The sequence below is a fragment of the Agelaius phoeniceus genome, chromosome 2 (assembly GCF_051311805.1).
Source record: "Agelaius phoeniceus isolate bAgePho1 chromosome 2, bAgePho1.hap1, whole genome shotgun sequence".
NCBI lineage: Eukaryota > Metazoa > Chordata > Aves > Passeriformes > Icteridae > Agelaius > Agelaius phoeniceus.
Window position 1 is genome coordinate 77,456,069 of NC_135266.1, and position 144,179 is coordinate 77,600,247.

The 144,179-nt window shown below is 38.8% G+C and overlaps 1 protein-coding gene across 2 annotated transcripts; it reads left to right on the plus strand.

Annotated features, from left to right (window-relative positions):
- Window positions 1-25,109: 25,109 nt before the first annotated feature.
- Window positions 25,110-105,999, plus strand: TRPC6 (transient receptor potential cation channel subfamily C member 6). 2 transcript variants are annotated; one of them, XM_077173962.1, is made up of 13 exons: window positions 25,418-25,544; window positions 25,890-25,941; window positions 74,268-75,042; window positions 82,897-83,082; window positions 84,960-85,124; window positions 86,921-87,134; window positions 88,955-89,182; window positions 90,926-91,190; window positions 92,013-92,208; window positions 93,402-93,605; window positions 99,512-99,595; window positions 102,022-102,097; window positions 102,874-105,999. In XM_077173962.1, exons 3-13 carry the CDS (start codon window positions 74,356-74,358, stop codon window positions 103,023-103,025), a joined length of 2,457 nt encoding a protein of 818 aa, XP_077030077.1. In that variant the 5' UTR covers window positions 25,418-25,544; window positions 25,890-25,941; window positions 74,268-74,355; the 3' UTR covers window positions 103,026-105,999. The 2 variants fall into 2 exon arrangements, with proteins under 2 accessions (XP_054511122.2, XP_077030077.1); XM_054655147.2 differs by lacking the exon at window positions 25,890-25,941 and having other exon boundaries at window positions 25,110-25,544.
- The last annotated feature ends 38,180 nt before the right edge of the window (window positions 106,000-144,179 follow it).

The window sequence follows — 144,179 nt, forward strand, 5'->3', positions numbered from 1 at the left end:
ATTGAGGTTGCTAAGAGACAAAAACACCATGAAAAGTAAATCACTACTTTTAAAATCAGTTTATTCAAGCAATGAAGCCGTATGTATTCTTGTATCACTATCTCACATATGCATACCCAAGTCTGAGATTACACCCTGAGAATTTACAATTCAAGTGCATATATTCATAATAACAGTGCTCTTTCACAAAAGCATTTCACAGCTTGAGAAAGGGCCAGGGTTTCAGTAATAGGAATTCATGTTCTCCATAGATCCCTATATATCTCTGATTATGCATCAAAATGATGGACACTTTAACTCCAATGAAAAAGTTAATAGTTCCCTGTGCCTTATGCCTGAGAAGTAATTGTCAGTTATACAACACTATTTTTTCCCAAAGAGGGAAACATTTGCTTTCATTTTGTAACACTGCTATGACACAGAACCATTTTGGAAGGCTGTAAATGAAACTAAGACCTAGTGAAAAACAACTGATGAATTAAAAGAAAAACCCATAAATTTTTGGGTAACATGTACATGTATTAAAAAACATTAAACACCTAGGAGAAGAAAGTATTCTCTGTTCATTTAACTTTAAATGTGAATTCCTGGGTGCTAAGCATTGACACAGAAAATCACTGCCACAGTAACTTCTGGCAGAGGCCACTTCAGATGTTCCTAAATCAAAGGGGCTGCCACTTAGCATACCTTGGTGCTCTTCCACAGCCCCTAATTATTAAGGTTTCTGAGCATCTCACAGTGTTTAATGCACTGTCTCTCACAGGTGTTCTCCTTTATGAGATGGAGAAATAGTAGGACATTTAATTTTTTTTTTCTGGTGCTGGTACAAGATGCTTGGGTGCCTCACTGCTGCACTGAAATGCCCTGTCCCTGCCTATTTGCTTGATGTCTTCACCAAGTGCCTGGGAAGGAAAAGTGACGCCCCAAAGCAGGGAGTGCCCAAAGATGAGAGCAGCTAAAGCAGAGCACTGGCTGGGAAGCCAGCCAAGGTCAGGCTGTGGAGAAACACTGAAAACAGGGTAGATGATGAATGCCATTTCTCTCCAGGGCTGAGATGCCCCATGCAGGGTGGCAGATAAGTGCTTCTCTCCACTTGAGACTCTCACCTCTGAATCCTACAGCAGGGATAGTACCTCTTCTCTCTTTCTAAAGCAGAAGCAGGAACAGTTTTGTCTTTTAAAACTGAATCTTTAGTCTTATGCTGCTGTTTTTGAGCAGTATCTTAGCACTTGCTCAGAATGTGGCATCCTCACATTTAATTCCCTCTTGCATCCAAGTGAATTCAGGCCTCTTTTTGCCCTGGAAATATCCTAGCTTTAAGTTACTCTTGGGTTATGATATTCTCCACCTCTCTGGGTTTTGTACTTGCTAAGCAGCAATTCCCAATAGGAGACAGAGTAAGTTTCATTTTCTGCTCTGCTAAGTGTGGTGTGAGGAGTGGAGCTGCAACTGCTCCATGGCTCAGAGCCTACACAACTAAATGGCAGAAAGAGCAGGCCCTATAATTCTGTAAACTTCAATTCACCTACACAATCTTTCAGCTTTGGTTTATCGCTAATTACAATCCTCCAAAACTGAATTATACATCATTAGAGGTCATTATATTTTACCAAGGCAGCAGAATTTTCTATGAGTGACAGTTTTGAACACCTTTGTGTGGTGTGGTTCTAATCACAGCATCCCACACAGCCTGGCCACGTGAAGTGCAGGAAAATTGGCTATAACAGAGCCAGGAGATAATTTTAGACCTTTGACTTGTGTGCATGGGCTGGGACCTCAGAGCCCCTTTGCAGTGAAGGCAGCCTTTGGAGAGTAATTGAGAACAGCTGTGCTGGAAGCCTCCTCCACTCCCACATGGGCTCCCACCTCAGGCACAAAGTTAAATGCCTCAAGTAAGGAGGGCAAATGTTGCCATTTTCATTAAGCCTATTAGAAATGACAAAAAGGCCAAATCATCGTGTGCTGATGCCCTAGCAACCTTTTAATGTAGTACCCTTGCTGTAACAGCAGAGAATTTAATCCCATAAGATTCCTTCCACTGTTTGATGAGAGAAAGGTTAGGAATAGATGAGAACAAATATCCTGAAATAACAAAATCTTTAGGATTTTGCAATGGATCATTCCTCAAATAGTGAAAAGCTACATGGAAAGCCTGAAATTAAACATTTCAAATCTCCATTTTGATGATGGAAATTAACCCCTTCATGAAAAGCACAACCTAGGATTCACTTTGGCTCCTCAATGTGTGTCTCAGCCACAGAACTCATCACTCCAGAGGCAACGTAGCTGCTTTTTGGGACACAAGGTGTGTTGAGGAAGTGTTGAGTGGCTGCTGATGCCACTCATGGTCACAGGTTAATTAACTTCTCTCAGAAACTGACTCAAGAGCTGGGGTGTTTCAACTACCTTCACTTGAAATGGCTGTGGACAAAGGAGAACACAAACCACTTTTTAATACTACAGTTTTGTTTTAATACAACTGAGTGCAAAAATACGTGGACTTTATTGAGGCTTTAGAATGGGGCTTTTGAAACTCTGTGTATAGCAATGCTAGAAGGCAGCTTGAGCTAACACTCAGTATGTTAGTAGGAAGCTGGAAGCTGTGGAAAGTCCAAATGGGATTTGAGATCCTCATTCATATCGGTCTCCTAAAAGATCTTGTCATTTATGGGATACTTATGCTATGCAGTTTCTAGGTGCTATAGATCATGTTCTATCATCAAGATTCCTGGTTGTTCTTCAGCCAACTTTTTGAAATAGAGCCGTGGAAATGCAGAGGTTTGTTCAGAATACCTTATCTGAGATGCTGTAACACTTCTTTAGTTTATAGCAGCAATTTTAGTAAATATTCTTGTTTTGAGGAGAGCAAGGCTACAGCAAATACGCAATGACTATAGGAAAAGCATGCATAGGTAAGAAATCAAAAATAAACACTTCCCTTCTATTGTTAAAATGAATAAAAAGCATATAATATTTTTCCTCACATGGAATTAAAAGACATTAAATTATTGAGTGCACAAGAAAGAATGATTACCATTGTAATATATTCACAATTGCTTAGGCAAAACATTCTCATGATTTGCAGTTTCATTTGAATTTAAAATATTACAGTTGTCTCATGCTCACAATTGGGTTTATACCTTTGGTTGTTTATGTTTCGAAACTGCTGTAAATGTTCAGTGGTGTCCAGTGACCTGGCAGATGCTGTAAAGCAGACTTGTGGCTCAGCTCTGAAGAATTCCAGGCAGAAATGACAATCATTTAATTTGATTTTGCTAACAATCAGGAAAGCATGAATTATTAAATTCTGAATAGTCGTCTAGTCCTGTCGTCATAGTATCCTGTTTCAGGCCTGAAGTAATTTTTTCTCTGTGCAACTGCTTCCTTAGGTCTTTGCCAGAATGTTTGAAGGAAGCATCCCTGCCAGAGGCACAAGGTGTGCATTCCCAGCTCTCTCAGCTCAGCTCGCCCTCTCTGGTAGGGTGGGGCTTGCCATACCCTCTGTAGAACAGGGCAACTTCCTCAAATAAATGGAATTCAAATCATGTGTTCTTGGAAGAATGAAACATTTGTGTTTAACCTGAAATTAAGTTTCTCTGAGTTTTAAAATAGTGTTAAAATATTCCCACTTCATTCCAATCTTTTTTCGGCTGTTGGATTTTTTCAGTTTCTCTCCTCTTCATTTGAACATGAACTAAAGAGGCATTATTCATACAGCTGTACATTTTAAGTGACTTGTACATTTTACAGTGCGCATACCAACACTGAGAATAAAAACTTCTGTCTCTAATCCTTTCTAAGCATTATATCATACTCTGTTTATAAAATCCAGTCAAGGAAAATAATCCAGAATTTTGGTATTACATTTCCAGAATAAATTATTACAAATATCTCTGGGTTTGCAGGTGCAATTCCTGAAATCCCTGGAAATTAAGGCACTCCCTGTGGGCCACAGAAACAGCCCAAATGGGATTCTGCATTATTTTTCTGGGGACTGGCATAGCACAGAGTCATTTGTGTTCCTTTGCTGTAGGAAGCCTAATTACAGAAATTTATGCAGATAAAATTTGAAGTGCACTTTATCAAATTTGTTTTTCTGAGGTATGGCTCTGGGAAATCAGCCAAAAACAAACAGCAAACAGCAACTGATTTACACCTAATTTTTACTAATGCCCTCCATATTTTTTAATATTATAAATCTTCCTTATTTTACAGCACTCTGCAATGTCATGATTTAGATTGGAGCAAATGCCTAATTAGTTTGGCTCATAAAGTGCCCAACACAACATCTTTCATCTTAGTCTAAAAAAAGATGGTTTATTATCTAGGTTTTCAAGCAAACAGAGGCTGGTGATGCATAGAAGCAGCCTCACACATTTCTCTATTCTTGTTAGGTTTATCTTTCACTGCAGAATTTCCATGATCAACAGTTTGATTTATATATCTCAGTTGCTGTTTTTTTCCTTTACAGGCAAATACTAAAGTCTCTGTTCACTTCATGTGTATTATGGCCTGCCCAGTTCAATCTGTGGGATGTATTTTAAATTGTCAGATGAAAAAACATTTTACAAAGTACTAGAAAAACAAATTCAAGCATAATGAAGCCTCTGTCAGATTGTGAAACTTCTCATTTGGGCATGGATTTGTAAAAAAAAATATCACATTCAGATTTTCAAAAAAAGAATACCACATTCAGATTTTCAAAAATACCACATGATTAACTGAAATGTAAGCATAGCCTGTTACTCCTCCAAGTCACCATGCAACCAGAAGGATGAGGAGTACGTCTGCCAGAGACATTCCTACTTAATCATGGGTAAATCATGGCACTTTGCTCTTTCTCCATTCTTGGTTATAGACAGTAGATAATCTGGACCTCATAAATACTTGACATAGTAATATTTTCTTGTAACCCTCTCTTCAGAGTGGATATTGAGTAGACCACAGATCAAGTCAGATGAATTTTCCACGTGAATTTTTCTTTAAAAAAAAAAATATTTTCAAATTTTATTATTTTTTCATGGGAATAACTGCAATGTTGTACGTACAAGTTTTACTACAACCTTACCAGAAATCTTTTCTCCCCTAAATGCCAAAGATAAGTCAAAATCAGATTTTCATGAATTGCATATTTTGCATCTCTGAATTGACATCATGATCTGCAAGACTCACCTAATCCTGAAGAATGGTTTTCTTGTGTAAAATAACATTGACATTTGTAACCAATTATGAAGAGTAAGTTTCTGACCTTTTTTTCCCTCAATAAAAGATTTTCAGAACATCAAAAATGCTCACCCACATCGCAGAACTACAAACATTAGAAATGTAGCAGATCTGCAAAAACTTGCAGAGCATGAAAGAGTTTCAAGAAATCTGCTGAAAAGTGTTCTGAGGCACTGAATGCTTCATCAATTGGGCAAATGAGGAATGATAACGAATAGTTAGTTAAATCAGACTTTTGTATAATCTTGTCATCAGAAAGCCTAATTGTTGCACAAAATCAGTGGCAACAAATGTGTTCTTATCACTCAGTGCTTGAATTGATGGAGCCATGTTGGTGCATCATTCACAAGTCTGTGTGCTGAAAAACGAAGGCAGAGCTGCTGTCTCAGCCAAGGAAGGGAATTCTCTTATTTTGCTCCTGTAAAGACCCTGTGCAGCCTTTCTTGCCAGAGGCTGGTGTGGGGGAGATGGTAAGGAAGCATTAAGGTATATACCACTAGAAGACAAATGAGTCCTTTAATTTCCCTTTTAAAAGGTAGTTTTACACCCAATAGTGGATATTCAGCCAGGGAAATATTGCTATTATCTGTCCTTTGTTGGGATTCACTTCATCCAGCTTCAACTATCTGATTTGTGCAAGTTGCTGAGTGTCAACAACAGAATCAAGACAGGAGAGGAAAAGAGCCATGAAAAAGCACTGGAACAGAGAAGTTGAAATCACTGACTGTTGCTCCTAGGACATCCAAAGGAGAAAGCATAAATACTTTAATGAAATTTTTATATGCACTATTAGAAGGTTCTTTCTTAGCAAAATTTAAAATTTCTTTAATAAAACATAAACAAATGTACAGTGTCCTACTAAGCACCAAGGAATTGGTAGTGGTTAGCTAACTCTGCAAACGTCCATGTGCTTGTGCCATGGACACTCATGTAAACACATGGACAAGCTCAGAGGCTCTCTTCAGTTTCTTCACACTCAGAACTGAGACATCTCTGAAGTACCTTGTGTTTGAAGACCTGTTTGCAGTGCTGCTAAGTGTACAGAGTACCCAGAGTACAGCATTCAAATTGCCTTCTGTGTGACAGGGAAAGGACATTGCTGTACAGAAGAACTTCCTCAACATGCTTGTTAAAAAAAGGCAATGATCTAGAAGTATTTTAGAGGTGGCAATGTTGTATGTGCACTTGGAATAGGAGAGTCCTCAAGAAAACCATCTAATCTAGTGAGCAAAGGCATTATGGACTTGAGCAACTGTAATGAGATCAGATCTCTCCTCTGGAGTTTGAATTTATTTTTAATACACCTACTGCCATTTTGAAGACTACAAAAGGATAAAAAAGTGTGTCATTCAGACTAAGGTGGTCACCTCTCCTGAAAGGGATATTGCTGTAGATTTTATTGAAGAAGATCTTACACTAAGATTTTGGACAGATATTTACTTTGCAACCAAGTCCTACTGCACATTTTTTTCTGCAAAGTGCTCATTGCTTCATCTGTTCTAGGAGAACTCCTACACTCTTCTGAAAAAAGCAAGATGAGGGAGAAGGATGTGTGCAGACCTTGCATCATTACTTTAAGAACACAGGATATTTGCAATCTACAGCTTCCTACTTTGCTGACTACAAGTCAATTGTCACACTTTACACAGGACAAATGTTGTATTTGCTTTTCTTTCAGGAGATAATGTAATAATTCTTGAGAAAATGCACCAATCTTTGCTCCTATTATGACTTATTATGAACTATGTATTATTAAGTTTCATATTGGTCTGGTATTATTTAATCTTTACACCTGGTTTTATATTTTTGAAATCCTGTTCACATACACTCGCACCTTTTGACTACATAGATATGATGGGTTGACATTTTGATAGATTACTATGTTTCCATTATTTCTTTCCTATCTTTTATCTTCAGAAATCAATTTCCTCTGTCTGCAGCATTGTGAGATTCTGATAATGTACTGGTGGGTGATGGATTCACTGTAGCCACAGCTAAGCCCTACCCAGCTGCTCACTGAGTCTTCACCTTTAACTGGAGAGGAGAGAGAATAGGAGGAGCAAAATCAAAAAAACTCATGGGTCAAGACAATGACAGTTTAGTGAGTGATGGAAAGACAAAAAGGCAAACAAACAAAACCTGAGTGATGTAGGCATCAGGATGACCAGCAGCAGAGCAATGACCCATGAGTCTCCAAGCAATGGCTACCTCCCACAGAGCCCCCTTCTCTCAGGTTTACTGCTGAACATGTTACATAGCCTGGAATATCCCTTTGGGCAGCTGCATCTGTTGTCCCAGCTGTGTCCCCTTCCAGTTTCTTGCCCACCTCTAGCCTACTAGCTGTTGCAGCAGAATGGGAAAAAAAAAGGAAGTCTTGATGCTGTGCACTGCTCAGCAATAGGCAAAGCACTGGTGTGCTATCAACAGTGTTTTAATCACAAGTGCAAAACACAGCACCATTCAGGCTGATAGGAAAAAAATTAAGTCCACCATTAACTGCCAAACCCAGTATAAACTGTCAGTATTATCCAATTATAGTATGAATACTTGAAATAAAACAACCAGAACGTACACTGTGAGGTATTTCAGCACCACCCTCTCCCCCATATGTGAATGAAAGAAAAAAAAAGTAGTGCCTGCAGTGTTATGCCTCAAATAAAATTATTTTGTATCCAAAACATTGAAGTTAACTGCTGGTTTCCTCTTCTTTCACCAGCTAGATCAGCTAATTTCTTAATTTTAAAGATGGATGTCATGAATCAGGATTGTTCAGTTGATGTGCGAATCTAGTCCACATTAAAATTGCTTACAATCCTGCTTGGGATGGACTGTAGAGAAATTAGAATTTCTAGATTGGAGACTTGAAACAATTTCAAGTAAACCTCTGTACAGGCACCTGAAACGGTACACACAAAAATTTTGGTGACATCTACGTTCTGAATAGCAAATGTCCTAGGCATGCTCAGCAGCACCCTGCACATATAGACCTATGAAGTCTATTACCTTCTATACTTACTGGAGACTGACCTGGGACTTTTCCAACCATTCAGCCCCCTCAAAACCCCATCCAATGGTGCTGACTGCTGTTCATTGTGCTGCATTCAAACATAATTCAGCTTCAGAAAAGCCAGCTGTACCCTGGGCTGCATCCAAAGCAGTGTGGGCAGCAGGGCCAGGGAGGGGATTCTGCCCCTCTGCTCTGCTCAGAGCCTACCTGCAGGGCTGCACCAGCCCTGGGGCACCAGCACGGGGAGGACAGGGACCTGCTGGAGTGAGTACAGATAAGGGCCACAAAAATAATTTGAGGTGTAGAACACCTCTGCTCTGAGGAAAGGCTGAGACAGCTGGGGTTGTTCAACTTGGAGACAACAAGGTTCCCATAGGTATCTTAAACCATTCTATGATTTTTGTTAACATATTGGACTCAGGGTGGATGGTTAGTAGTAGCAAGATTTTATAATCCCAAAGATAAATCTGAAAGAGTCTATGTGCCTTTAGAAACAACCTTTAGAAAGATAAGATTTTAGAATTCTAATTACACAGTATTATTGTGAAATGCTACAGGATTTTATAAACCATTCACCTTGCAATATCAAACAGCCCAACTGGAAAAGTTATCTTTTCTCTAAATCAGATCTTTGGTTAGTGCAAATTACACACAGAGTATCAGATGAGCCATGTTTCTGTTTTAAAAAACAGGAGACACTGAATACACTGATACCTATCTGTGAGAAAATTTTGAAAGAGTAATAGCCTAAATTTCATGTATTTCTGCTATTCACTCCTAGGTAGGAACCCAGAAGAGGAACAAATGAAACATACAATTTTGTTGAGATGAATTTCGTAAGTGTTTTCCCTCCATCTCTGGGCTGAGGAAGGGAAAGTAGTAGCTCAACTTTTCTGAGTTTTTTTCTCTGATTCTGTGAGGGGAGCAAGAATGAGGAATCATCTCCAAGCTCTCTGTAAATTAATGGCTTCAAAATACCCAGAGTCCTGGATTTGTGGTGGACCTGGATGTCCCCACAGATGTATGTAGAGGTTAAAATGAAGCAAAGATAAAAACGTTGGCTTGTTATTCCTTCTTTGTTTCAGACCTTATTTATATAGGGGATTCCTGCTGCACATTGATCTGATTGTAAAATAAACCTGAATATGAACCACAGAATCAGATTCAATATTTCATCATTTTAGTTGGATCAATTCTGACAAATTTGGGTCTAATACGCTTGGAGTCTCATTTCCCAAAGCTAAATTTGTGCTATTCTTCAAGACTAAGAAGATGAAAGAGATGCTGATGAGTTGATTGGTAAATGAGTTAATTTTGAATGCCTTTGGCTGATTATTTAGCTTTGTTTTAAGAGCATTTGTTTTTAGTTGGAAAACACACAGAAATTAATTGCTAACAAGACTAGGTATCCTGAATTTAGCTGTTTTAATTCTAAGCAAGCAGTTTTATTCAGATATTTTAATTGCTTACCTAAAGAAGGACTTAAATGCACACATATGGACTGGACTGCACTGCACCAGCAAAGTACTTTTGTGTAACAGTCTGAATGGCTTTGAAGGGATAATTCAATACAATTTTCAGGCAGGGTCACAACCTCCTTTGGGCATCAACCTGCTCTGGCATGGCCTCCTTCATGGGGTGCACTTCTGTTCTTCATTTTGCATTTTACTTGTACTGAAATTTAGCAAATCAAAAATCTCCTGTGTCTTCATTTACCCATAATTCATTCTTGTTTCTCAAAGTTACTTCAAAGTTTCATTAATTGCTTGAGGTTCATGTAAAATTCAAGTTCCTTAGCTAAAGTAATGTGTAAGTGTTTACACAACATGATAAAAAAATACATATTGAACCCTATAGAAACTGTGGTGGGGGTCCAGTGGTAGTGCATTTTATCAGATATCAAAATAACAAGTATAGGGCTGTGGGTAGTTTTATTATTTATACTGTCTGAGAATGAGACTGGAAAGTATAAAAACATGGATATAAAATCAAGTGAGCAATTGTACATGATAAAACTTAAACATAGCAGCATATTAGATTTTACTTTTTTAATGCAAGGATCTCTGAAATGCTAATTCCCCCAAATCAATTATTTAACACAGGTTGAATTATTCAGGTTTAAAGATACAATGCTATGCACAATAAAACCTGTGTGTTACACTGGAGGTACTAAATCCTCTGGGACAAACTCAAAGATCTTTGCTCAGCCTTCATTCTGCCCAGACTCTTACAGGAAACTTCTAGTGGAAACTTTGCTGAGTGAGAATCATTCTGGAGCATTCTGTGAGGATTCTGCAGTAGTTGAAGATGGTTCAGGTGAAAATCAACATCTTCTGTTTGGGGCTTGATGACTAAGAGGAGAAAAAAGTTTTTAAAACTTCTCAGATCTAAGGATTTGGCTGGGAAATGAAAGTTTGGCCAGGCCATTCTTCTAATATCCTAGTGGCAATTAAGAATTAAGGGTTTAATATGGCAGCTTTAATTTGCATATGTAAACTGTGATGCAGCACTCAGTCACTGTGAAAAATACCACTGGAACAGACTCATAAAGAAGGAGTGCTTAATATTGGGTGATATCTTCAGAAACAGATTGCATAATAGTGACTTACTGCTAATGGAAAATTAATCAAGTACTTAGATTGCCTTATTTAAATTCAATACATCATGAACTGTTGGATGGGTTCTGTCTCTACTGTACACCAGTAGTTACATCCAAAAGCCTAGCAAAAACAGATTACATCAAAACTGCAGCATGAAATGTAAGTAAGGAGCAGTAGGAGATGGGGAAAGGAACAGTGACTACAGTGGCAGTAGGATAAAGTTTAAAATATAGAGAAAACAAATCAGGGAGAGGTGACTCCATGCAATGCCTAGCTGAAGTATATATGTACTGCAGTGGAGTTATGGGATCACAGCAACTCAACTAGGTTTAGAATCATAGAATTGTTAAGTCTAACCACGAACTCAGCAGCACCACTATGTTTACCATTAAATCAGGTCCTCTACTGCATTAGGCTGGGAGGTTGGGGTTAGGTGTGCAGCACCACAGCTGTGGCACAAGAGCATTGATAACAACAGCAAGTGTTATTCTAAGAGATTGCTGCACCCTCAGTTCCCCAGAAAGTAGTTCTGGACTAAGCTATTACAGTTTTGTTTTAATCAGAATGAAAGTCAATAGTTTAGGAAAAAAAAATTTACTAGTTTTGTTAAAATTAGATTTTGGAACCTATAAATTGAGGACAACCCAGTTGTCAGAGATATACATTACATTGTGTAGTATTCTTATATTTCCCTCTTGCATCCTATGTAATAGCAATATCTCTGTGTTTAGAAATTTATACTTCTGTCCTTGAGCAGCTGCTGCCTGTTCTCTCCAGGACAGCATTGGATGTTGCTTAAAATATGATTATAAATGAAACTGTATAATTGTGTTCATTACAGATAAAGTATATAGATTTTCCAAATCTATTATAACTGATTATCAAAGGGCCAAGTTTAAGTCTTCCCAATCCCACAACTGGAGATTCAGCTCTTCTGATTTAAATCTCACAGAAGAGCATCTCAGGTCTTCTCAGTTGCAAGATACGATTTTGAAGAAGTATTCACATTTTGAGCACAACACTTCATAACTGAGTGGAATTAAGTGCTAATTTTAAACTACCTGAAAAAAAAAGAGCTTCCAGAGTCTGGATGAAAGGGCTTGGAAAGGCCCTTTCATTGCTGCTTCAGTGGACAATAAGAGATACAGGCACAGGTAACTTCCCAAACTACTGTGTCTAAACTGGGGGTCTACTGCTTTTTTTCCCCCTTTTAATTGGAACCAATTCCTATTATTCTTGAAGTCAAAATTAATTTTAACATTAAAGCCTGAGAATTATTTTAAGCATTATTCCCAAGAGGAATGTGAAGTGGATTATTATTTTCACTTCTGTCTTTGCAACTCAGAGTACTAGAAGCTTTTTTCACTGAGAACCATCATGCAAGTAACATGGTCCCAAGAGCTGATAAGTGAAGAAGGCGAGCAGACCCTTTGACTCAAGATTCCAAAGAGCTATTTACAATATACAACACTTAGAGATTAGTAAGAGCAGTCTTGTAGCTCTGAAACAGTTCCATGGGAGTTTCATCCAAGAATTTATTAAATAAATCAGTTAAGTCACAACAACTTATTTTCTGCAACAAACACGAACGTCTGAAGTAAGCTGTTGCCTGAAAAATGCTCTTTAGAATGCTACTGTGGCCTTGGAAACCTTTGCACTACTTAGAAATACCAGTGTTTCAGAAAAGAACACAATGAAGAGGACAGAAACTGAGAATTCATTTTTGCAGAGATTTCTTACCTCCAGTCTCACAGCTTCCATGTTCCTTTCCAGTGGAACACCATGCACTTTCAGAAAAAGTATTGTAGCCACAGTAACTTACTAATATTTTTCCACTGCAGGTACCTTAGCACAGAAAGTGGATACTAAAGATTATGATGGGATTTGAAGAGCAATTCCAGAAAACTTCGGTCCTGCAAAGATCATGTATTTATCTCCAAAAATGTACATGGTGCAACCACAGAGGACAAGGGTGCCCACTGTCCTGGTTACAGATGGGACATAGATAATTTTGGCAGCAGGCAGGAGGGGCATGGCCAGGACCCAGATGTTATGTGATACCACCTCCCATTTCCATTTTCCAGGGATGAGATAAGGGCTCCCTTAAGGATCAGTATAGGAGAATGGCAGAGGAAGCAGCCACGTATTCTCTGGGGGTTTTCATATGAATTTTTTACCTCCCTCTTGTACCCTCTGTCATCAGTACTGTTGCTGTTACTGTTGTTTTTCTTATCTCTTTGCTGTTTCCAGTAAATTGTTCTTGTCTCAACCCATGATCTTTGCCTTTTGTGCCTCCAATTCTCCTCTCCAGCCCACCACAGGGAAGGGGGGGGGGTGGGAGGGAGTGAATGAGCAGTGTATGGTATGGAGTGGTCTCAGTGGGAGCACTAAATTTGACTATACTATTCCTAAACCCCAACACCTACAGAGACCTAAAAATCTGGCAGGATTTCAGGATTTACTTGTTATAAAATACCATGGTATAGCAACCCATTAGTTCTTCTGAATTTGGTCTATAACTGGGTCTATAACTGATGATTCTAAAAGCATTCATCAAGCATTCATGACTCTATAGAATATTATATTGCAAGCACAGATAACATAATTCATGCAATGATAATTTTTGAAGTAATTTTCAACAGTTCCCAGTAAGCAAGGACAAAACAATAAAATGGAATTCCACTGGGCTGACTCTTGGTTCTGGGAGAGTTTTTGGTATTATTAATGTTATTGATATTTGGAAATTTTAATGATACAAAGATGCTAGTCTAGCTCATCGATAAAGCTGAGATTTGCTTAAAGCCTGTACCAATCCTGCTAATATCCAGGATAAACTCTTGGTTTTGTTGTAGTCCATTGATGACATGACTTCCATGGATTCCAGAGGGATCAGAATTTCATCTCAATAGTTAGTTTTCTGGTGCAGTATCCACAGAGGAGGCTGACACCAATAATTTTTTTTCTTTGTCAGTAACTCAAACAGTTTGTACCAACTGTCAACTGTCTGGAAAGATGAAATTGTTCCAATGCTTAATTAATGGGGAAAAACCAAATTTATTTGGCTTCCTGAATCATTTAACTTTGAGAGTGTTTAAAGTACTTAATTCTGGTTTTATATTTTCAAATATAATTACTAAAATCAAAATAAAATAATCACAAAAAAAAATCAAGGGATACATTCTGAAGTGACAAAGAATGACTGTTTATCATTTGGGGATTTAATTTCTTTCCAAGACAAACAAACCTGTCAAATAATAACTGATGATTTTGTGGACGCTGCATCTGCTGAATATTGCAGAGAAGTTTTGTCTGAAAAATTTATCAAATCAGAATATAATTAACATGATGCAGGTTAGCTCATGTATCTTGGAGAGGATTAAGCATTTACATATTTTTAAATTCTTCAATATCCTTTCTTTTTTGACTTTTCCTTTGAATTGCTTCCTAAAGACACAAATTGCTTTGACAGAATAAAATTAATCCCTTTTTCTATGAATTTATTGTTGTTATTAATCAATATTATGAAGTAAAACTAAGGGTGTGACCTATGTGACCCAGTATGGATAGTTTTGTGGATACTATGTATTTTGGGAAAGTTTTTGCTCTGTCCTTGTTATAAATTTTTTTGTTACATAAATGTGATCTACCAGAATAATCCTGTAGAGCCCAGCAGAATGCTCTCTTAGCCATATTTTCAAAGATGCCATGAAGAGTTAAAACTACAGTGGTTTATCTCTGTATATCAATGAGGAGGGTTCTTCTATGAGGAGATTCATCCATGATGTAGTTTGGAGGACTCAGACAAGATTACAAATACATCATACAATTCTGGATCCATGTAGATGGCATGGACTACAACAGAATGAGTGCAGGACATTTGCATAGTTTTTACTGCAGATATACTCCCTTTGGAGTAAAATCTCAGTAACATCTAATTCTGTAAAAAAGCCATCTCAGAATGAAGGTGAACTGCACAGAACAAACTGTGCTCCACATGACTCATGTGTGCAATAGATCACTGCTGTAGTTTGCATGCAGTTAAGGTATTTTTTGCAGTCTGTTCTCTTAAGCTCTGAGGAATCAGCAGACTGGTGAGAATCTGAGAACTGTGAAGTCTGGGACAAGGATGTTTTGCAACTGCAAGTTATTTAGCAACTTCAGCTTGGTGAAGAAAACAGAGACCTGCTGTCTAAGCAATCAAAAATCTGTTAAACTTTACCTGGAAGTATTGAGTAAATAACTCTAGCTCAACTCTCAGTAGGCCTGCTTTATTAAAAATTATTTCATATACTTCAAAAATATATTCAAAATATTTATATTTTTTTCCCCTGACAAATTTTCTCTGGGAGAATCTCTCCCATGTACTGATCATCAGTAATCCTTAAACATTGACCATGTTTTGCTTTTTACATTCATATTTATTCATTCCTCATTAATCCTACTTCCCAGAAATGAACTGAATACCCAGATTCCTTTTGAGGTATTTTTTGCCTATTGATACTTTGCCAAATCTCATTACGTGTGCTACATCTGCTCTCAGGGGATAAAAGAAGATGCTGCATATTTACTGAAAAGGATATGAGCATAAAGATTAAATGCTTTCACCATCACATTTGATTTCTTTGATAGCATTATTTACAAATCCACCAGCCATGCAGATACTTTACAAGGCCTGAACAAAAGTAAGAACCAGACTTCAATTTACTGCTACCAAATGTAAGAGATTGGTATTCTGGAAATATTTCCTACAACATAACAGTTGTCATATGATAATGGAAAAAAAACCCAACCAAATCTTTCTAAAGATGTAGATTTTCTCCAATTTTTAATAAATATTTTTAATCAGAAGGGTAAAATAATATTCCTTAGAGCTGTTCTGTCTGTTCCCTTGCCCTGATTTCATCCCCATCTGTCCCCATGCCCCAACCTCATTCCACTCTTTTAGTGGACTAACTATTCATGAAAAGGTCTCTACTAAATCCTAGAATTGTCTTTTCTTTTCTTTGGAGGGTTAAGTGGTCATGGCATGAAATGCAGATACTATCTCATCACTGCCATTTGCAAAATAGGAGTCTGGAAACATGTTCCTGTTTAATATTTTTCCACAGTTTTTTTTTCTTATGATTTCATGGGATGTTCATGCATCTATTACTACAACATGGTCTAAGTTTTATATGTTGACTATTGTGGGGGAGCCTAAAAGGTAACAGGTGAATGCTGAACTGTGGAGTAGAATTAATTTTGTTTAGCTTTTGCACATTTGCAATATAAGAACACCTACTGTTCTTATATTATCACTTATATTGTGATTATCTAGGCTTCCCTGATGATCACTGGGGGAAAATTGGATAGACAGTTAGCCAAAGATGAATTGAATAGACAATTAGCCAAAGAAGAAAACTGAATAGCTCCATGCCTGCGTTGTAAGCATCTAAAGATAAGTGAAAATTGTTTCCACCCCATATGGTATTCTTAAAAGCCAAAGGATGATGTATCTCTGCCTCCAAACATACCTTCCCTCTTTTATTGCCAGCCACTATCACTTTGCTTTTTCTGCAGATAATCTGGTAGCAAATTAGGCAGATGAACACTGCAGTGCAGTTTGTAAGGTCCATCAGAAGGAAAGCTTTCTTTATAGAAACTGCAGGTGGGCATGTTTCATATTTTAACTTTTCTAGATTGAAATTGATTCAACTTACATGACACTGTGTTTAATGAATATATTACTTGCAGGTTTCCCTGGACTGTTTTTTTTGTTTCTATTTGCTTGTTATGCTATTAGCTAAATCCTTCCATGCTATCAGAATGGTCTGGATCAAAGAAATTTCACAAACTGTGTAACTAGTGACCATCATTCCTGAAGTGTCATGATGAAAAACGGGCAGGCAAATGTTATGCAATCTGGTGTAGCCAACCTTGGGGAACCTATGAATTACTACAAGAGTCTAATAAACAACAGCAAGAAGTATTTTTTGACACTGTGGTGGCATAGCCAGACACAATGAATAAGCATCTTGCAATGCATGTTAGCAATTTAACTTCCTTTACTGTAGTTTATGAAACTGAAATTGCATCTGGTGTCAGTGTGGGAACTGCAATATGGAGCATAGAAGATTTTCAGGTAATTAATACCCAACTGTCCCATCTGGTGGCAGGATACAGAGTGACTGCTCGTTCAGGACTGAAGTCACAATGGGTAGAACTGATTGTCAAAGGAAGTCCTGAAAGATGCCACCATAGCTGAAACTGTAGAATAGAGGACATATACATGGAGGATATATTTATAAAAACTTTATCTTACCAAGAATGTTGGGTAGTGCTTGTTAAATTGTTTGTAACAAAATCACTACGTAGCAGAATGAGTTGTCATACTTTTTCTGTATCAGCCCTGTTTTCTTTCTTAAGATATATGTATACTTGTGTTTCATATTATATGTATTATCAATTATATCTTTCAATTTAGTTCCTAGAATTCAACAATTAATTGTATATAAACGACTTCATCCTGGAAATCTGTTTATGTGTTTTTCCTAAAGGTTACAATAAGCAAACAATTATCCCCATTTTATTGTATTATTTTCTCTTAATGAATGCTTGGTGGACCTTCAAAAAAAAAAAAAAACAAACCCCCCCCAAAAAAAACCCCAAAAAAATAAAAAATAAAAATAGTAGCAAAAAGACAGTGACTATCTTTTATTGAACAATCCCGCGGTCACATATAGTTGTTGATGTGTGATTACACAGAGGAATTTTCTCTTAACACAGTTATTCAAACAAACCCTTACTAATCTAAAAATATATGATTGACAAATGGTGGTAGGCATGAATGTAGAGAAACCAGGGACTCACTCAGAGGGGAAGGCTGTCACACACCACATAATGGGCCTGTTTGAGAGGTCACTTGCAACCCTTCGTGCAACACAATGTTCTTTTCCCAACTTACTTTCTTCCCAATTTCCAAACAAGACAACTCAGGCCAGCAGCAAGAACACAGAGAGGTCAGGGTGGCAGAACTACAGAGTTTACCACAGGCCCGCCTGCAGGAGCCAGCAGAAAAATCTCTGTGATAGCTGTCAGAGGTATAGCAGCAACAAACAATAAAAGGACATGTCTGAGTTCAAAAATCAGTATTGATGCCAATCAATGACACATCGTGTTTTCTCTGTAAGACTGATGCTCTCAGGCCTTAGAATTACAAGGGAAAAAAAACCCCAGTGTCTTATGCTTTAAAAGGTGGGAAATATTAAATATTTCCTTCAAAATATTAACGCTGAGAAGCATTAAAGCTCTCTACTACTGAAGTCACTGAATAAGATGGTGTAGCACATACATGTAGCAAAATAAATACAAAATAGAATATAAATCCAGACAGGATTATTTTATTACTTAGAGCTTTGTTAAAAAGAAACTTAGGGTAGAAACTGATTTACTGTAAAGGAATAGGATGCACATATGTAATTCAGAGAAAACATAAGTAAGATACCATTTGTGCATAACTTAGAAAATATATTTTGGACAGATAAACTGTTGTGATTAACTATTTTAAATACAGAAGGATGAAATTAGGGGTATATCAATAATTATAAATTTCATCTTGAAGGCAGAATGATGGCACTAATATCCATCATGTCAGGATCCCTACATGACAAAGCTGACATAGCAGTGAGATGTTTAGGACGTACTCACTGCAGTTACTCTGCTTTCAATTTAACAGATCTGTTGGTCTCCTTTCAACATATTTTTCCCACTTTTTGAGGTAGAAAATTTCTAGTGTTATTCTGGGCAGATAACTGATAAATTTTTACTAGTATCATCAATAACCATAAGTGATTTGAGAACTAAAGTAACTACTGATGTCATCTTTTAATATGACACAGTAATGAACCTTACTGTTGACAATGCTAACTTGAGATTTCTAGTATGCACCAGAAAAAGAAACAAACAAAAAAAGTAGTATCTTCACATTAGTAGAAGCTTCACACCTTCAACTTGTAAAGAACTTAAAATAAAAAGCAAATAGAATTTTTTTTCAAATTATTAACCACATCATTGCTGTGGCTGTATATGATCATGTCAAGCTAAACAACTTGTTATTCAAACACATTTTGCAGGCAAAAGTTAAATACCAGGAATAATTGTTTGAATGTTTAAGAACCTATTTTTGTTGGAGCTGTGATGTATTTGTCACTCTTAATGATACTTGTTTACTCTTTACACATTTGCAGGTCTAAATATCAAATCTCCAAGATAAGACCATGATTCTGCAAAGTATGTACGCAGAAGGCTTCAGTGTATCACATTCTTTACATTCTTTGCTAGTGTGACAAATTTAGGTGACAAGTGGAGATGCTTTGAACCACTCAGGCAGGACACAGAAGTTAATATAGTGCCTTGCATGAACATGGAATGGAAGCTGAAAAGCTCTTAGGTTAGTCATTAAAATGTCAAATTGAAAATACTTTATTTCTTTCTGTAATGAAAGAAGGTAGAAAAGGGAAAAAATGTAATCTTGATCTCACTTATGCTGTAAGTCTATTGATTTCTGTCAAATTAGTCTTGCATTTCATGACATACATGGTCTCTGGTTCAAGATCTCTTTCCATATACACTTTGATTAGAAGGTTAAAAACCTTTCCACTTCCTTGGAAAATAAAAATACATTTTCTAGTTAATTCTATCTAGTTTTGACTTCAAATATCCTCCTACTCACTTAAAATAGAGAAGGAGTATCTTATTATCTGTAATGGGAATAGGGGCTTGATGACTTGTAAAGTTCTTTATCTCGGAGCAATATGCCTCAGACTACTGGGTTGGAAACACAGTATTTATTCAAAGCCCACAAAATTATATGCAATGAAGCTGCAATGGGTTTAGTGACAGTATTTCAATTGGACTGACTTTCACAGTGTAGATATAGCACAAGTGGGTGTTAGTACGTTTCAAAATTTTAAAATTATTTGACAATAATTAATTACACCATGTAAACCAAGGCAAATGTAGCCTGACAGATCTTGTGTGAAGGCAACAAGAGAAGAACTGTATGTTTCTGAAAAAGATAAAGGCTAAGTGGGATCTTGTAAGGGAGGGGACAGTGTGTGTGTACACATTTTATGTGATGGGAATAGGATCATCCCTAGCAGTCCAGCAATAATGATAATGAGAAATCTCTGGGTCCCCACAAACTCGAGTCCTGAGTATAAATGTTCTGGTAGGAACACATCCTTAAATTTTCTTTGTCACTGTAGACCCTACTTCTCTCCCCACTCTTTTGCAGTTCAAAAATCCTTCAGTATCTCTGGCCCATGAACACCCAAGAGTGGTCTTAGCCAAGAAATTTTGAACAGCTTTTGAATGTGTTTCTGTGATCCAGTCCTATTGCTCTCATCTAGCTCACCAGCCATCTATGCCTAACTCCTCATCAAGCTCTCCTTTGAAGAAAAAAGCTTCATCTGTAATTTCTGACTGAGTGATTAAAGTGTGCACTTCAGTTTCATATATTTATCCAGGCAGCATTCTTTGTGAACAAAAGGGGTACAGCAATGAGAGCCAAGTCACAGAATCATAGAACAGTTTGGATTGGGAGGGACCTTGAAGATCATGTCGTTCCAACGCCCCTGCATGGGCAGGGACACCTTGCACTAGACCAGGTTGCTCAAGATCCTGTCTGGCCTTGAACACTTCCAGGGATAGGGCACCCACATCTTCTCTGGACAACCTATTCCAGGGCCTCTCCATCCTCGTAGTGAAGAATTTCTTTCTAATATCTAACCTGAATGTGAAACAGCAGGTCGGATCAGGCAACAGACTATACAAAGGAAGAATTTTAGACATGGGTTGGCACAACATGGCCCTCATTCACATATAAAAAAAGGCAGAAGGCAGCTGGGAATAGAATCAGCAGTTGACAATGGTTATTCCATTTATCTTATGAAGAGAAAAACAAAATTACTAAGTAGTAATGGTTCCATTTTCAGGCTTTCTAAAAGCAAGTAGAGAGTCCTGCACTATAGAGCAGAGAAGAATTCCATCAGGCAGGTTACACATCCTTCACAACTCCAAGCTGTATAGCATTCTTCTATTCTTTCCAAGTGATACTCACACCCACAGCAGTGACACTGCTTAGCCATCAGTTAAACTGACTTTGCACCTTTCCTGCTTTATTCAGCTGTGGTTTTAATAGCATTCCCATGGCAGAACAAAAAGCCATGAAACCGACTGTGGCATGCCCTGGAGTATCCTTGTTAGGTGCATTCCAACCAGCTTACACAACAAGACTTTTGTTAAATGCAAGCAATTAAACATCACTGTATGAATCCTTGAAAATTTCAGGTTGATGTTGTCACTTTCTCTTGTTCCTGAAGAGGTTTAGATTAGTCTACAAGTTAGCAATACAATTGCATCTCTATATATCCTCTATATATTCCACTATAACATTTTTGTAAGTTATGCAGTGAGGCCGAATCATGGTACTGTGCTGTTCTGCATGGCATCTTTTGCAGCTTTCATTGCCATGGTACCCAAGTGACTTGTAGTAGTGCATTGAGAAATGTGCCTGTCACTCATTAGGCAAGCTCACTCCATCTCTCATCCTTTCCCTTGTACAGGGAAAAGGAGCTTTCAGCTTTTGTTTTTCATCTTTGTCAGTGAAATATCTCAGTCACTAGACTTGATTGAGTGAATGATGATGGAATAGTTTGTAACTTGCTCTCTGTAATAAAACCAATTAAACCAACTCGAAACTACACTTACACTTCACATTAATGCATCAGTTCTTTTTATCTGAGAAGACAGATGTATTTGCTGATAATGTACTAAAAAAGGTGCACAAAGGAAATATTAAGCATGTAAATGCTGCAAATTTTTTTGGTCAAGGTTAGGTATTTTTTACCTCTAAAGCATGAAAGGTTAATATGTGCAGGTGGATCTCTGCTCCACCATGAACCTCCATGGGCTGCAGGGGCACAGATCTCTCACTGTGCACCATGTGCTGCAGGGGAATCTCTGCTCCGGCACCTGGAGCACCTCCTGCCCCTCCTTCTGCACTGACCCTGGGGTCTGCAGGGCTGTTCCTCTCACATACTCTCACTCCCTTCTCTGGCTGCAAATGTTCTTGTGCAGAAATTTCCCCCCATTTTTAAATCTCTTGTCACAGAGGCGCTCCCACCATTGCTGATAGCTCAGCCTTGGCCAGCAGTGGGTCTGTCTTGGAGCTGGCTGGCACTGACATCATCTGACAGGGGAGAAGCTTCTGGCACCTTCTCACAGAACTCACCCCTGTAGACCCTCCCACCAAAACCATGCCACACAAACCTCATAAAGACTCAGGAAAACCAACTGGTTTTTCTAGTTCAGTATTCACTCTGATTTTACATATAGATATATATACATATTTACAGGAAATAATAGAGTGAAGATCTGATCACTTTCTCCAGAACAGCAATTTCATTGTAATTCAATTTGCAATTTAAATGTCTAATAGATGACTGCATAAATATCAATAATGGCAAATTCATTAAAAATAGCATATATTCATCTTTGCCACAGAAATACCAAGTCATTAGAAAAGCCAGAATAATATATAAATGTCATTTGGTGTTGGAAAGACTTGCACAAAGTGTAATGAATAGTTAAAGTTATACTCTGCTAAGAGTCTCTTTTCTTCTTTCTCACAGAAGAAAAGGACCACACCTTGCTTCTTCATTCCAGCACTTTGGCATCCAAAATAATTCTCTTTAACCTCACTAGCTATCAGATAGTTACAGAATGGATTATCATCCCTAGCCTAAAAAAAGAAAAAAATGCAAGTCCACTCCCATATCCTGAACCATTCCAATATAAATGCATCAAAAGGACACACCACCTTTAGCCAGCGTTTCCATCATATTGTGATTCTTGGAAAACCCACAGATTTCAGAACATCTGTGCCTATCTGACCTCTAGTAGAAGTATAGCCTGCTCCTGTAGTGCTGCGTGTTTTCACCCTGTAACCAGGCAATGCAGACCAGGCAAGTATGTTGAAAAATGTCTTTTTAAAATATAAATCGGATTGAAAAAATTCAGAATTTCAGCTCAGCATCTTTTTTTTTCCTTTCAAGGGCATTGAACATTTTTTGTTCCTATAATTTATCTGTCCAATGTTTCTGGAAAATCACACAGCTGTGTCATCACTGTATCATCAATAACACCTATTGAGAGTGGCTTCAGGATTTGTGAAAGGTTTGGGATTGGTGAGAAAGTAAGAGTGCCTTGGGAAATACCAGAACTTACGAGACTGAAATAAGAATGAAGACCAAGGAAAGTTTGGCATCTAGGAAGGGCACCAACTGAGAAAATGGGAAATGTCACCTAGAAGCTGAGACAAAGGAACAGGTATCATGTTAAAGATGGGAAATAATCTAGGGGCATTCAATCAGTAAGCACAAGACTGAAGGAAGCAGCAGAATGGAATAGAGAAAGTGGCTCTAGTGCAGACTCTGAAAAAAAAAATAAATCAAGGGATCTGCATGCCCATCAACAAAGTAGGATGATATTCACTTTAGAAAGAAGAAAATATACCAGTGGAGTGGAGAAAAAAGAACAGAGGGGAGGAAAGGGAAAAAACAAAAGTACCTGGAAGAAAACATTTGAAACAACAGCCTAATATCAAATAGACTACTTGAAATAAAAAGTAACTGCAAAGATTTGGGAAATATACAAAAAGCACTAAGTGGAGAAGTACTGTCTCTTCATAACAAAGTAGAACAAATTAAATTAAATGGTTACACACAAGAGCAGTGGAACACATCAAGATTCCATCACAAAGTATTCTAGAAAGCAATTTTCTTTCAATGAAAATGTGAGATATTATCAACAACATATTTCTCAAATGCAAAGCCTGCACATAATTTTGTGCTGTCTGTTTTCTATAGTAATATGAAAGAAGTAGGAGCATGAGAATTATAAAATACACATGGTATCATTGGTACTAAACTTCCTATTTAAAATAAAATATCCTTTAACAGAAAAAATGGTTTGCAAAGAAGGGAAGATTTCCAAAACTCATTAGAGTGTAATTTTGAGAGCCATAGCTGGGACAAAAGAAATTTCAGAAATTTGACTGCAGGTATTTCTGCACCTCCTCTAAAGACCACGTAAATGAGCAGCAGGTTTCTTCACACAGCTCCTCCTCTGGCAGTTTCAGTAGGTGAGCCGAGTCCCAGTGGCCCAGGCAGCCACTGAAACCATGGGCTGGCTGGGGCTGCTGGAGAGCAGGGACAGTGCCAGCCTGCTTGGCAAACGACTGTCCTGGGGCTTGCCTAGCTATTTTCTCAGCACATCACTAAATCAGGGGAAGGTGTGTATGCCTAGAGAGTACAGGGCTGTGTGCTATTCCAACACAAACACAATTCAGTATGTGAACATGGCCAGGAATGAAGGAGTGATTTTATTTGGATGCACTAATGTTTTAACTAAACATTTACAACATTTAATTCTAAATATCCCCTTGTGAAATAGTAAGTGCTGTGTTTAACGTGGAAGATACCTGAAGGTCAGATGTTAATTCTTCAGTGCCACGCCTTTTTTAGAAAAGTTTGTAATTACTTTTTTGCAAACTATCATCAAACAAAGTGCTACCAGTGAAGCAGAACTGAGAAATACAAGTGGACTGAGTTTCGCTTAAGTGCTATTACTGAAAAAATATTGTGTTGTTTTGGGGTTTTTTTAACTATGATATTTGATATTTTGCCCCTGCTCTTTAATGACGTTATTAGAGGTGATTAAAAACCAGCTCTTCTCTGAAACAGGTGAACAGAGGATGTTTTGGAGATGAAAGAAAGCGGCAAAGAGCCTGAAAAGGAAGTAGAATTTCCAATGAAATGTTCCAGTTTATGGGGAAGACTTAAAGTTGCAGATTTTCTGGGTGTACTTGATTAGCATTCATTTTCACTGATGCTCTTCCTCGGCCACTTACACGAGGACACAAGTGCAGCGCAGGCTGTCCTACCAAGCCACTGTAAATCCAAGCAAGAGTTCTGTTCCCCAGCCGCGGGGAACCACCGCCAGCCGCGCGGCCGGTCCTGCCGAACTCCCACGGGAGCGTTCGGCGGGGTTCACTGCCGACCACCGCGGGCCGTGCCCGGGCAGAAGCGGCGGGAGGCTGGCTCGGTCCCGGCGGTGGGACATGGCCCCTGCCCGGGGCAGCGCTGCGGGCCCCGCCAGCGCAGCCGGGTCCGTGCCGCGGGCCGCAGCGAGCGGCGGCGCCGGCGGGGGAGGCGCGCAGGGGGCACCGGAGCCCCAAGGGAGGCGAGCGGAGCCCGCCGCCCTCCCACCTCCCGCCCCTTCCCTCCGGCCGGGGACAGCCGCGCCGCCTGACGCGCCGCAAACTTTGCTGCCCCCGCTCCGAGCTGCGCCTCGCCCGCGGCGCGGCGGGCGGCGGCTCCGGCTGCCGGGAGCCCCTCGCTGCCGGGGCGCGGAGCGAGCGGGGCCGCGGCGCTGCCGGCGAGAGCCCAGCGCGGCCCCGAGCGCCGGTGCCTCCGCGGCGCTGCCGGCGCGCCCCGAGGGAGCCGCCGCGCACCTCGGCCGCGGGACAGCATGAGCCAGGCGCAGCCCTACGCCCCGCGCAAGGGCAGCTCCCCGGCGCCGGGGACCCGGCGGAACGACAGCCAGGACTACCTGCTGCTGGACGCGGAGCTGTGCGAGGAGAGCGCCCTGCCGCCCTACGCCTTCTACCCCGTGTGAGTCCCGCCGGCCGCGCCGGGGGTCGCTCCGTCCCTGCGCAGGGGAGGCGGTGGCGGGACAGGGGCGGCGGGCGGGGGTCAGGGCTCGTGGGCAGCCGCATGGGGACCTGGCAGCGTCCCCTCGCCTCCCAAGGGCCGGAGCGGGGTAGCTGTGCTTGCCAAGGTGGAGGAGCAGCGTTGGCACCGCCGTGCCCGGGCTGGCCGGTCTCCCCTGAGCACGGCGTGGTGCCTTCCCGTGGCAGGGAGGCGAAGGGTGGCTTGGGCTCAGCTGTGGAGAGCAGAGCGAGAGACGTCGGGTGTACATAGAACTGACGGTGTCTAATGGGTTTAATGTAATTACAGAAATTTTGACTCCTGTGATCGGTTGCTCCCACCGAGAGAGCGCACATTGCAGGTGTGTGCATAAAACCATCCTCCTTTCATTAATGCAAAATAATTACAAAAAACCCCATCCTCCTATTATTATCTTTGTCAAGGCCGCGTAGCCTTGTGTAATTTCATTATGTGAGTTTTGGCAGGTAGTTACCATTTAAAGCAGAGTGTAAGAACATATGCAATAAAAGCTGAATTATGTAAACATAAATTACAAAGGTTCCAGGAACCACAACTTAAGATCCACGTCTATTGGCGTTCAGTGTTGGCAGTGTCCCTTTGGTTATGTGCTGTCAGCATGACTACTGTAATTACCACTTGTTAATGCTTCTGAGGAGAAGCTACCCAACAGAGGGGGAAAATGGGTATTAAGCAATGCAAGATGAGTCCTAAAATCTCAGACGATTGCCAGGAGAAGTGTACTTTCTTTTTTACAAATTATATTTTATTGCTTAAATGGTAAATTACAGTTATCAGGCTCTCCTAATATTTGCTGTTTTATCTGTGAGCCACCTACCAGCCACTTGACAGCTACCTGGATATAGGAAAGGAATAACAACAGTGAAACTGGGAACACTTACCGTGCTTGAATATTTATCAACTCAGCTAAGAACAACCAGAGTTTTCAAAATTTACTGCTGTATTGCTATTCTTGAGTGTCTTTGTGGATCGCTAATTCAGTATGCTCATGTAGCTGAATATAACAGCATATATTTCTGCACATTGGACTTAAACCCTGCATATATGAATGCATATATCTAATGCATATATCTAATGAATCCTTTCAGAAAAAAAAGCTTTGTGATGTTTAGTTCAGATTGGTTCTCACTAGTGGACTCAAGCTTTGAACTAATATGGCAATTCTGGAGTTCTTTTGCCATCTACTCACTCAGAGTGGTTGTGCAGATGTGAGAGGATAGAGTTAAGTGTTTCAAATCATCTCTTCGAACAAAGTCTGCAAGTCTGTGGGGTGCTGATAATTTCCCTTCAAGAATGAAGTGAAAAAAGTGCCTGTGCCTGCAGCTCCTGGTCCAGCACTCTCTCAGTGTGGGACTGCTTCTCATCACCTCACAGTGGCCATAAGGACAGCCTGCATCCTAATTTAGTTGCTTTGTAGAACAAGGGTAGCACTAACCACAGGAAGTTATCAAGAGCTTGGTTTTCACATCCACGTTAGGTATGGAGAAGTTGTTCTTTGGGGTTTCTCTGGATGTGGAAAATAATCACTTCACAGAGATCCATAGGCAATGCCTACATGTGGCCACTGCCAGGACTTCCTTGGCTGGCAGGAATGAATGCAGTGAGTGAACAGGCTCCTCTAGGCTACAGTGATTACCAAGCAGTTTATGAATTTTTCTGCCTAACTTCCAGCTATATCACATTTCAGGTACACTTTGTAGATACACCTTTTCAACCAAAAGTCATTGGTTTTGCTAGAGGCCTTCATATGGCCAAGAATTTAATAAATAATAAGCTGGGCCATGTGTAGCATATGATCCTTATACTCTATCATCTACACATAGTAAGAATACTTTTCTCCACTTTTTTTTTCATCCTCAAATTACTGGTATTTCCTGATGCTATTATGGTGATTAATGGAGATCAGTAATGCAGAGTACAGCTGATATCCAAAAAAAGCTGAGTATTACCTCCTTTTAACCATTACTGAGAGGGTAACACACTTACTGGCATAATATGGCATGTGACTATTGCTTGAAAAGTAGCTTGATACTAAGGAATAGTTTTTCTCAAGTGGTGATTTAGTGCTAATGCTGATATTATTGAGGACATTGTTTGTAGAACATGCTTTTCATGTGTTGTTTTGTGACTGCTGTTAAGTGCTGTAGTTTCTGGATGATAATAAAAACCCAAACCATTTACAGAAATGCATTTCCTGTATTTTAGCTCCTCTTTCTGGAGAACAGCTTTACTGTATCCAAGGTATCTTTACTGCAAAAAAGATTTCAAGAAGATACCTTGAGCTTATCAGCTGTACCAAGTAAGGTCACACAGTCTTTTGGCAGTGAATGGAAGGCTTTTACCTTTATATGTGGCATGATGGAAACCAAAATTTGAATGGAATTTTGTGCTGAAAAATCCTGCTGTTCTTTTGAATTCAGAACCTTAAGCGGGAAATGTAAAAGTTAGGCAATCTGTAGAATTTGTAAATAAATTATTTCCAAAAGATGACTTACTTACTTACTCCAAAGTCTTACTTTTTAAGACTTAAGACTTCTAAGATGTGTTAGAAATTATATGCAAGTAAACATTTTCTTTCTAGTAGTGCTATCCCATCTGGTCATTGAGTCCTGCCCCTTATGTATCAAGAAATAGACTGCAATATAAATGCCAGAAGATTGACTCTTGGAATGCAAAAATGTATGTTGGGATTTGTCCCTCCTGTGCAAGTATTTCATTGGCAAAAAGCCCAGTTTTGAGGTTTAAAACAGGATAAAAAGTGCATTTTAATGTCTAACCCCAAGTCTGAGCGCTGATGTGCAGTAGGATTTGGAAGTGATAGCACTTGTATGTAAACTTGTCTGCTGGAAAAATGTTAGTGAAGGACAGATTGTCAGTGTACTAAGCTAGTGAGAAGACACTAATTCAGTCAGACATCTGGTTATAATGCTTATTTATACTTCACAATATTTTGCGTTGTGAAAAATAGATGTTTTCTTATAGATGTGAGGAGGGATAATTGTGTATTAAAATGTCAGTTGTAAAGTAAATGAGGAACACAAGTTATCAGATGAAAACAGGGGAAAAGGGTTCTGATATCCAAAACTGCCTTGAGACCTAGACTGTTCCTCAACTTTTGTGGTTTTCCAGCTAAGTGTTTCTTGAAATTACCAAACCTAGTACGTACTTAAAACCCTATTCTTTGTTAAATAACATGTTTAATGATTTCTTTCCTGCCTGCAATATAATGGTTTCTGCCATTGACATAATGTAATTTTTATCTCTAGTCTCAACTGCCTTGCTTGAAATGACCTGTAAAATTATTTTCCAGACTCTTCATTAGACATAATCTCTTCAGGGAGTACTGTACAATGTGGCAGCTATGTTTCAGATTGTCAGCCTCTTTGATGAGATGCTTTGTCTTCTGAAAATATGTTGAAATAGTTTCGTTGAAATCAAAAAGGTAGAAGTGTTGGTATGGAGGGGGGTTAATTTCCTTTTATAGCCTAGTGTATGGAACAAATGCACAAATCATCATGTGATTTACGTTTGATGGATCTAATTCATACTGGGCACTGGGAAAAAAAATCATATGTGAATCTCTCATATTCTGGGTGACTAAATGTAATCCCTTAGGTCTTGAGTAAAAGGGCAACAACATTGTTATCAGGCCCCCCAGCTTTTAGTTCACTCTGTGTGTCCTGCAAGTAGGTAGAAGAGAATGCTTCACTTTCCACATCACACATATCCCTATTTATTTCATATTAAGTAGACTTTTCCACCCCCATGTGTTCATTTTTGGTGCAGGCTTATGGGATTTCTTGGGTTTAGTTGTTAGGCACTCTTGTGTTCACTGTGTACACTCACTAATTTAACTAGGAGCTTCTTTGGTCAGCTACAATACCCAGTTTCCTATGCTATGATTATGAATAATAATTTTTCTTGAGCCATTGCAATATATCTGTGAGTTTATTTATACCCTAACTCTCATTTAGTCACCAAACAAATGAAAGTTGTCTCCCTGGGGGACATAATTTTGTAAAACTGTAAGATTTCCATGAAAATATAAGTAATTTGTTAAATTTGCATGAGGAAGGTGGAGTAGTGATTCAGAAATGTGTGGGATGTGTATGGCATACTTTTCAATGTAAATGTTAATAACCAGCATGCTGTTTGTCAAACATTGTCCCAGCAGCATTTCCCACCACAGAAGCTGAAGGTTATAATAACTGGCTACTTGAAGAAGTCCTGCCAGTATTGGTATCCCCAAATAAAGGTGGTTTGGCATGGTGGGTCTGCATCAGCAGGCTGTGTTAGACTTTCCAGCTCTGCAAACATGAGCAGAAGAAGAGTTTGGTGGTTAAACTGTGTCCATCAAATTCTTTTGCTTTCATACCTCAGGCTGTTGTGCAGTGTGAGGCAATGCCTTAGCAGAAGGCCTTAAACTTGAAGTGCATACAGTGAGTTTTATATACAGGTTTGTGCACTTACTTGTGGGTGTAGCCATTGCTACACAGAGTCCACTCAACAGGAGGCTTAAAGGATTTGCGTTGATAAGCAGTGTTTAAATCTAAGTTTTGATAATTGAATGTGGACAAAAAGCTTAATGGTAATTAAATGACAGGCAGTGTTCTCTGGAATGGATTAAGATTTTTGTCTTGAAGTACAAAGTTTATTATTTGTTTAGCACTGACATACACAATCAAGTATACTATTTTTAGTGAAATAAAATGTGTGGAATATAATGTGAAGATGACTGACTAAGGTCTGGGTCTGGGTTTACCTTCCATATCCATTTCTGTCCAACTACATTTTTTTCTACTAATAGTGCATTTGTCAGCACAGCTCTATTGTAACCCCTAGTCTGATATGTTTGAATACATTTTTGTCAATATTGGAAAAAAAAGCCAAAAGGCAAGCTTTGGCATTAAGAATAAAAGGTGATTTACTACAAGAACCCTGAATAAGTGAAATAATGGCATATCAAGTATTGTCATTTTTAGGTGCTTTCTCAAAGCTGTGTGGGAAGTAGATAATTTGTTTTCTGAAGAGTTGAATGTAGTTCCTTTTTGTTAAAAAAATTACTAAAATATCAATATTGTGGTTGTGAGCTCAGATTATGCCAGCTCAGAAGAGCATGACTGGAGTTTATTTTGGTCTTTGAACTTGATTAAACACTGGATTTGATGTCAGTATTTACCTTAGTGAAGAGAACAAAGAAGTGAGGATATTTACAAAATATTTAACATCTATGAGGCCTTTCAAACAGGTAGAAAGAAGGATCTTAAACCAAAGGATCACGGTTGATCTGTAGAAAACAATATGGACCACAAGGCCTGGTGCTGTTGCAGCACTAACAATTTTGCAGAGTATTCAGTCTGGAGAATTTTCATAAAGCTTTGTGCTGTGTTACAAAATCCTAGAAGGGTTTGGTATGGGGGAGATCTTAAAGATTGTCATCTAATCCAAACACCCCTGCTATGGGCAGGGATGGCACCCATTAGATCAACTTGCTCAGAGCTCCATCCAACCTGGCCTTGGACACTGCCAGGTATGGAACATCCACGGCTTCTCTGGGCAACCTGTTGCAGTTGTCTCAGAACCCTCTGAGTAAAGAATTCCTTCCTCGCAGCTAATCAACTCTCTCCTGTTTTAGTTTAAATTAAAGCCTTTCCCTCTTGTCCCGTCCTGTCGGCACATGTCACATCAGCTTAACGAGCAGCTCGGTGAGTGCCCAGCAGACTGGAGGGATGGACTCAGAGCTGGTCTGTTGCCTCCTGTCATCTTCTGTCAGCACTGGGGTTAGTTCAGAGGAACACTTGGTTGTGCTGATTTTCCTCCTGGCCCAACTTGGTTTTCTCTTATTGTGCGCATTGACTGACTTTAGGACTGATGACTGACTGCTTAGCAGCTTTTCAAAAGGGAAGATTCCCTTATCTTTGAGGAGTGATTTGTGTTTTCTTTTCCTTCTGTAAAATGTTTGCCTGCCATCAACATGTTTCAGCTTTTCTAGTCATGATTTTCCCCCTTATTTGGAACAGCTAGCCAGGCCAGACTGATAAACTTTGTTATTCCTACTCTGTGTGCATGTACTAGGCCTGCCAAGTAGTAATACCCTCAGTAAACTTCTCTGAGAATTTTTCCTAAGCAACTGTTTTTCATGATAGAAGATTATAAACCAATTTTCTTTTTTGCTTTTCAATGCAGTAATTGATTTTCTGTACTAGTTTTAATTCCACTGTGTTAATCTTTAGTTATATGCTTTTCTTCCTTAAGATAAATTATAAAAAATGTCTTAATGAAAGCAACATGCACTAGAAATTTCTAGTTTATTATCTTCATTTGCTAAGGTTGTTGTGTTGTCTGTGAGTTGAAGTTATGTTTCTTGGAGTTTTTTTCCATCTGGGTTTATTAATTTATAGTTAATTCCAGTGAAACCACAATGATCAAAGTATATTACATACAAAAAGCTTTTGAAATGGTAATTGAAAGGTTATAGAGCTTTATTTGGGGATATGTGGGAGAGGAGTTTTTCAAAGTTACATGTGTGCTATACTAGTGGTGCTTATTCAAAGAGAAATCCTGTGCTCTGAGAACTCTCAAGCTTCTCTTAGCCCTGAAGGATAATTCTGAATGCTGGAGGATCTGCCTGTGCCATGTCCACTGCTTGTCTTTTGCTTTCCTCTGTCCTGCAGGAACACATAGAGTAGGGTGGCTGCTCACAGGGTTCATTCAGGCTCTGCAAAGGATCATCTTGCTCCACTGGTGAATGGGTTATCTAGTTATCCTGATAAATCAGATGCAAAAGGCAGGCTGTGGGAGGGCAGCAGGGACTCTTCTTCTCTGTAGATTTTATATTCCTCTCCCTTTAAGAACAAGTTTCCTATTAATTACTCAGGACAGTTTTTGAAGACTGCTGCTATTGTGAGTCTTAGAGTGAATCTTGTGCGTCTCAAGTGAGTTTTAGAATAGTACTTCTCCCCATACAAGAGAAAAATTTGTTTTCTCTCTTCTAAGTGTGGAAATCTAAGTTAAAAATTGCAACAACCCTTGATAAAAATACAACTGAAGAGCAGTGGCACTTAGCTGATATGACTTCATTTTCAAGTAGTAAGCATGGGATGAAGCTTTGCAAGGATACTGGGTATTTTGTGTGGCTTCTCATTGTGAGATGTTCTCACTTCAGGATCAAAAGCTCTGGAAAACTTGGGCTGTAATCCATATTACTGTTCAAGTCCCTTGGATGTCAGTGGGGCTGGGAGTCTGTAACAAGCTCTTGCTGCCCAGGAAAGACTAAGGAGTTGCAACAACATGGTAGATATGTTGGAGCAAAAATAGCAATATCTTGAACTGACATCTAAGCAACAAATAAAACCACCAAAAATTAGGAGGGGAGAGGGACTTAAGTTTCTGAAGATACAGTTTAGATTGAAACATTTTGTAGAGCACTTTGAACAAAAAAGTCAGCAATAACAGTATCACCAGGTCTGCAGAATGAATGCTGAATATGGTACTAAGCTGAAGAAGTTAATGTTCCCTACTTTTCTTCAGAAAAAAAATTTAGAGGCTTAAGTTAGACAGCTATTTAATCATTTAGCAACATCTGATGTGAGCACATTTGTAGGTAAACAGCAAATGATGTGACAGTGAAATTTCAGAACTTCTTTGTATGATAAAATAATAATGATCTTACCTAACAAGTTGATATATAAAATATACACTGGGATTTCTTACCCCACAGCCACTTCCATCCTAGAATCAGCAACACCATTTAATGCATAACAAGAAGAGAAACTAAAAAAAAAATAACCTAGGCAGGGATTTACAGAGACAGCAAGGCTAATGCCTCTCATTTTACAAAGCTATCTGAGGATCTTTCATGAGCTGAGGTTTCTATTTTACTGATTTTACATCAAATCTGTAAACTGGCAAAAATTTCCCTAGTTATCAGTGAGAGCATTGAAAATGCCTTAGAGGGAGAGAATATCCTTTGTGGTTTAACTAGCTTTGTGCAGGGCAATGGCTTAGTGAGGAAGGTGCTGGTGGCAGCACTGCTGGGTGTCTATGTGCCTTTTTCAAACTCTGTCTATGACAAGATTTCTGACTGCATACAGTTCTTGATATCTCCAGAGGGCCAGAAAAGGCATGGAAGTACACATTGAGGAGGAAGGGAAATAGGACCACTGCAGAGGCATGTGATCCAGTTCCTGTATGTATTTAGAGGCCTGAGGACACTTTTGGGGAATCAGAATTACGTGACAGATTCAACGGCAAAGTGTCTTGTCTCGGTCCCTCTGTGAGCCTCTCAGGAACCCTGGGCCAGTCCCGAGTCGGCAGACACCGGGGGGCAGCCCTGACACGGCCACAGCGGGGAGACACTGTCTGTGTGTGCCCCGAGGGTACTGAGGGCACCTGGGCTGGGGGGAGACACACTCTGTGTGTGCCCCGAGGGTGCTGAGGGCACCTGGGCTGGCAGCAGGGAGACACTGTCTGTGTGTGCCCCGAGGGTGCTGAGGGCACCTGGGCTGGCAGGGAGACACTGTCTGTGTGTGCCCCGAGGGTACTGAGGGCACCTGGGCTGGCAGGGAGACACTGTCTGTGTGTGCCCCGAGGGTGCTGAGGGCACCTGGGCTGGCAGCAGGGAGACACTGTCTGTGTGTGCCCCGAGGGTGCTGAGGGCACCTGGGCTGGCAGGGAGACACTGTCTGTGTGTGCCCCGAGGGTACTGAGGGCACCTGGGCTGGCAGGGAGACACTGTCTGTGTGTGCCCCGAGGGTGCTGAGGGCACCTGGGCTGGCAGCAGGGAGACACTGTCTGTGTGTGCCCCGAGGGTGCTGAGGGCACCTGGGCTGACAGCAGGGAGACACTGTCTGTGTGTGCCCCGAGGGTACTGAGGGCACCTGGGCTGGCAGGGAGACACTGTCTGTGTGTGCCCCGAGGGTGCTGAGGGCACCTGGGCTGACAGGGAGACACTGTCTGTGTGTGCCCCGAGGGTGCTGAGGGCACCTGGGCTGACAGGGAGACACTGTGTGTGTGTGCCCCGAGGGTACTGAGGGAACCTGGGCTGGGGGGAGACACTCTCTGTGCCCCGAGGGTGCTGAGGGCACCTGGGCTGGGCGCCTTTGCAGCACAAGAGACACCAGAGACATCGGTAGAAGAGAAAGGGCCGACTCTTAGCAGGGGTTAATCCAAGGTTTTATTAGGATCCCAAGGGAGCTCCTGCACCTCAGGGGGCTCCTGCCCAGAGCCCCGGGAGATGTGCCAAGGTCACATTTAAAGGGAGGTGGAAACCCAAAGTAGATAACATTTTACCAACCAGTGAGTGACCCTAAGGGATGGATGCTGGGGTATAGACATTTAGGACAGCGTATGGGGCAAGGCTTGGGGGGCTGACCCCTGGCCTCTGACTCATCACTCGACGACCTGGACCGAAACTTCTGGATGGAGGGGATGGGATGCTGAGTGATTGACAGAGAGCCAGGGTGGGGTTTGGGGATGATCTCATCCCAGGAGAGGGATAACACAGGTAAAGGGAGGGGAGTACAGTCTGGGATAAACCATTTGGGAAAAATATGGGAATACAAACCAAAACTACTTCAAAGTATTACAAAATATAAAAATGCACTACAACAGTGTCTTTTGTTGAGTGAGATGTAATTTCTGAATAATTTCTATGTCTGGAATAATTCTCCTGAATCTATCAATATTATATTGGCAGGGGGGGAATGTTGCCCCAAAAACAAATTTCCAACCAGACAGCCCCTTGACAGTGGCACAGTACAACTGAGTGCTCTTTATTGTAAGAAATATGGAACAAGATTTGTAGCACTGAGTGCCATCTGAAAATGGAAGTGTGCCCATCTGTGCAAGCTCTCATCCAGACGCAGCAGCAGGCTGCTGCTGGTAAGGGGCATGAGGTGGCTCTTTTTGCATGTGATGCAGGGTTGGGATCCTGCCTCTGTGCCTGCTGGGGTTGTACTTCTCTGCTATGTTGTGATAGCAAGCAGTCAAGATCATCCCAGCTGTGTGATCATGTCACACTGCCTGTTTGTTCAGGTAAGCAGAGCTTTTTGTTACGCTCCTTGGGCTGGTTCTCATGTTGCTGTAATCATAAAATTTGTCCTGAATATAGGCCATGGGTCATTAGTGGAATATGTTCAGATTTGTTAGTAGGTGTCACTGTCTTGGCTGAAGAGTCAGTGATTGATAGGATCACCTTACCTCTCACTCTGCTTGGTAACCCCTGAGCCCAAGACTGAGACAAAAGGTAGAAGGAAACAAGAAAACATCTAGTATTCTTCTAATATTCTTCAAAGTACTAGTTCTGAGAATATAAGAGGCAGTAAATATGAAATGATGACTGCTAAATACCTTACCAAAAAAAAGGCAAGATGCTAAAATCTATGTAACTGGAGGAGATGTTTAAAAGGAGTCAAAAAAGTTATGGATGTACAAAATGACTGCCCTTTTTTCCCACCTGTCTCCAGTCATCAATTAGCATCTTCCTAAAAATTCAAGGTAATTTCCAGAAAGCAGCAAAGACAGAGGCAGCTGCTTTATGTTCTCATGTACAGGAATGGGACATTGCAGAGTGGTGGAGAAGGATGGTAAAACTATTTTCATGACACTTTTCATGTGCAGCATCTAGAGAAATGATATGTCAACTAGAATAACTTTATATCCCAGACATTATTGCTGCATGAGAGCATGGCCCTCTGCTCCTCACACTTTTGCACTTACCACTGCTGCACTTACTGCTGCTCCAGAGAGTACATAGCATAACACTTACAGGAGGATCATGAGGAAAAAAATCCAATTTCTCAATAAATAAAAATTGTAAGTAGAACTCTGAAAGTGTGTGTTTTGTCTTTTGGGTTTATTTCCTTCCCCGTCCCTTCTTCTTGGATGTCATCTTTTATGCCTGGCAAAAAAAGAACAATTTCATTTTTCCAGTAGAGAATATAGATGAAGGCTGTGTTCCCATTTCCCAAGTCCTATGTAAAAATGAAGGCTGAGTAAATCTGAAACTTCTGTTCATGTGGAATGTTATTGGTTTGGTATCTGTTTTCATGGTTTAAAAATCACTTTCATTCTTTTTTTCCAAATAAGTCTTGACAGCACTGTTCTCAGAAGTATTCTCCATTGGCTTTTTGATCAAAAGTGTTTCAATATGGCTGAAATAAGAATGTTTGCATTTGGTTTGTTGAGGCCACCATAAATCATCCATGGGTTGATGCAATATTAACTGCTTTTGAATCCCCCCCCCGGGATGGCTGTAGAGGGCAAAGCTCCAGCTCTGCTGAACTCTTTCCTGCTCTGCAAACGTGACTTGACTCCCTGGGCAGTGCTCAGGGTGTATCTGCTTGTCAGTGTTCAGCTCATGGTGTTCTCTCAAGAGACCAGCCCAGGCAAAGCTATTGTGACCAAAACTACAGTTCTGTCTCCCTTCAGTGGGAAAATGTAGCTAATTGTGCTGTGGAACTGATGCAAAGCTGTACATTCCAGATCAGTTACAAAGCAACCATACAAATGCTTTCTTCTCCTCTAGAATGTGAAAGTTTAGATTCAGGTAATGCACCCTCCCCTTATCCCCTTAATGTTAATGTATTTGGTTAAAATCTGGTAAGTGAGGTTAGGCAGTTAGACAAGAAGAAGACTTCCTGATGAATTTTTTTTTCAGAACCTGTATGCAGCACTAAATAAATGAAAAGGCCTCTTTGATTCTTATTTCTCCTGATGTACTTTATTTCTCCAGGAGGAGAGTTCCCTTCCATCCCAACAAACTACTACTGTATAAGTCTTAGCTCTGCTAGTGCCCATGCAATTTCATGCTAAAAAACAGCGTACATTGTTATTCTGCTTTGATTCACTGGATTCTCTGGATGTTAGAATCATCATTCTTTATCACTTAACACTATTTAACTAAGGAAAGTTTTAATTAAATTACAGTTCTTCTCTGGAGCATGTTACAAATCCAGTATAATTTGATAATAAGTGGGACCATGTGAGAACTGGTTTTGATTGGTATTTACCATTGTACCTGACAGTAAGTGCTCCAAATTCTTACAGTTTGAATCAATCTGTCCGTTTGAATAAATACCTCTTAGGAAAACTTCTCATGTCTATATTTCAGTGTAGTGAATTATTTAGCAGTAAGATAGGTTTGTAGGGTGTCAAAGACCAAATTGCAAGACCAGTTTCAACTCAGGAAAACCAGAAATCTCAATCCACAACAGCTACCTGCCAGAAAAATATTAGCAAGGCATAACTCTTCTTGTTTCTCTTCCTTATGTTTTTTTCTTGAAGATAAAGGTCTCAAGGTTTTCTTTGTATATTCTGAAACTTTATTTTCCCCCTGTGAAAGCAAACTTCTTCATTTTAGCTATAATAACAGTCTTTGTCAAGTGATTCTAAAATCCTCCCCATGCTATTCTATTATTATTACCTGACTGGGAAGCAACAACAGCTAATAACATTGTCATGTGGCTAGCTAGTTCATGGATTTCTTCTGTTCTGTGGAATCAAAGGCAACATGGTGTTCAGTGGAGGCCAGGGAATCTCTTCTGAGTGACAGTGTTTGCAAATGTCACATGTTCTGCAAAATATTCCGCAATTATAAAGTAACGGTAGCTGTTAAAGGTCTCATTCTATGCCTTTGATCTATCAAACCTGATCACAGCTCTTTTGTAACTTGTGTTCTGTGCTGCAGTCACCAGTACATCTCAGATCTGAGAAAGCCAAATGATCTTTTCCTGCTGGAATTGTATTTGTGACTTGCCACCAATTCTGTTTTCTCTAAAAGTGTCACTGAGGTCATGATACCAAGTACTTGTGCATATAATATACACATCATCATTGTTTCTTTATTCTTATAAAGTAAATAATTTGCATAACAGTAATTACAAATATTATAAGTAAACCAAAGTAATTCCCTTTTTTTGTACTGCTTTCCCTTTTACATATGCACACATTGAAATGCTAAGATCTTCTGCAGGAGCTCCTATTCATCCTGAAGTTGCACTGCTGCAGTTTTTATTGTGTGCGTGTGTGTGTTAAGGTAAATTTAATGCTACTGCATGGATTCTTTAATTAGAAGTACATCACATTTACATGATGAAAATGGCTTATTCCTAACAGAGATGCAGGAAGAGCATCAATAGGCACACTTCATTATTTTCCTTCAAACACAGCTGTTAAAAAAATGGTCTCCTGGACATGAGCATCGTATATTGTGCAAATCTTTACTTTTTCTAGGTAGGAAAAGTTTGCGTAGATCTAGTGTTCTCTCTGAAGCTGGTGTCAGCCTTTCATCATTGGTTGAGTTACAAATACAGTTTCTCAGTGAAATTTTAATTTTGTAGAAATACAAGGTCAGACCTAGATTCATATTAGATGATGGACGTATTTTATTTTATATGGAGTATGTGGAAGAACAAATGGATAAACATATTAAGTTCCTGAATCAGTCCAATGTGACTACTGGAATAATCTTAATCATTACCTTTTTCTCATTTGTATTTGCTATATTTTTGCATATATCTGTTATTTGAAACACAATTATCTCTAAGTTAGTTACTCTCTTTAGTATAATTATAATATCTTCTACATTTTTTGCAAAGCAAAGGCAACTTACTGTTCTTCTTCCTAAGATGCCAAGCAGAAAATACACATGCTGCTTCTGCAGAAGGAAACAACTCTGTCACTAAACCCCTGATGGCTCATCCAATTCCAATAGATTTTCCTATTGCTCTTTTCTATTCAGATGTTTAAAAGATCTTTAGTACTTTTGCCTGTACTCTGAGTAGCCCTGAGGTTGTTGCTTGTCATTTTCCTAATCAGTTGTTTACATGGCTTTCATTTCATATCCAGTCCCTTTTATCCACAATTGCATGCACACTCATAAATTATTCCAGTTCTCCTGCAATCATGAGACATATCTTCAGCATGGAGGATCCATAATATTAAAATCCATATTTTTCTCCCATCCTTATTTTATTGGCAGTTTTCCTCAGTTCATAGTCCTCACCCATGACAGGTCAAGATTAGTGAGAGATACACAAAGGAGAATGTATTGAAACATATTATATTTATAAAAAGGAATAGCATCTGAAATAAAAAAAGAATATGCTCTGAATAGTATTTCACCATGAAAGATTCTGAATGTGGAGACTCTACCTAGGAATTTGATGAGATCTCAGGGCTGTTATATTTCATATTTGCAGATTTCCTCAGATTTCAGCTACGTTTGATATTAGTAGTCAGATCTACAAGAGAGAAATACAGACTGAATAGTTTTTTTGAGGATAAAAGAGATACTCAATTTTTTATTACAACCCAGAAGCTGACTAATCTGATGAAGGTGTAATTTATTCCGGTGTTGGAGTGCTAGGTCAGTGCTGACTGGAGGGCATGTTGATCTGCCCTGTTACAGACTCACTGTCTTGTGTCATTCACTGTAAGCTTTATGGTTAAACCATGTAGGTGTGTTCCCCCTCATTCAGTTAACAATTTTTTTCATTTTGTTCCACTCTTTTCTATCTTTACTTGCATTGCATGTCGAAATACTGGAGTAATCTTCGTTACCATGTTGTTTCCTGTGTAGGATTTGTACTTTGCAACTTGATGGGATTTTGTTGTGAACTCTGGGCTTCCTTATCCTTACAGATAAGAACAATTCTACTGAGGCTCTTGTGCATGTTTTTCTTAAAGGATGCCCAGTAGTCTTGGTTTAGAACAAGCAATTAAAAATGTGGCTAGCTAAAATTAATAAACCTTTATAAAAATAAAGTGAAAGTGATGTATTTAGACTTGTTACCTTCTGCAGCGTTCCTCTGACCTCTGACCAAGTAACAGAGGAAGCAGCTACCTGAAGAGCTGTCTTTTTAAGGTGTTTTACATTACTTTATTTATTCTTTTTCTAATCATCTCCAGGTCTCCTGTTCAAGATGGTTTTTGTGTTTCTCTGACCTTTTTTGCTGAGAACCATACCCTATTGCCTGGAACTACAACTGTAAAATAAACTGTGCTAAAGCTATTGGTGAAAATTGTGTCTGACTCATGCCAGAAGTAATTCATACCTCTAGAAGACGAGGGAAGAGGAATAAAACAGGACATTTTGAGTTTGGTCTGAATTCTGTTCAGTGTTTCACCTTGTGCTTGAATCCCCTGATGCAGTTCCTGGATTGCTGTATTGCAGTTGGATTTAGATACATTCAGTGTCTAGGATGAGCTCTATTATTTGTACCATGTGATAAATGTTTGTTTTTCTTCCTTTTATAGATATGTATGTAACTTGCACATATTCATATATGCTCCCCTTTTTGAAAATACATGGCATTAATTGGAATTAAAGGAAATTACCCTCTATCATTAAATGATCAAGGTAGAGAGTTCAGCAGAGCTCTTGACAATGCCAGCACAAGCTTGTATTGTTATCCTATCACTGTATTGTTGTGTTTATCCACCTGCTGAAAGTTCTGTGGGTGGATGATCTCTGGACCTTACATTATATGAATTGCACAAAGGGAAGCAGTCAGGAGTTCCTTCTCCATCCCCATCACAAGGGATTAAGGTCCCTAAGGGACCTTGCAGCTTCTGAGCTAAGGAAATGCATGGCCCTTCTGGCTGGATATGCTTCAGCAGGCTTTCCCTGAGGTGCAGAGAGGGTCAGGGAGAAGATAGGACCATGTCTCAGTCCCACAGGTACATAAAAGGAGTGTCTGAAGTAGTCAGCCTTGTGGGGTGCACTTGGCACACACAGAACTATTTTATCTGGTTTTGTGTCCAGGGAGGTAAAATCCCAGCGTGGGCAGCAGACAAGCAGTGTTACAGAAGCTGCTGCTGCTTCTGAGGCTGTGTCTGAGTATTGGGGCTCCATTCAAGCAGGATAGTTATTAACTTATGACCAGGAATGCATGAAAGAATCATTGTTAGCAGCTTAAAAATGAGAGGACTACAAGGCACCTGGTGGCTATTAGTTTGTTTTGAGAAGTGGGATTCTCTGTGCTTAAATTGTAGTTCTTTAAGCTTCTGAATTAATCTGTACACAAAAGGTATGTAGGGAGCAGTGGAAGTAATATGAAAATGTAAATTATCTAAGCCTACCCATAAATGTGTATTTAACCTTAAGACCCCTCCAATTCAGAAAGCACTTTACCCTGTGATTAAGTCTTAATAGTTTTAAGGCAACTAAAGTGAAAAGCAACAATCTACTTTTATGAACTTAGACTTTAGTTACATAAAAGAAAGTGGAAAAAACCCACACTAATATTTTACTATTTTTTGCTTCTACAAAAATATTTTTTCTAGTTTCACATATTTAGTATGTTCATCTTACTGACCTTAAAAAAATGGACTCTTAAATATACTAAACCAATCCATTTAAATTTCCTAGTGCACATATTGTATCACACTCCTAAACATGATTCTGACATCCTGTGCTTCTAAATATTTTTAATTATTTTTATGGTTTATTACATTTGGAAGCAATAAAATTAGTTTTCTCTAGTATTTAATTGAATATTAATGACTCATTTAATGGAGTTAATAATATGAGTGAGAAATTTTGAAAGGCATAAAAATTTAGTTCTGGCATTTAAGATTAGTTAACAGTGCTTATATTATCTGACAGAAGCATGGATAGGCATGAAACTATTATACTTTTATTGAGCTAATCTGTTTCTCTGTGTGGATTTTATAAAGCATGTTATAAGACATTAATGCACTTGTCAGTTTTGCAGATTTAAAGGGGTTAAAAACACAAGATTATTTGCATAAATGAAAATTGACAAATGATCTAGTGTAGATGAACAGTAGTATTTTTATCTCCAAAGAGGTTTTATTGACTGTAAAGTATTAGAAGGAAATTAATTTAACAGTGATGCTTTCTTCTTGCCACCTGACAATTTAAATATGTCAGCCCTGAGTAGTTGTATTAACTCACAGTAGAGCCAGTGCAGAGAATCACAATGTTTCATGTCTGATTGAAGAGCAAGAAATTGAGAATAAGGCCTGCTGACTGCAGGGAAAAAAAATCAGCCACTGAATTAATTTTGAAGTGCAAATTGCAGTATATATACACTAAAACCTGGATATATCTGAGAAAGTCATTAAAAACATAGAGTGTATCTTGGCTTTAACCAAATTTTTGAAGTATCTACTGACAGAACTTCAGATATTCTTACAGATGACAGGATGGGAGAACAAGTGCTGTTGTATAGTTCTCCTGCAGTAGCCTTGAACCCTGTAAGTTTGAGCTTTGTTTATCCATCTCACATCTCTGCAGATTGTTTATTGAAGGTGAAGTGTATTTGACTGGATATTTCTGGATTTATGTAACACTTTCATTTCTAGTTATAAAAATTGTGCTCTGTTTCCTGCATTTCTCCAGGTATTGACTGGTTGGCTTTTCCTTGTGCAGGCTGAAGGGCTGTGTGGATTCTCAATTACCTGGATGGATTACATTCTTACTGATTAAACTGCCTTTTGTCTGTGTCTTGTGAGGGGTGTTGTGTTTTGATTTGAGAACCTTAAAAATTTGCATTTTTTGTTATTAAGTGGATGACTGGATGATTTCTAATTTGCAAAACTACAAAAAATAAGTTCACTGTCATCCACTTTCTTTAATGTCAATTCAGGCCTCTTTATGTTTATCTTTGGAGTTCCTATCATTTACAAAAACAATTCTTTGGAATCATGGGGCAGATGATGTCATAAATGCAATTGAGACACAGATAAATATAATGGGAATGATGGGCATTTATGCATGAGAGCATAACTGGGAAAAGAGGAGTGGTTTTGTAACAGCTTGCACCATCTTGAGATGACCCTTATTTATGGCATCGACTGTGGGAAGGGAGCAGTGTTTGTGCAAAGTTTATATAGATGGACAACACTGAGATATATTTTATTTGAAGATTAACTTATGATGAACTTTAAAAAGCCATTTTTTCATACATGCAAAGCCCTCCAAATAGTAAATTTATTTTAAGAAAGTGAAGATTAATTTTTCTGATTATGTGTGCTCAGATTGTAACACTACTTACAGAACGAGGAACTTACTGCATGGACAACTATAACTACTGTGAAAATAAATGTCTTTTTGATTATTTTTATCTGGCACTGGATTTAAAAGATCTCTGATTTTGTGACTTTCAAATGAATTTCCTAATGTAAGCTTCAAGGTTTGACAAAGCTGCCTGTGTATGATCATGACAGAATGTTTTTATGTGCATTCTTTCAAAATTTATCCTGCTGAAAAAGTACTAGTCTGTCAGCAACTCAGTACTCATTTAGCTGTATTTTTCCAGTTAGAAGTGTAATAACTTCAAGGAAAGTTAATGGTGACCTTCAAGCCTGAAAAACACTGAAACATTCTCAATTTTAAAGTTACATCTCAATATATATAGTACACTTTCAGGCTGAGAGCTTTCATTAGGGGCTTCTAAACCGAGAGTTGATCAAATTTTTATTTTGGGACTTTCTGAACCAGATAGAGGTCATGATTTGTTTTTCTGCAATAGGTTTAAGTTTCCAACTCAGGGCAAATGGATACTGTGACTTCCATATGCTAGGGCAAGTTTAGTGAAGCAGATTATTATCTATGCTTTCTTTAATCTAAAATGTACATTTCAATGACCAAAATTCCCATTTAGAGCCTGAAGGCATCATCACTCTTGACACAATAAGTCACAGTAGAAAGGCTCTGTAACATATTCTCATGTGGGCATTGAAATGTCAAAGGGTTGTGTGGATCACCAGCTGGAGTCCTTAAAATTTAGAAGCACTTTCACGTTCACACAAGCTTAGGCATCCTAAATATGGCCAGTAACTAGAAATTTATGAAATACAGTTGGTAAAAAATAAGCTACATTTCAGTCAGATAGATGCTCAGACGAAGAATTAGAAGTATGTCTCTTAAAATGAAATTTCATGTTTGTAGAGTTGATTCAAAATGTGTTATAACAGGAATATGGAAAATATTAAAATAATTTTTTCAAAGCCTATCCGAAGCTTTCAGTTCTAAAGGCAAACAATCTTTTCTTTGCCATTTCAGTTTTTATAGCTCTATCAGATAGGGGTGATATTTTGTGACAACTGAATGGTAGATATACCAGCCCCATTTTAAGAACAGAATACAAAGTTTTAGACAGAAAATTGAAGAAAGGAATAATACGACAAAATGAAATGTAGCAAATTGCCAGTTACTGAAAGATTAATTGTACATTAATAAGAAGAACAGTAAGAGTTAATGTACTAGGACTCAGTAATCCATTTGATATGATGGGCATATAGGAATTTATTTGTTAAGTTAGGAAATATTGTTGTCATTGAAGAAATTGCTTTGGTGGAAGGAAAGAAGAGGTTGAATTCTGGTTTCCAAATGTTTAACATCTACAGTTTTTTGCGATATAACTCCTTGCCTAGTTCAAGGAAATATTTTTTTCTTTTGATTTTGAAGCATTATGTATCTGGAAATTTTTTGTGCAGTGGAGGTCCTCCCAGATCAAGAAGCACCAATCCAGTTCCTTCAGTTTTTTTTTTGATAGCTCTTTTCTTGACTTTTAATAATTTATTACCACACATCACACCTTGCTGGTGATGATTTGGTCCATATTCAATCACTTGTAACATAGTTGCCTCTCAGAAACAGTTCCTGTTTCTTATGTTTCTCTGCTTCTAAAATATACTTACTTATTATTCCAAAATATACTTATTTATTTGCTCAGAGAAGATCCAGCTTGTTCATGTTGCACATGGTATTGTTCAGCTGAGTTTGAACGATTTCAGTCTCCAGCAGTGGAGACTCCACAAATTATTTTGTCAGTCTATGCCATGGGGGAGCATTTTTTCTTTAAACAAAATTGGAATATCCTGTTGCTGCAACTTCTGCTTTTTGCATCTTGTCCTTTCACTGAGATGAGTCTGGCTCAGTTATTTTCATATCCTTCCAGCAGGTCTTTATTGAAAGCAGCAAGATCTTTGCCTCAGCTTTCTTTCCTACAAGATGGTTAAGAACAGTTTCCTCAATCTCTTCTTTCATTTCTTGAGCTCCAGCACTGTTGAGCACTTGCTGGCCTTACCCTGCTATGTCCATGTCTTACTTTTGTTGTGAGTCCAGAACTGGACACAGAACTCCAGATGTGCCCAAGAGAGTCTCAACAGAGCCCAGAAAAGGCTAAGGATGACTTCCCTTGATCTGCTGGCAGCGCTGTTACTGATACAGCACCGTACAGGGTTCATTGTCCTTGCCAAAGGGGTACATTGCTGAGTCTTCTTTACCTGGAGGATCTTCAGCTCTTTTGTGGAATGCTGCATATTCTCCAGCTGTTCTTCAGCTTGCTGCATTGGTTTAATCTGTCCTGGACATAGAGTTCACAACTGCCTTTGATGAAGTTTGTAATGCTACATTTGGCCCATTTCTGTGGTCTACCCTTTGAACAGCAGCCCTACCTTCCCATGTGTCGATGCTCCCACCATCTTCCCAAAAGTGTCATCCATGTCACACATTAAACACTATTAAACACTAACATTGTTCCAGGAGGGTTGCTGGTACCCAGCTGTACTGGGCTTTGTAGTGCTTGTTGCTACCCTTTGAGCCCAAATGTCCTGGAATTTTTGTGCTCACGTTATCCTGTCCCTCTCCAAACCATACTGCATCAATTTGTCTACTCTGCTGTGGGGTCATATTGAAGGCCTTGCTAAAATCAAGGTCAGTGATGCCATAGCTCTAGCTTGGTACAGGGAGCCCAACATCTTGTCATGGAAGGAAATCCAGTTATCAGGTGTGATTTTCTGCCTTTTCCACCTTGTTATCCTTCATGTGTGGGAAATGTCTTCTGGGAGAATTTACCACAGACTTCCTGAGGTACTGAGATTGGACTGATTCACCTACAGCTGTGCACTGGTTATCTCTGGGGAAGCCCTTTTTTTGAAAATTGTTGCAACATTTGCCTTTTTCTGCATATCAAGAATCAAGAAACTTTCTCAATTGCCAAAACCTTTGAGAGATATTAGTTGAGAGATATTAGATGACAATCTTGCAGTGGTATTGTCAAGGTCCCTCAGCAACTTCGCATGTGTCTGATGTGATCAGTTGTACTTATGTATATCCAATTGGTCCAATTTAATCTTCTGGTAATGTAGGTAATGCTTTACTCCCCTGCACTCTGATACTTGGCTCACAGACTTGACAAACTTTGCCCGTCAAGTCAAAGAAAACCAAGCTGTTCAGACTTACTGATTCCATTAGGTTCACTGCCACATTGAGTAATGGACCTATCTTCTTTTTAGCCTTCCTTTTTTATTACTTGGTTTCTTTAGAAACCTGTAGAGTTGCTTTTCATTTCCTTTGCTAATTGTAACTTTACCCAAACTTTGGTTTACCTAGCTCCATCCCTATGTGGTTGGACAGTATCTTTGTATTGAATCAAATAGCTTCTGCCTTCTTTCCACCATCCCTGTGCTTCCTTTTTACACCTATGCTCAGTCAGGACATTGTTGCTCATCCATAGTGGCCTCCTACAATGCTTTTTTTGATATATCACAAAGGATTCTTGTCATACTTTTGAGGAGATTGTCCTGAAAACCAACAAGTCTACCTTGACTTTTTGCCTTCCCACAGGATGCTGCTGAGCAGCTTTCTAAACAAGGTCATGTTTGCTCTCCTGAAGACCAAGACTCTTAATTGTTGTTTGTCTTGCTGCCTTCTTTCAGAGTTTTGAGCTGTACAACCTCACAGTTCCTGATGACAAGGCTGTTGATGACCTTTGTATCTTATACCAATTCATAGTTTGTGTGTACCAAGTTGGAAAGTTCCCTAGTTCCCTGTCCTGCTTTTTGCCTAATCCATATACAGTGATACAAACAATTCCCTTCACAGTTTAAGAATTGAGAGTGTTTCTGGACCTGTTTCCAAATGTTGATTTTCATGCAGCCACCCTGTTCTCAGCAGTGAGAGAGTTTACTGGAACTGAGCAGAGTAGCTGTAGTGAAACATTCATTTTAACCAGCGTAGAGGTCGATGAGGATTAGCCTCACAGGCGTGCCATGCAAACAGTTGACTAAACTTGCGAAAAATGCTGTACCAGCTAGTGCCAATTTAAAGAACACATTTATTTTTTCTGTAAAAGAAGACTTTCATTAGCTCTAAAAAGGGTAGAGATACAGAACAAATGATAGAGAAATTTAAGTGTGTGTCTGTATGTGTTCCCCCAAGCACTCAGCCAGTCCCAGCCTGGGAAAATTTTAAGTAGAGAGTTCAATGATAGTAAGAGACAAGTGGTCTCTTAAGACCCCCTCTGTCCCCCACCTGCTGTATTGGTTTTCCTTACTCTAAAAGTCCACTTCCTGCTGATTCTAGATGGAAAGCCTGAAGGAGTAGCTGATGCTTTTTGATTAAACCTGTCTGTGCACACTTCCAAAACCCTGCACCTGACACTTACTCTGGAAGCTTCCAGGATCACAGTGTCCATTCCCCATTTCCATCTTCCCCACCCCCCAGCCTGTCTCCATTTGGCTTTATACAAAACATCTTCTCATATGCAGGTTGGGAGGGAGCCTTATAACTCTGCAGTTTTTTCAAAGCAGAGTTTGGACTTGATCCTAATAAATAAATCTTCTATGACAGTTTAATCTAGCTGCATATTATAGCCACAATGTAACCATTGAAAAGAATCTTCTCTGACAATATGCTGGAAGGCAGTGTATTTATAGTTATTCAATAGAGGTGTAAATGTGTTCTCAAATATTTCTAATAAAGTAAAAATGGGTCATAGTAGCAAAAGGAGAAATTGGCTACAGCAACATTTAGGAATTTATTGTATGATAGTATTTAATTGAAAAGTAAAATCCCCAGTGTATGGGGGATTTTTATGTTTTAAATTTTTTTTTTACTGTGTGCAGTGTTTCTACTGGGTGTTTTGCTTCCATGAACTCCTCTGGATGGTACTTCTTATCAATTTATTGAAATGAATTATGAAGGTTTTGTGTTTGTAGTGGCGGAATTTTAATGTGTGTATTGATGTAATTCTGCAGTGATGGGTGTCTCTGTGATGTGATCTGTCTGCAGTGATGGGATGGAGATGCCATGACTTGTACTGAACTGGAGTCTTCAGCCAGGACAGGTCAAAGGTGGCTCCTGCAGAATCCCCATCTCATCATCAGTCAGCACTGCTGGAGACACATAGTACTGTGCGTTGTGTCTCTGCTGGCCCACATTTACTCCAGTGCTGCAGTCAGTTGTTCCTCATAATCCCAGAGTGGTGGGACACTGAAGGAGTTATATGGACACTGCAAGAATCATATGGACAGTTTCTTGCCAGCTTGGTAGCTGTAGGCTGTTTTGTGCAGTGTAAGTTCACAGAATCACAGAATATGCTGAGTTGGAAGGGGCCCACACTGATCATTGAGTCCAACTCCTGTCCCTGCACAGCACCATCCCCAGGAGTCACATGTACCTGAGGGCATTGTCCAAACACATTCTGAACTCTGCCAGGCTGGTGCTGTCACCACTTCCCTAGGGACCCTGTTCCAGTGCCCAGCCACCCTCTGGGTGAAGAACCTTTTCCTGATATCCAGCCTAAACCTCACCTGACACAGATTCAGGCCTTGGGTCCTCTCACTGGTCACCAGAGAGCAGAGATCCATGTCTGTCCCTCCTCTTCCCCTCACAAGGAAGTTTGAACAACAATGAGGTTTTGCCTCAGTCTCCTCCAGGCTGAACAAACCTCAGCATCTCCTCATATGGCTTCACCACCAGCCCCTTCACCATCCTCATGGCTCTCCTGCGGACTCTCCAATAGCTCTGTCTTTGCAGCACACTCCCACTGTGTATGTTGTCACAGCTTCTTCATCATCTTTGTAATCCCAGAGTGCTGATACACTGCTAATGAGAGTTTGGGTGCACTAACTATGTAGGAATATTGGTTTGCAAAAAATAAAAGTACTTATATGCCAGTAATCATGAAATGAAATTTCCTGAGGATTTCAGTAGGAGCCAGTTCCTGACTGAAAAAGGTATCAGCCACAGGTCAAGATGCATATAAGGCTGATGAATGTTTCTTTGTGCAATGCGAAAGTTTTTTTACTGGAATTTTTGTTGTTTAACACAGACTGTTTTCTTCTGTTGTGTCTGATATGTGCTTTCCCCATATTAAAAATAGATGGAGAAAGGACATAGCAAAAGTGTGCAAATAGTTACAGCAAAAAGACTCATCAGCCTAAAGCTTAATTTGTCCTGAAGAATAGAAAACCTTGCTAGATGAATAGTGGGTTCTTTAAAAGCTCCTTACATTTTATCAATATTGCATCCAACATGAAAAGTCACATAAATTCCTCTTTCAAATCCTGTAGAAGAGATTTTTGAATATTTTATTAAATACTTAGATTCAATTTATTAAGAGTTTTCTTAAGTTCCAACCACAGATTTCAAAAGTGTGATGGACTATCTTAGAACTCTGGTTGCAGCAGATAAGTATGAAGAATTTCCATCAGAAAGTTGTTTGAGATTCCTCTTTTCATATAAATAATTTCTGTTTCATGAGGCTGTATTTGAGTAAATATATCTGATGTTTCTTGGTAACGTAAGAACAAGCAGCATTCCAATAAATTGTGAAAACCAGGCAATGAGAAAATTAGGAATGCTCAAGAAACCTCTCTTCACTTTTCCGATGTGAATTTATTAATTCACATCAGAAAAGTGAAGAGAGGTTTCTTGAGCATTTCTCAAAATCATTCCCTGGATTACATAACACCGATGAGATTCTGTGGTGACAGGTTACAAGGAATTTATACTTGTGTATAACAGATTCAAATCCACTTTGTGCTGTTATAACTGGGGGGAAGATCCATGCCTAACTAAAAATGTCATGCTTAATTGAACTTCAAGAATCCAACTTCAAAATTATTAGTAGCCTTTTGCTCTGTGTTCATAAGAAAATACTTGGCATTCTCATTTTAATTCCATATATATTATCAGCATATATGCACTTAATGTTTCTGGCTGTCTACAAAATCAGGTATTTCATATGGATTACATAAATAGCTTGCTGTTCCCACAGAGAACTTCTGCATGGATATGTATTCACAGTCCTGCCCAGGAGGATGCCAGCTTGGCCTGAACTTGCCCTTAGCTTGTAAATGCCTTTGGTATGGTGCAGCATTTGGGTTATGCACCCAGCAGGAAGGCAGATGGCTCAGGCTGAACTTGTGGCTTAGCTGTGATTACTCAGCTTTGCATTTGGTGGAGGTTCACATCAGGCCAGCGTAGAAAGTCAGCAGAATGAAACCTTGCCTGCAGGCAGGGATTCTACAGATGTCAGAGTGTAATGTTTATGTCCATTTAGTGTATTTGCCCAGGAACTTCCATTTGACTTTTCTGCTGCATGAGAGAAAAGGAAAATCTTGCAGTGATTACAAGTATATGATCTATTCTGTTTCTACCATTGCCTTAAGTATAATGAAGATACTACACTGTTGATTATCAATAACATATTGATTACAATGTTTTGCTTCCACTAAAATATTTATTTCAGTTTTATTTTGATTTCATATTTTTCATATTTCAGAACACTTTGAAAGTCTTTGTTTCTTCCCACTGCTCTATTTTTCCACTTATCTCAGTGCTTACCTTCACAAATAGGTGAAAGATTGCAAATAATCTACACAGAAGGATTCAAAAGACTCAGAGGATCCTGATGTGGCCATTGATTATAATGAAATTGATATGCTGCCGATTTTGAATTACTTTTCCTCACTTTATTTCATTTTCTAGAAAATATCTTGATGAGGCATAAAAAATTGCAGTCCTAGATATATCATGGGTTGAAATGTCAATTTCTTTCAATTGTTTTCGTTTTCCATTCTTCAAACTCCCTCCTGTTTCGCATTCACCTAAGCATTAGTGCAGATCCATCCCAAACATCTTCTGATTGTACAATAATATTTACATTTTTACATTGCAGACAACATGTCCAGAGAAAACAGATGGCTTATTTTGTTCTAATAGATGTAAATATGAATTGATTAAAAAAAAAAAAAAAGAGTTAAGGAAAACTGGGAGTAAAAGCTGCTGCTTCTTGTACAAGGGGCTTTTTTGATTTTAGGAGTGTCATACATTTGTAATGGATGCGAGACCTCAGGAATTTTGCCTCCCTCTCCTCCTAATTTTATCAATAACTACACAATATTCTTTTCTTCTCTTTGTTTTGTTACATCCGCTGTCCTTGGAAATAAATGGGGGAAGGGAAATCTTGTAATTCAGCTAGCCATGTTTCCTGGGATATTCAAGGTTTATTATTTGTTTTGGAAACACAGGAGCTTTATTAGGGTTATTCTTGGGCATTTGCTCTCTACACATTTTTCTTTCAGGACCCAGTGTGCCGTTTCCAAGTTTTTGAACGTGCCCAGCAATTTCACACAACACCTGTAAATGGAATCAGTAACCACTTGGAACTGAATTGAAAACTTGTAATTTTGTAACTTGAAAACCTGTTGGTGACAAAGGTACCATTTTCTTATGTGTCTGGACAGCATGTCACACAACAGGTTTCTGCTCAATTTCTAGTCCCTAGGCTATGTCTGTACTAGTAAATGAGTAAGTGCCAGGGAATGTTCCTGGGCAGCGGATCTCGCTCTGTATGGCTAAATTATTAGAATGGTCCCTGGTATGTTTTTGGGATAAGCCAACTAGCATTCCCAAATATTCCCACGCGCCACTCAGGAGTTAACCCAGGCAATGGAAAATTTCCATTAGCTAGTCTGAATGCTGCCACTGTGTTTTTTTAAATAACAGGGTTTAATAAAGGGTCAAGGGTTGTTCAGCACCAGTTCACTTTTTGGTGCAGATACCCCAGTTCCCTTATGTGTGTTCCACATATACTCTAACTCATAATTTTCTTCAGCTTTCCTTCCCATGTCTTGAGTATTCCAAAGAGAGAAAATTAATCTACTGGCTGAAAGGCAATCGTAACATGCTCCAGACAGGTCCTCAGGGACAGGACCAGGACAAAGGACAAAGCAGCAGAAAGCACCTGCAATTCTCTTTCTCTATAACCATACATGATATGTCCTGTTCTGAGCATTGAACAATTATTTTGACTTGTTTCCTGCATTAAGGGGAGCAGTCTATATTTTCTTGGGAAATTATTTGTATTGCAGGAACATGAAACCTTCAAGGACCCAGTGTGCCAGAGGCAGCTCACTTGCCTTCCCTGTGATTGAGCAACTCATGGCACCTAGCATATGAGATCAATGAAGAGTGAATGAACAAAACAGTGGTGTGCTGAAAGCCAGGGAAATTAATGAGTTTCATCCTCTCTATCAGGGATTCCATGTGTGAACATTTATATCATAGTCATAGAGTGAAGCTCAAGTACACACAGAAAATATGTTATGCAAAATTTGTATTTACGTAGGTTAACTAATATTTTACATACTGCAGCAAAGCAGAATACATTTTTTAAGAGGTTTCATTTTGGTATACATACAGTGAAGTCATACAGTAAAATCCCAGCCTCATTAAAGTGAGCAACAGAGCTTTATATTATCTTTGATCAAGTAAGAGTTTTATCCCTGTACATTTTTCATGGATGTTTGTTCACTTGTTTAGTTTTTCAAAGACTGATGTTCTCATACATTGTGTTAACTCAAGTAAGATGGTGGCATATTTTAATAATGATTCATCTCTTCCAAACAGATAGCATTATTTCATCTCATTACAGGAATTTTCTGATCCTTTTGAACATTAAAGGTCCAGACCAGTTCCCACACAAGTCAGTAACATTTGGATCAGATTCAAGGAGATGTTTGGCTTTATCTAGCTTATGCTGCCATGGTGAAAATGCAACTGCCTGGGGAATTTTCACAGCATTATTTGACCTTTTGCTAGAGCTTAGATTGAATATCAGAAAAGTGTGTTTTCAAGAGAGCATCTGTTCTTACATAAATCTCTCAGATCTATGCTTTAAATCTAATTTCTGGTGCAACTTCTAGCTAAATTCCCTGCATTCTGCTTTACAAAGTGGCAGAGTTTGAAAAAAATGGCATGTTTTAATTTACAGACAATGTTACAATCAGAATGATTTAAGGATGTTGGAAAGATAAGGTTTTGGGATGAAGGCAATACCTTTCTTGGACCAGTTAGTATAGACTTGAATCAGAGCATGAAAAAGTTGTTATCCCCTCAAAAAATTTTAGTGATGTCTATGTAGGTATCTCTATCTCAACTAGCCATGCTTAGCTCTTTTACAAAAAGTGAAGATAAATAGGCACTTCTAATGTGCAGTTCAATTTAGACATTTGCTTGGGGCAGTGAGTCATGCCGTGGAAGGGCTTATTTCTGTCCATCAGCAGCGTGGAGGGTTCGGGATGCCGAGTTCAGTTGCAGATGTCTGCATTGTGTGCATCTATATTTAGTCAAATCAATCCTGTCTGATTGTGTCACACATAATGGATATGATTAGGTATTATCTCATTTCCCAAGTCAGTTCTGGTGTCAACATGAGTATACCCCATTAAAAGCATCAGATTATTTTCTCCTGTGCTGAGTGACTCATGTTTAAATTTTTTTAAAAGAAAAACAGACCATTCTGACATACATTGTCTTTCTTACTGGTGGGCTTCTTGTGTGGCTAAAGTAAGAAAGATCTTGTGTAGTGACGTAAACTGTGCACAGCACGAGAGTGACTGCTTGATGGAAGAGTTCCTCCAGATCTCATTAGCAATAGAAATGTGAGTGAGTCAGTGTTCTGAGTCATTTTTAGGGAGTATTTGGAAATGCCTGGGGTGTTCTGCTCAGGTGTGTTGAAATCTTCTGTACAACAGTATGAGAATCAGAGTTTAATTTGATCCTTCTAGGCAGAGTTGTTGGCATTCAAGCAGTCCTGCAAAAAATTCTGCAGCCATTCAAAGGAAAGTGATTTGTTTACTAACTCTGTCAAAGAAGCATTTAGGAATAAAATTCAAAATAAGAGGTGGTAAGGAACCTCTCATTCTCTGAGTTGTGATTAGAAACAAAGTAAAACATAGAAGCATTGATTTAGAAATTAAACTTATAAAGTTATAGACTTAACCATACCAAGCTCTGCTAAATCTGTGTCTTGAATTTGATGGCATATTTTGATATTTCTTACAAGTCACTGCCCAGTGCCTAGACTTCAGCACTGGGTACAATTACAGTACTTGTTCCTTAAACACCAGTTTTTATATCCTGATTCCTTCAAACCCTCTTATCCACAAATGTGTACACATCCCTTCCTTCTCATTTAACCTATTTAAAAGTGTCCCTTTATGAGCTGAGCCACAAATTGGCTTGTTACTTTGAAAATTGAGATGACCAAACATTGTTGTGAGAGAATGTTCTCTGAAACCTCTCCAAATGAAAGCTACAGAGGGGCGAGGTCGTTAATGACCATATGAACCCTGCATTTTCATACATATTTAGCTTTGCCATAAAATTGATTGAGGTGACAGGGCATGTATAGGGAACCCACAGACAGCTGTGATAGTTAATTACTGTGTTTGATTGTCAGGTTGCCATCTTTGAAAAAATGTTATTATGACAGATGGTGCTGATAAAGGTAGAGCTCAAGATTCTTCTACGCTCTTCTGAGGCTTCCTGGGTGTCTGTGGAGTAGCCAGAAAAATAGGGATTAGAAGAATTAGGAACTACATCAGTAAACAATCATAAGGGCAAAACCTTTCTCATAAGATGAGTGCTATTTATTTAGTTTTGCATAGTATTTTCAAATAACTCCTGTCACGACATTGAATTCTGGACACATGAAATGGATGTGTGGTTTTATTCTGGCATGGTCTCAAAGGCTGTTCTGATGTACACAGTCATGACCAGATATGGGTAACTCATGCAAAGAGCTGTGGCTCCCTGTCACAAAAGCAATTTCAGAAGCTCAGAAAATAGAATACAAAAAGTGATGTTTTACAAAACACAGGACATTTATTAGTTCTTTACCAAGGGCATCATTTAGGACATACTTCTTTAATCCTAGCAAAACAGGTTATTTGGGAGCATTATTTAGTTTCTGACAGTGTTCAACACAAAAAAACCACCCTAGACATAACAATGGCTACCATAAAATGTGGTGTTTTATTCCAGATCTATTTTATGATATTTATTATTCAGTTCTTAGTAGAGTTGGTTTTGCAAAAAGCCATAGTGCTCAGGGATGTAGTGACACAATTATATTCTTTCCAGAAGCAAAAGCAGACAGAAATTAATGGTTATATCTCGGGGCCACTGACACCAAGCATAAGACATAAGCTTTTTTTTTGTTGTTGTTGTTTTTCCTTTTGAGGCACAAAACCGACAATTTAGCAATTAGCTTGTGACCTTGAAGATCAAGATTAAAACGTGTCCTTTTGACACTAAGCAAAGCACTTGAGACCTCTTTTAAACTTTGCACTGATTGCCCTGCAGAGAATCCCAAGTTAATATTTGGGGTTTGCTCCATGCCTGAAGTCACTAAAACCTTTCATTTCCTCACTAATGAATTTCAGAACAACTGAAAAAACAAGTTTCCCTAGAAAAGAAGCTGCTTCATCCTTTGGTCTTACTCCAAATGAATTAACATCTAGGGGAATGTTTTCCTTTGTTGTCATCAGGTTTTGAATTTGAGTTTCTGCTGTTTTGAGGAAGGAGGACTGGGCTTGAATTGTTACCTTTTTTAGGGAAACAGAATCAGCCAGCAGATATAAAGCCAAGTAGGTTATGGATGTTCAGTGTTCCACGTAGTGACATCTACAAGTTTCTTACTTGGAATTTACTTTCTTTTTACTTCCCCTGAAACATAAACTCAGTTGGGAGATCTGCTTGCAGGTTTTCAGTATTTCTGTGGAATTTATAATAAGTGTAAGAAGCCTTTCCTGCGTACTAGGTAACATGAATTTTGGCAGTGTAAGACAGCCATATTTTCAGATTGCTTCCTTATTACATTATTGATGCTGTCCATACTATTTTCATGTGAAAATAGTAATCACAATGCTTCACCAGCTGCCATTTCACTGGTTTTGGGTTTGGGTTTGTTTTTCTGATTTTTTTGTTGGTTCTTTTTTTTTTTCCTGCCACACAGAACCTGAATAGTAGCAGTTCACCTGGGAGTAGAGTTGGTGTAATCCTGTTATGCCAGACTAAAGCCTCAACCAGGATCTGCTGATTTTATGATGCAAAAGGAGAGGTGACATGCAAAAGAAAGGGGTGGGCAGCACATTTTTCTGGATTTTAATAATCCAAATTCAGGCTGCCTCTGACACCCGTGGATTTTAGTGTTGCAGAGAAATGTCCAAAACAGTGTCCTGTTTCAGGAAACAGACTTTGTTTTCCTAAGTAATTTCCTGACCTGAATTCCTGAATTTAACTTTTCCTTTAATTTTCTCATGCTGTTTCCTATTCAAAGAACATTTTTCCTCTTTGGATCAGCTGGCTGCCATCTTTTCATTTCTTAAAGTGCCTTGAATAACCCAGGTGCCAACATGAGAAGTATGTTTATGAGTCAGGTTTCTTGCATAATATTCTTTCTTGTCAGCAGGGCTTCCTGATAGAGCTGTGTTATGATAACACAACCCTTTTAGGTCATTTGACCAATTTTTTATGAGCCAGTTCAGTTAATCCTATTCAGAAGTTTCTCAGACTTCATTCAGGTTTTCTTTTCTCTAAGAAAAAATGTACCATTGAGAGTCATATTGTTGATGACTTTCAGTGCTATTGTTTGATATTTAATAATATTTATTTTGATTGCCTTTTTCTGATTTTAACTATTTTAAAAGTATTTTAATGTTTGCTTATCTTCTTTTAGTAATGGAAATTAGTAAAAAATTTGAGAAATTATGCCCCAGAGTCAGCAGAAGTTAAAGGAAATACGTGTTCTCTGTCATGGTATTGTTTTTCTTCTCTAATAAATTTACAATAAATTTAGCATCCTTTCAACAAGTTCATTATTGCTCAGTATCGCTCAGTTCATTATTTTAAAGCTGTTGTGATTGCTCTAGAAATTGCATTATATATGAAAAGTTATGCAAAGGAACACTGAAAGCTAGATCATGATAAATAGACTGTTATGTTTGATGACGCAGGCAAAGGGAACATAATGTATTAAATTTATTTTGTCCCTGCCATAGCAATGAAAGCATTGATTTTCTTGGAAAGGATGAGACTGACACAGCAAATACTTTTGCTATTACTGACCTGTCTAGAGAGTGGAATAAACAAAAAAGAACTAAAACAAATTCTATTAAAACTTCTGGCCCAATTTTCAGAAGGTTTGTAAGACTCAGGTAGAGACCAGTGTAAAAACTGATGAAGAGGGGACAGGAAGAAATAGTACAACAACTCATATATGAAAACCTGACAACAAGTCCTTAGGTTTTGTATTTGTTTGTGATTTGGGGCACTGTTATTTATCCAAAATTCTTTAATCAGGATAAAGGTAAAATTGAGTGGTTTTTATAAGGAACACTGAATAGTCCGCTTTTTACATCTGTTTCCACCTTATTTCATCTTTTCCTTTTATTCAGTTTTGAAGATATTTTTCATTTCCTCTGAATTCTTTAAGTGTTGGTTTAAATTTTCTTGTAATGGGTAAGAGAAGTCTCTTCTACATAATTCTTCTCAGACTCCCATAATGCCTGTCCCTTTCCCCCATTAGTATTTTTCATGACTAGGAAACAGAAAACATAATATCCAAAATGCAGGTCTCAAAAAGAAAGACTGAGATAATCCACCATATTTTTCATGGAATTTTCAACATCTGCTAGTGCCAGGCATTTAAGGAGGCACAAAAGGTGCTTCAATAAGAAATTAATCCATTCTGAAACTGGAGGCAGCATTAAATGAATCTGTTCATTTTTTTGGATAGCTGACCTAATTTTTCTACAGTGAACTTGGCCCAGATGCTTCATATCACTATTACTTATTTATAGGTAAAATGCAAAGTATTTTTAGAAAAAAAGTAAAAGCTCATTCTTTACTTACAAGAATGTTTTATTTAGGTCACACAGAAAGAAGACAGTGGGAAATTTAATGTAATATAAATGAAATGTGAATGAGGAAATGTAGTTTTGTCTGTGTTTCCAGCCAAATCTACCACTCTAAAATCGCGCAGCAATGAGACTTGTGGCAAACTAAGGCAAGGGTAACAGTTACACCAGCCACAAACTTCTTTGAGCTAAATTCTGAACAGCTTTAGGTGATCAGGATTATTTCTGCTTCTGCAGATGAGACAATTTGATTATTGTTTTGCTTGTAGTACTAAGCACTGGAATGCTCTCACTTTGGTTTTCACAGTAGAGATCATTCCTGTTGCTTGTCTTGTATATGGAGATATCAGACGTCTCTGTAGAAAGGTTTCCTGTGGGCAGTGTGCAGGTTGTCTGTGAGGAGATTTTGATTATTGGCCTAATGAACTGAGGACTAGATTTGGGGATACATCACTTTCTCTGCTCACTAGTAGAAAAAGCAGTTCAGGGTGACCCTGGACTATTTACCGGCTTGATTAATGTTGAATAAGCAGTGAATAGGTTGATTGGACACCTTCTAAAACAGTCCGGTACATTTGCTTAATATTCTTTATCAGTGTGGAACTAAAGCATTGCACAAGTGCTCCTCTCCTTAACAGGTGTTGCAAATGTTTGAAACCCTCTTTGATGACAGCTTGTGTGAACACTATTACCTTACTTCATCCCAGTCTAGTACACTTTTTTCAGAAGTTGAGAATTTATTTTCACCAAAGGTGGCCACAGCATAAGTTCACTGTTTTTATTTATTCCTGGAAGATCAAGATTTACATAGATTTTAGGTAGATTCATTGTTTACATTGAGAGACATATTTTTTGTGCAATGCAAGGCAAATCTCCTAAGCAGAACAGAGCTGGAGATAGACAGCAGTTCTCAAGTACAGTTGAAGCTTACACAGCCTGAAGTACTTCAGCACACCTTTTCCTTGCAGACGCAATTTCAGTCTGGTTCCTTTCAGTTTCCATATATCTACTTCATCTCTATATCAATAACAGTTGCATGTTAGTGAAGTATGTTCTGGATAAAATGAGGAATTTGCATCAGGACAGTCCAGCTAAGGACCTGTCATGTTCTGATTACTCTGCATCAGCACTGATCTCTGAAAGCTCAGTCAAAAGAAAAAAAAAAAAAAGAAGAGCAAGAAAATGGTAAGAAATGCCATTAAAAGGAATAGGGAGTGGTTGTATTAAGTTTAATTAAGCAGTCTTCAAAACTAATTGCTTGAGGTAGTTAGTAAATCTAATGAAGAATGATTCCCTTTTCTACTCTGCCAAAAAAGTAATGACTGTCTGGGCTCAATATAATGCCCAAGTTATCACTTAAAACAATGATAGATAGCCCTAGAAGATGACCTGCTCTTTGTACAGATTTAGCACTGTTTCCTGTAAAATGTGTGAATGGAAATTCAGCATTCTGGCAAGTGGAATCCAAGCTGTGTATGACAGGACATATAGTTGTGTTATTTCCTGTGTTATTTCCAATTCTTGTACTTCAATGACTGTCTTCCATTCTATTGCTGAGTTCTAAAATGGCTTATGGAAAAGCAGGTATCTACACTATGTATAACTATAATAATTAATTGTTTGCTATATGAACCCTCTGAAGTTTCTATGGTTCGAGGAGTTTGAGAGTCCCTGAAAATAAATGATTTATCCATCAATAGCAGGAAGATTTGAAAACAAGGGAGCACCCTTTGTTAATTTTCCAAAGTCCTTTCTAAGCACCATAAAAATGTTGCATGAGATAAGGGATATGCCTTATGTTTTCTAAAATCACTTAACAAGATTCCTTTCTAGAGATTATGAGCTGTGGTAAAACGGTGTTGAGTGAAAGATGAAATAGGATATTGGCCAATTTCCAGAAACCAAGAAACAGCCATAGATGGATCTTTTTCTAATGGAAGGGAGTGAAGGCTAGAGTAATCCAGCAGCCTGTTTCTGTCACAAGGGAGATTTTATTATACTGCTGGGCTTCTTTATGTTTCAGGGGTGAAAGGAAGTTGAAGACTGGTAATAGCACAGACAGGAGAGATAAATGCTGTCCTACATCCTGAAAAAAAATGGTACCATGTTTTCTGGAAAAGTAAAAATACCTTCTGTATTTTAGAGAATCAGAAATAGAAATGATAGATGAGCTTTTTTTTTATTTTAATTTAATCTGTTTTGGATTGTTGTATTTTAGGGGTAAACCCTCTACATTTATTCTATACCATTACAAGGCAAAGGATTTTGAGCCCTGATTACTTGAGTAGATAATTATCTGTCTGCTGGAATCTGGTGTATTCCCCTGAAATGTTTGTGCAACATTTTCACTGTATATATTCCCTGAAGAATATCTAAGTAGGATGCCTTTTCTGCCTGATCTGGTTTAGTTGATTGTTATTAACAGTGATTTTCTATGTTCAAACCATGTGAAGCGCATCCCATCAGTGCGTTAAATACCTTTAATTTTGCACATGAAAATAGAACCCAAATTATTGAGAAGAATGTTGTGGTTTTTTTCAGGCTTTTTCTTAGTATATTACTTTCATAGTATATTATTATTTACAAGCAATTTACTAATACCCTCTGGCAGGTTTTGATTATGGATAAAATAGGTGACAATATTTTCTCTAATAGGTGTTCCTTTAAAAATAAATGAAGGAGCTAAGAAAGTGCTTGGGGAGAAGCATTTCACAAATGAGGTTAATTAACACATATGTCAGTAAGCACCATTCAGTTATGAAAAAAACCCAGCAGAATGAAAATGGCTGTGGTGAAAGGGCACAGTTAAAATAAACTGAAGAATAGCAACACTAGCAAGTGTGTGGAGTTTCTCTTGCTTTTAAAATATTTTCCTGAATGTGACAACATTATGAGCTGAAGTGAAATTAATTTTTAAACATCTTCTGATAGCAACTCCACTGCTATCTGAAGTCCAATGCCTCAGGACTGTAATGGGACATCGCTTCATATCTGAGGCCTGACTTAAATATACCCTTCCCCAGCATTGCTTGAGTTTTCTTTCTGTTTTCCATTTTTTTGGTCAACAGAATTCAACCAGAATCTTTCTTGTACCTCTGTGAAGTATCTACAGATCTGCCCATTCTAGCAAGCAGAACAGAATAAAGGCTGCTAGGTTAGGTTTATTCATTGTTTCACAGATTTAGGCAGTCTTTCACATTCTGCACCTACCTACAGTGTTCAGCTGTGGCCATCTGGAGTCCCAGCCCCTGCAGTTCCACAGCTGGGATTTTGCTGAAGCTCAGCTGTGTAACTGTGCTTAAGGGCCCATTATTCTCCACCTCTCCAGCCATTGTTCTTTGCTTTGGGAATATGAGCTAGTGACTGTGGATAGTGTCACTTCCCTGACTGCAGACAGCCTGAAACCATAGTTTCACAAAGTATGAACTGCACAGTTATCCTAAATTAGGTATCTGAGTTTTCCTGCCTTTAATTCAAAATCACCTGGTCCCAGCAGTATTAAGCTTTACAAGTAGTGAAGCACTGTTAAATGGGATTAAATCCTATTAAACTGAAACCCCATGTACTTGCATCTAGTGTTTTTTCCCCTCTAAAGGTCAAGAGACACTGTGCAAAGTATGTTTTATACATTATGGTGTGAAGTATTCAGATGAGGGGAGCTATTAGAAAAATGTTCTGACTGTGGTGCCGGGTACTTTTAAAGAACTCAAGGTGCAAACTTGGTTGGGAGAACACAGGGGGAAGTTTTCCTCACCTGTGTTTTTTACAGCTAATTACTCATGTAGGGAGAAGCTGATCATCAGAACCATGAGGCTTATATGGGTGTTGTTCTCTAGCTGTGAGCCATAGGTGAATAAGATTTTGCAAAGGCAAGAGGAGTGATATTTAGAGGTAGGTATATGGCACCAGTAGAACACCCACCAGTGTTGCTGGAGAGTTTCTAGGCTCTTGCAGCAGCATTGAGAGCTTGTGCCATTGAACTTTCACATTTCAGCCCTGGAATGGCTGAGAAGAATGGGCTGCTCCAGAACTTATCAATTAATGCTTGATTCCCTCATCTTTCTGGTACATCATGCACAGATGTCTTTTAAAGCTGTTGTTTAATTTCAGACATTGATATTTATTGTAGAGGAACTTAAATCAAGATCAGCTGTCTGAATGCTTGAGTTCTTCAAATTCTCAGGAAAGACTACAGTCAGGACAGTTTCTATTCCTTAAATTTATTTACATTAGCCTCTTGGGCCTATTTTTTTTCTCTTAGGCGTGAAGTGATTTTTATAAACATGCATCCATTAACTCTAAATTACCACTGTACTAAATCAGATTCCATGTCTCTCTGATAAATTGTGGCTTTACTCAGAGGAGCAACACAAATGTAATTTTGTCTCTAGTATATAGATGTACCTTCCTGTTGCCTAATTTAATAATCTTTATCCGTACTGAAGTTTACATAACAAAATGTCCATAAAAATTCTTTTATTCAGCCAAATTTTTACAACATCTATGCGATATGAATATTAAAACTATTGAGACTGGAATAGATTATAATAGAAGCTTTTGGAATGTGCTGTAGGCTGTGCAAACACCTACAGACATGGGTATGGTTCAAGAAAACCTTTTCAGGTAAGCAATTATATGCAATTATATATATTATTTGGTATACACATGATTCCATGTCTAAATATATATATCTATATATATATATAAATAAGAGGAAATTCAATCCCAGCAGTGGATTTTTGTTGGCTGAATTTGTCTAGTTGCCCCTTAAGCCTGTTGTTAGATTTTATCACCTGTAGGATTGTGTGTCACGTTGCACATACTAACTGCACAGTATGACAGAGCACCTCCTTTGCCTTGCTTTGATCAGTAATCTGCTAATTTACTTCCTGCTCCCTTTTCTTCAGTTTCTTCTGTAGGGATAAGTTACAGGCTCTGCTTGTACTTGTTCTTGAAAAAAAATATATATAAAAGAAAGGAGGACAGGCAGAATAAGTGATCAGCTTTCCCTCCAAGTGCTACTTAAAAATGTGCCTATTTGTGGTCAAAATTGAGGAAGACATGGCAGAAGGAAAATGCACACTATAAAAGGGTGGTGTTGGGTCTCCAGATAGATTTGAATGTGTTGTTCTGTCAGTGCATTGGCACATGTTCTCTAGATAGAGGGGGGTTGTGTAAATGGGTTTCTCATCTTCATCAGCTCTCAGCCAGTCTCTGGGATCCTCTGTAGCTCTTCATTAGTGGTCCTGTGATAACTCAGAAATGTGAGCAAGAGAGCTGTACATGAGCAGTCCTTGGGGCAGGGAGTCAGAGCAGGGTGCCAGCTGCAGGCATCCTGTTTGTGAACCGCAGACAGTGAGTGGACAGGAGAGCATTAAATGCTCAGAAAATAACCTGGCCCTTCTGGACTCACAGGTTTCAACCTGTTCTCTGTTTAGGATTCACTAAAACTAGAGATGCATTGTCTTTCAGGATTTTTTTTTATTTTCCAGTTTTTTCAGCTGAAGGACCACTGTTACTGGTCTAAATATGATTAATATGCCCAGGTTCTCTTTATCCGGTTGTGAAATGGGAAAGCACAACCCGGAGCTTGATAGAGAAAATCCACATGAAATTGTATAGTCTGCTTTTCCCCTGTCTTCTAAATCATCTGTCATCATCATAGATATATCACTTCATGAGTGAATACAAAATGCTGGTTAAAAAAAATCCCCTTTGTTTTGCCTTGTAACCTATTGTTTTGAGTAAGAGCTCGCAGTAGGGTGGTTCAACAAAGGGAAAATACAAAGGAAAATACACAGTTGTGTCTAAGTGACTACTGTAGACAGTAATCTTTGTGGTACAGACTGGTGTTAGACTCAAATCTTCTCTCCTCACCTCCTGCCACTGATTCCTGTCCTCACTCTGCCTCCTACCAGGGGACAGCACAAGGGTTCACATCTGTGTGATAATCTGGGTTGGAGAGCTGGGCTTAGAGTAAGCATTTTCCTGGAGGGGTGGGGGGAGAAGAGGAGTTTTCTTATTTCAGAAATGTTAATTTTCATTTAGATAGCTCCTTGCTTGGGGTCAGCCTGGAGATATCCCAGCACTTCTGTCAGGATACTGAATGACGTGGTACAACAGTAACCATGAGCAGCCGAAGCAGAGCAGAAGGTTTGGAGTGTTTCTGCAAGGATGCACATGAAACAGCATCCTGACCTAATTTATGAAGCAGTTAGCAAAAGTGCTGCATTGTATAAAATATGACAGTACAGGAATTAACCTGTTTAGTTTAATAGAAATTAGGCTTTATCCTTTTGAAATTAAAAAAAAAAAAAAAGAAATTCAGTTTGTCCCTCTATCTCTATGGGATCAACATTTTGTGTAAAAAGATTTGGAGAAATAAAACACTGAACCTTGCCTTTAGTTTATTGTTTAAAAGATATTTTCTCTTTAAGAATCTCAGCATTTCCAACAGTTGAAGGCCAGCATCAAGTTGCTTGTATATAATAGAAGTTTGCTTTGTTTGTATCCAGTTTTAGCATTGGTACAAGTATCCACACTCTATTTAGAGTACTTTTATTTATAACCAGTGGGACACAGCACTAAAGCGCGTGCTACACAGAAGTACGATGTTCCATGAGATATAAGAGAAATGGATTTTGCTTTTATTTGATTTCTGGTCACTTCATTCCTAAGGAACTCTGTGCAAGTAACAAGGGCTATGGTGTTGATGTCTGCCATTTCACTGCTAATGTAATAATGTTTTGTTTATAGAGGCATGTTTGTCATATATAGACAGCTGTGTTTGTGTTACAGCTGCTATATCGATTGTGATCCTTCTAACTGAACAAAGTTTTAGCCTCATTTTAAAAAACCATGACCTGTTAGCTTCAGTGATTTAGTCTACAAATCATCCAGAGTAGTCTTAAGATACTAATAATGATATGAGAGTTATGGAAACTTCAGTGGTGACTCTGATATGAACTGGAGGTACTTTTTCAGGGGGCTCCTATCTAGATAAACAAATGGTTCTTAAATTGCCATCTCAGATAAAGTCAGACCTGGCATTCTTAAATTGCTAACTGCAGTGGCTTATTAAGACAGAAAGGCCAGTGATACTTAGTGGAGAGGAGAAGCTTGCTTGAGGCAAGCAGGCTCCTGGCAATTGTTGTCTACAGTGGTCTTCCTGACCGTCATCTCTCAGTGAGGTGAGTAATGAAAGCCATAACTCACCAGAGCTGCTGGCAGGCAGCTGCACTGTACAGTACTGATAGCTCTGCAAAAGGTGTGCCTTGAAATGGAAAGAAAGCACTTGAGCAGAAAATGGAGTTTCTGAAAGGGGAGGTGGTTTCAGGGCTAACAGAAGGAACCTCAACAAGGACTGTCAGCTGCAGTGACAAAGTTAGGCATGGCCAGGTTACTGGGGAGTGAGCAAGGCATAACACATTACATTTTACAAAACATGCAAGCTCAAATAGACCTATATACTTTGTTTAAGCCCCAAATACAAAGCCACATAGAAACCTTCAGAAATTAAGAATTATTTGCGTAAGACTGTAGGAATACAGAATTTAACAGGATATGGCATATGCAAGTGAAATACCTCTATGAAGATGTGACAATGAAGACTGTGATGTAATTCAGGTATTCATATAAAAGCCACAAATTAGCAAAGTAGCTAGCTGATAAAACTATGCTAAAGTCATGCTTTATATTTCATGTCTTCTAATTTTCCTTTTTATCCTCAGTCCAGAAGATAAAATGCACACTTTAATTTGAATTATTAAGACTCTTTGATCTTTGTTTTACTATTCTTAAACAAGTGAACTTTGGATGGTCTGTCTCCAGAAGGGCAGAGGATGTAACTAACTTACTGAGTAGGCACCAAGAGGAACTTCCTGAAAATCATGTAAGGAATGTGGAATCCTGTATTTTTTATTAGATGCTGGGTATAGAGGAGAACAGTGGTGTTATCAAGTGCCAAGCTTAATAAAGTGTTTACTACTGGGCACACACCAGTATTCTTTGCCACCTTCTGCAAGAAACAGTACAGAAAGATAAATATTTCCTGTCTTTAAAAAGCCTCAGAGTTGAGGTTGCACATTGATCAAATAAGCTGTGAAAATAGGCAATTGAACTTTAATTAATGTGTTTTAAAGGGTGAATGCATTCAACATTTTTTACAGGTGAGGAAAAATGTTTGAGCAGGTGTTACACAGAGAGGAACTAGTTTTGCAGACGTAGCTAGACATTCTGAGCAAGATCAGCTACTGGAAAGTAGGAATTCAGTTTTTCAGTAATGACACTAAAATTAAGCTTTAAAAATTTTATTGTAAGTTTATTGTCAAATGTCTTCAGCAGACAGAATGAAATTAAGAATGTGCTCGGGTACACCTCAGTGTTCAGACCTACACAATCCAGATGACTATAAGTCTTTTAAACCTTAAAATGATAGTAATCCTCAAAGAAAAGGATGGTATCTTTTGACACTCCGTACTAAGCGGTCTCAACCCATTTCTTCATGTCATCTGCCTTGCTTTACCATCCTAGGCTTACCTAGGTTAGGCCTTACCAACCTAGGCTTGAGGTTAGCTTAGTTGGGGTGTCAGAGCATGGTGCTAGTAACACCAAGGTTATGGATTTATTCCTCATATGGGCTGTTTACATCAGAGCTGGACTCAGTAATCCTTGTGGGTCCCTTCAAAGTCAGAATATTCAGTGAATCTGTTTGCTTTGCTTTGCAGTTGTGATGTATAAAAGCCTCTGGGCTGGTAAAGCACTCTTCTCTCTTTTTTTTTTCTTTTGAGGAAGAATTTAAATCTCACACCCCTCTTTAAAAGCTTCAAGCAATCTGAGTGCTATAACCTTTTGTGTGTTGTTCCTGATAAATCTGTAAGCTGACTCGGTTACAGCTTTCCAGGCTACTTTTTCTCCTTAGGCCATTTTTTATTCAGACATTGTTTTCCCAGTCATTTCCCTAAATGCTTCTGTTTACTTGTCATTCCCATTTTAGAGGTTGGAAGCTAATTCATCAATAATAAACCACTGGTTTATTACTCAGCCAAGGGTAAAAATTAGGGTTAATGAATGACAAATTAAATAAGGAGCCTGAGAACTGGTTGTTTGCCTTATTTTGGGTGTTTTCTCTCCATCATCCATTAGATAGCCACTAAACTACTTTTCAGGAGAGAAAGAAAAACCTTTTGTTATTTCCTGAAGAAAGTGTTTGTCAGACTATTACCCTTCCAGGTTCACAAACTGTGACTGATGAAACACACTATAAAACATAATTGTTTTTAACTGTTCCTGTACAAAAGCATTTGCACAACACAATCAGTTTGGGGAAAACACTTCTCAGCAGTCTGTAAACAAGAAAGCTTTGACAGTCCAGGTCTAATGAAGACCTCTGGGACAGTTGCAGAAGGCAAATCAATTTTCACCAAAATTTCAAATAAAAGTCTTAAAGATTTTATATTTCATACTGTGTGTTACATGCACATCTTCTGATAAACACCCCACAAAAGTAAAAATACTCTTTCTTGTACCTTTCATCTGCTACAAAATTAAATACTTAAGGGTTGTTCATTGTGGGGTTTTCTTACTCCTAGGACAGTCACTGTCACTGATTATTTGTAAGCTTTATAGTACATGTCCACAGGTGGTTTTGGCTTGTTATGTACAGTGTTTTTCAGCCCCAGCTCACTTACAATTCACCACCAGCTCCTAAGGGTTATGGAGGAACCTTGGATCCTCATGCCAAAAGATGGAAAACCCAAGGTTCAGATACTTGTTTCAAGATGTTTACCATCTTTACGTTTAGAATTTCAATTTAATCTTGCTTTCTACAGCCTGTCATTTTCTGTCCCTTAGCATGGTATCATATAGAGGTTCACACCATGTCTCTGTCTAAGCTCCCATCCTATCTCTAGTTAGATGGAGTTTATATTATTTAATTTTATATATGCTGCTATTATTTTATGTATATCAATATATAATTTTATAAAATATGTTTGGCAGATTATATATGCTATTATGTTATGTGCTACATATATTTTTTAATTTTTTATATATAAGTATGATAAAGGACTGTAGAAGAACAGAACATCCAAATCCAAATAAGTGGATAGTTTTGAGCTGATTTATTATTGGGTGTTTGGTGCTGATGATTTTGTTTGGTATTACTTCCTATCTGATCTCCTAGCTAATTGCTAATTATTGACAGTTTACCAATAGCATAAGAAAATTAAATTTGAAAATGATTGATTTAGTTTAGCTGTTTTCTTCTCTTTGTAAAAATAGGCTCACAGCCTTCGAAGTTTTCTGGAAGCTTCCTTACAGAGTTGGTTCAGAAATGATTACTAATGGTTTCAACCTTGTTTCAGCTGCATATTTGACTTTGAACAAACAGTGGAAACTATTGTCACAGTGATTGGACAATTTTCAGAATTCTTGAGCTTCACAAGATTGAGGAGTTTGTGATTAAACTAGTGTGTCAGCACAACTTTCTCCATTTAGTTTGCTCTGAGAACATTTGTGTCTATGACTTTATTTTTTTTCTTTAGGATACTGCCAGAAGTGTCAGCCTCCTTTTTTCCTTACTTGTTTCCAGCCTGTAGATTTGCATTGCTAGCAGTGTACATGAGTACACATTTTTTTTCTTTTCATGAGAACAGCAGGCTTTATCTCTGGTTTTATATTCAGATATGCAGGTCAGGGACTTCAGTGCAGTCTCTTACTAAAGCATGGTCCTGAAGATAGTAGCAAAGTTGAATTTTTTGAGTTTAATTTGTTCTAATTTCTTGAGATGTCAGTCTTCTAAAGGTTAAAAACTTTTGAAGGAAAGCCAAGTCTTAAGTTTAAATGCATTAAGAGATTACTCTTACAAGATAATTCTAAAGTATTTTAAGCTCTTTTAAGTGAGTAAAGGAAGATGAGGACTTCAACCTGTCACTATACCAGCTTGTTCAATTTCTAGCAGATATTGCAGAATTTCTTACAAAACATTTTACTTTGGATTCAAATGCTGTGGATACTCACAGTTGTTTCCCATGGCCAAGCTTTCCCAGCTTCACAACTCTTTATAATGACAGTTCATATCCTCAAAGGGAGTTGAGGGTCAAAATCAGATCTTTCAGCATAGTTCTTTCACTTCATAAAAACTCATTGTCAGAGACCTGATTAAGGAAAGTCAGCAAAAGCAGAATTCTGCCTCACTAAAGAAACCATAGTGCCTAAAAATGATTTCTTGGATGTAAATGCACCTGAGAGATAGCCAAAGATGTACTGCACCAAAAAAGGTGTCTAATCATTTTACTACAAACACTGACACAAGGGATTACTGTATTTTAAGTTTAGGAAGGTGTACTCAAGATGGGTTTTGTCCTGTGGCAGATGGAACCTCATGGATGTAGCAGGAAATGAGAGGAGCTGCACTCAGCAAGATGAAGGTTGAGAGGAGATATGATTGCTATGAGTTCATGTTTTGCAGGTGACTACTGTAAGAAAAAGTGATACTTAGTTTGAGTAAAATAGATCTAAATTGGTGATTTTTAAATTTAGGCTGAAAATTAAGTCAATGTTTCTGAGTACTACAACAGTCAAATTCAAGATCAGTCTTTCCGTGTGATTAGTGACAGACAATAAAATTTCAGCAAGACAGCCTTTTCCTTCAAGACAGATTCTGATATTTTAATGGGAATTGTTTGAGGTGATACCTGTACTTGTAAGGGACTTTACTCCATCATCCTTCTGTGGTCTATATTCCTGTTAAATTCTATGCATTAAAGGAGGCCTCTCACCTAATCTGCTGGCATTCTCTTGGAAACAATGAAAAAATATAGGTTCTCCACTTATAACGTAGGTAGGAGAAATGTCTCTCCTTTATCTACAGAGAAGATAAAAATGACTAATTTATACTAGAATTTTGCTGATCCTACAGTGAAAGTGAGATGAGTGGAGTACCATCCTGTATAATTCACAAAATCAATCTTACCATGCTTTAAGTGGAAGATATGGTAGAGACTGTGTGACCTTTGTTGCTCTCTTGCATTTAATTTCTAATTTTGTAGAACTCCTTCCTGTAATATGATATCAAAAATGATGACAATATTCCAGCCTTGATCATACTGGTTCTTCAGTACTAAGGAGTAATGAGTATGGTACTTTAGACTGCATTTCTCCAAAGTGCACTCAGGAAATGTCTTGCAACCAACAGTTACAGTCTGAGAAGGATGAGGTTTCAAGTGGCCTTAAGATTTATGTGGCCAGTACTATGACACAAACATCTATTTAAGAAAAAATGAACTGGAATTGAGTGTAAAATAAATGTAAGAACGTCAGACTAAAACAAGACTGAACATACCCTTCTGGATTGCCAAATTCCTTTCCCTGTGCTTAGAGGCAATCAAGTGTCTTACACATTTCTAAACAAACTCCTGAAGTAATGTTTCCTTCTCTATCTAGTTAAGCAGAAATAATAAAACAGAAAATTCAGCTTTCTGTGTTGCAATTAAACATACTTATAGCCTTGTACTGCAAGAACCAGTTTTAATGACAGATGCTTAAATTTAATTAACTGTAGATGCAAATGGACAAACCAGGACATTCATTTCATACATATGAAATGCATTGATGCAGGAGAAATTGGTTACATTGAGATTCTAGAGATCTGCATCAGACATGTGGTACAGGCCAGCAAACAATAAAAATAAATTCTATTTCATTCTATAATAGGTTCTAATTCAGTTGATGAGCTACTGTATAAGGAGTGTATGTATTTAATATCCCATTTAAGCAATGATTTTCTTCTAAATGCAGGCAAGGAAAGAGGAAGTGGTACTAGACAAAGACACTAATTCAAAGTATTCTTCACTGCAATGATTACCCTTTGCTTTGATAAACCATACTGAATGTTTTGCTAGAATAGAAATAGAATATCTTTCCCTTATTTGAAAGATGGAAGAGGAAGTGTTTAATGAACAGCAGTTTTTGGCTTGTGGGCTGTGTCAGTTCACCACCACAGACTGATTATGCTGGTGGATCCAGTAACAAAGGACCCAGGTGAGGCTGAGGTACTCAATACTTCCTTTGCCTGTTTTCAACATTAAGATCTGTCCCCACAAGCATTATATTGGGTCAGTTAATCACCCCAGACTGCTGAAGCTGATGCATCTCAGGAAAAAATGACCAAGATTCTGTTGAAGGGTCTATTTCCTTGTTAAAGGATCAAATACTACAAAAATAATTTTATACTGGGTTAGTTTTGCTGGGCACATAAAGATACATATTTTATATCAATGTTATTGACAATTTAACTAAGATTTTAGTCTACATTGAACACGTCTTTGTTATTTGGAAGAAGTTTAAAAAATATGTTCCAATTTTTTTGTGGGTTGAATTTTTTATCTGTCTATAATCTGTTCAGAGGAGAATTAAGTTGGACATCAGGAAGAATTTCTTCATGGAAAGGGTTGTTAAGGAAAGAAGTGCCCAGGGAGGTGGTGCAGTCATTTGGTGCTTGATACTTAGTGCTTTGGTCAGGTTGACAAAGTAGTGATGAGTAAAAGGTTGGACTTGATGATCTAGGAGGTCTATTCCAACCTAAATGATTCTGTCCTTCTGTGAAATAACTTCAGTATAAATTACTTGAATTATATTCAACAGTAATTGGCTGCTGCACCGAAGAAAGAAGCAGTTCAAGATAGATAGTGAACTACTGCATTTAAATAATCAGTTTACTCAAAACTGAGAAGCCAATGTGGAGCTAAGAAAGTTGGAAAACTTGGTGCACTTCAAAGATGGTAGAGAGCAACCTTGCCATGATTTATCCCTCTGCACCCTTGCATGCCAGGTCTCAGGACTTTGTGTCTGGTTGGTTAAATTGAAGCCCAGGTCAGTTTATCTTAAATGTAGGTAACCCCTCACACTGCTAAGGACCTTCTCTGGTATAAAAGAACAAATCAATAAAAAATGTATATGAAAACTTTGCACTGCTTTTCAGACTTTCTACAAATCTGATATCACAGGAACACACTGCACTGTGAAAATATAGGAAGCTTACAAAATTCAACATATACACAGGAAAACTAGGATAAATATAAAGCTTATATAGCTTTTTTTCAGAGCTACATTTCTCAGTTCATAGGATTTGCATTTATCACTAGGAAAAAAGTTTGCTTCTGAAATGAATTTAAACATAAAACTAAACCTTTCTTTGCTTGATTTAAATATTTTGTGCTTCCCTACTTGCAATTCTGAATAACTATTTATTAAAAATATCAAATAATGAAACTAATAATTATAATTAATAGTTACTGTTGTCAGTTGTGATATATTCCACATTCCATACCTATTATTATCTTGCAGAAAATTGGTCCTTTTATATTTAAGACTTTGGCAATTTCAAGTATTTCCAGTGCTGCAGAAGACTTTATCTCTAGAACATAGAAGGCAAGAAGCAGAAAGGAAATTTCTACTAAAGCTAAATCTAAACAACCTAGAATAAATAGTACTTTGTAATGTTACTTATGGTGAAGAAATTTTGAATCACAGAGGACTAATTTTTTTACTGAAACTTAAATTCATATTCATTAATATTTAATGAATAAAATATTGCTTATGGTTATTTTTTGTGGGAAATACTGAATGCAGCAAAGTGTATTTGAGCATATGTATGTAAAGAATAATTAAGCTATTATTCAATAAAGAAAAAAGATGAAGTTGTGGGGAATATTAAGTAGTTTAGCAGAGTAATTCTAGAAGAGAAAATTATTTGCAATTTAATTTATATTGCAGATTGGAATCTTAATAGACTGAAAAAATAAGATTGATTAGTTAATTAGATTTCCTTATTTTTAAAGAGAATGTAGCATATTTTGTAACATTTCTCAGAAAACTTAAGTTTGCCATGTTCACTTTATAATAATGACTAAATAATTATTAATGAGGTATTTAATATTATGGTTGTAAATGGCTGAAGATTTCAGTAGTAGCAGACTGGACAATATTTCAGAGCTATCATGAATCAAGAATTAGCAGGATTTGTTGGCAAGTCCCTGAGTGAAGGAATAACTAGCTTATTAAGATTATGAACTGCAATAATGAAAAGAATGGTGGAGATGGGATGTAAGAGATGCCATTCAATGTATTTGATGTGCTTTTATCTTGTTCAGATTCAGTTAATGCCTGAGCACTCCATTATAGATGTCAGAAAAACAACAGCAGGGTGCAGAGGAGAAACCAGAGCCAAAATCTAAGTTAGATGGTTGCTGAAGTGGAGAGAGTAAGAGCAAGGGAAGTCAGCCTGACTGCTTTTGTGGAGCAGAAGGGAGTTTAGACATTTTCATCTTTGTGTGCCCTGTTATCCTGAGCAATCCCTCATTTCCTATCCCATGACTGCTGACTTCTTTCACACTGTGGCTTATTCTCAATCTGAGCTGGGAGGATAAAATAAGGAAAAAAGTGTAGTTTTAGATGATGATTGATGACAGCTTTTTCTTCTTGTTGAAATAAAATGTAGCTGTCTACTGATTCTCAGGTTGTGTAGTAACAGGGGTTACGAAACGCATCGAATGCAGGGTTTCTGGTGTCCCTGCTGCAGTCAAAATACACAGCAGATAAAGAACTAGAATATTTTTATTAATTATTATTCAAAATGTCCTTGCATAAGGAAGAACTAACAATTTCTCTGTGTGCACACAGCCGGGGCAACGAGAACAGACTGGCCCTGCGGCGACAGACCATTCTGCGGGAGAAGGGCAGGAGGCAGGCCAGCCGGGGGCCAGCCTACATGTTCAATGACCGCTCCACCAGCCTTTCCCTGGAGGAGGAGCGCTTCCTGGACGCCGCTGAGTATGGCAATATCCCGGTGGTTCGCAAAATGCTGGAGGAATGTCCCTCGCTCAATGTCAACTGCGTGGACTACATGGGGCAGAACGCCCTGCAGCTGGCAGTGGCCAATGAGCACCTGGAGATCACCGAGCTGCTGCTGAAGAAGGAGAACCTGGCCCGGGTGGGGGACGCCTTGCTGCTGGCCATTAGCAAGGGCTACGTTCGGATAGTGGAGGCCATCCTGAGCCACCCCGCGTTCGCCGAGGGCAAGAGGCTGGCTCTGAGTCCCAGCCAGTCGGAGCTGCAGCACGACGACTTCTACGCGTACGACGAGGACGGCACGCGGTTCTCGCACGACGTGACGCCCATCATCCTGGCGGCTCACTGCCACGAGTACGAGATCGTGCACACCCTGCTGCGCAAGGGAGCCCGCATCGACAGGCCGCACGACTACTTCTGCAAGTGCAGTGAGTGCAACCAGAAACAAAAGCATGACTCTTTCAGCCATTCTAGGTCCAGGATCAATGCCTACAAAGGTCTGGCCAGCCCTGCCTACCTGTCTTTGTCCAGTGAAGACCCGGTCATGACTGCCTTAGAGCTCAGCAATGAGCTGGCCGTGCTTGCCAACATTGAAAAAGAGTTCAAGGTGAGTAGAGGGATGCTGATTCTGGCAGACATGGAATGGCAAACTTTATCCTTCATAAATCAGCAATATAATGTGGGAAAAGATACAGTTTTTTTACTGAGTGGAAGATTTAAATCTTTGTGAATGTCTTATTGCTGTGTGCCAATTGTAATTCATGCTGCTTATGTAGAATGTACCAATGAACTAATTTTCTACTTCCTGTCAGGCAGGAGAGTGAAGGAGGCCCTTCAAACTCATGGCTGAAGCTGGTCTAGGGCAGGGAAAGAGTGATACATTTTAGTCACTAATGTCAGATAAGTTGCATGATTCTATCAAACCCTCATGAATTCTCTTTAGTTTCTTGTATTTGGACTTGAAGCTTTCATACTTACAGTGTATTGCATTCCTTCATGAGGAGGATTCTAAATAGATGTCCTCCTTTTTTAATGTGCTATTCTAGTATTTCTGTTCAGTTCTTCCTCTTTCTTACTTTTTTGTGCTTAGTTATATGTAAACTCTGTAGAGTTAAAAGGCTTTTTCAGTGTTAAATAGAAATTTTTATATTTAATTAATGGATGTTTTTGAAAAAAAATATTAGTTTAGACTCTTGAAGCATGAGTTAAGGAGTAAGAATATAAGGTTTTATCTGTCAGTAAATGCAAAGTCAGGCCTTGTGCAAACATTGCCAATGTTATTTATGACCTGGGTTAGCTAAAATCATTTAGCATGGGTTTGCCTCATGGGACCCTGTCAAAAGCAGATGCTCCTGTGACAGAGCTCTATATATAGACTTCACTAGCAGGAGATCAACATCCTTCCAAAGCTGTAACAGAATAATTTCCAACATTGTGTTAGCAAGTGTTTGAAGTTATCATGATCAATATTTAAGAATAATCTTGGCAGTGGTACAGTTTACAGAACTGTGAACCTGTCTCTACTCAGCCAACCTGAGCTGAGGTGCTGCAGTTCTGAATTAATTCCCCTGGACTTGTGCTCATAGGTGGCACCAGTCTATTATAAGAAGCTGAAATATTTATTGGAGATGGAAAATTAGGAAGAAGAATGTATAAGGTGATCTTAAAAACAGCAGCTGAACTGCTGAAATTGGAGGGAAGGAGAAAAAACCAAAATGCTGGGAGGACCATTTGAGATTATTGCAGAGAATGAATATCTGCCCCATGAAGTCCCTGGCAGAAACCTTTAAGACCTCAGTGGGCTGAGATTTCATCCACTGATTTCCTGTGCAGTTCAGGGAAGAGTATTGAAACCACATACTTTTTTCTCTTTAGCAGCTGCTGATGACAACAAAAGGACTTGATTAACTTAAAGCAGAGTAAATTTAGAACAGAGCTAAAAACCGTTTTTCATAAACCATAAGCGCAGCCTGTTGAGTTCACAGCTATGTTGAGATAAATAGCATGTCTGATTTATAGGAACTGTATAGATCCCTTTACCACAGTTGGAGTGACACAAGCTAAGATTATTATAAAGATAGATAAGCTCATTATCTGGAGCAGCCAGCAAGAGGTGCCCTTCAATGAATGCTACAGAACACAATCAGTGAGATGAGTGAGAGGACAGTACCTGTCCATGGCACCACCAGGCAGGGAATGGAGCACACAGGTGAGAACCTAAGTAGGCTGGGTCACAGAAAAAGCTTCTGCAGCCAGCTCTGAAGTGCCATGAGGAGGTCCTTCTTTGGTGACTTCTGTTTTTACAGTTCCTCTTTTGTCTCAGTTGCTCTCTGTAAAATGAGAGCTTCACTTCTAGTGTAGTGTTGTACAAAGAATTTTAACAGATTTTGGATACTGTCCCTCAGCAGAAACAGGAGATTAGAGACAAAGCAGCTCCATACTGCTGGGCATTAATCATCCAGGCTCTGCTGGGACTATGCATACTCTTTGGGTAGAGTGCAGTGGAATAGGAACACTGAGGAGCACAAGGCAATGTGGAAATTTAACTCTCCAATAATTTAAGGTTTCACCAGGAGCTGGCAGCTGGCAACATAAGGTCTTTTGGGAATGTTTTTATAGATACTAAAACCATGTAGTGGTTCTGGATAAATATTAAAGACTGTGAAGTACATTTATAACTGAATTTATGAGAGCTGACATTTACACTATTGATAAGTAGTGATGTTTACAATATCTAGACAGGCCAGGGACTTGACTGCAAAATACCCTGCCTTAAGTTCAGTGGAGGCAGTACAAGTGTGTAAAAGTTACAAGAAATGGAGGCTGTCAGTTCTAGTGAGTCTGGGCATGTTTGCACTCCTGCAAGCTTATATCCCTGGTTGCTGCAATTAATCTAAAAAAAATGTTACCCTTGCTTTACTTCAGGAGTTTGCTACAATTATTTGGAGAGTATAAACCCACACTGCATAAAAGTGTGGGTTTGGCGAAAATGCTTAGCATGTGTTAGTGTAATCAAAACAAGTATATTTTTAGTGCATAGGTTGTGGCACTGGACATGGCAAATCTTTAGCTCCACCTAGGGTTAGCCTGAGCCATTTAAAATATTTCAAATCTTACCTAAATTAAAACTGAGCTTTCTGGTAACACACCATTTTAGGTCACCTGTTTGATAGTGCTGATAGGGTATTGTAGCAGGGAAACTTTCAAGTGGTTGCCTACAGCAGCCAGTGACACAGATAATTTCCAGGTCTTCCTCAGAGGCAATAGGAAGGATCAGTGCTAAACTGTGATGCTGGTTGTTTTATGACTGTCCTATAAATTGCTTCTCTCATTTAATATTAGAGAGAACACTGGCCATGAAACTGTGATTCATACAAAATAGGAAATGCCACAGTTGGGGGAAACCATTATTCTCTGGAATAAACCCCTTTCTTTCTACAAACCTATGCAGTAGTGTTATCCAGCATTACATGCATTTTGCATTTTGTTGCAGGTATTAAAAGTGTTGCAGTATTTAAGAGTGTTTTGGAGAAAAATACTTTATTAGGCGTAAAATCAGAAAAAAGTAGATTACTTCTGAAGGAAGAATAACTGGACAGATGTGTAAAGTACAGTGTAGAAATATTTCTGTACCAAACAAATAGGTAATTCAAGCTTCCTAAATAATTCTGACATCTTCAGGTATTTCTGAAGACCATTTAATTTAGTTTTGTGTCATAGAACCATAGAATGATTTAGCTTATAAATGACCTTAAAGATTATTTAGTTCCAACCCCACTGCCAGGGCAGGGAACCTTCCATTAGACCAGGTTACTCAGACCCCCATCCAGCCTGGTCTTGAACATCTCCAGGGATAGAAAGTACTCTAGGGACAACCTATTCCAGTGCCTTACCACTATTTTTGCCTAATATGTAGTCTAAACCTATGCTCCTTCAGCTTAAGGACATTGGCTCTCATTCTGTCCTGCCAGGCCTTTTTCTGAAGTCCCTCTCCAGCTCTCTTGGAGCCCCTTTAGGTACTGGAAGGTTCTGTAAGGTCGCGCTGGAGCCTCATCTTCTCCAGGCTGAACAGCCGCAGCTCTCTCAGCCTGTCTGCATGGGAGAGGTGCTCCAGCCCCCTGATTGTCTTTGCTGGCCTCCTCTGGACCTGCTCCAACAAGTCAACCTCTTTTTTATATTGGGGGCTCCAGAGCTGATGCAGCCCTGCAGGTGGGGTCTGAGAGAGCAGAGGGGCAGAATCCCCTCCCTGGCCCTGCTGCTCACGCTGCTCTGGATGCAGCCCAGGACACAGTTGACTCTTCAGGCTGCAGTCTAACATTGCTGCCTCATGTTGAGTTTTTCATCCACAACACTCCCAGTCCTGCTTCCCATGGTTTTTCTTGATCTGTTCTCTGCCCAGCCCATGCATGCACTTGGGATTGCTTCAGCACATGTGCAGGACACGGCTTAGTGTGCAGCTTTACTAAGTTTGATATTATATAGAATATTTTTATTTTTGGAGATGGTGTTCGTGTTTTCTGTCATCTCAGTGGTTTGCCCACCTAAGAGCTAATATATTTACTATACACATAAAGATGTAGATGATATATGACAAATGTTGTCCTGCAGAGATGTGGCCTGAAGTTTTGAGAGGGAACAGTTGTGGCCCAGTGCTGTTCAAAATAGATAAGATTAGCATTTGTTACAAAGTCCACTGCAACGATAATGGCAACTGACTGGTTTACTGTTTAAAGGGATGAAATGGAAAATGTGTTTTTAAGTTAAACATAGATATATTACTGTTTGCTGTACAGTAATCCCCCTAATAAAATCATCCGAATTTGCTTTTCTGATGAGAAGCAAAATTCAATTCAACCCTCTCAAAATCTAATTTTCTAGTGGTTTTTTGGGTGTTTTTTGTTTTCTTTTTTTTTTCATTTATACAACCCCTATTACAGAAATGGGACCCCCATCTTCACTACAGCAGTTGTCAGCTTTCCTAAAGAAAAGTAACATCACTTGTTAGAGAAGGAGTGAAGCACTGAAGGCATAAAGGCCACCTTTGAAAGGGAAGTAATGTATTTAGCTATCTGCTGTGACACCTAAATTCAACATTACATCCCACTTTAAAATCCTAAGTTCTAGTATAGCAGTATCCATATTTCTAATCTTGTCCTCTGCAGTTCACTGAGCAGAGCCAGGACATGGTCTGGAGCACTGCTCCATCCCATCCATGTGGTTCATTGTCGTCCTGCATGCTGGGAGCATTCTAATCCCAGGCACAGTCTGGGGGACAGCAGGAGCCTGTGACTGGTCACAGGGGACTGTGTGAAAAAAAGTCTCTTTGGGAGATACAGCTGTAGTGATGCTCTCCTGGCTGTGGTCTCCTGTTCATGGTCAGAGGTAAAGCAGGCCATGGTCAGCTGAGGTTTTCAGAGTGACAAGTGCCTGCTTGCTCCCTTACTTGTCACCCCAAGACAGTCTGGCACGTTAAGGGCAGGTGACTCCTCTCAGCAGTGCTACTCTCACTCCTCTGCCACCAGCATTGTTCTCTAGTTCCTCATCCCCCACAGTGCTGCGTCACCTCCCTTCTGCAGGTGGGAGCAGCTAGTACTTCTCCCTCATCCTTGGGAAGAAATTTGTGAAATTTGGCACAATTTGTTTTTTTTCCTAAACTGCTGAGGAGCCCTGAGCCAGTGTTGTCACATGCAGAGAATAAAGCACACATGCTTTACTGCAGAATTCAGTGCTGATTCTTTTTAAAGCCTCCAACTGTAACTTAGTTTCTAAATACCATCTAAAGTTTCTCAGGAATGGACTTTTTTTAAAAATCACTAAATTTACAACATGCGGTAAAGGAAAACTCATTATCCATGCCTTTGTCCATTTTTGAAAATAAATTAAGCCAAACAAATTGCCCCACTCCCTTGACTCACATAAATGGTAGGAGATATGTGAGACCCGGGGAGGGGAACCTTTATTTGTGTGTATACAGAGACACATTGAAAAGTGTATCAATCATTTTTGCTGTCATTTTATTTTTTGTTCTGCCTTCAGCTGACTTTGCCTGTGACACAGCAGAGGAGGAGGCAGTGATGGGCAATGCTCAGTTTCCCAGTTGAGCAGTTGTTTGCCATAACCTGACTGCCGAGAAGTTTTCATCTTGGCTACCACCACTGGTCACAGCTGTGGCAGTATTTCATGGGAGGGGGAAATGTTTTATTGCATTTGCAGATGAGAAAATAAACTGGTGGATTTTATGGATCAGTTTACAGGGTACTAATATATACTGTAGTACTGTGTACAAACCTAAATTCAGAAGGGATAATTCCCTGTAGAGTAAAGGTCTCCTCACATACAGTTTTGAAACTCCATGTCAGTCACTTAAGCTGGTGTCAGTCACTTAAGCTGGAAAATACTTACAGAGAGTGTGTATGAGTGTGGATGTATGTACCTATCTTCTACCAGAAAAAAGACACATACTAATATATTACAATGCTTCATAAGTTCTTATGAAGGCCAAATTATATTGTTCGTATGTTTACTGAAAGTTACTTGGTTTTTTATATTGGTACTCAAGGGTCAAATATCAGTTTGGAAGAGTTAGTACCTAATCATAGGTGGGTAGTTGCCTCTATGTTTCTCCTTTGTCTGTGAATTTGAAATGGCTAATTTTCCTTTCATTTGGAAGAGAAAATTAATGTGTTAAAAATACTGAATAGTGAATCTTAGCTTCTGCAGAAAAATGAAAGCCAAACAGAAGGTGAAATATTACTCTCAAAAAAGTCTTTCTGTAGTGTCAGAAGTCAGGATTTTGGTTAAAATCTCCTGTTATTCATTGAATTGAGAGAAAACAAATAATGCAATAATAAATTATTCAGAATGAAAGGAAATTACTACTTTTAGTATTTAGATTCTGTTGTCTTTGTAGATAAATGGCATTGAATGAAGTGCCTTTTGCTCTTATAAGACTTCTGAGTTACCTTGTTTATGTTATATTATTAAAAAAATAAATCACTAGCAGTTTTATGTAGATGTCTGTAAATATTTGTCTATGAATGTTTGCATCTATCTAAGCAAAGTGAAGTGTAAAACTTGGATGCAATCCTTTAATATATCCAAGTAATAAACTTTTATTGTAGTGTTGTGCGTAATAAAGCACAAAGATGCATGAAGTACACCCTCAGCAAAGAAATTAGGGTATCCTGTATGCCCATTCTCTTCTAGGATGAAGTATTGGATGCATTGGATGGTGGTTAGTATGAAGGAAGTATTTAAAGAGAAGGGGCTAACTCAAGACTAAGGGTGGAAGAAGGGGAAATACCCTTAAGAAGAGACTGGAAGAGGGGGAAATGTGTCTGTGTAAGAAAGCATTTGTAGAAAATTACCTTGAACATGCCACAGAGACTACATGAGCAGTCCTGCATGGTGTGAGGGGGTGGGAAGTTTCTTCCATTCTTTCATTTAGGAAAAAATTCTACAGTATTTCATCTTTTTAAGACATTAAAATGAGCAGAAATCAAAAAATAGCAGAAGTTTTTGACAGGTGTGTGCCTAAATCTCTTATGAGTTTTTTTTTAGATTTAGATACACATCTATACCTAATTCCCAGCTATATCCAACTTTTATGGTCCAAACACAGCTGCATGTAAGGAGTGGTTAATGAACTGCAGATTGCAATGATTAAAATACCACTTTCTGTTTTGACTTAGGTCTTTTGGAAAACAGTGCCCAAGGACAACACTTGTTAGCTAAAGCAATAAGCAACTGAAGCTGCAGTTGCAGAGCAACATTTTGGCCCATGTGCTGAAGTCTCTTAAGAGGTCCTTGAGCCAGAGCAGAGCTGCAGTCAGAGATGTAGTGTCACCGCACAAGCTGTACCACTGGTACAGGTTAACTCTATAAAAGTGTTGCTGGAGAACAGCAATCAAACCTTGTCTTTGCAAGCTAGAATAGATGTTGGAAAAGGGGAAAGACAAAGTTTACAAGAATAATTTTAGGCATTAGAAATTTCAGTATATTTATGCATTTTGGAAGATGGTTGGGCATTTCTTTAGATGTATCCTGCTTAGGATGCTCATCTTGGCCAATTGAAATCTCTACAGTGCAATTTTCTACATCTTTTCTAAACTTCTGCAACAGCGAATAGAAAAATTTCCCCTCTGCTATACATCTCTACTTGAACTGGTCATTAAAATGTGTCATACGATGTTTCTGAAAGTGTTTTGGGTTTTTTTTTTCTACTTTAATTGCCTCTAAAGCATGTCTAGACAAGTGACTCAGATGGGAAAATTGATAATGAAGATGTACAAGACAACCAAGGTGAGATGAACCCCATTCCTTAAACATTTAGGAGAAGAAAGGAATAACAAGATGCAAAGAAGCTATTCATGTTCACAGAGGTGTAGGTGGAATGCAGAATTGCTTCTCTCTTGTTGGATCTAAACACCAAGATATTTTTCTTTCTGCTTCTCTTTTCTAGAATGATTACAAGAAACTGTCTATGCAATGCAAAGATTTTGTAGTTGGACTGCTTGATTTGTGCAGAAATACAGAAGAAGTGGAAGCTATTCTGAATGGTGATGTGGAGATGAGCCATAGTAATGGAGAGCATGGTCGTCCCAGCCTCAGCCGCTTAAAACTCGCCATCAAGTACGAAGTTAAAAAAGTAAGCAATTCTGTTGATCAAACAGGCATGTCATGATGGTGGTATAAAATTATGCTTTTGTTAAATTTTATGTTTTGGTAGCCTGTGACACTGAAATGAATGTTTGAGCCCTTTGGGCATAGTGGTTTTACAATCTAAAGAATCCTTGCTTGCAATATCAACAAGAGGCAGATGTTTAAGGTGAATACTGGTCACAATAAGCATGAGAGCAAATGACTCTAAAACAATGTGTAGCTATGTGCAAAAGTTTTTGATACATATTTTTATTTTAAAACTGTTTTTTAAAGAAAAAAGATGGAAAAATTTTGCACTACTTCTGAAGCCTGGAAAAATGTAAGATCTAATAAAAGCTAAAAACAGTACATCAGTCCTAGTGCACTACATAATAAGAAATGACACAGATTTTTGTCAAGCTGTTGTGTCTTTCTCAAGAATTTGAGAAAGCCTGGAGAAATTGCATGTCTCACAGAAGCTGTTTGTGTCTGTACAGAGGGATCAGAGGAACAACCTAGGAATATTAGAACTGTGGTTCTGAGGTGAGGAGAAAGCAGGCTTTAGGCAGTGCCAGCTACAGGAATTTTTGTCCCTTCTTTGCTTGCTTTCATTTCTACTGACAGTTTAATACTCTGTTCTCCATCTGAACAGTGCTCAGTGAAACCAGCTGAGTTTGTAACTGCATAAACATTGGAATTTCCCAGGAAACTTGTCTTGGATAATATAGGTTGTAAAATTCTAGGTGACTTGTGTCAACCAGGGAGAAATTATTTGTGTGGTGAAGTTTGTACAACCAAAGACCAAGAAGACACAGATAAAAAGGTATACTTCAAAAGCATGTTACCATAAATTTTTAGAGAAATTGAGTTAACATGCCTGGGGGGCACACGCAAATTTATATGTGAGAGGTGTATTTATGTGTTCATGAAGGGAAGGAAAGACAAAAAACCCTTTTGGCTGAACCAGTATATGAGCACAACCTGCACAACACTTCCAAGCTACAGTCACTAAAGAGAGCTGAAACAGCTTTTGAAGAGAACAGATTACATTGAGGTTGGGTCCTTCATACTGTGAGTCTTAGTGCTTCTGCACATATGAACTTTCTTTCAACACTTTCTCTTACCTCAATAAAGACATTTCTTGTACCTTCAGCCAGTCGTCTTTTAAGTATAGAGAAAGGATCTAGAAAAAAACACTACATTCAAATAAATTTTTATTTTATTTATAGATTTGGATTTTAAAATGTACAGTGCACAAGAATCTACAATTTTTAACATATACCTTTGTAAGATGCTTCTTATACTGTCCAGAGGACACAAAGAGCCTTTAAGGACAGACTTCTCAGTTTTGCAGTTTGTCCAAATGGTTCCAGAACCAAGTTATAAGTAATCCTCATCTGATTTCCTGCAAATGTGACAGCTGTTTTCTCATGCCAGCTGAAAAAAATGGTATTTTCTGTGTAATTATGTGAAAATAGGATGTATTATTTCTTTCCTAAGTGAAGATTACATAGCAATTTTTGCAGAACAGAAGACTCAAGGTGTTTTAGTTTCTGAAGCAGTAAAATTAAAATTATAAATGTCAGAAACATATAGAGTTTGCCCAGATAAATTAACCTTAGATGAAATTAATAGTTTATGATGGAACATAGTGTTAATAAATAAGTTTTTAATTTAAAGTATTTCTTGCTGATGGCAACATGCATGTTTGCTGGGAGATTTGGCTTATCAAAATAGATTTTCTGATGCCCCTGTTAATGCTCCTTTGAATTTAAGCTGCATTTTCACAATTCCAGCATTCTTAATCCACTTCCTATGGCTGTATTTTAAGAGAAGTTATTCTGAAAGCAGTATCATTTTTGTGCCTTTTTTTTTTATTATTAGTTTGTAGCACATCCAAACTGCCAGCAGCAGCTCCTCTCTATCTGGTACGAGAATCTGTCGGGTTTGCGGCAGCAGACGATGGCAGTGAAGTTTCTGGTTGTCCTTGCGGTTGCGGTCGGACTGCCCTTCCTCTCCATGGCCTATTGGATTGCTCCTTGCAGTAAGGTCAGCCTGGGAAGCCCTGTCAGGGCCTCCTAATAACTCCTCAGCCTGTAAATTCCTGATAGCACTTCAGAAACATGTCGTTTTTAAAGCCATGTTAGAGTGGAATGGCTGCAAGGTTGCACGTTCAGGCAATTGTAATTAAGACAAGTAAATGTGTTGTGTTAATTGCAATATGAAGGAAACTAAGTTAAAATGGTCAACCAAGTGTTACGTTGAGGAAATCCTGCTTTATAAACCAGTCAAATAGTTTTTCATTTAGTTCTTGCCTTAGCAGGCAGATGCAGAGGATACTCATTTTCCATTGATTCAGATGTAAACTAAGCTCAAGCTGTGGGTTGATTCCAGTTGCTTCAAAGGACATTGTCTTTTTCATTATCAAAAATAACTCTATAAAAGTCAAGACAGTGCTAGTATTCATCCTATTTTGTGAGGTCTTAAAAGCAGTTGCACAACCTGCCCTGCATTCACTTGGAATGCTATGTCTGGGATTAGGTGCTACCCATATATCTGGTTTGGTTTATATATAGTATGGAAAACCTTTCCAATAAAAATGGGTTGCAATTTTTGACCTCACTGAGCTTTGTGTTGAATCCCTGTTTCAGTTGGCCAGTGAGTGGACAGTTCCCTTTTGAGTGGACACTAATGGAAAATTTCCCTTGAAAGTATGTTAGAGGGACAAATGGCCTCCTATAAGGATTATTTAACGTGTTGCAGTACAAGATCCACAATTCTAGCAGGCTGAACTCTGTAGCCTTTTATGTTTTGCCAATTTTTTTCATGTCTTTCAATTTAGACAATAAAAATCAATTGCATTATTTTCACTTTTTGGTATTATGACTAGGGGTTTTATGAAGAGTTTTCTCTTAAAACGCCTTGAGATACAAGACATTTCAGTAATTGAATTTTTGCTGTAGCAGTGACTTACCTTCTTGTTATTTTCCTTCAATAATTTATTTGTCATATGCAAATGCAGTCAGTCTAAAATTAAAAAGTACTTTCTGGAGCTGCCAACTAAGTGGATAAGCTAAGACTTTTAATATAGGCACTCTCAAAAATAAAAAATTGCTAGAAGTTCAACTCATGTGAGTTTGTATGGAGCTTTCAGGTTTTTAAGTGTTGCACTAAACTATTTTTTAAGTTTTTCATAGTGTTTACAAAGCTGAGAACTTTTCCTTCGTACAAGTCAGGAGGAAATTAAGACTCTACAGAACTACAAATACAACCTTTTGAGGTGTCACAACTTTTTTAGAAAAAGAAAATAAGTTGGGAAAACTGCACAATAACTGCTAAATTGAGTATCACATCAGTCAGGAAAGGGAATTATTTTCTTCATAATTCACTTATAATGATAATGCTTTTAGTAAGTGTGTCAAAATCTTATTTTCTGTCTTGCCTCACAATGAAGCTAGCTAGTATTAAAAAATTCAACAGCTGTAATAGATTTTTCTCTTGATTATTTGTAATAGACAAAAATGACACAAAATTATTATTTCACAGTATTATTTCAAATCACTGAGTTAAAATATATATTTTTTATTTTTCATTTCAGTTTCACTTTTAATCTATTGCTGATATCCTAACAGTGAAACTGATGGATTATTCCTCTGAAAATAGCAAATCAGTAGAAACTTGTAAAGATGACTGTCAACAGGGCATCACAGTATACAAATGTTTTCAGATATTTGTTTCTTTTTATTATTGAAATATATGATTATCTGTGTTACTGCTCTTTTTATATACATTTTATTTGGAATCAGTCAGTGCAATATCCTTGTGTTTGTTGATCTCTTTTGCAGCTGGGGAGGATAATGCGTGGACCATTCATGAAGTTTGTAGCCCATGCAGCTTCTTTCACCATTTTTCTTGGTCTGCTTGTCATGAATGCGGCTGACAGGTTTGATGGCACCAAACTCCGACCCAATGAAACAACAGACAACGTAAAACAGCTTTTTAGGATGAAGACATCCTGTTTCTCATGGATGGAGATGCTTATTATTTCTTGGGTAGTAGGTAAAAATTTTTGCTTAAATTGCTATGATTACAAGTGAAGCCAAACCCTTTCCTTTTAACGTTTTGTGTAAAAATTGCAACAAAGGGAGTTTATTCAGCTGTCTGCATTCCCACGTGGGCCTTGTGTTTTTTATTTGATGGCAGCAGGATTCATGTGTCTAGTTGATCACAAACATACAGACTAAGTATTTAGGTGAAATCTCTATGATCTGAAGATTAATTAATTCAGTTTAATGAATATCAAAGCAAAGTGTCTACCAGTTTTTGGGTGGTTGAGTCCCAGTGTGAATTTCCAGGAGGAAAGATTTTTACATGATGAGACAAGATTTATTTGTGTCCAGTTGTCTCTTAATCTCTTACTTTGCAAGCATGCCTGCAGAACTAATAGTATTTAGCTGAATATATTAGTGACGAAAGAGAAGAATATAGATCCCCAAAGATTTGGTGGTAGATTTTTTCAATCCCAACACAGGAATGAAATGAGTTCTATGAACAGTACTCTGAGCTGACCCATTCAACTTGGTGATGTAGAACTCTTCAGCATCAGAACTTGAGCCCAGACATTCCAAAATATATTAGCTGTCAGATTCTTACTTTCTACCTTTTAGTCCAGTGGGGTTTAGATGTTCAAATATTTTAAGGATCTGCTTGTTAATTATGTCAGTAAAAAGTGAGAGCTAAATTCAAGCTACCCATTCAAGAGCTTATGCATTTAAAGTCTTTGCTTTTATGATCTCATTGTGATTGAAATTTGTATACCAACTGATTATAGCTTTAAAAGACCTTGGCAGTATTTATTTATTTAATTGTAAAGCTATTTATAAACTATTATAATTTTGTATTTTAGGAATAATATAGCACTTAGGTTTTCAAAGTCTATAAACATCAATATTTTCATCTGATAATAAAGAAGTAAATAATAAATTCTCAATTTTAAGTTCTACTTCGCTAATTTAATCTATTTTTTATCACTTTCATGCATAAGACAGTTTATAAAAAATTGATTCATGCATACTGATGTGACATTGGATTTAGCTACTGTAATTGACATTATTATTGTCCTTATCTGAAAATGATGAAAAGTGCTTTCAATTTGATAAGTGTAAAAATTAGTGACATTATTCCATTCAGTTATTAATTCTTTAGAATTTTACTTCATAATTACATAATTTTTACCTTGAAAAGAAAAAAGGATTTTCACAATAAAAAAAGCTGTCATAAGCTGATAATGTACTTTCATTTTATTACTAAGGGACAGTAGTTAGGAATCTGACAGATTCCTTTGTCCTATTGAAGAAGAATTAGGTCTGAGTCTTACTTTCATGATCATTTGTCACATGTGTAAAAGAGACATGTAGCCAGGGAAATGGCAAATAAGAAATTTTGAGTTATGCTTTAGCTCTACCACCACTGCATTTCTGCTCTTCTTGTCTCATTCTGTGTCTGTAACAGATGGTAAGGCTCACATCCCATTCCTCTCTTGGAAAGCTTTTGTAGTTTTACAGGAAAAAGCAGTCTGAAAGACTAATTATTACTCAGATGAGAAAGAAGTCTCAGAATGTATATAAATTTGTAGGTCCAAGGATTTAATTTTGTGTTTGGACTCCTACTGATCAAAATAGTTTTGAATTTGACTGCAACCAAGAGTATGTCCTATATATAATAAAAATATAAATATATTATTTATATTATATTTAATATAATATAAATATATTTTATAAACATATTATTTCTACTATATTTATGTTATATATAATAAAAATATAACTCAAGCATGAAGAATTAAGAACACACTGTTTTCTCTGTTGTCTCTTACACAGGCATGATATGGTCTGAATGTAAAGAAATTTGGTCTCAAGGTCCAAAGGAGTACCTGTTTGAGTTATGGAATATGCTTGATTTTGGTATGTTAGCAATTTTTGCAGCATCATTTATAGCAAGGTTTATGGCATTTTGGCATGCATCCAGAGCCCAGAACATCGTTGATGCAAATATGAAAGATCTGACAAGTCCAACACTGGAGCCCAACATAAAATACTACACCTTGGGTGAGTTGATTGCACAATTATTGGGCCAAAACAAACTGATTTTCTTTTAATTAGCCTCCAATACCCTAGTTTCACAATGTAGTACTGAAGACATTCCCACTGCTTCTCTTCTTTATCTTTATGACAGGTTGAACCTGAGCCAGCAGTGCCCTGGCAGCCAGGAGGGCCAACCCTGTCCTGGGGGCATCAGGCACAGCATGGCCAGATGGGCAAGGGAGGGGATTGTCCTGCTCTGCTCTGCTCTGGGGCAGCCTCACCTCCAGTGCTGGGGGCAGTTCTGGGTGTCACAACATAAAAAAGACATTAAACTATGGGAGAGGGTCCAAAAGAGGGCAATGATGATGGTGAAGGGCCTTCAGGGGCAGTCATATGAGAAGCAGCTGAGGTCACTTGGTGTGTTCAGCCAGGAGAGGAGGAAGCTGAAGAGAGAGCTCACTGCAGTCTGCAGCTTCCTTGTGAGGGAAAGAGGAGGGGCAGGCACTGATCTCTGCTCTGTGGTGACCAGTGATAGAACTCAAGGGAACATCCTGAAGCTGTGTCAGGGGAAGTTTAGGCTGGATATCAGGAAAAGGTTTTTCACCTAGAGGGTGGTCAGACACTGGAACAAGCTCCCCAGGGAAGTGTCATAGCACCAGCCTGTCTGAGATCAAGAAGCATTTGGACAACACTCTCAGGCACATGGTGTGACTGCTGGGGATAGTCTTGCACAAGGCCAGGAGCTGGACTCAATGATTGATCCTCATGGGTCCCTTCTGACTCAGCATATTCTATGTTTCTATGATTCCACTATTGATCATCAGTCCCCTGGCTGTGTTGGTACATCTTTTTGTAGACTGTTCTAGACAGCACTGAAATGAACTAATATCAAAATTAATTCACTGTCACCCACCCCTTTTCTAGATAACTTTAATCTGCTCAATTATACAATATTGTCCTGCAAACCAGTCTGTGGTGGTGCAGCTTTGAATGGAATGTATTGTAATGCAGCGACAGAACTGAGCAATGCGGTGCAGGAAGTTCATAAACCTATTTTGCCAGAAAACCAATATATCTGTTATATATTATTTTCTCAGAGACTCTATTATATTTCTTTAATATTTTTCAATCCTTGCTCTTTACCAGTAAGAGATAAAAATGTTAAGAAAGTTGCTTGGGATATTTGGGAAGTCCTAGAAGGTATTTTGCCCAAATGGGGAAAAAATTAAGCACTGCTGACTTGTGTTCACTCTCAACACCACCACATCTCACTTACCATTATTAGATATTTTTCTCTAGATACTAAATTGCATCAGTTTCTGTCTTTATTCTGTGCTTCAGATACTGTTTCTGAAAAGGTTGCATTTTCACACTATCCAGACTGCAGAAAAGCAGAACAATTAAAACATATATATTCTGAAACACATTAAATTGTAGTCTTAAAAATTCTACTTGAAAGTTATAAATTTCACATAAGTCCTTAAAGCAACTAGTTGAGGCATTTTTTCATGTATGCATGTACACTGAAGTCTCTTTGAAGGGCATCTGTGTATGGATGGTATTAATAGTGAGTATTTAATGCCAGGTTTCTTCATAGGGTAGCAAAGATAACTTGATGGACACCAGGTTGAACATGAGCCTGTGCAGCAAAGAAGGCCAGTGGTATCCTGGGCTACATTAGGCAGAGCACTGGCCGCAGGTGGTCCAGAAATGCCTCCCATAGATAAGCACATGTTTTACTGACAGGAATTCTCGTCTTTTTTCCAGCCAGAATAAACTGGGATCCGTCTGATCCTCAGATCATTTCTGAAGGGCTGTATGCAATTGCAGTGGTGTTAAGTTTCTCACGGATAGCCTACATCTTACCAGCTAATGAAAGCTTTGGGCCACTGCAGATATCACTTGGCAGAACCGTGAAAGACATCTTCAAGTTTATGGTGATATTTATCATGGTGTTTGTGGCTTTCATGATAGGCATGTTTAATCTCTATTCCTACTATCTGGGGGCAAAACAAAATGAAGCTTTCACAACGTAAGTACAACTGTTTAAATTGTAACCTTTATTTTCTTGACAATAACTCAGTAAAATACTAAATGTTCTTTGCAATGCTACTGTATTTTTGGATATGGGGAGCTGAGATCTCTTTATCAAAGCAAGAGAAAATAAATCTTCAAACAGATGGAGATAAATAGGAGAAAGTACCTCAGAGGTTTGGACTTATGTTTATTTATAAACTGATCAGGAGGAAATACATGTATTTAAATTAACTAACCTGAAAAAAAAAATCACTATTTCTACACCATGACTTTACCCTGGAATTGTGGAACAGTAAAAACTCAGCTGGAAGATTATGGTCCATAAGACCAATTTTTTAAAAAATTGATGATTTGCCATCAGATATCCTGTCTTCTTCATAGTTTTGAAATATTTGTCATATTAATGGTGAAATAATTCCCAGTAAGTGAACTAATAGTGCAATTTAAATAAAGTATTTACAGGTTAATTATTTTAAAATTTTTTAAAACATTTTTTTCATGTTAACAGCAAGCTTGTAGTATATAGATTAAAGTAGTTAACAAGTGAATCATTGTAGTATTCTTTTGAGGATGGATATATGAATCCTAAAACCATCTGATCTGAATCAGATGGTTTTATAGTTAGTTTTGTTAGGAATTTTGTGTTATGAAACAGCCGTGAAATTAGACAGTCTATTTTATGTACAGAGGTGGAGTTAAACATTATGATAATGGAAATATTTGTACACTGTATAAAATTGATAACTGGCAATTTCTACAATAAGAATATACAGCTTTTCTTCAATAACATATGCATGTGTCCAATTTCTCCTTTTAGTGTTGAAGAAAGCTTCAAAACATTGTTCTGGGCTATATTTGGACTCTCAGAAGTTAAATCAGTTGTTATCAATTATAAACACAAATTTATTGAAAATATTGGTTATGTTCTTTATGGAGTCTATAATGTTACCATGGTCATCGTCTTACTGAACATGCTTATCGCAATGATCAACAGTTCATTCCAGGAAATTGAGGTAAAAAGTCCATTTATGATGAAATATCACCCTATTTACTGTTGCAACTGATTGTCTCTGGCTCCTGGAAAATTTTCTTGTTGACATCAAGACAAGTACCACATAAGCTTTTGGAAAGTTTTAGAAGAAAATATTAATGCCGCTGTTCATTTTTATTATAAAATACCTGTCAATTACTTGGCTGCATGTGCTTGCAATAGTAAGAACTGGACTGGAATAAGAAACTACTGGTGAATTGTGTTATGTTCCTGAAGAGTATGGGCTACATGGTGTTACTTTGTGAATCTTTCATTTGCCTCATTTGTAATTTCTTGTGAATCTTTCATTTGCCTCATTTGTAATTACTTGCTGAAATCCAGCATGACCGTTTGCATTCCATGGAAAACAGAAGGCTAAATCATTATCACTGTTTAGGAAAAAAGTAAGCAGATCTTCAGGAGCTGGGCCATCCCAGACTTTCCTAGGGGTTGCTCTTGCCAAAGCATCAAACTCGGGTTTGACTCCACTTTGGTCCCACATTCTGGGCTCTTACTGCGGCCTGTAGCATTGTCAAGCTAGAGCAAGAGCAACACATTCTCTAGGGATGTTCACAGTCTTCTGGATTGGGAGGCCACAGGGCAAATCTATCAACTTTGGAGCATTAAAAATACAGTGACTGGACAAAACAGCCTCTAAAAACAGGTACAGCAGTATTGAGTCATGACCTTGAACTGACGTCAGTCCTTTCTGTAGAAAACCCTCCTAAACTTTACAGGGGGAAATAAAGTGTTTTGGTGATCATAAATGATAAACATAAACCATGGTGATGATAGTATATCTAGTTTAATCATATATTTCAGAAAATTGAAGGAATTAGGTAAGAATCACCTCATCTTTTTTAAGTTCATGTTTAAAGTAATAGAGTCTACAGACTAGTAACAGTCTGTCATTGTGGTCCTGTATCACAGACTATTAGCACTCTGGAATAAACAACATTTAAATTAAATCCATTCTGCTCTTCTGCAATTGCATTATTTTAAATGGATTAAGAAGAACAGTTCCATTCACTGAAATTTTGGTTTTCATAAATCTTGATCTGTTTGAGATTTACTTCAGCCAATTACACTTAAAACACACATGAAGTTTAGCTAGAGCGTCTTCAATAGTCAGAGTGGTATTAACCGTGTCTTAACAGCTGTGTTTCTGTTTTACAGGATGATGCTGATGTAGAATGGAAATTTGCAAGGGCTAAACTTTGGTTTTCTTACTTTGAAGAAGGGAGAACTCTTCCAGTACCCTTCAACTTAGTGCCAAGCCCAAAATCTTTGCTGTATCTCCTAATTAGAATCAAAAAATGTATTTCTAAACCATTTTTGTGCCAAAAGAAAAGCTTTCAGGAAGATGCAGAGATGAATAAGGTAATTTTTTTCTTGTCTATACTGACTGCTTATTTTAGAAGATAAAGCCAATTTTAACTTTATTTTTATTATTGCCCTGCTTTATTCATTAATTTCCCAACATACTTAATCCATACTGAATCAGTCACTAATATGGGAGAGCAGAATAGAATAGAATAGAATAGAGTAATTACAATCCCTGCTGAAGTTCAGGTCCAATGACATCTTCTGCTTTCCCCTTATCTGCAAGTCACTTTATGTCAGAATACCATCTAGATGATCAGACAGATTTTACTTTTCATAAATACACACCTGCTTTTTCCAGTCACCATCTGTTCTTGAATGTGCTCCAAGAAGTTTCATTTTTCATTGCATTATTTTGCCACTTACTGAAGGGAGGCTGAGTGGCCCAGGGCTGCTCGAATCATAATTTTGACCTTTTTTGAAGATGGATCTGACATTTACTGTTCTCCAGCTTTTGGGGAGCTCTCCCAATACCTGTGGTCTTTCAGAGATGATAGCATATTTGCTAGGGGTGCATCTGCTCTCTCAGATGTGCCTGTGGATGTAGCACTCTGGACTTGCCTGGTTCAAGTTCTTCCTGTCTCCTTGAATTCCTTCAGTGAGCACAGAGGTCTGAGAAACTGTTGATGAAACCTGAGGCAAAAAAAGCATCAAGTCCCTCATTCTTACCTTCATCCAGCTGTCACTTAAATCCCTTTCCCCATTGCCAATAGGCCTGCATTTTCCTTGTGCTGCCTTACATTGCTGTTGTAGCAATATTTCTTACTGCTCTTGCAAATGTCAGCTTAAGGCAATCTTTGTCTTTCCTAATGCCACCCTCACATGCCTGGGCAGTCTCCAAAGTCCCCCCTTGGCACCCTGTCTCTGCTTCCACTGAAAATGCCCTTGGCTTTTATTGTAAAATATTTTGTTACCTGTTTTACTTACACAGCTTCAGTAAAAAGCACTTGAGTTGATGCATTGGACTTGCTTAGTTTGTAGCAGGTGTATTTTTCCTGCACGATCTTGGTATAGATCATTTCAATTGCTTGAGAAAAACATTGGATGTTAGGTGGCATTGGAAATGTAAAGCCTGGCACTATTCTAGCGCTATTGTAACATTTTAGGGAAGAAGAGTTATCCAAGGCAGCTGATCAGATGTAGTGAGTAGAAAGGTGAGCATTTGATAACATACAGGAAAAAAAAAAGAAAGAATTTGTCATGGTGGAAAAACAAAATTTTCTTCAATGGAAATTTAAGTATGGAAGAATCTTTGTTAAAATGGGCTGTGGTCTGAGCAGAGGCCTCTTCAAGGTTAAGAGTTCTTGAATTTGTTATTAAGAGTCCTTAGTCCTTAGTCTGGGGACCAGTAAAGAATTTACATGCATTTACTGTCAGTTCTCTGTCACCAGTGTGACCAGCACGTTTTTCACACTTATTAGTTGAAGAGTAAAAGAGGAAAAAATGCTCACAATCCTAGAAAGAAAAAATGGACTTCTAGGGAAAAATCCTGTGCCTCTGAGTAAGTTTATACAGTTTATGAAAACAAATGTAGGTATTGTATTACAAACACTGTTATCTAAGTCAAAATTGCTATTAAGTTCAAATGTCTCATCTCTATTACCAGTAATTTTTCTAGTGTTTCACAGGTCTCACTTCATTTTATTTGGAAAATCTAATCCTAATGTATTTAGGACCTAACAGGTATGACACATGCATTTGCTCAGGTTTTTAATGGATCTGACATTTGCAAAACTTTTCTTCAAGCTGCGTGATGCAACCTGATTTTAAAACCTCTGTGAGTGATAAAGTCATCACTAAAATATTGCGCAATTGAGGAGATGCATAAAAACTTAAAATTGAGTGGTGGTGGAAAACAGCAAATGGTTCTTTTCTAATTCACTTACTCTGTGAATTTGAAAAGCACATAAGTAGGTTATAAGCTTGTGTTAATGACTTTTTAGCATGAAATTTATGTTCCCATAAAACAGCTATTCTTATAAGTCCCAATTATACAGACTAAGGAAAGAAGATGTATTTTTATCACTCCATTCAAACATAGCAATTCATGTTTTCTAGCATTTTTCTAGAAAAGTGCATAGTGTAATACTAACCAGTTCTACATAAAACAGTAGCAGATTTGTCAGCTTTTACAGCAGTCCCTCTGAAAGAGAGCTGTAGGAATGCAAACATTGTTTATCAGATTTTTTCCTAGCCTTGAATTAATTTTAAGTCTTCAAATATTAATGCTTTTACACTAAGTTCAGATTTTAGTATAACTAATCCTAAATGAAATGTGCATACTCTGCCGCCAAAGCAGCTATAAAAATGCAAATCAAATTTAAAAAAAAATTTACATTGAAAAACATAAAGTGTCTGAGTTGTATTTATTAATTTCTCAGGTTTTGCAGCAGATAGTGGTAGATGATTGCATTTTCACTTACCTTTTGGGCTTCTACATGCTGAATTTATCTGAATCTATGAGCTATTGCCATCCTGTGCAATTCCAAGAAGTAGCTAAAGTGGTTTTGTGTTACCTTTTGATCCACTGTTGACGATTCATTATTGTTGAGGCTGTCATGGCATCTTCTCAAGGGCACTCTCAGGCTTTTGGGATTTTGACTTTTATTTCACTTAGTGCGGAGTGGGTTGATGCTGCTATGACTGCTGAGCAAGGAGCTACCTGTGCAGGTATATTTATAGTATAAATAAAATGAGCTGTGGAAAGATAAGGAAAGATTTGGCAAGACCCAGGACTTGATGGCTGTGTTTGTGCTAGTATAACATGGGTAGCTTATCTGGGTATTGAGGCCAATTCAGGAATGGCTTGCCCCTATTCAGGTAGTTTTCCTCACAAAGTGGGAAACCTCTTGTCCCTAAGCCATTCCAGTTGCCAGACTGTGCCTAGGAAGATTGAAGGTTGCTCTGGTGTGAGTCCTACCCGGGAGGACAGTGGAAGTTACTGGTGGAAGACATTGCACTGCAGTGCCCAGTAGCATTAACACACACTGGAGTTCACTGGTTCAGACCCAGCCTGTGGGTTGTTCTGCTGCAGAGCCTGCATCTTCTCTCTGCAAAAGCTGCAGCAGCTTCAGAGTGAGTGGGAAGACAAGAATTAGGGTGGGAAGGAAGGAAATGCTACTCCTAGTTCCAGCTCTGCCCTGATCATTGCTAGCAGAAAACGAAGCCAGATGCTGTCAGTGCTAAACAGCAAGTAATTTACATAGCTGTGTTCAAAGTATAGCACACCAGAAATTAATTTCCTGAGACATATCTAAATGCAGTACTAAAGACTGTGAAGATGTTTTCTTTCAGGCTGTTGATTAAAATCCATAGATTCCTTCTTTCAGGCTAGAATTGGCATTTTAAATATCGAGTGAGAAACTCAAACCAATAAAAAGGAAAAAAGAAATTAAGGAAAAGGAGAGAGTTTTTTTAAAAAACCTACTTTGTCTACTGTTCTAAATTTTAAAGTTGCCTTGGGATTGAGAAAATTTATTGCTCAAGAGTCACAGAACTTGTTCATCTTCCCGAGCTAAAAATCAGCAGTGAGAGATAATATATTTAAATTTTGTTCATTAAACATAGCCTTTCAGAAAAGATGTAAGGGACAGTTATTTATTGAAGTAGCTTTAAGCCCTCACTCAAACAAGAAAAATATGTTAACTTTAACTTTCCTAGTGTAAAACAGTATTTCTGAAATTTTCATGAGTGACGTCTGCTTATAGGAGCACAAACTGAGTCACTTTCTGGGAACCCTCCTTTTTGATCCAAGAAAGTACAATTTTTTGGAATTGCAAGTTGACAGCAGCTTCTGATTTAAGACGTTAATAAAGTGCTGAAGAAACCAGCTATAACAATTTCATTACTATTCTGATTGAATTGAATTTTAAGTAATACAAGAGAATAATGAAATGAGAGGCAAGTGTAAAGATGAAGATGTTTTCAAAGAACAATGATCCATATATCCTGCATTTCATATTTCACCCCCCACTCTAGAAGAAGACTTATTTTGGTTGGGATTTATATCATTGTTTTATTTAATTTACATCATTTCCTCTCTGGTTACTCATATTCAATAAATGGTAACTTAAAAATACGGATTCTAGGTCAGTCACCAATGTGACAGGTTAAATTCACTCTAGTACTAATTTTGGAGAAAGAAAAAAGCCATAGGCAGGAAGCTTAAAGAGAGTCTAAAGAGAGCTTAAAGAGAGTTTAAAAATGTTAAATGTGATAATGAAATCTTGGCAGTCTCTGCCACCAAGTGGTCATTCAGCAATTTACAGTGGATCTTGTGTCCTGTTACTGGTACACATAAGATCTAAAGTTTTACACTTCTGATTTATCTGCCAGCTTTCAAGGTGGCTAATTAAAAGTAAATTATTATCTTAAAAACTGTGCTGGAGGGTGAAGATTAACATAGAGGCATTACAATGTGCCTGGTTTTACAAGTTTGCAGTGTCATAACTCATGTCACCACATATTACCAATTTTGCTATTTCAAGTGAAAATCAAATTGTAATTGAGCCGTAGATTAACTTTTGAGGTGAAACAATGTAACATAAGTTTGAAACTGGTAACCAGCATGAAGCTTTGCTTTTAAAATATGTAATAAAATACATAGTAAATACCCAAGGCAACTTCCCTCTGCTGCTGCAGAGGAAGTGTGATCTTACACTTTTTCAAAAAATGGTGCATGAGAAATCCAGGAGCTGAAATAGCAGGAAGATTGTTTTTCTCTTTTAACCCAGTGTTGTAGATGAGGCCCAAGAAGTGTGATTAGTTCTAAAATTCTGAAAAACATAGTGATTATACTAGTCATTATTTTTTATTATAAATCAGATTCCTAGTTTAAGTTAAAACATTTTGATAAGATTATACTTTTTAAGATATATTCAAAATATCTGAAGTAGCTTTATTCAAGTGTGAAAAAATAGTAACTTGCCCTTTTTATACATGCCTGTCCACATGTAGATGAATATATAAGAGAAATATTAATTGTTTTATATGTTTTACATTATTTATCTTTTATCATTACTTTTGCTTAGTCAAGTAAACATAGACTAAATAGATAAATAATGTTTTTTAAAAAAGTATGGACAAATAGATTTGTGAATCTTTCTGAAGAACCAAAAATTCCCAAATTCAGTGTACACTTTATATTGATCACTAATGCATATGTTTTACCAATAGATTTAATCAATTTTTGTATCAAATTTAATCAATTTTTGTATCGAAATACAAGCCTGATCTAATAGAAGGTGTCCCTGCCAATGGCAGGGGCATTGCACTACCTGTTTTTAGATGTCCCTTCCAACACAAACCATTCTGTGATTCTATGGAATGCTGAACAAAATCTAATAGTATTTAAATTATTCCCGGTGTATAGCTGTGTAAGCAGCAAATCCTGCCCCATTTTTGTCACCAAATTGTATCCCAGCATATCCCACAGGTATTTAACAGGCTTCAAAGTGCCCCAGTCTGCTTATCAGTAGATGCTCGATATATTAGGGCATAACATAGAGGGGTTCAATGGAAGTACAAAACATCCCACGGGATTTGAGACACTGCTCTGATGGCCCCATCCTTTGGAAGAGTAAAAATTTGGTTGGACCATTTCCATTTCAGTTTCCATTTCAGGGAACTGAATTTTTAGTGGCAGTCCCACTTATTGCTCATCCAGATCCACCATGACTTATATTTCTTGCACTGCTATTTGTTGAACTGGCCCCACTGTTTATCTAAAGTAATACCATTTGGTTTTGCAGTTTCTGTTCACTGTTACCGCAGCCCAGTCATTCAGCTTGAGTCCCAGTTCACCATTTTGTGATGCCTTAGGTTTTCTGTCATAGGATATATACATGAAGTACACATATTGATCTTCTATTTATTTTGTACTATAAATAATGTTTCTGTTTCAGCTTGATCAAAGGAAGCAGTCGAGTATAAGAAGCTCAGATGAAATTCACTTGAACAGTTTAAACAATCCTCCAAGACAATACCAGGTAAAAACCAGTTTATTTTTAAATAAAATCAAGAAGTAGTAGAACTGGCAGACTGATGGCATGAGGACAGTTTTGAATTTATGCTAAGTAACATGAGTCAAGGATAAATCCACAGACCTTGTATATTTCAGAAATAAATGAAATGGTTTATGTATTTGCAGTACAATTCGAGGGTGTTTTTCACTCCTCTTTGTTTCTTAAATGGCACCCTTATAGTGCAATTTATTTATGTGCTTTAGAAAAATGTTCTTAATTTTAGAGTTGAGTCCTCAACTGCACAATGTGAACTGAGAAATCCAAAAATAAACCCCAAATCTTTCCATTCCATTTGCTGAAGCAGATCAGCTTATTGTGGCACATCTCTACATACAAATGCCTCAAGCACTGCAAGTATCTGTCAGCCTTTATCCTATCAATGCAGTCTGGTTTTCCTTTGCCTCCTAAACAACTGCAATGAGCCTTTGTGCAGTTAAGTATAAGAAGACCCAGCACAGTCCTCATAAATCTCAGCTATTCTGGTCCAGAGACTGCTTCTTTCCTTCTTGTAATACTACAAAGTGGGTAGAAAGGAAGAAGCAAGAGCTGCCTGGGTAATATGAAAAGACAATCTGAATGAAAAAAGGTACAGAAAATGAGTATACTTTATTGATCACAAGAGAGATTTTCCCTTGGGCAGGCTAGCGCCGCTCCACTTTTATGTTATGCATTGTCTACAGGAGTCTGTTCCAAAACTCCCTCACTTTTTCACAGCCAATTTCATTATGATGCAGGGATAGATACTAAGATTAAAAATCTATGCCATAAACATGTAGTGTGGCTTTGTATTTGAAAGATTCTTGGATCATTATAATAAACAGTACAGTTGCTGACCTTGCAAGCGTGATCAGGGTGATGGCTTGGGACCACTAATCTGGCATGACTCACCTCAAAACCAGCTCTATCATTGTGGAGACAAAAGCAGACATATAAATCTATGAATTTTTTCTATCTTAAAATGGAAAAGAAGAAGTATTATGTTGTCATGGACTACACCCTATGAAAATATTAAACCCAAAGGCAGAAATACATATCCTAAAATGTATTTGGATACCTTGTTCTTTTTTAAGTAATTTGAACTGTTGGGAGAGTCAGGGCCAGAATTCATTTTTTTCCTGGAAAGGTAAAATTTACAATAAATTTGCTGGCCTAGATTCCCCGTATTATTAACAGAGAGGTTGGTCATTCTCATGGTATAAGCTATTCGATCACTTTTAGTTGTCTCAGATGAGCTGTGCTCTCAGGTTTGCTCATTTTATCCATAGAAGGAAATAATATGTATATTTACCTTAGAAAGTATCTGTCTTTGGTTAGATGAGTCCCAGATGAGACACTTAAATGACTTAGAATTTTGGATCCCATTTTCTCTAAGCAAGCCCTAAACTGGGAAAACATAACTTACCAAATATATCAAAATAAGATCAAATAAACTAACAACAAAAGGATTTAGCAACTAGCAATGCTAAGCAGGGTCATTATCATCTTTGAGTAGCAATAAAGGCCAGATGGCTTCATCTACTTGGAGATCAAAGATGCAACTGTATTAATAGCTCTTACAGCCTCCAGTAGCAGGTTAAAGGTTATGAATTATAACATTCATAAGATTGTCTTTAGTTCTCTAACTTTCAAGTATATATATATATATATATATATATATATATATATATATGCAGAATCATAAAGGTTAAATATCACCTATAGATTAAAGCAGAGATTTTTACATTAAATTTCTTTAATTTGTCAAGTTCTACACTGAAGTATCTGAATGCAACAGAAGGTAATAGAGGTGTCATAATTTAACCCATCTGTCAGCTAAGTACCACACAGTTGCTTACTCACCGCCCCCACACACTGCCCCCTTCCAAGTTCATGGGATGAGGAGGAGAATCATAAAAGGTAAAGCTTGTGAGTTGAGATTATGGTGCTTCACTAATTTAAATAAAGAAAAAAAAAAAAGTAGTCGTAGTGGTAGTAGCAGTAGTAATGAAAAGGAGAGATAGAGGAGCAGTGATCACCCCTCAAGGCCAAGCCCCCCCAGTTTCTATACTGAGCATGATACTCTATGGTATGAAATATTCCTCTGGCCAGCTTGGTTCAGCTGTCCCAACCATTCTCCCTCCCAGCTTCCTGTGCCCCTGATCAGCAACAGAGCATGAGGCATTGAAGAGTCCTTGCCTTTGGGTAATCACTGCTCAGCAACAACTAAAACACCAGTGTGTTATCAACACTATTCTCATACTAACCCAAACTCACACTGTACAAGCTACTAAAAGGAAAATGAACTCTGTCCCAGCTGAAATCAGGACAAGAGCTCTTACTTTGAAATGTTATTACAATACTACTCCAACTAAGAAAACTCCTTTTTTCATTTCTTTGTTTCTTCTCTGCAGAAAATAATGAAGCGTCTTATTAAAAGATATGTGTTGAAAGCTCAGATAGATAAGGAAAGTGATGAAGTCAATGAAGGTGAGTATGTTGATGAATTGTATGTTTCATCAGAGAATCAAACTAAAGTGATTATATATTTCCAAAATACTTAATCCCCTTCACATCTTTACAAGTGCAAGAGGTAAAGTTAACATGCTGTTGAAGAGGTGGAATTTATGTCTCTCCTCTCCCATCAGAAACTGTCACTGATCTGACAAGTGTTAAAATGTGTTGCTACATGTAGTAATAATAGAATCATAGAATAGTTTAGTTTGGAAGGGTCCTTCAAGATCATATGGTTCTTTAAAGATCTGGTGGTCTGGGCAGTGATGGGTTAATGATTGGATTCAGTGATTTTAGAGGTATTTTCCAACCTAAATGATTCTGTGACTGTGATTCTGTGATCTCTCTTACAGCAGAACAGCATCTTCTATCGAATAGATCATGTGAGTTTTGTGAACTCATGGTCTCTCACACTTTTGCCTTCAGATTTGTTTGATTCCTGAACTACATTTTCATATTTCTATCCCCAAGACACCATTCCACTGAGGTTAGCTCAGCTGGTCAAAGCATGATGCTAATAACAATAAGATTTTGGGTTTAATCCCCGTGTGGACCATTCACTTAAAGCTGGACTCAATGGTCATTGTGGGTCCTTTCCAACTCAGAATATCCTATGATTCACCAATGGGCAGCAGAATATCTACTTCTTCTGTTCAAACAAAGAAATACAGGAAAAAACCATAATTGTGAGATATTTGGGTATGTTGTTTTTTTCTTTTGTTAATATTGTGGTCCTTTAAAATCTGTTACAGGTGAATTGAAGGAAATTAAACAGGACATCTCAAGTCTCCGGTATGAACTCCTTGAGGAAAAATCTCAGAATTCTGAAGATCTGGCAGAACTTATAAGGAAACTTGGGGAAAAACTGTCACTTGACTCTAAGGAAGAAGAAAGCAAGAGATAACCAAAATAAGATATGCAACAGAATGTTAACAATTCCCTTAAAGCCATATTTCTGTTTTCCTCAAGCCTAGCTCACATTTCTAAAAAAGATTCAGAAATTAAACCATTCCAATGCTTTATTGAAAGAACACAGTGGCAAATCCTCTAGGTCTACAGTAGGGAGACCATACAACTTCAGTAAAGGTATTTATTCTTTACCTGCTGAAGAATAATTGATCTGAGATAGTTTAAGTATTCAATTTACTGTCTAGAATTCCAGTGGAATTCTTGATGAGCTCAGTCACGAAAGATTAAAAGCGTAGATCAAAATTTTCCTATGTTAACTCTTTATTTTTTGCAAATTGCCCTTTGTAACCATTCTTACATATATTTTAGTGAAGCAAAAGAGAAAAATCCAGGCTTTTATATATATATATACATGTATCAAAAGCTATTTAATTTTTCCAGCATTCCCAACTAGCAAGAAAAGAAAAAAAAGCTAACTCTCTTTCTTAAGAATATGTAGGATATTAAAATAAACCTATGAATGTTTCCATGTAGAGGTAAGTACCAGGACACTCAGAGCACTGTGTTGTATTTTCCCCTACTGATCCCTGTCAGCACTGGGCTATCCTTTGAGATACCTAGGTTCCAGTGGGAGTTAGTGCATTAAGAAAGAAATATTTTTCACCAAGTTTATTGAAAAGCTATTTCTGAGCCTGGGAGGCTGGAAGAAAACCTTCTTTAACCCAAAATAATTAACCCTTGATGTTCCAATCTGTTTAAGAATTACTAAGTTCTCCAGCTTTTATGTCTTGAACTGAACCTCCCAAACTGCAGGTTACGGGTTTGAATGCAACATTTTTATTTGAGGTGGAAGATACTAAAGTGTTAGGTCCAAACCTCTCTTTGAATTCTGGGAATGTCATGCCTGGGGGACCATGTTTCTCTATGTTAATCCTGTTTAAATGATTAAATTTTCTGCAGACATAGATAGCAAACAAAACAATCTTGTTGCAAAACATAATGAAATCTTATCTCCTCTGGATTTGTATCCCTCATCCTTTTTTTCCACTGGTGACAGCTCAGCTCTTGTGCTGTATTCTTTAGGACTCTTTTAATGAAGAATCTTCACTCCATGTGGTAAAGAAAGCTCCAACATTTTCACCCTGCCCACTGCAATAGTTAAAAGTCTCTTTCTGTTAAACTGCAGATGAGCTATCCCATGCTCTGTCTGGCTGTTTGTTGTGTAACAATGTCCATGCAGGACAGTCAGATGGTTTCTGTCTTTCCAGATAGAAACAGCATAAATTCCATTCCATAATTTTTCCCTTGGTTAATATAGTAATTTGTGTTTCTCTCTTTGGACAGTCACTAATTCTGGAGGTGTTATAAACATATATTACATTGGGCACCTCTGCTTCTCTTTAAGCTTTTTTTGAGATTAGTGAAAGGGCTGTGAAAAATTATAACATGTCATCCAGGTATGTAACACACCTGTAAAAGACTTGTATGAAACAAGACTTAAAAAGGCTTGTCAGTAATTGCTTTAAAATTAGCTTTGTGAAACTTATTTACTGTGGAATGTATTAGAATGTTTCTGCCTTTCCCTTTCAGGCTGGAGATTATTTTTATTGGGTCTAGATTAGTTTCCAGCTGGATTTTTATTGATAGTTCTTTTTAAAAAAATATTGATGGAATCAGTGTGTATTTTCAGGGAAAAAAGACATATTAGAATGGGTTTTGAAATCGCTTGGAGACAGGTGGAGGTAGGGGACTGAGGTCAGTTTGCCCTGTGAGTGTTTGTCATGCTTTGAAGGAAGAGCTTGGCACGAAAGTTTAGCCACGAATGGAGTATAGGGAGCAACATGTGTCCTGTGGGCTTCAGGTGCAATGAACTCAGGGTTTAGAAACTTCTAAGGCTTCTTCATCTGAGGGAGAAGGAGGAAAGTGAGGATTCAAAGGTAGTGGAGCACAGGCAACTGGTGTGACCTTAGGCTGGAAGGCAGTGTGATGGTAACTTTCACTGCATTTTGGCTCCTGGATGGTTCCTGGCCATCTCTCTTGGCCAGGACTGGCCTCTGAATTTAAGTTCCACCTGAGTATTTTGGACCTGGTTTTCTGAAACAGTGGGCAGTTCATTCAGCTCCACCGAAGGGCTGTGTTAGAGGCCATGCTGCTCAAAGCACATCTTCCATCTGAGAGAAGCTCTTCAGAAAATCTGTTGGTCAGGATCAGAGGTAACACAGACAGCCAGTGTTCACTTTCAGTAATCAGAAGTCTTAATTTTTGGTCATTGTAATACACAGTTTGGATCTACTGTAGTGCTCATTGATGGTAAACCCTCACTCTCCATAAACCCAGAGAGAGGAAATGCATATACACAGTTTGAGATCCAGGCACTTTTAAAGTGAAGATTTTTATTACAGAGGTAAAATGTACACTGTGAATTTGTTTAAACCCAAAATTTGATGTACCTTAAAACTATAAGATCATAATGTATATATTGTATTTCATGAAGAAGATACATACGGATTTTTTTAATCATTGAAGATATTTTATATGTAGTTATTACTCATGGAACAATTTGTTAAATATATTTGAAGAGGTCTATTGCCAAATGTAGTGTGACAAGCAGTGTAGTATTTTAAATGAGCACAATGCCAAATATATTATGCTGATTAAAAAAAAATTAAATGTACCAAACTAAAAATGCCTTTGTGATCCATTGTATGAACATTTTGGTATTTCACTTTGGAAAATTGGCTGCTCCTGCTTGGAAGACTGATACGGTAAAAAACTTGGATTTCCTAACAACACTAATATTAAAATAACACATTTCAAAGAAGTATTTTCGTACTTAATTAGACTCAAGGCCAAGTATTTTGTCACCTGTGACTGTGCCTGATGCTGGTTCAGAACATCTGCAGTAACATAATTTTCACCTTACATAGTTCTCCTTTTGGTTTCTAATAAAACAATAATTTGATCAGAAAGTATTTCCATATTTTTTTGTGAATTATTAGGATAACAAGATAGTCTTGTCTTGCTACCTACTTAATTGTGTCTTTAAATCTTGTTAATTACTTGAGTTCAGCAATTCTGTTTCTGTAGCAGCAGCTTCCACATCTAAACCAGACCTGCTATGAAGTATTGTCTTTATATACATTTTTTCCCCTGAGTATTTCTTAAACTTGAATTTTGAAATATGGTGAGTAGATTTCGTCATCCCTTAGAGAATCTCCTTTCTGTTTCACCCAAATGTATTTCACTAAAAGGTATGGAAGGACTTAAGAACTTCTGAAGAGAAGGCAATGAAGTAAGAAAATCCCCAAATCAATGTCTGTGGAAGGTTTTCTCACACTATTCTGGATGAAACAGAATCACATCTAAATATTGAGAGAAAGCTTTATATGTCATGGAGGAATGGAAATTTTATTAGGGACCAATCATGCAATACAAGCCTAAAGTACCCAAGATTTACAGTGACAGATGCTGAGAAAAAGCTATGGGATTTCAAATTAAAGTTCTGACATTCCAGGTAAAAATCTGCTGCATTACACCATATTTTACAGCACTGACAGGCCAAGCCAATGAATGCTGCTGGTTTTAGAAGTGGCATCTACAGATTCATTTGATTTTAGATGAAGGCCATGAAGACAAGCAACTGAGCTTGTCTAGTCTTTCTTTGTGTTCAATGGATAGAATCATTAAAGGCATGATTTTGTGTCATAAGGTAGACAAGTATTCCAGGTAAGTCATAGTAGAAGTGACCATTTATCTCCTGTTACTCTGAAGAAGCCACTCTAGCTGTTGGCAACATTTCTGTTGAAGTGTGAGAAGTCTCAGCTTGTCAGAAATCAGCACTCAGCTCATGATTGCTGCAAGGCCAATGAACCATCACAAATGATCATCTCATTGGAAGGGCTTGAACTGATGGGGACAGTCACTGCAAGGGGCAGGATCTAACTTCCCATCCCAAGAATCCATCCCATTCCCCAGGGATGATGGATGAGTTGGCTTCTTCTTTGCTCTGCACCAATATTTTCATTTTTCCTTCTTCACTAGTGTTGCTGTGGGTCAGCATAAACAAAACCACCCATGAAGCAAATCTATCACAAACGTGAGAAAAACTCTGTTACAGAGCATATGGCAACTAAATTCTTGCTGCCAAACCAGGACCTTTATGACAGAAGTTTATGTCTCATGTTCTAGTACATTGGGGTGAGCATATATTTTCAATAATATATTTTCAAAGCTTAAAATACATAGCTTGATCTTGGCAGTACTTCAGCTATAGCAGCTGTATCCTGTAATTCACTAAGAACATTTTCTCATGACTTCTGTGTCCCAAAATGCAGTTTAGTACAACAAAATCTTGCATTTGCTTCTTAGAGATTTCCCTCAGGCTTGAAATTTCTATCTGAACATTATAATTAATACATTACAAACCACATAATCTGAAACTGTACTCATTTGCAGAACAGAAGAAATTGTTCTTACAGTGTAAATTGCTAGTTTTTCATGTAAATATTTAACGCTTTTTAAAATTTGTTGGAAGCTGCCTAGTGTGAATAATCTATCCAAGTACTTAGGTTCCTACTTAAATTTTATTTTGGCTTGTGGAAAATAGAATTTGCAAAGTTTGTGCTTGGAAAATTACTTGTGCTTCAGAAGCTCATCTCAAAAGAGAAGTTAATCAAGGCTGAGGTGTGTACCTCAAGCTCCATGCTCTTAGAAGGCCAAGGAATCCCATGCACTGTTCTTCCCTTGTATATGAATAACCTCAAAATGTTTAATTTGTTCTGTTGTTCCCTGGTTACCATGAGTACCTCAAAATATTTCATTTATTCTCTTGTTTCAATTTTTGTAAAAAGCCAAGTTTCCTGTTCCTCTTTCTGATCTTGTCAACATTTTGTCACCATATGACAATGCAGTAGGGATCAAAAAGTACAAATTTTCAGTGCTTTCTCTGTACAAGGAGATGTATTTTGGCACTATTTGGGTTTGTTTTAAGCTTTTGAATATTCTGTGCTTTAGCTCCTTGAAATTTCAACTTTGCTCCAATGGAACTCCAATCAAAGTAATTGAAAAAGATCAGTTCATATTCCATTCAAAGTAAAATGCAGCAGATAAATCATTATCAATATTATTGGCAATATTTTAATGCCCATTTATATATGAACACTTTTATACCATTCTGATATTTAATTGTGCTTTATGTCCCTCATATCTTCCCCTCCAAGTTGTGTCTTCCTCCTTGACTTTTTCCCCTGCTTTTGCAACATCTCTCTGCTTAGCTTTGGCCTCTTTTGGTCCTTTGCAGTGCAGCTCATTTCCTCACTTTTTGAAGACACTAAATCTCCCAATTTTCTGGAGCTTTTGGGGTTTTTTTCAATTGCATTTCATTTGATCCTATCTCCTTTCCAGAGTGTTTGTAAGCCTTTCTTTTTGGGTTCGCAAGATTCCGTTTCCCTTCCCGAAAGGAAATTTCATTTCCTTTCGGGAAGGGAAACGGAATCTTGCGATTTCAATGGGGACCAAGAGAGGAATCTTTGGTGCATGTGCCAGAACTTGATGGCATGCCATGCCTTTGGATGGCTTTGACTTTGGGCCAGATTTTTTTCTTTTTTTTTTTTTATTTCATAAGTATCCTTGCCATGTCCCTCATATCTTCCCCTCCAATTGTGTCTTCCTCCTGAACATTTTCCCCTGCTTTTGCAATGTCTGTGAGCTCAGTTTTGGCCTCTTTTGGTTCTTTTCACTGCACTTTGTAAAATCCTGGTCCATCTCCTTGTAGTCACTAAATTTTCCAAATTGCCCCAATTTTTTTTTTTCTCTTCCAATTGCAATTCCTTTGATACTATCTCCATTCCAGTGTCTTTGTAACTCCTTCCTTTATGTTTTGGCCTTCAGCAGGAATCAATTTTGGGAAGCTTTGCTGCATGTGCCTGCACTTGATGGCATATGGACTGCATTTGATGGCTTTGATTTTGGGGAGAATTTTTTTCTTTTTTTTTTTCTTTAATAAGTATCTATGCCCTGTGCCTCATATCTTCCCCTTCAAACTGTGTCATCCTCCTGAACATTTTCCCCTGCTTTTGCAATGTCTGTGAGCTCCAGTTTGGCCGCTTTTGGTTCTTTTCACTGCACTTTGTAAAATCCTGGTCCATCTCCTTGTAGTCACTAAATTTCCCAAATTGCCCCAATTTTATTTTTTTTTTCTCTTCCAATTGCAATTCCTTTGATACTATCTCCATTCCAGTGTCTTTGTAAATCCTTCCTTTATGTTTTGGCCTTCAGCAGGAATCAATTTTGGCAAGCTTTCCTGCATGTGCCTGCACTTGATGGCATATGGACTGCATTTGATGGCTCTGACCTTGGGGAAGATTTTTTTCTTTTTTTTTTCTTTAATAAGTATCTATGCCCTGTCCCTCATATCTTCCCCTTCAAGTTCTGATTTCCTCCTGAACATTTTCCCCTGCTTTTGCAAGGTCTGTGAGCTCAGTTTTGGCCTCTTTTGGTTCTTTTCACTGCACTTTGTAAAATCCTGGTCCATCTCCATGTAGTCACTAAATTTCCCAAATTGCCCCAATTTTTTTTTTTTCTCTTCCAATTGCAATTCCTTTGATACTATCTCCATTCCAGTGTCTTTGTAACTCCTTCCTTTGTGTTTTGGCCTTCAGCGGGGATCAATTTTGGCAAGCTTTGCTGCATGTGCCTGCCCTTGATGGCATATGGACTGCATTTGATGGCTTTGACTTTGGGAAGATTTTTTTCTGTTTTTTTTTTTTTCAAATATCCATGCCATGTCCCTCATATCTTCCCCTCCAAGTTGTGTCTTCCTCCTTGACTTTTTCTCCTGCTTTTGCAACATCTCTCTGCTTAGCTTTGGCCTCTTTTGGTCCTTTGCAATGCAGCTCATTTCCTCACAGACCACTTTTTGAAGACACTAAATCTCCCAATTTTCTGGAGCTTTTGGGGTTTTTTTCAATTGCATTTCATTTGATCCTATCTCCTTTCCAGAGTGTTTGTAAGCCTTTCTTTTTGGGTTCGCAAGATTCCGTTTCCCTTCCCGAAAGGAAATTTCATTTCCTTTCGGGAAGGGAAACGGAATCTTGCGATTTCAATGGGGACCAAGAGAGGAATCTTTGGTGCATGTGCCAGAACTTGATGGCATGCCATGCCTTTTGATGGCTTTGACTTTGGGCCAGATTTTTTTCTTTTTTTTTTTTTATTTCATAAGTATCCATGCCATGTCCCTCATATCTTCCCCTCCAATTGTGTCTTCCTCCTGAACATTTTCCCCTGCTTTTGGAATGTCTGTGAGCTCAGTTTTGGCCTCTTTTGGTTCTTTTCACTGCACTTTGTAAAATCCTGGTCCATCTCCTTGTAGTCACTAAATTTCCTAAATTGCCCCAATTTTTTTTTTCTCTTCCAATTGCAATTCCTTTGATACTATCTCCATTCCTGTGTCTTTGTAACTCCTTCCTTTATGTTTTGGCCTTCAGCAGGGATCAATTTTGGCAAGATTGCTGCATGTGCCTGCACTTGATGGCAGATGGACTGCATTTGATGGCTTTGACTTTGGGGAGAATTTTTTTCTTTTTTTTTCTTTAATAAGTATCTATGCCCTGTCCCTCATATCTTCCCCTTCAAGTTCTGATTTGCTCCTGAACATTTTCCCCTGCTTTTGCAATGTCTGTGAGCTCCAGTTTGGCCTCTTTTGGTTCTTTTCACTGCACTTTGTAAAATCCTGGTCCATCTCCTTGTAGTCACTAAATTCCCCAAATTGCCCCAATTTTTATTTTTTCTCTTCCAATTGCAATTCCTTTGATACTATCTCCATTCCAGTGTCTTTGTAACTCCTTCCTTTATGTTTTTGGGATCAATATTGGCAAGCTTTGCTGCATGTGCCTGCACTTGATGGCAGATGGACTGCATTTAATGGCTTTGACTTTGGGGAGAATTTTTTCTTTTTTTTTTCTTTAATAAGTAACTATGCCCTGTCCCTCATATCTTCCCCTTCAAACTGTGTCATCCTCCTGAACATTTTCCCCTGCTTTTGGAATGTATGTGAGCTCAGGTTTGGCCTCTTTTGGTTCTTTTCACTGCACTTTGTAAAATCCTGGTCCATCTCCTTGTAGTCACTAAATTTCCCAAATTGCCCCAATTTTTTTTTTTCTCTTCCAATTGCAATTCCTTTGATACTATCTCCATTCCAGTGTCTTTGTAACTCCTTCCTTTGTGTTTTGGCCTTCAGCGGGGATCAATTTTGGCAAGCTTTACTGCATGTGCCTGCCCTTGATGGCATATGGCCTGCACTCCATGGCTTTGACTTTGGGAAGATTTTTTTCTTTTTTTTTTTTTTTTCAAATATCCATGCCCTGTCCCTCATATCTTCCCCTCCAAGTTGTGTCTTCCTCCTTGACTTTTTCCCCTGCTTTTGCAACATCTCTCTGCTTAGCTTTGGCCTCTTTTGGTCCTTTGCAATGCAGCTCATTTCCTCACAGACCCCTTTTTGAAGACACTAAATCTCCCAATTTTCTGGAGCTTTTGGGGTTTTTTTCAATTGCATTTCATTTGATCCTATCTCCTTTCCAGAGTGTTTGTAAGCCTTTCTTTTTGGGTTCGCAAGATTCCGTTTCCCTTCCCGAAAGGAAATTTCATTTCCTTTCGGGAAGGGAAACGGAATCTTGCGATTTCAATGGGGACCAAGAGAGGAATCTTTGGTGCATGTGCCAGAACTTGATGGCATGCCATGCCTTTGGATGGCTTTGACTTTGGGCCAGATTTTTTTCTTTTTTTTTTTTTATTTCATAAGTATCCTTGCCATGTCCCTCATATCTTCCCCTCCAATTGTGTCTTCCTCCTGAACATTTTCCCCTGCTTTTGCAATGTCTGTGAGCTCAGTTTTGGCCTCTTTTGGTTCTTTTCACTGCACTTTGTAAAATCCTGGTCCATCTCCTTGTAGTCACTAAATTTTCCAAATTGCCCCAATTTTTTTTTTTCTCTTCCAATTGCAATTCCTTTGATACTATCTCCATTCCAGTGTCTTTGTAACTCCTTCCTTTATGTTTTGGCCTTCAGCAGGAATCAATTTTGGGAAGCTTTGCTGCATGTGCCTGCACTTGATGGCATATGGACTGCATTTGATGGCTTTGATTTTGGGGAGAATTTTTTTCTTTTTTTTTTTCTTTAATAAGTATCTATGCCCTGTGCCTCATATCTTCCCCTTCAAACTGTGTCATCCTCCTGAACATTTTCCCCTGCTTTTGCAATGTCTGTGAGCTCCAGTTTGGCCGCTTTTGGTTCTTTTCACTGCACTTTGTAAAATCCTGGTCCATCTCCTTGTAGTCACTAAATTTCCCAAATTGCCCCAATTTTATTTTTTTTTTCTCTTCCAATTGCAATTCCTTTGATACTATCTCCATTCCAGTGTCTTTGTAAATCCTTCCTTTATGTTTTGGCCTTCAGCAGGAATCAATTTTGGCAAGCTTTCCTGCATGTGCCTGCACTTGATGGCATATGGACTGCATTTGATGGCTCTGACCTTGGGGAAGATTTTTTTCTTTTTTTTTTCTTTAATAAGTATCTATGCCCTGTCCCTCATATCTTCCCCTTCAAGTTCTGATTTCCTCCTGAACATTTTCCCCTGCTTTTGCAAGGTCTGTGAGCTCAGTTTTGGCCTCTTTTGGTTCTTTTCACTGCACTTTGTAAAATCCTGGTCCATCTCCATGTAGTCACTAAATTTCCCAAATTGCCCCAATTTTTTTTTTTTCTCTTCCAATTGCAATTCCTTTGATACTATCTCCATTCCAGTGTCTTTGTAACTCCTTCCTTTGTGTTTTGGCCTTCAGCGGGGATCAATTTTGGCAAGCTTTGCTGCATGTGCCTGCCCTTGATGGCATATGGACTGCATTTGATGGCTTTGACTTTGGGAAGATTTTTTTCTGTTTTTTTTTTTTTCAAATATCCATGCCATGTCCCTCATATCTTCCCCTCCAAGTTGTGTCTTCCTCCTTGACTTTTTCTCCTGCTTTTGCAACATCTCTCTGCTTAGCTTTGGCCTCTTTTGGTCCTTTGCAATGCAGCTCATTTCCTCACAGACCACTTTTTGAAGACACTAAATCTCCCAATTTTCTGGAGCTTTTGGGGTTTTTTTCAATTGCATTTCATTTGATCCTATCTCCTTTCCAGAGTGTTTGTAAGCCTTTCTTTTTGGGTTCGCAAGATTCCGTTTCCCTTCCCGAAAGGAAATTTCATTTCCTTTCGGGAAGGGAAACGGAATCTTGCGATTTCAATGGGGACCAAGAGAGGAATCTTTGGTGCATGTGCCAGAACTTGATGGCATGCCATGCCTTTTGATGGCTTTGACTTTGGGCCAGATTTTTTTCTTTTTTTTTTTTTATTTCATAAGTATCCATGCCATGTCCCTCATATCTTCCCCTCCAATTGTGTCTTCCTCCTGAACATTTTCCCCTGCTTTTGGAATGTCTGTGAGCTCAGTTTTGGCCTCTTTTGGTTCTTTTCACTGCACTTTGTAAAATCCTGGTCCATCTCCTTGTAGTCACTAAATTTCCTAAATTGCCCCAATTTTTTTTTTCTCTTCCAATTGCAATTCCTTTGATACTATCTCCATTCCTGTGTCTTTGTAACTCCTTCCTTTATGTTTTGGCCTTCAGCAGGGATCAATTTTGGCAAGATTGCTGCATGTGCCTGCACTTGATGGCAGATGGACTGCATTTGATGGCTTTGACTTTGGGGAGAATTTTTTTCTTTTTTTTTCTTTAATAAGTATCTATGCCCTGTCCCTCATATCTTCCCCTTCAAGTTCTGATTTGCTCCTGAACATTTTCCCCTGCTTTTGCAATGTCTGTGAGCTCCAGTTTGGCCTCTTTTGGTTCTTTTCACTGCACTTTGTAAAATCCTGGTCCATCTCCTTGTAGTCACTAAATTCCCCAAATTGCCCCAATTTTTATTTTTTCTCTTCCAATTGCAATTCCTTTGATACTATCTCCATTCCAGTGTCTTTGTAACTCCTTCCTTTATGTTTTTGGGATCAATATTGGCAAGCTTTGCTGCATGTGCCTGCACTTGATGGCAGATGGACTGCATTTAATGGCTTTGACTTTGGGGAGAATTTTTTCTTTTTTTTTTCTTTAATAAGTAACTATGCCCTGTCCCTCATATCTTCCCCTTCAAACTGTGTCATCCTCCTGAACATTTTCCCCTGCTTTTGGAATGTATGTGAGCTCAGGTTTGGCCTCTTTTGGTTCTTTTCACTGCACTTTGTAAAATCCTGGTCCATCTCCTTGTAGTCACTAAATTTCCCAAATTGCCCCAATTTTTTTTTTTCTCTTCCAATTGCAATTCCTTTGATACTATCTCCATTCCAGTGTCTTTGTAACTCCTTCCTTTGTGTTTTGGCCTTCAGCGGGGATCAATTTTGGCAAGCTTTACTGCATGTGCCTGCCCTTGATGGCATATGGCCTGCACTCCATGGCTTTGACTTTGGGAAGATTTTTTTCTTTTTTTTTTTTTTTTCAAATATCCATGCCCTGTCCCTCATATCTTCCCCTCCAAGTTGTGTCTTCCTCCTTGACTTTTTCCCCTGCTTTTGCAACATCTCTCTGCTTAGCTTTGGCCTCTTTTGGTCCTTTGCAATGCAGCTCATTTCCTCACAGACCCCTTTTTGAAGACACTAAATCTCCCAATTTTCTGGAGCTTTTGGGGTTTTTTTCAATTGCATTTCATTTGATCCTATCTCCTTTCCAGAGTGTTTGTAAGCCTTTCTTTTTGGGTTCGCAAGATTCCGTTTCCCTTCCCGAAAGGAAATTTCATTTCCTTTCGGGAAGGGAAACGGAATCTTGCGATTTCAATGGGGACCAAGAGAGGAATCTTTGGTGCATGTGCCAGAACTTGATGGCATGCCATGCCTTTTGATGGCTTTGACTTTGGGCCAGATTTTTTTCTTTTTTTTTTTTATTTCATAAGTATCCATGCCATGTCCCTCATATCTTCCCCTTCAAACTGTGTCATCCTCCTGAACATTTTCCCCTGCTTTTGCAATGTCTGTGAGCTCAGGTTTGGCCTCTTTTGGTTCTTTTCACTGCACTTTGTAAAATCCTGGTCCATCTCCTTGTAGTCACTAAATTTCCCAAATTGCCCCAATTTTTTTTTTTTCTCTTCCAATTGCAATTCCTTTGATAGTATCTCCATTCCAGTGTCTTTGTAACTCCTTCCTTTATGTTTTGGCCTTCAGCAGGAATCAATTTTGGCAAGCTTTGCTGCATGTGCCTGCACTTGATGGCAGATGGACTGCATTTGATGGCTTTGACTTTGGGGAGAATTTTTTTCTTTTTTTTTCTTTAATAGGTAACTATGCCCTGTCCCTCATATCTTCCCCTTCAAGTTCTGATTTCCTCCTGAAAATTTTCCCCTGTTTTTGCAAGGTCTGTGAGCTCAGTTTTGGCCTCTTTTGGTTCTTTTCACTGCACTTTGTAAAATCCTGGTCCATCTCCTTGTAGTCACTAAATTTCCCAAATTGCCCCAATTTTTTTTTTTCTCTTCCAATTGCAATTCCTTTGATAGTATCTCCATTCCAGTGTCTTTGTAACTCCTTCCTTTGTGTTTTGGCCTTCAGCGGGGATCAATTTTGGCAAGCTTTGCTGCATGTGCCTGCCCTTGATGGCATATGGCCTGCACTCCATGGCTTTGACTTTGGGAAGATTTTTTTTCTTTTTTTTTTTTTTTCAAATATCCATGCCCTGTCCCTCATATCTTCCCCTCCAAGTTGTGTCTTCCTCCTTGACTTTTTCCCCTGCTTTTGCAACATCTCTCTGCTTAGCTTTGGCCTCTTTTGGTCCTTTGCAATGCAGCTCATTTCCTCACAGACCCCTTTTTGAAGACACTAAATCTCCCAATTTTCTGGAGCTTTTGGGGTTTTTTTCAATTGCATTTCATTTGATCCTATCTCCTTTCCAGAGTGTTTGTAAGCCTTTCTTTTTGGGTTCGCAAGATTCCGTTTCCCTTCCCGAAAGGAAATTTCATTTCCTTTCGGGAAGGGAAACGGAATCTTGCGATTTCAATGGGGACCAAGAGAGGAATCTTTGGTGCATGTGCCAGAACTTGATGGCATGCCATGCCTTTTGATGGCTTTGACTTTGGGCCAGATTTTTTCTTTATTTTTTTTTTATTTCATAAGTATCCATGCCATGTCCCTCATATCTTCCCCTTCAAACTGTGTCATCCTCCTGAACAATTTCCCCTGCTTTTGCAATGTCTGTGAGCTCAGGTTTGGCCTCTTTTGGTTCTTTTCACTGCACTTTGTAAAATCCTGGTCCATCTCCTTGTAGTCACTGAATTTCCCAAATTGCCCCAATTTTTTTTTTTCTCTTCCAATTGCAATTCCTTTGATACTATCTCCATTCCAGTGTCTTTGTAACTCCTTCCTTTATGTTTTGGCCTTCAGCAGGAATCAATTTTGGCAAGCTTTGCTGCATGTGCCTGCACTTGATGGCAGATGGACTGCATTTGATGGCTTTGACTTTGGGGAGAATTTTTTTCTTTTTTTTTCTTTAATACGTAACTATGCCCTGTCCCTCATATCTTCCCCTTCAAGTTCTGATTTCCTCCTGAACATTTTCCCCTGTTTTTGCAAGGTCTGTGAGCTCAGTTTTGGCCTCTTTTGGTTCTTTTCACTGCACTTTGTAAAATCCTGGTCCATCTCCTTGTAGTCACTAAATTTCCTAAATTGCCCCAATTTTTTTTTTTTTCTCTTCCAATTGCAATTCCTTTGATACTATCTCCATTCCAGTGTGTTTGTAAATCCTTCCTTTATGTTTTGGCCTTCAGCGGGGATCAATTTTGGCAAGCTTTGCTGCATGTGCCTGCCCTTGATGGCATATGGACTGCATTTGATGGCTTTGATTTTGGGGAGAATTTTTTTCTTTTTTTTTTCTTTAATAAGTAACTATGCCCTGTCCCTCATATCTTCCCCTTCAAGTTCTGATTTCCTCCTGAACATTTTCCCCTGCTTTTGCAAGGTCTGTGAGCTCAGGTTTGGCCTCTTTTGGTTCTTTTCACTGCACTTTGTAAAATCCTGGTCCATCTCCTTGTAGTCACTAAATTTCCCAAATTGCCCCAATTTTTTTTTTTCTCTTCCAATTGCAATTCCTTTGATAGTATCTCCATTCCAGTGTCTTTGTAACTCCTTCCTTTATGTTTTTGGGATCAATATTGGCAAGCTTTGCTGCATGTGCCTGCACTTGATGGCAGATGGACTGCATTTGATGGCTTTGACTTTGGGGAGAATTTTTTTCTTTTTTTTTCTTTAATAGGTAACTATGCCCTGTCCCTCATATCTTCCCCTTCAAGTTCTGATTTCCTCCTGAAAATTTTCCCCTGTTTTTGCAAGGTCTGTGAGCTCAGTTTTGGCCTCTTTTGGTTCTTTTCACTGCACTTTGTAAAATCCTGGTCCATCTCCTTGTAGTCACTAAATTTCCCAAATTGCCCCAATTTTTTTTTTTCTCTTCCAATTGCAATTCCTTTGATAGTATCTCCATTCCAGTGTCTTTGTAACTCCTTCCTTTGTGTTTTGGCCTTCAGCGGGGATCAATTTTGGCAAGCTTTGCTGCATGTGCCTGCACTTGATGGCAGATGGACTGCATTTGATGGCTTTGACTTTGGGGAGAATTTTTTTCTTTTTTTTTCTTTAATAGGTAACTATGCCCTGTCCCTCATATCTTCCCCTTCAAGTTCTGATTTCCTCCTGAAAATTTTCCCCTGTTTTTGCAAGGTCTGTGAGCTCAGTTTTGGCCTCTTTTGGTTCTTTTCACTGCACTTTGTAAAATCCTGGTCCATCTCCTTGTAGTCACTAAATTTCCCAAATTGCCCCAATTTTTTTTTTTCTCTTCCAATTGCAATTCCTTTGATAGTATCTCCATTCCAGTGTCTTTGTAACTCCTTCCTTTGTGTTTTGGCCTTCAGCGGGGATCAATTTTGGCAAGCTTTGCTGCATGTGCCTGCACTTGATGGCATATGGACTGCATTTGATGGCTTTGATTTTGGGGAGAATTTTTTTCTTTTTTTTTTCTTTAATAAGTAACTATGCCCTGTCCCTCATATCTTCCCCTTCAAACTGTGTCATCGTCCTGAACATTTTCCCCTGCTTTTGGAATGTATGTGAGCTCAGGTTTGGCCTCTTTTGGTTCTTTTCACTGCACTTTGTAAAATCCTGGTCCATCTCCTTGTAGTCACTAAATTTCCCAAATTGCCCCAATTTTTTTTTTTTCTCTTCCAATTGCAATTCCTTTGATACTATCTCCATTCCAGTGTCTTTGTAACTCCTTCCTTTATGTTTTGGCCTTCAGCAGGAATCAATTTTGGCAAGCTTTGCTGCATGTGCCTGCACTTGATGGCAGATGGACTGCATTTGATGGCTTTGACTTTGGGGAGAATTTTTTTCTTTTTTTTTCTTTAATACGTAACTATGCCCTGTCCCTCATATCTTCCCCTTCAAGTTCTGATTTCCTCCTGAAAATTTTCCCCTGTTTTTGCAAGGTCTGTGAGCTCAGTTTTGGCCTCTTTTGGTTCTTTTCACTGCACTTTGTAAAATCCTGGTCCATCTCCTTGTAGTCACTAAATTTCCCAAATTGCCCCAATTTTTTTTTTTCTCTTCCAATTGCAATTCCTTTGATAGTATCTCCATTCCAGTGTCTTTGTAACTCCTTCCTTTGTGTTTTGGCCTTCAGCGGGGATCAATTTTGGCAAGCTTTGCTGCATGTGCCTGCACTTGATGGCATATGGACTGCATTTGATGGCTTTGATTTTGGGGAGAATTTTTTTCTTTTTTTTTTCTTTAATAAGTAACTATGCCCTGTCCCTCATATCTTCCCCTTCAAACTGTGTCATCCTCCTGAACATTTTCCCCTGCTTTTGGAATGTATGTGAGCTCAGGTTTGGCCTCTTTTGGTTCTTTTCACTGCACTTTGTAAAATCCTGGTCCATCTCCTTGTAGTCACTAAATTTCCCAAATTGCCCCAATTTTTTTTTTTTTCTCTTCCAATTGCAATTCCTTTGATACTATCTCCATTCCAGTGTCTTTGTAACTCCTTCCTTTGTGTTTTGGCCTTCAGCGGGGATCAATTTTGGCAAGCTTTGCTGCATGTGCCTGCCCTTGATGGCATATGGCCTGCACTCCATGGCTTTGACTTTGGGAAGATTTTTTTCTTTTTTTTTTTTTTTTCAAATATCCATGCCCTGTCCCTCATATCTTCCCCTCCAAGTTGTGTCTTCCTCCTTGACTTTTTCCCCTGCTTTTGCAACATCTCTCTGCTTAGCTTTGGCCTCTTTTGGTCCTTTGCAATGCAGCTCATTTCCTCACAGACCACTTTTTGAAGACACTAAATCTCCCAATTTTCTGGAGCTTTTGGGGTTTTTTTCAATTGCATTTCATTTGATCCTATCTCCTTTCCAGAGTGTTTGTAAGCCTTTCTTTTTGGGTTCGCAAGATTCCGTTTCCCTTCCCGAAAGGAAATTTCATTTCCTTTCGGGAAGGGAAACGGAATCTTGCGATTTCAATGGGGACCAAGAGAGGAATCTTTGGTGCATGTGCCAGAACTTGATGGCATGCCATGCCTTTTGATGGCTTTGACTTTGGGCCAGATTTTTTTCTTTATTTTTTTTTATTTCATAAGTATCCATGCCATGTCCCTCATATCTTCCCCTTCAAACTGTGTCATCCTCCTGAACATTTTCCCCTGTTTTTGCAATGTCTGTGAGCTCAGGTTTGGCCTCTTTTGGTTCTTTTCACTGCACTTTGTAAAATCCTGGTCCATCTCCTTGTAGTCACTGAATTTCCCAAATTGCCCCAATTTTTTTTTTTCTCTTCCAATTGCAATTCCTTTGATACTATCTCCATTCCAGTGTCTTTGTAACTCCTTCCTTTATGTTTTGGCCTTCAGCAGGAATCAATTTTGGCAAGCTTTGCTGCATGTGCCTGCACTTGATGGCAGATGGACTGCATTTGATGGCTTTGACTTTGGGGAGAATTTTTTTCTTTTTTTTTCTTTAATACGTAACTATGCCCTGTCCCTCATATCTTCCCCTTCAAGTTCTGATTTCCTCCTGAACATTTTCCCCTGTTTTTGCAAGGTCTGTGAGCTCAGTTTTGGCCTCTTTTGGTTCTTTTCACTGCACTTTGTAAAATCCTGGTCCATCTCCTTGTAGTCACTAAATTTCCTAAATTCCCCAATTTTTTTTTTTTCTCTTCCAATTGCAATTCCTTTGATACTATCTCCATTCCAGTGTCTTTGTAACTCCTTCCTTTATGTTTTGGCCTTCAGCGGGGATCAATTTTGGCAAGCTTTGCTGCATGTGCCTGCCCTTGATGGCATATGGACTGCATTTGATGGCTTTGATTTTGGGGAGAATTTTTTTCTTTTTTTTTTCTTTAATAAGTAACTATGCCCTGTCCCTCATATCTTCCCCTTCAAACTGTGTCATCCTCCTGAACATTTTCCCCTGCTTTTGCAAGGTCTGTGAGCTCAGGTTTGGCCTCTTTTGGTTCTTTTCACTGCACTTTGTAAAATCCTGGTCCATCTCCTTGTAGTCACTAAATTTCCCAAATTGCCCCAATTTTTTTTTTTTTCTCTTCCAATTGCAATTCCTTTGATACTATCTCCATTCCAGTGTCTTTGTAACTCCTTCCTTTGTGTTTTGGCCTTCAGCGGGGATCAATTTTGGCAAGCTTTGCTGCATGTGCCTGCCCTTGATGGCATATGGCCTGCACTCCATGGCTTTGACTTTGGGAAGATTTTTTTCTTTTTTTTTTTTTTTTCAAATATCCATGCCCTGTCCCTCATATCTTCCCCTCCAAGTTGTGTCTTCCTCCTTGACTTTTTCCCCTGCTTTTGCAACATCTCTCTGCTTAGCTTTGGCCTCTTTTGGTCCTTTGCAATGCAGCTCATTTCCTCACAGACCCCTTTTTGAAGACACTAAATCTCCCAATTTTCTGGAGCTTTTGGGGTTTTTTTCAATTGCATTTCATTTGATCCTATCTCCTTTCCAGAGTGTTTGTAAGCCTTTCTTTTTGGGTTCGCAAGATTCCGTTTCCCTTCCCGAAAGGAAATTTCATTTCCTTTCGGGAAGGGAAACGGAATCTTGCGATTTCAATGGGGACCAAGAGAGGAATCTTTGGTGCATGTGCCAGAACTTGATGGCATGCCATGCCTTTTGATGGCTTTGACTTTGGGCCAGATTTTTTTCTTTATTTTTTTTTATTTCATAAGTATCCATGCCATGTCCCTCATATCTTCCCCTTCAAACTGTGTCATCCTCCTGAACATTTTCCCCTGCTTTTGCAATGTCTGTGAGCTCAGGTTTGGCCTCTTTTGGTTCTTTTCACTGCACTTTGTAAAATCCTGGTCCATCTCCTTGTAGTCACTAAATTTCCCAAATTGCCCCAATTTTTTTTTTTTCTCTTCCAATTGCAATTCCTTTGATAGTATCTCCATTCCAGTGTCTTTGTAACTCCTTCCTTTATGTTTTGGCCTTCAGCAGGAATCAATTTTGGCAAGCTTTGCTGCATGTGCCTGCACTTGATGGCAGATGGACTGCATTTGATGGCTTTGACTTTGGGGAGAATTTTTTTCTTTTTTTTTTCTTTAATAAGTAACTATGCCCTGTCCCTCATATCTTCCCCTTCAAACTGTGTCATCCTCCTGAACATTTTCCCCTGCTTTTGGAATGTATGTGAGCTCAGGTTTGGCCTCTTTTGGTTCTTTTCACTGCACTTTGTAAAATCCTGGTCCATCTCCTTGTAGTCACTAAATTTCCCAAATTGCCCCAATTTTTTTTTTTTTCTCTTCCAATTGCAATTCCTTTGATACTATCTCCATTCCAGTGTCTTTGTAACTCCTTCCTTTGTGTTTTGGCCTTCAGCGGGGATCAATTTTGGCAAGCTTTGCTGCATGTGCCTGCCCTTGATGGCATATGGCCTGCACTCCATGGCTTTGACTTTGGGAAGATTTTTTTCTTTTTTTTTTTTTTTCAAATATCCATGCCCTGTCCCTCATATCTTCCCCTCCAAGTTGTGTCTTCCTCCTTGACTTTTTCCCCTGCTTTTGCAACATCTCTCTGCTTAGCTTTGGCCTCTTTTGGTCCTTTGCAATGCAGCTCATTTCCTCACAGACCCCTTTTTGAAGACACTAAATCTCCCAATTTTCTGGAGCTTTTGGGGTTTTTTTCAATTGCATTTCATTTGATCCTATCTCCTTTCCAGAGTGTTTGTAAGCCTTTCTTTTTGGGTTCGCAAGATTCCGTTTCCCTTCCCGAAAGGAAATTTCATTTCCTTTCGGGAAGGGAAACGGAATCTTGCGATTTCAATGGGGACCAAGAGAGGAATCTTTGGTGCATGTGCCAGAACTTGATGGCATGCCATGCCTTTTGATGGCTTTGACTTTGGGCCAGATTTTTTTCTTTTTTTTTTTTTATTTCATAAGTATCCATGCCATGTCCCTCATATCTTCCCCTTCAAACTGTGTCATCCTCCTGAACATTTTCCCCTGCTTTTGCAATGTCTGTGAGCTCAGGTTTGGCCTCTTTTGGTTCTTTTCACTGCACTTTGTAAAATCCTGGTCCATCTCCTTGTAGTCACTGAATTTCCCAAATTGCCCCAATTTTTTTTTTTCTCTTCCAATTGCAATTCCTTTGATACTATCTCCATTCCAGTGTCTTTGTAACTCCTTCCTTTATGTTTTGGCCTTCAGCAGGAATCAATTTTGGCAAGCTTTGCTGCATGTGCCTGCACTTGATGGCAGATGGACTGCATTTGATGGCTTTGACTTTGGGGAGAATTTTTTTCTTTTTTTTTCTTTAATACGTAACTATGCCCTGTCCCTCATATCTTCCCCTTCAAGTTCTGATTTCCTCCTGAACATTTTCCCCTGTTTTTGCAAGGTCTGTGAGCTCAGGTTTGGCCTCTTTTGGTTCTTTTCACTGCACTTTGTAAAATCCTGGTCCATCTCCTTGTAGTCACTAAATTTCCTAAATTGCCCCAATTTTTTTTTTTTCTCTTCCAATTGCAATTCCTTTGATACTATCTCCATTCCAGTGTCTTTGTAACTCCTTCCTTTGTGTTTTGGCCTTCAGCGGGGATCAATTTTGGCAAGCTTTGCTGCATGTGCCTGCCCTTGATGGCATATGGACTGCATTTGATGGCTTTGATTTTGGGGAGAATTTTTTTCTTTTTTTTTTCTTTAATAAGTAACTATGCCCTGTCCCTCATATCTTCCCCTTCAAACTGTGTCATCCTCCTGAACATTTTCCCCTGCTTTTGGAATGTATGTGAGCTCAGGTTTGGCCTCTTTTGGTTCTTTTCACTGCACTTTGTAAAATCCTGGTCCATCTCCTTGTAGTCACTAAATTTCCCAAATTGCCCCAATTTTTTTTTTTTTCTCTTCCAATTGCAATTCCTTTGATACTATCTCCATTCCAGTGTCTTTGTAACTCCTTCCTTTGTGTTTTGGCCTTCAGCGGGGATCAATTTTGGCAAGCTTTGCTGCATGTGCCTGCCCTTGATGGCATATGGACTGCATTTGATGGCTTTGATTTTGGGGAGAATTTTTTTCTTTTTTTTTTCTTTAATAGGTAACTATGCCCTGTCCCTCATATCTTCCCCTTCAAGTTCTGATTTCCTCCTGAACATTTTCCCCTGCTTTTGGAATGTATGTGAGCTCAGGTTTGGCCTCTTTTGGTTCTTTTCACTGCACTTTGTAAAATCCTGGTCCATCTCCTTGTAGTCACTAAATTTCCCAAATTGCCCCAATTTTTTTTTTTCTCTTCCAATTGCAATTCCTTTGATACTATCTCCATTCCAGTGTCTTTGTAACTCCTTCCTTTGTGTTTTGGCCTTCAGCGGGGATCAATTTTGGCAAGTTTTGCTGCATGTGCCTGCCCTTGATGGCATATGCCCTGCACTCCATGGCTTTGACTTTGGGAAGATTTTTTTCTTTTTTTTTTTTTTTTCAAATATCCATGCCCTGTCCCTCATATCTTCCCCTCCAAGTTGTGTCTTCCTCCTTGACTTTTTCCCCTGCTTTTGCAACATCTCTCTGCTTAGCTTTGGCCTCTTTTGGTCCTTTGCAATGCAGCTCATTTCCTCACAGACCACTTTTTGAAGACACTAAATCTCCCAATTTTCTGGAGCTTTTGGGGTTTTTTTCAATTGCATTTCATTTGATCCTATCTCCTTTCCAGAGTGTTTGTAAGCCTTTCTTTTTGGGTTCGCAAGATTCCGTTTCCCTTCCCGAAAGGAAATGAAATTTCCTTTCGGGAAGGGAAACGGAATCTTGCGATTTCAATGGGGACCAAGAGAGGAATCTTTGGTGCATGTGCCAGAACTTGATGGCATGCCATGCCTTTGGATGGCTTTGACTTTGGGCCAGATTTTTTTCTTTTTTTTTTTTTATTTCATAAGTATCCATGCCATGTCCCTCATATCTTCCCCTCCAATTGTGTCTTCCTCCTGAACATTTTCCCCTGTTTTTGCAATGTCTGTGAGCTCAGTTTTGGCCTCTTTTGGTTCTTTTCACTGCACTTTTTAAAATCCTGGTCCATCTCCTTGTAGTCACTAAATTTCCCAAATTGCCCCAATTTTTTTTTTTTCTCTTCCAATTGCAATTCCTTTGATACTATCTCCATTCCAGTGTCTTTGTAACTCCTTCCTTTATGTTTTGGCCTTCAGCAGGAATCAATTTTGGCAAGCTTTGCTGCATGTGCCTGCACTTGATGGCAGATGGACTGCATTTGATGGCTTTGACTTTGGGGAGAATTTTTTTCTTTTTTTTTCTTTAATAGGTAACTATGCCCTGTCCCTCATATCTTCCCCTTCAAGTTCTGATTTCCTCCTGAACATTTTCCCCTGCTTTTGCAAGGTCTGTGAGCTCAGTTTTGGCCTCTTTTGGTTCTTTTCACTGCACTTTGTAAAATCCTGGTCCATCTCCTTGTAGTCACTAAATTTCCCAAATTGCCCCAATTTTTTTTTTTTCTCTTCCAATTGCAATTCCTTTGATACTATCTCCATTCCAGTGTCTTTGTAACTCCTTCCTTTGTGTTTTGGCCTTCAGCGGGGATCAATTTTGGCAAGTTTTGCTGCATGTGCCTGCCCTTGATGGCATATGGCCTGCACTCCATGGCTTTGACTTTGGGAAGATTTTTTTCTTTTTTTTTTTTTTCAAATATCCTTGCCCTGTCCCTCATATCTTCCCCTCCAAGTTGTGTCTTCCTCCTTGACTTTTTCCCCTGCTTTTGCAACATCTCTCTGCTTAGCTTTGGCCTCTTTTGGTCCTTTGCAATGCAGCTCATTTCCTCACAGACCACTTTTTGAAGACACTAAATCTCCCAATTTTCTGGAGCTTTTGGGGTTTTTTTCAATTGCATTTCATTTGATCCTATCTCCTTTCCAGAGTGTTTGTAAGCCTTTCTTTTTGGGTTCGCAAGATTCCGTTTCCCTTCCCGAAAGGAAATGAAATTTCCTTTCGGGAAGGGAAACGGAATCTTGCGATTTCAATGGGGACCAAGAGAGGAATCTTTGGTGCATGTGCCAGAACTTGATGGCATGCCATGCCTTTTGATGGCTTTGACTTTGGGCCAGATTTTTTTCTTTTTTTTTTTTATTTCATAAGTATCCATGCCATGTCCCTCATATCTTCCCCTCCAATTGTGTCTTCCTCCTGAACATTTTCCCCTGTTTTTGCAATGTCTGTGAGCTCAGTTTTGGCCTCTTTTGGTTCTTTTCACTGCACTTTTTAAAATCCTGGTCCATCTCCTTGTAGTCACTAAATTTCCCAAATTGCCCCAATTTTTTTTTTTTCTCTTCCAATTGCAATTCCTTTGATACTATCTCCATTCCAGTGTCTTTGTAAATCCTTCCTTTATGTTTTGGCCTTCAGCAGGAATCAATTTTGGCAAGCTTTGCTGCATGTGCCTGCACTTGATGGCAGATGGACTGCATTTGATGGCTTTGACTTTGGGGAGAATTTTTTTCTTTTTTTTTCTTTAATAGGTAACTATGCCCTGTCCCTCATATCTTCCCCTTCAAGTTCTGATTTCCTCCTGAACATTTTCCCCTGCTTTTGCAAGGTCTGTGAGCTCAGTTTTGGCCTCTTTTGGTTCTTTTCACTGCACTTTGTAAAATCCTGGTCCATCTCCTTGTAGTCACTAAATTTCCCAAATTGCCCCAATTTTTTTTTTTTCTCTTCCAATTGCAATTCCTTTGATACTATCTCCATTCCAGTGTCTTTGTAACTCCTTCCTTTGTGTTTTGGCCTTCAGCGGGGATCAATTTTGGCAAGTTTTGCCGCATGTGCCTGCCCTTGATGGCATATGGCCTGCACTCCATGGCTTTGACTTTGGGAAGATTTTTTTCTTTTTTTTTTTTTTCAAATATCCTTGCCCTGTCCCTCATATCTTCCCCTCCAAGTTGTGTCTTCCTCCTTGACTTTTTCCCCTGCTTTTGCAACATCTCTCTGCTTAGCTTTGGCCTCTTTTGGTCCTTTGCAATGCAGCTCATTTCCTCACAGACCACTTTTTGAAGACACTAAATCTCCCAATTTTCTGGAGCTTTTGGGGTTTTTTTCAATTGCATTTCATTTGATCCTATCTCCTTTCCAGAGTGTTTGTAAGCCTTTCTTTTTGGGTTCGCAAGATTCCGTTTCCCTTCCCGAAAGGAAATGAAATTTCCTTTCGGGAAGGGAAACGGAATCTTGCGATTTCAATGGGGACCAAGAGAGGAATCTTTGGTGCATGTGCCAGAACTTGATGGCATGCCATGCCTTTTGATGGCTTTGACTTTGGGGAGAATTTTTTTCTTTTTTTTTTTTATTTCATAAGTATCCATGCCATGTCCCTCATATCTTCCCCTCCAATTGTGTCTTCCTCCTGACCATTTTCCCCTGCTTTTGCAATGTCTGTGAGCTCAGTTTTGGCCTCTTTTGGTTCTTTTCACTGCACTTTTTAAAATCCTGGTCCATCTCCTTGTAGTCACTAAATTTCCCAAATTGCCCCAATTTTTTTTTTTTCTCTTCCAATTGCAATTCCTTTGATACTATCTCCATTCCAGTGTCTTTGTAACTCCTTCCTTTATGTTTTGGCCTTCAGCAGGAATCAATTTTGGCAAGCTTTGCTGCATGTGCCTGCACTTGATGGCAGATGGACTGCATTTGATGGCTTTGACTTTGGGGAGAATTTTTTTCTTTTTTTTTCTTTAATAGGTAACTATGCCCTGTCCCTCATATCTTCCCCTTCAAGTTCTGATTTCCTCCTGAACATTTTCCCCTGCTTTTGCAAGGTCTGTGAGCTCAGTTTTGGCCTCTTTTGGTTCTTTTCACTGCACTTTGTAAAATCCTGGTCCATCTCCTTGTAGTCACTAAATTTCCCAAATTGCCCCAATTTTTTTTTTTTCTCTTCCAATTGCAATTCCTTTGATACTATCTCCATTCCAGTGTCTTTGTAACTCCTTCCTTTGTGTTTTGGCCTTCAGCGGGGATCAATTTTGGCAAGTTTTGCCGCATGTGCCTGCCCTTGATGGCATATGGCCTGCACTCCACGGCTTTGACTTTGGGAAGATTTTTTTCTTTTTTTTTTTTTTCAAATATCCTTGCCCTGTCCCTCATATCTTCCCCTCCAAGTTGTGTCTTCCTCCTTGACTTTTTCCCCTGCTTTTGCAACATCTCTCTGCTTAGCTTTGGCCTCTTTTGGTCCTTTGCAATGCAGCTCATTTCCTCACAGACCACTTTTTGAAGACACTAAATCTCCCAATTTTCTGGAGCTTTTGGGGTTTTTTTCAATTGCATTTCATTTGATCCTATCTCCTTTCCAGAGTGTTTGTAAGCCTTTCTTTTTGGGTTCGCAAGATTCCGTTTCCCTTCCCGAAAGGAAATGAAATTTCCTTTCGGGAAGGGAAACGGAATCTTGCGATTTCAATGGGGACCAAGAGAGGAATCTTTGGTGCATGTGCCAGAACTTGATGGCATGCCATGCCTTTTGATGGCTTTGACTTTGGGGAGAATTTTTTTCTTTTTTTTTTTTTATTTCATAAGTATCCATGCCATGTCCCTCATATCTTCCCCTCCAATTGTGTCTTCCTCCTGAACATTTTCCCCTGTTTTTGCAATGTCTGTGAGCTCAGTTTTGGCCTCTTTTGGTTCTTTTCACTGCACTTTTTAAAATCCTGGTCCATCTCCTTGTAGTCACTAAATTTCCCAAATTGCCCCAATTTTTTTTTTTTCTCTTCCAATTGCAATTCCTTTGATACTATCTCCATTCCAGTGTCTTTGTAACTCCTTCCTTTATGTTTTGGCCTTCAGCAGGAATCAATTTTGGCAAGCTTTGCTGCATGTGCCTGCACTTGATGGCAGATGGACTGCATTTGATGGCTTTGACTTTGGGGAGAATTTTTTTCTTTTTTTTTCTTTAATAGGTAACTATGCCCTGTCCCTCATATCTTCCCCTTCAAGTTCTGATTTCCTCCTGAACATTTTCCCCTGCTTTTGCAAGGTCTGTGAGCTCAGTTTTGGCCTCTTTTGGTTCTTTTCACTGCACTTTGTAAAATCCTGGTCCATCTCCTTGTAGTCACTAAATTTCCCAAATTGCCCCAATTTTTTTTTTTTCTCTTCCAATTGCAATTCCTTTGATACTATCTCCATTCCAGTGTCTTTGTAACTCCTTCCTTTGTGTTTTGGCCTTCAGCGGGGATCAATTTTGGCAAGTTTTGCTGCATGTGCCTGCCCTTGATGGCATATGGCCTGTACTCCATGGCTTTGACTTTGGGAAGATTTTTTTCTTTTTTTTTTTTTTCAAATATCCTTGCCCTGTCCCTCATATCTTCCCCTCCAAGTTGTGTCTTCCTCCTTGACTTTTTCCCCTGCTTTTGCAACATCTCTCTGCTTAGCTTTGGCCTCTTTTGGTCCTTTGCAATGCAGCTCATTTCCTCACAGACCACTTTTTGAAGACACTAAATCTCCCAATTTTCTGGAGCTTTTGGGGTTTTTTTCAATTGCATTTCATTTGATCCTATCTCCTTTCCAGAGTGTTTGTAAGCCTTTCTTTTTGGGTTCGCAAGATTCCGTTTCCCTTCCCGAAAGGAAATGAAATTTCCTTTCGGGAAGGGAAACGGAATCTTGCGATTTCAATGGGGACCAAGAGAGGAATCTTTGGTGCATGTGCCAGAACTTGATGGCATGCCATGCCTTTTGATGGCTTTGACTTTGGGCCAGATTTTTTTCTTTTTTTTTTTTTATTTCATAAGTATCCATGCCATGTCCCTCATATCTTCCCCTCCAATTGTGTCTTCCTCCTGAACATTTTCCCCTGTTTTTGCAATGTCTGTGAGCTCAGTTTTGGCCTCTTTTGGTTCTTTTCACTGCACTTTTTAAAATCCTGGTCCATCTCCTTGTAGTCACTAAATTTCCCAAATTGCCCCAATTTTTTTTTTTTCTCTTCCAATTGCAATTCCTTTGATACTATCTCCATTCCAGTGTCTTTGTAAATCCTTCCTTTATGTTTTGGCCTTCAGCAGGAATCAATTTTGGCAAGCTTTGCTGCATGTGCCTGCACTTGATGGCAGATGGACTGCATTTGATGGCTTTGACTTTGGGGAGAATTTTTTTCTTTTTTTTTCTTTAATAGGTAACTATGCCCTGTCCCTCATATCTTCCCCTTCAAGTTCTGATTTCCTCCTGAACATTTTCCCCTGCTTTTGCAAGGTCTGTGAGCTCAGTTTTGGCCTCTTTTGGTTCTTTTCACTGCACTTTGTAAAATCCTGGTCCATCTCCTTGTAGTCACTAAATTTCCCAAATTGCCCCAATTTTTTTTTTTTCTCTTCCAATTGCAATTCCTTTGATACTATCTCCATTCCAGTGTCTTTGTAACTCCTTCCTTTGTGTTTTGGCCTTCAGCGGGGATCAATTTTGGCAAGTTTTGCTGCATGTGCCTGCCCTTGATGGCATATGGCCTGCACTCCATGGCTTTGACTTTGGGAAGATTTTTTTCTTTTTTTTTTTTTTCAAATATCCTTGCCCTGTCCCTCATATCTTCCCCTCCAAGTTGTGTCTTCCTCCTTGACTTTTTCCCCTGCTTTTGCAACATCTCTCTGCTTAGCTTTGGCCTCTTTTGGTCCTTTGCAATGCAGCTCATTTCCTCACAGACCACTTTTTGAAGACACTAAATCTCCCAATTTTCTGGAGCTTTTGGGGTTTTTTTCAATTGCATTTCATTTGATCCTATCTCCTTTCCAGAGTGTTTGTAAGCCTTTCTTTTTGGGTTCGCAAGATTCCGTTTCCCTTCCCGAAAGGAAATGAAATTTCCTTTCGGGAAGGGAAACGGAATCTTGCGATTTCAATGGGGACCAAGAGAGGAATCTTTGGTGCATGTGCCAGAACTTGATGGCATGCCATGCCTTTTGATGGCTTTGACTTTGGGCCAGATTTTTTTCTTTTTTTTTTTTTATTTCATAAGTATCCATGCCATGTCCCTCATATCTTCCCCTCCAATTGTGTCTTCCTCCTGAACATTTTCCCCTGTTTTTGCAATGTCTGTGAGCTCAGTTTTGGCCTCTTTTGGTTCTTTTCACTGCACTTTTTAAAATCCTGGTCCATCTCCTTGTAGTCACTAAATTTCCCAAATTGCCCCAATTTTTTTTTTTTCTCTTCCAATTGCAATTCCTTTGATACTATCTCCATTCCAGTGTCTTTGTAACTCCTTCCTTTATGTTTTGGCCTTCAGCAGGAATCAATTTTGGCAAGCTTTGCTGCATGTGCCTGCACTTGATGGCAGATGGACTGCATTTGATGGCTTTGACTTTGGGGAGAATTTTTTTCTTTTTTTTTCTTTAATAGGTAACTATGCCCTGTCCCTCATATCTTCCCCTTCAAGTTCTGATTTCCTCCTGAACATTTTCCCCTGCTTTTGCAAGGTCTGTGAGCTCAGTTTTGGCCTCTTTTGGTTCTTTTCACTGCACTTTGTAAAATCCTGGTCCATCTCCTTGTAGTCACTAAATTTCCCAAATTGCCCCAATTTTTTTTTTTTCTCTTCCAATTGCAATTCCTTTGATACTATCTCCATTCCAGTGTCTTTGTAACTCCTTCCTTTGTGTTTTGGCCTTCAGCGGGGATCAATTTTGGCAAGTTTTGCCGCATGTGCCTGCCCTTGATGGCATATGGCCTGCACTCCATGGCTTTGACTTTGGGAAGATTTTTTTCTTTTTTTTTTTTTTCAAATATCCTTGCCCTGTCCCTCATATCTTCCCCTCCAAGTTGTGTCTTCCTCCTTGACTTTTTCCCCTGCTTTTGCAACATCTCTCTGCTTAGCTTTGGCCTCTTTTGGTCCTTTGCAATGCAGCTCATTTCCTCACAGACCACTTTTTGAAGACACTAAATCTCCCAATTTTCTGGAGCTTTTGGGGTTTTTTTCAATTGCATTTCATTTGATCCTATCTCCTTTCCAGAGTGTTTGTAAGCCTTTCTTTTTGGGTTCGCAAGATTCCGTTTCCCTTCCCGAAAGGAAATGAAATTTCCTTTCGGGAAGGGAAACGGAATCTTGCGATTTCAATGGGGACCAAGAGAGGAATCTTTGGTGCATGTGCCAGAACTTGATGGCATGCCATGCCTTTTGATGGCTTTGACTTTGGGGAGAATTTTTTTCTTTTTTTTTTTTATTTCATAAGTATCCATGCCATGTCCCTCATATCTTCCCCTCCAATTGTGTCTTCCTCCTGAACATTTTCCCCTGCTTTTGCAATGTCTGTGAGCTCAGTTTTGGCCTCTTTTGGTTCTTTTCACTGCACTTTTTAAAATCCTGGTCCATCTCCTTGTAGTCACTAAATTTCCCAAATTGCCCCAATTTTTTTTTTTTCTCTTCCAATTGCAATTCCTTTGATACTATCTCCATTCCAGTGTCTTTGTAACTCCTTCCTTTATGTTTTGGCCTTCAGCAGGAATCAATTTTGGCAAGCTTTGCTGCATGTGCCTGCACTTGATGGCAGATGGACTGCATTTGATGGCTTTGACTTTGGGGAGAATTTTTTTCTTTTTTTTTCTTTAATAGGTAACTATGCCCTGTCCCTCATATCTTCCCCTTCAAGTTCTGATTTCCTCCTGAACATTTTCCCCTGCTTTTGCAAGGTCTGTGAGCTCAGTTTTGGCCTCTTTTGGTTCTTTTCACTGCACTTTGTAAAATCCTGGTCCATCTCCTTGTAGTCACTAAATTTCCCAAATTGCCCCAATTTTTTTTTTTTCTCTTCCAATTGCAATTCCTTTGATACTATCTCCATTCCAGTGTCTTTGTAACTCCTTCCTTTGTGTTTTGGCCTTCAGCGGGGATCAATTTTGGCAAGTTTTGCTGCATGTGCCTGCCCTTGATGGCATATGGCCTGCACTCCATGGCTTTGACTTTGGGAAGATTTTTTTCTTTTTTTTTTTTTTCAAATATCCATGCCATGTCCCTCATATCTTCCCCTCCAAGTTGTGTCTTCCTCCTTGACTTTTTCCCCTGCTTTTGCAACATCTCTCTGCTTAGCTTTGGCCTCTTTTGGTCCTTTGCAATGCAGCTCATTTCCTCACAGACCACTTTTTGAAGACACTAAATCTCCCAATTTTCTGGAGCTTTTGGGGTTTTTTTCAATTGCATTTCATTTGATCCTATCTCCTTTCCAGAGTGTTTGTAAGCCTTTCTTTTTGGGTTCGCAAGATTCCGTTTCCCTTCCCGAAAGGAAATGAAATTTCCTTTCGGGAAGGGAAACGGAATCTTGCGATTTCAATGGGGACCAAGAGAGGAATCTTTGGTGCATGTGCCAGAACTTGATGGCATGCCATGCCTTTTGATGGCTTTGACTTTGGGGAGAATTTTTTTCTTTTTTTTTTTTTATTTCATAAGTATCCATGCCATGTCCCTCATATCTTCCCCTCCAATTGTGTCTTCCTCCTGAACATTTTCCCCTGTTTTTGCAATGTCTGTGAGCTCAGTTTTGGCCTCTTTTGGTTCTTTTCACTGCACTTTGTAAAATCCTGGTCCATCTCCTTGTAGTCACTAAATTTCCCAAATTGCCCCAATTTTTTTTTTTTCTCTTCCAATTGCAATTCCTTTGATACTATCTCCATTCCAGTGTCTTTGTAACTCCTTCCTTTGTGTTTTGGCCTTCAGCGGGGATCAATTTTGGCAAGTTTTGCCGCATGTGCCTGCCCTTGATGGCATATGGCCTGCACTCCACGGCTTTGACTTTGGGAAGATTTTTTTCTTTTTTTTTTTTTTCAAATATCCTTGCCCTGTCCCTCATATCTTCCCCTCCAAGTTGTGTCTTCCTCCTTGACTTTTTCCCCTGCTTTTGCAACATCTCTCTGCTTAGCTTTGGCCTCTTTTGGTCCTTTGCAATGCAGCTCATTTCCTCACAGACCACTTTTTGAAGACACTAAATCTCCCAATTTTCTGGAGCTTTTGGGGTTTTTTTCAATTGCATTTCATTTGATCCTATCTCCTTTCCAGAGTGTTTGTAAGCCTTTCTTTTTGGGTTCGCAAGATTCCGTTTCCCTTCCCGAAAGGAAATGAAATTTCCTTTCGGGAAGGGAAACGGAATCTTGCGATTTCAATGGGGACCAAGAGAGGAATCTTTGGTGCATGTGCCAGAACTTGATGGCATGCCATGCCTTTTGATGGCTTTGACTTTGGGCCAGATTTTTTTCTTTTTTTTTTTTTATTTCATAAGTATCCATGCCATGTCCCTCATATCTTCCCCTCCAATTGTGTCTTCCTCCTGAACATTTTCCCCTGTTTTTGCAATGTCTGTGAGCTCAGTTTTGGCCTCTTTTGGTTCTTTTCACTGCACTTTTTAAAATCCTGGTCCATCTCCTTGTAGTCACTAAATTTCCCAAATTGCCCCAATTTTTTTTTTTTCTCTTCCAATTGCAATTCCTTTGATACTATCTCCATTCCAGTGTCTTTGTAAATCCTTCCTTTATGTTTTGGCCTTCAGCAGGAATCAATTTTGGCAAGCTTTGCTGCATGTGCCTGCACTTGATGGCAGATGGACTGCATTTGATGGCTTTGACTTTGGGGAGAATTTTTTTCTTTTTTTTTCTTTAATAGGTAACTATGCCCTGTCCCTCATATCTTCCCCTTCAAGTTCTGATTTCCTCCTGAACATTTTCCCCTGCTTTTGCAAGGTCTGTGAGCTCAGTTTTGGCCTCTTTTGGTTCTTTTCACTGCACTTTGTAAAATCCTGGTCCATCTCCTTGTAGTCACTAAATTTCCCAAATTGCCCCAATTTTTTTTTTTTCTCTTCCAATTGCAATTCCTTTGATACTATCTCCATTCCAGTGTCTTTGTAACTCCTTCCTTTGTGTTTTGGCCTTCAGCGGGGATCAATTTTGGCAAGTTTTGCTGCATGTGCCTGCCCTTGATGGCATATGGCCTGCACTCCATGGCTTTGACTTTGGGAAGATTTTTTTCTTTTTTTTTTTTTTCAAATATCCTTGCCCTGTCCCTCATATCTTCCCCTCCAAGTTGTGTCTTCCTCCTTGACTTTTTCCCCTGCTTTTGCAACATCTCTCTGCTTAGCTTTGGCCTCTTTTGGTCCTTTGCAATGCAGCTCATTTCCTCACAGACCACTTTTTGAAGACACTAAATCTCCCAATTTTCTGGAGCTTTTGGGGTTTTTTTCAATTGCATTTCATTTGATCCTATCTCCTTTCCAGAGTGTTTGTAAGCCTTTCTTTTTGGGTTCGCAAGATTCCGTTTCCCTTCCCGAAAGGAAATGAAATTTCCTTTCGGGAAGGGAAACGGAATCTTGCGATTTCAATGGGGACCAAGAGAGGAATCTTTGGTGCATGTGCCAGAACTTGATGGCATGCCATGCCTTTTGATGGCTTTGACTTTGGGGAGAATTTTTTTCTTTTTTTTTTTTATTTCATAAGTATCCATGCCATGTCCCTCATATCTTCCCCTCCAATTGTGTCTTCCTCCTGAACATTTTCCCCTGTTTTTGCAATGTCTGTGAGCTCAGTTTTGGCCTCTTTTGGTTCTTTTCACTGCACTTTTTAAAATCCTGGTCCATCTCCTTGTAGTCACTAAATTTCCCAAATTGCCCCAATTTTTTTTTTTTCTCTTCCAATTGCAATTCCTTTGATACTATCTCCATTCCAGTGTCTTTGTAACTCCTTCCTTTATGTTTTGGCCTTCAGCAGGAATCAATTTTGGCAAGCTTTGCTGCATGTGCCTGCACTTGATGGCAGATGGACTGCATTTGATGGCTTTGACTTTGGGGAGAATTTTTTTCTTTTTTTTTCTTTAATAGGTAACTATGCCCTGTCCCTCATATCTTCCCCTTCAAGTTCTGATTTCCTCCTGAACATTTTCCCCTGCTTTTGCAAGGTCTGTGAGCTCAGTTTTGGCCTCTTTTGGTTCTTTTCACTGCACTTTGTAAAATCCTGGTCCATCTCCTTGTAGTCACTAAATTTCCCAAATTGCCCCAATTTTTTTTTTTTCTCTTCCAATTGCAATTCCTTTGATACTATCTCCATTCCAGTGTCTTTGTAACTCCTTCCTTTGTGTTTTGGCCTTCAGCGGGGATCAATTTTGGCAAGTTTTGCTGCATGTGCCTGCCCTTGATGGCATATGGCCTGTACTCCATGGCTTTGACTTTGGGAAGATTTTTTTCTTTTTTTTTTTTTTCAAATATCCTTGCCCTGTCCCTCATATCTTCCCCTCCAAGTTGTGTCTTCCTCCTTGACTTTTTCCCCTGCTTTTGCAACATCTCTCTGCTTAGCTTTGGCCTCTTTTGGTCCTTTGCAATGCAGCTCATTTCCTCACAGACCACTTTTTGAAGACACTAAATCTCCCAATTTTCTGGAGCTTTTGGGGTTTTTTTCAATTGCATTTCATTTGATCCTATCTCCTTTCCAGAGTGTTTGTAAGCCTTTCTTTTTGGGTTCGCAAGATTCCGTTTCCCTTCCCGAAAGGAAATGAAATTTCCTTTCGGGAAGGGAAACGGAATCTTGCGATTTCAATGGGGACCAAGAGAGGAATCTTTGGTGCATGTGCCAGAACTTGATGGCATGCCATGCCTTTTGATGGCTTTGACTTTGGGCCAGATTTTTTTCTTTTTTTTTTTTTATTTCATAAGTATCCATGCCATGTCCCTCATATCTTCCCCTCCAATTGTGTCTTCCTCCTGAACATTTTCCCCTGTTTTTGCAATGTCTGTGAGCTCAGTTTTGGCCTCTTTTGGTTCTTTTCACTGCACTTTTTAAAATCCTGGTCCATCTCCTTGTAGTCACTAAATTTCCCAAATTGCCCCAATTTTTTTTTTTTCTCTTCCAATTGCAATTCCTTTGATACTATCTCCATTCCAGTGTCTTTGTAACTCCTTCCTTTATGTTTTGGCCTTCAGCAGGAATCAATTTTGGCAAGCTTTGCTGCATGTGCCTGCACTTGATGGCAGATGGACTGCATTTGATGGCTTTGACTTTGGGGAGAATTTTTTTCTTTTTTTTTCTTTAATAGGTAACTATGCCCTGTCCCTCATATCTTCCCCTTCAAGTTCTGATTTCCTCCTGAACATTTTCCCCTGCTTTTGCAAGGTCTGTGAGCTCAGTTTTGGCCTCTTTTGGTTCTTTTCACTGCACTTTGTAAAATCCTGGTCCATCTCCTTGTAGTCACTAAATTTCCCAAATTGCCCCAATTTTTTTTTTTTCTCTTCCAATTGCAATTCCTTTGATACTATCTCCATTCCAGTGTCTTTGTAACTCCTTCCTTTGTGTTTTGGCCTTCAGCGGGGATCAATTTTGGCAAGTTTTGCTGCATGTGCCTGCCCTTGATGGCATATGGCCTGCACTCCATGGCTTTGACTTTGGGAAGATTTTTTTCTTTTTTTTTTTTTTCAAATATCCTTGCCCTGTCCCTCATATCTTCCCCTCCAAGTTGTGTCTTCCTCCTTGACTTTTTCCCCTGCTTTTGCAACATCTCTCTGCTTAGCTTTGGCCTCTTTTGGTCCTTTGCAATGCAGCTCATTTCCTCACAGACCACTTTTTGAAGACACTAAATCTCCCAATTTTCTGGAGCTTTTGGGGTTTTTTTCAATTGCATTTCATTTGATCCTATCTCCTTTCCAGAGTGTTTGTAAGCCTTTCTTTTTGGGTTCGCAAGATTCCGTTTCCCTTCCCGAAAGGAAATGAAATTTCCTTTCGGGAAGGGAAACGGAATCTTGCGATTTCAATGGGGACCAAGAGAGGAATCTTTGGTGCATGTGCCAGAACTTGATGGCATGCCATGCCTTTTGATGGCTTTGACTTTGGGCCAGATTTTTTTCTTTTTTTTTTTTATTTCATAAGTATCCATGCCATGTCCCTCATATCTTCCCCTCCAATTGTGTCTTCCTCCTGAACATTTTCCCCTGCTTTTGCAATGTCTGTGAGCTCAGTTTTGGCCTCTTTTGGTTCTTTTCACTGCACTTTTTAAAATCCTGGTCCATCTCCTTGTAGTCACTAAATTTCCCAAATTGCCCCAATTTTTTTTTTTTCTCTTCCAATTGCAATTCCTTTGATACTATCTCCATTCCAGTGTCTTTGTAACTCCTTCCTTTATGTTTTGGCCTTCAGCAGGAATCAATTTTGGCAAGCTTTGCTGCATGTGCCTGCACTTGATGGCAGATGGACTGCATTTGATGGCTTTGACTTTGGGGAGAATTTTTTTCTTTTTTTTTCTTTAATAGGTAACTATGCCCTGTCCCTCATATCTTCCCCTTCAAGTTCTGATTTCCTCCTGAACATTTTCCCCTGCTTTTGCAAGGTCTGTGAGCTCAGTTTTGGCCTCTTTTGGTTCTTTTCACTGCACTTTGTAAAATCCTGGTCCATCTCCTTGTAGTCACTAAATTTCCCAAATTGCCCCAATTTTTTTTTTTTCTCTTCCAATTGCAATTCCTTTGATACTATCTCCATTCCAGTGTCTTTGTAACTCCTTCCTTTGTGTTTTGGCCTTCAGCGGGGATCAATTTTGGCAAGTTTTGCCGCATGTGCCTGCCCTTGATGGCATATGGCCTGCACTCCATGGCTTTGACTTTGGGAAGATTTTTTTCTTTTTTTTTTTTTTCAAATATCCTTGCCCTGTCCCTCATATCTTCCCCTCCAAGTTGTGTCTTCCTCCTTGACTTTTTCCCCTGCTTTTGCAACATCTCTCTGCTTAGCTTTGGCCTCTTTTGGTCCTTTGCAATGCAGCTCATTTCCTCACAGACCACTTTTTGAAGACACTAAATCTCCCAATTTTCTGGAGCTTTTGGGGTTTTTTTCAATTGCATTTCATTTGATCCTATCTCCTTTCCAGAGTGTTTGTAAGCCTTTCTTTTTGGGTTCGCAAGATTCCGTTTCCCTTCCCGAAAGGAAATGAAATTTCCTTTCGGGAAGGGAAACGGAATCTTGCGATTTCAATGGGGACCAAGAGAGGAATCTTTGGTGCATGTGCCAGAACTTGATGGCATGCCATGCCTTTTGATGGCTTTGACTTTGGGGAGAATTTTTTTCTTTTTTTTTTTTTATTTCATAAGTATCCATGCCATGTCCCTCATATCTTCCCCTCCAATTGTGTCTTCCTCCTGAACATTTTCCCCTGTTTTTGCAATGTCTGTGAGCTCAGTTTTGGCCTCTTTTGGTTCTTTTCACTGCACTTTTTAAAATCCTGGTCCATCTCCTTGTAGTCACTAAATTTCCCAAATTGCCCCAATTTTTTTTTTTTCTCTTCCAATTGCAATTCCTTTGATACTATCTCCATTCCAGTGTCTTTGTAACTCCTTCCTTTATGTTTTGGCCTTCAGCAGGAATCAATTTTGGCAAGCTTTGCTGCATGTGCCTGCACTTGATGGCAGATGGACTGCATTTGATGGCTTTGACTTTGGGGAGAATTTTTTTCTTTTTTTTTCTTTAATAGGTAACTATGCCCTGTCCCTCATATCTTCCCCTTCAAGTTCTGATTTCCTCCTGAACATTTTCCCCTGCTTTTGCAAGGTCTGTGAGCTCAGTTTTGGCCTCTTTTGGTTCTTTTCACTGCACTTTGTAAAATCCTGGTCCATCTCCTTGTAGTCACTAAATTTCCCAAATTGCCCCAATTTTTTTTTTTTCTCTTCCAATTGCAATTCCTTTGATACTATCTCCATTCCAGTGTCTTTGTAACTCCTTCCTTTGTGTTTTGGCCTTCAGCGGGGATCAATTTTGGCAAGTTTTGCTGCATGTGCCTGCCCTTGATGGCATATGGCCTGTACTCCATGGCTTTGACTTTGGGCCAGATTTTTTTCTTTTTTTTTTTTATTTCATAAGTATCCATGCCATGTCCCTCATATCTTCCCCTCCAATTGTGTCTTCCTCCTGAACATTTTCCCCTGTTTTTGCAATGTCTGTGAGCTCAGTTTTGGCCTCTTTTGGTTCTTTTCACTGCACTTTTTAAAATCCTGGTCCATCTCCTTGTAGTCACTAAATTTCCCAAATTGCCCCAATTTTTTTTTTTTCTCTTCCAATTGCAATTCCTTTGATACTATCTCCATTCCAGTGTCTTTGTAACTCCTTCCTTTATGTTTTGGCCTTCAGCAGGAATCAATTTTGGCAAGCTTTGCTGCATGTGCCTGCACTTGATGGCAGATGGACTGCATTTGATGGCTTTGACTTTGGGGAGAATTTTTTTCTTTTTTTTTCTTTAATAGGTAACTATGCCCTGTCCCTCATATCTTCCCCTTCAAGTTCTGATTTCCTCCTGAACATTTTCCCCTGCTTTTGCAAGGTCTGTGAGCTCAGTTTTGGCCTCTTTTGGTTCTTTTCACTGCACTTTGTAAAATCCTGGTCCATCTCCTTGTAGTCACTAAATTTCCCAAATTGCCCCAATTTTTTTTTTTTCTCTTCCAATTGCAATTCCTTTGATACTATCTCCATTCCAGTGTCTTTGTAACTCCTTCCTTTGTGTTTTGGCCTTCAGCGGGGATCAATTTTGGCAAGTTTTGCTGCATGTGCCTGCCCTTGATGGCATATGGCCTGTACTCCATGGCTTTGACTTTGGGAAGATTTTTTTCTTTTTTTTTTTTTTCAAATATCCTTGCCCTGTCCCTCATATCTTCCCCTCCAAGTTGTGTCTTCCTCCTTGACTTTTTCCCCTGCTTTTGCAACATCTCTCTGCTTAGCTTTGGCCTCTTTTGGTCCTTTGCAATGCAGCTCATTTCCTCACAGACCACTTTTTGAAGACACTAAATCTCCCAATTTTCTGGAGCTTTTGGGGTTTTTTTCAATTGCATTTCATTTGATCCTATCTCCTTTCCAGAGTGTTTGTAAGCCTTTCTTTTTGGGTTCGCAAGATTCCGTTTCCCTTCCCGAAAGGAAATGAAATTTCCTTTCGGGAAGGGAAACGGAATCTTGCGATTTCAATGGGGACCAAGAGAGGAATCTTTGGTGCATGTGCCAGAACTTGATGGCATGCCATGCCTTTTGATGGCTTTGACTTTGGGCCAGATTTTTTTCTTTATTTTTTTTTATTTCATAAGTATCCATGCCATGTCCCTCATATCTTCCCCTCCAATTGTGTCTTCCTCCTGAACATTTTCCCCTGTTTTTGCAATGTCTGTGAGCTCAGTTTTGGCCTCTTTTGGTTCTTTTCACTGCACTTTTTAAAATCCTGGTCCATCTCCTTGTAGTCACTAAATTTCCCAAATTGCCCCAATTTTTTTTTTTTCTCTTCCAATTGCAATTCCTTTGATACTATCTCCATTCCAGTGTCTTTGTAACTCCTTCCTTTATGTTTTGGCCTTCAGCAGGAATCAATTTTGGCAAGCTTTGCTGCATGTGCCTGCACTTGATGGCAGATGGACTGCATTTGATGGCTTTGACTTTGGGGAGAATTTTTTTCTTTTTTTTTCTTTAATAGGTAACTATGCCCTGTCCCTCATATCTTCCCCTTCAAGTTCTGATTTCCTCCTGAACATTTTCCCCTGCTTTTGCAAGGTCTGTGAGCTCAGTTTTGGCCTCTTTTGGTTCTTTTCACTGCACTTTGTAAAATCCTGGTCCATCTCCTTGTAGTCACTAAATTTCCCAAATTGCCCCAATTTTTTTTTTTTCTCTTCCAATTGCAATTCCTTTGATACTATCTCCATTCCAGTGTCTTTGTAACTCCTTCCTTTGTGTTTTGGCCTTCAGCGGGGATCAATTTTGGCAAGTTTTGCCGCATGTGCCTGCCCTTGATGGCATATGGCCTGCACTCCATGGCTTTGACTTTGGGAAGATTTTTTTCTTTTTTTTTTTTTTCAAATATCCTTGCCCTGTCCCTCATATCTTCCCCTCCAAGTTGTGTCTTCCTCCTTGACTTTTTCCCCTGCTTTTGCAACATCTCTCTGCTTAGCTTTGGCCTCTTTTGGTCCTTTGCAATGCAGCTCATTTCCTCACAGACCACTTTTTGAAGACACTAAATCTCCCAATTTTCTGGAGCTTTTGGGGTTTTTTTCAATTGCATTTCATTTGATCCTATCTCCTTTCCAGAGTGTTTGTAAGCCTTTCTTTTTGGGTTCGCAAGATTCCGTTTCCCTTCCCGAAAGGAAATGAAATTTCCTTTCGGGAAGGGAAACGGAATCTTGCGATTTCAATGGGGACCAAGAGAGGAATCTTTGGTGCATGTGCCAGAACTTGATGGCATGCCATGCCTTTTGATGGCTTTGACTTTGGGGAGAATTTTTTTCTTTTTTTTTTTTATTTCATAAGTATCCATGCCATGTCCCTCATATCTTCCCCTCCAATTGTGTCTTCCTCCTGAACATTTTCCCCTGCTTTTGCAATGTCTGTGAGCTCAGTTTTGGCCTCTTTTGGTTCTTTTCACTGCACTTTTTAAAATCCTGGTCCATCTCCTTGTAGTCACTAAATTTCCCAAATTGCCCCAATTTTTTTTTTTTCTCTTCCAATTGCAATTCCTTTGATACTATCTCCATTCCAGTGTCTTTGTAACTCCTTCCTTTATGTTTTGGCCTTCAGCAGGAATCAATTTTGGCAAGCTTTGCTGCATGTGCCTGCACTTGATGGCAGATGGACTGCATTTGATGGCTTTGACTTTGGGGAGAATTTTTTTCTTTTTTTTTCTTTAATAGGTAACTATGCCCTGTCCCTCATATCTTCCCCTTCAAGTTCTGATTTCCTCCTGAACATTTTCCCCTGCTTTTGCAAGGTCTGTGAGCTCAGTTTTGGCCTCTTTTGGTTCTTTTCACTGCACTTTGTAAAATCCTGGTCCATCTCCTTGTAGTCACTAAATTTCCCAAATTGCCCCAATTTTTTTTTTTTCTCTTCCAATTGCAATTCCTTTGATACTATCTCCATTCCAGTGTCTTTGTAACTCCTTCCTTTGTGTTTTGGCCTTCAGCGGGGATCAATTTTGGCAAGTTTTGCTGCATGTGCCTGCCCTTGATGGCATATGGCCTGCACTCCATGGCTTTGACTTTGGGAAGATTTTTTTCTTTTTTTTTTTTTTCAAATATCCTTGCCCTGTCCCTCATATCTTCCCCTCCAAGTTGTGTCTTCCTCCTTGACTTTTTCCCCTGCTTTTGCAACATCTCTCTGCTTAGCTTTGGCCTCTTTTGGTCCTTTGCAATGCAGCTCATTTCCTCACAGACCACTTTTTGAAGACACTAAATCTCCCAATTTTCTGGAGCTTTTGGGGTTTTTTTCAATTGCATTTCATTTGATCCTATCTCCTTTCCAGAGTGTTTGTAAGCCTTTCTTTTTGGGTTCGCAAGATTCCGTTTCCCTTCCCGAAAGGAAATTTCATTTCCTTTCGGGAAGGGAAACGGAATCTTGCGATTTCAATGGGGACCAAGAGAGGAATCTTTGGTGCATGTGCCAGAACTTGATGGCATGCCATGCCTTTTGATGGCTTTGACTTTGGGGAGAATTTTTTTCTTTTTTTTTTTTTATTTCATAAGTATCCATGCCATGTCCCTCATATCTTCCCCTCCAATTGTGTCTTCCTCCTGAACATTTTCCCCTGTTTTTGCAATGTCTGTGAGCTCAGTTTTGGCCTCTTTTGGTTCTTTTCACTGCACTTTTTAAAATCCTGGTCCATCTCCTTGTAGTCACTAAATTTCCCAAATTGCCCCAATTTTTTTTTTTTCTCTTCCAATTGCAATTCCTTTGATACTATCTCCATTCCAGTGTCTTTGTAACTCCTTCCTTTATGTTTTGGCCTTCAGCAGGAATCAATTTTGGCAAGCTTTGCTGCATGTGCCTGCACTTGATGGCAGATGGACTGCATTTGATGGCTTTGACTTTGGGGAGAATTTTTTTCTTTTTTTTTCTTTAATAGGTAACTATGCCCTGTCCCTCATATCTTCCCCTTCAAGTTCTGATTTCCTCCTGAACATTTTCCCCTGCTTTTGCAAGGTCTGTGAGCTCAGTTTTGGCCTCTTTTGGTTCTTTTCACTGCACTTTGTAAAATCCTGGTCCATCTCCTTGTAGTCACTAAATTTCCCAAATTGCCCCAATTTTTTTTTTTTCTCTTCCAATTGCAATTCCTTTGATACTATCTCCATTCCAGTGTCTTTGTAACTCCTTCCTTTGTGTTTTGGCCTTCAGCGGGGATCAATTTTGGCAAGTTTTGCTGCATGTGCCTGCCCTTGATGGCATATGGCCTGTACTCCATGGCTTTGACTTTGGGCCAGATTTTTTTCTTTTTTTTTTTTATTTCATAAGTATCCATGCCATGTCCCTCATATCTTCCCCTCCAATTGTGTCTTCCTCCTGAACATTTTCCCCTGTTTTTGCAATGTCTGTGAGCTCAGTTTTGGCCTCTTTTGGTTCTTTTCACTGCACTTTTTAAAATCCTGGTCCATCTCCTTGTAGTCACTAAATTTCCCAAATTGCCCCAATTTTTTTTTTTTCTCTTCCAATTGCAATTCCTTTGATACTATCTCCATTCCAGTGTCTTTGTAACTCCTTCCTTTATGTTTTGGCCTTCAGCAGGAATCAATTTTGGCAAGCTTTGCTGCATGTGCCTGCACTTGATGGCAGATGGACTGCATTTGATGGCTTTGACTTTGGGGAGAATTTTTTTCTTTTTTTTTCTTTAATAGGTAACTATGCCCTGTCCCTCATATCTTCCCCTTCAAGTTCTGATTTCCTCC

Coding starts and splice junctions, on each gene's coding strand:
- TRPC6 (XM_054655147.2), top strand. CDS start 25,402: ATGAGCCAGGCGCAGCCCTACGCCCCGCGCAAGGGCAGCTCCCCGGCG. Junction 85,125..86,920: donor GGATTGCTCCTTGCAGTAAG/GTCAGCCTGGGA, acceptor TCTCTTTTGCAG/CTGGGGAGGATAATGCGTGG. Junction 102,098..102,873: donor AAGTGATGAAGTCAATGAAG/GTGAGTATGTTG, acceptor AATCTGTTACAG/GTGAATTGAAGGAAATTAAA.